A 135,560-nucleotide genomic window follows, 5' to 3' on the forward strand; every position below is an offset into this window, starting at 1 on the left:
CCCCTAATCCTTTTCCCTTTTCCCTTTTCTTTTCATTTCTTCCTTCTTCTTTCATTTCTCTTTTCTTAATTCCTTCTACGTCTTTTGTCAAATCTCGTCTCTCACTGCCACTCTCTATTGTCTATTCTCATTGTACTATTGCTACTTCTTTACTTTGCTACTTCTTTACTTTGCTGCTTCTTTACTTTGCTACTTCTTTACTACTATTACATATATTGCTTATAGCTTACTTATCTTACACTTTTGAATATAAAATATGATCCCACAATGAAAAAGAATATAAGTACGTTTTATGTTACAGTTCTATAGCAGACATATTGACAACTACATCTTTAATATAATGATCCTTTCCAACAAGAAGATTGACTACTTGAATACAAGTACCTCATAGATATCATATGTATACACGGGTCACAACGGGTCAACGGGTCGGGTCAAGGGTTAGACGGGTTGACCCGCGGGTCAGAAAAGCATCAACCTGACCCATTGACCCGTCCTCAACCCGCGGGTCGGTTTTGACCCGCGGGTCAGATTGCGACCCCTACTTCTATTTCATCTCTTTTGCTTAATACTTAGCATTTCATCCAGATTTATCAACTTTTCTTATACTATCCATCCTATTAAACGGGATTCGTAACTCTTACACAAACTAAGACGTTACACTATCATCTCATAGCTCTTCATATCTCAAATGCTACTCCCTCACTGGTCCTATTAGATATCATATAAGAGCCATCTGCCATAATTTGTTATATACAATATGCTTCGTTATTATGTACAGTAATGTTTCATCCTAAAGACAAGAACGTACGTTACATATACCATGCCATCAATGAAAAGAAGCGTTTGTGATGATTTTATAAGCATGAAATATTATGCAGCATCATAATAACCAAATAATTTTTATTGTATGATCGGTGCACATTTTACGTTTTAAAGTATTTTGTTTTTGTTGGCGAAATGTAGGAGAGATGTCGAAAATGTTGGAGATGTAAGTTTTGAACGAATGAATGAATTGTTGGTATATATCAGTGTTAGAAAAAGACATTGAACTTGAGGTAAAGTGAGTGTGGAATCATTGTGATATCTTTCTTTTTTTTGATGATGATGATGGTGTTGATGATGACGATGATGATGATGATAAAAGAAAGTTTGGGGGAAGGCACCAATGGTTGCCACCTGTTGACATTGTTAATGGCTGAGCGACATCATCTAACAATTCAACGGTTTCATCTACAATTCTTCTTCCATTGTATGCGAGAGTCATTAGCGGGAGTAATCGAGAAATCAAGTTTGAGTCGGTGTGGGGAAACTCCAATGGCTCGGTTTTTCTTATGCGTGTAATGAGTCCAGCAGGGACGTCGACATCCAAAAGTGCTGCACTACCACCTAATGAATATATCAAGAAGTACTTCTATGTTAATACATGCTTCGTGTATAAAGTAGCATCTTTTATCCAGGAGTTTGGTACAAAAAGTATATTGACCTGAAACACTATATCCAGTGACGTGACATGCATAAAGAAGACTTGGATGGTAAGTGACCGAAAGCAGCATGTCTATTAGCACTAAAGGCAACTTGATCGCACTGTCACGGAACGCTTTCGTTTGATCACGAGCGGCTCCAACTTCAGAGCATCCCAGCTCTTTCGATCCATATTTAAAAATTGTATCGCCCCTGCGACCCATCCTTCGATTCGAGATGGCAGTGATTGATGATAATTGCCGGGATGAATTGATGGCATTGGCGTTCGCTTCGCTCGAAATCTCGGTGCTGTAGAACGAAAAAAGATTATTAGATTGTATGTAATTTGCTCTACTATCTTCAGCCGTCTAATATCTTACCCTTTTGCTACAACGTCAGACCCAAGGAATATAGTATTAAGCAGCCCAAATGGAAGGTACTGCTGATCTGTTTCGGGCATATTGGTAATGCTGAATGACTTGGTTCTGAGAAAAAGACGTGCAATGTTTTGTAGTTCCGTCGCGAACCACACCTTTAGATGTTCGGTGGAAGGGTCATCGATTTCTATGCTCCTGGCATATTTAAAAACTTCGACACTTGTTTTCTTTATAGAGAAAGATAAGCATATAGTACTGTTGCTGATGTTATCGTTGTTCTTTTTCATTATCATATATACATACGACGCCTTTTAATTCTCTGTAGTATTCTTTAAGAAATTCTGGTTCTTGACATTGAAGTGGCCCACCTTCGTTTATGATCTCATTCAATTCAGCTTCGGTGAAAACTGAACGCCAATTCTTGTCAGTGAGGTCCAAGATTAGCGACTGAGGGGGTTAAACCTTAGTTGCTGTTTTTTATGTAAACAAAGACTTGAGAATTATTAAAGGGTTGAGATTAATTCTAGTAGTTGAGAATTTTCAAAATTGAATTCTATAATAAATAATAAAAAAGTAATTAAATATGGAATCAGAATATAATATTGAAGAACAAATAAATAATGAAGTAGATAAAATTGTTATTAATAATTGGGGATTTTTGGATAAAAACTGGCCTATCATACAATATAATTATAAACATAGAACTGAAATAAAACATATAAAATTAATAGATGAAATAAAAAAAGAATTAGTAGATAAATTAGGATATATTGTAGTTTTCTTCTTTTTGACAGTAATTTATACGAATAAGGAATATCCGGGACCATATTTTGAAATTGAAAAAGGATTATTTTTATTGTATCATTTAGTTTCAGGTATTTCTGGAATAGAAATAAATAAATATCTTCCACAAAGTAGCTTTCATAAATATTATAAGAAATTTTGGATAGATGAAGAAAATTATAAAAGAATAAATAAAATTATAAATAAATCATTATTAAATATGTTTTCAAATATAAAATTAAGAGTATTATTAGCTCATAAACATAATCCATCACTATTTAAACATATAACATTAATAATTGATGGTCATGATAGTAGAATTAATTATGTTAATACAGATATAAAACGTGAAAAATTATTTTCGTATAAATTTAAAAAAATGGTCTCAGAACATAAATTATTAGTGATGTAAATGATATGGTACTATATATTTCAAAATCTGATATGTGTGCAGAAAGTTCTGATGGATCTATGTTTTTAAATATGAAATTATATAATAAATTAAATAATTATGATGTTTTAGCAATGGATGGTGGTTATACACTTTTTATCAACTAGTTCATTGAATTATCCAGTGAAAAAGGTATTGATTTCAATAATAGTAGTTTTATATATCCTATTAGAAAGGAAGTTAATATTGATTTGAATGCTGATGAAAGACATTTTAATGATGTTTTTGGAAGTTTTCGTTCAAAAGTTGAAAATCAATTTTCAGAAATAGGTAATAAATTTAATAGATTTAGTAGTAGTAATTCAATTGCCAAAATAGATAATATTAAATTCTATAATCTACAGTTCCGTTTAGCATGTTTACTAAAAAATATACAGAAATTCAGTGATAAATTCAATATAAATATACAACCTCATCACAAATTATGGGAAACTAAAAATTTTGAATTTCCATTTGAAGCTAAATTAATAGATATTGTTATTAGTAATTCTATAGAACAAGCAAAAAGAAAAGATGAAATGTTAGAATTACAAAAAAATTTATTATCTTTAGATATAAATAATGAACGAATGGAAGTTGATGATTATAGTGATAAAAATAAAGAAGATAGTAGTAATGATGATATACCAAAATTCAATGAAAAGAAACGAAGAAGAAAAGGTAAAGGAAAAGAAAGAGAAAATAATATACAATCTATAAGAAATATAGGAAGTTCTAGTGAGTCATATGAAATCGAACAGATTATTAGGCATAAATATGAAAATAATACATATATGTTTTCAATTAAATGGAAAAATTACGGGCATAAACATAATAGTTGGTTATCAAGTGATAAATTTAATGAAAAAGATTTACTGATAGCATATATTGAAAAGCATAACATTGATATAGAATTATAAAATCTAAGGTAAAATGTTATTAAAACATAAGAAAAAAGGATTTCCAATAGTTATTTTTATTAGTTTTCTTTTTTGTTTTTTTTTTCTTTTTCATGATAGGATCATCTACCTTTTGTATAAAATTTTCAATTTTTTTTCTTTTTTCAAGAATATGATTTCGGTTATGTTTCCTACAAACAAATTTCTTTTTATCACCTTTTTTAGGTATTTTTTTTCCACAGAATTTACCTTCATCTTTTCCTCTTTTAAACTTATGAGTACAGAAGCTATTATCTTCTATTAAATAGGGAAGGGTGCTTACGATTTCAATCCCAGCGTAAAATCCAGATTTGGAAATTTCACTTTGTAACGGCCATGCTTTTTTAACGTTGCACGTTCCTGGGAGACTTGGGTAAACTTCAACTTTGTGCCGTCTTCCTAGACTATTACCACATTGCATTTCTCAATATGAGCTCTGAAGAGGTGTGCTACTTGATTTCATTTGCCATCAACGACATTTGATGTCTTTCTGTAAAAATCGTTGAGCATTTTGCACCGTTAGCCGGGATTCTGACAGACTGCTCTAGATGAGCTACAAATTTACTAACTATTTTTTTTCTGCACATTTCTCGACAAAGCAGTCGACCGATCATGTCTGTCACTGTGGCTCGGATCGCAATGAGCCATGTCCAGTGCATTCTCGCAGTGTTTCAGTAGAATAGGCAACGCATATTTTAACCATGTGTATTTGAATATTACTGCTGCAGCTGTTTGCTTATAAAGCTACAGATAGTTCGTTTTTGTAAAAACTTTTGCGCCTACGTTTTGTATCTGTGGCTCGAGCACCCATCGTAGGCAGTAGGCGTAATCATAGAGAATGCCCACTTAACCCTATCAACTGCGGTACTGTGTACTTACTAATTTTTTGGTGATAATGCAATATTCGCTGAAGATTACTGACAATCCTCCTGCTACACTTCCTATAGCTACTACCTCGCCACCATCACCTGCACCTATCATCAACAGTTCGCCTCCACCAACTTCTCCTGCTGTCGCTGCCCCACCTTTTACAGCTTCGGGTTTAGAGCGGGGCAGCGCCCTAACGGGAGGGTCAGCGGGAGGGAACGTCCTGCAAATATAATTATCAATGTCATATTAGCAAAAGCATCTAGATCGTAACAAATAATAGAATTTCGGGCCTTTGCTTTGGTAAGTAAGTAGGGCGAGCAAAGCGAGCTTTGTTTAGGGTGTACGGTCACATCTTTAGTAGGTAGAGCGAACAAAGCGTGCTTATTTTAGGGTGTAACAATCACATTTTTAGTAAGTATGATAGAGCGAACACAACGGCCTAGGTATAGGGTGCAACAATCACACCTTTCATGATGTCCCAGAATTTCCACCTCAACAATTGTCCAATACCCGTTTCAAGAGCAAGAGAATTCCACCTCTAAGATTTTGACCTGTAAATTTTACGAAGAAGCTGAACACGATCTGTTCAGTTGCGAGGATTGCCCGGGTATTGGACATGAATCGTCTGAGAGTTCGGAGTGCATTAACTCGAGTAGCTGACACAGTAATCAGCTACATAATCTTAATCTGAAAGAGCCTTTAGGCATTTTTAGTGCAGTGACGACAATGACTTCAAGACCAAAATTATAAAAAACACCATTCTCACTCCTGTCAAGCAGAACAAATTTTCAGCATTGTTTGAAGGTAAAAGGGGGGTGGTAGGGGGCATTGCCCCCACCCGGGGTCTGGGGCAGAGCCCCAGTAAACTGGTCCCTGGAGGACAGATGCTGACACGCAGCGAAGCGGAGGGGCTCACATCGTCCGGAAGCGAAGCGGAGGGACCAGTTTATCTATAGAAAGATATAGAAAATAGTCTGTTGAAAATAAATCCTTTATTTTTTTATTAATTTTTTTTTAATATTTTTAATTATATTTTGTTCTATAAAATGATCAAATTCAGATTGTATAAAGGTATCTAATTCATTACGTAAACATAAAGATAGCTGAATGTGATTGAGTGGTAGAAATTCATTTAGACAAACCATTACGATAATACTTTTTATATAATAAAACAAATTCAATTTTTTTTAAATAAATTTTTTTAATATGCATAATTTAAAACTCTGAAGTTAAAAAAATTCAATAATTTATATATAATTTATTATAAAATCTCAACTATAGGCATAGTGCTTAACCCTCTGAGACGGGCTAAAAAAAGACCAGTAAAAATCATTTATCAACTGACTATTAAATTCAAATCAAAGATAATGTTTTTTGCTTACTGATAAAAATCGCACTTCAGTGCAAAGTCCATAACTTTTTCCTCTACGGACACAAGATCAGTTCCTTCCTCTGCTGCTTATGCCTTTGTGGAGTCCAATAACCAGAAGTCTTTTTTATGCACGTCTATGAACTTTCGAAAACGTTCACGTAAGGCATCCTTATCTTGTTGGCAGATTCTTGCTTTTAGAGTAGGTAAGGAAAAGGATGACAATAGATGCGAAGGTGATGAGGAACTAGGAACAGGTGCAATAGGCGAGATAGCCGTGTTGTTATTGCTGGGTGTGGAAGCTGTACGCATTGCATTGTTGTTATTATTATATTGTTGATGGTTTCAAAAGAAGTAGCAATAGTTACAGCTTGTGGTGTTCAACAATAGAAAGGGACTAGAAGTCTTCGAGATTGCTGTTTAATTCAAAAAGAATGAATGAACTATCCTTCACTTGTTTTCTACAGCTATTTATACACGACCAGGGTCTGTGACGATGAAAAGAAAAACCAGATAAATGATAGATCCGCTCAGCAACCTGACCAATACTTCTTGACGCTGGTTTCTAATCGAAACCGCTGTAAGTCAGCCACGACATAACCCCCCTCCAGGTTGTTGCAACCGGAAAGAAGAAGTGGTGATCTGAAAGTAGGTCGATTACGGGCGTCTTCGTTTGCGTCCTGCAACTCGTTCGGCAATAGAATTTCTGGTGGGATCATTACGTCTCCGCCAGTACTGCTGGATAAGGAACGGGGAGTCGAAGCTCTCTGGTGGTTCCCAAGTATCCTCAGATGAATCATAGCCCTTCCATCGAACCTTGTACTCGTATTCTCCTGGTTTGCCACGGTGGTTTATAATACAATCGATCACATAATGCTTATCATCTCTCAGGAGTGGATCCTCAGATACGCTCTTTAACGCACTTGGAGGGAAGCTCGGCCTGATAATGTCACCGGTCTTATCCTTGAGGATGTATGCCCCTGTGTCTGTTTTGTAATGTACCACAAAAGGTCCTTCATATTTTGGATCCGTTTTACGTGTGCGTATTTTGTCTTCAATTGCAACCAGGGAACCGATGGGGAATTCGATGAGTCGATGGGTCTTGTTAAATTTATCTTGAGCAGCTTGTCGAACGTTGCGGATGCGTTGGCTGATGGCTGGCACAACAATTTTTGCCATGGCATCAATTCTTTTCCTCAGGTCTGTGTCATCATATGGGGCAAGTGGCTCCTCAGGACTGGGTGTATCACTCCGATAGTCCTTGAACGCGTTCATCCTTCTTCCAAACATAAGTGAGAATGGAGCTGAATTGTGTATGGGCGCGATTCGTGCATTATAGGCCAACTGAACAAAAGGTACATGTCGATCCCAGTCTTTGACTTGGCCGTCAATCATCTTGTGTATGGCTCGTTTAGCTGTTTGTACCATCCGCTCTGCCGCACCGTTAGCACGTGCATGATATGGTGATATCAAACGTCTATCAATACCAGCTTGTTTGCATACCAAGTTCATCAATTCATTAACGAACTCGCGGCCATTGTCACTTTGTAATATTTGCATTGGTCCGAAGTCAGCTATTATTTTGATAAGATGTGTAGCAACAGTCGGGGAAGTTTTGTCTGGTACAGCGCGTAATAAACAAAACTTGCTGAAAATGTCGATCATCACCATGAGGTATAAATTTCCATCATGTGAGAGGTCATAGGGTCCCGCAAAGTCAATTGCCCAATGATCACCAGGTAAATTGCTCTCGATGGATTGTAGTGGATGGTAACCTTTTTGGACTACATTGTGCTGCATGCATTGCTTACATTGCTTGACTGTTTCAATAGCATCTTGTTTCAGGTTCTTCCAGTGGAGACCGTCAGCATGAACAGCTCGCACGATAGCATCTGCGCCAAAGTGACCAAATAAGTGTTTCTTCAACAGCAAATCCTTTCGCTCATTACTAGGCAAGCTTTTGTATTCTGGATCAAATAGCTCGTGGATGTGGTTGTGTAGATCACTAATAACTTGGTTACGTGATTCAGTATCAGGTGGTGACATAGCATCTTCAGGTACCGTTGTCTTTGCAGCACGTGTAACAAGAGCGTCTTTTGTCCTCGAGTTCGATGTGTTCACGTCATTACCCCCCACCAGCTCTTCGTTAGGCGGGAATAAGCGAGACAAGGCATCGGGAATAACGTTTGTAACTCCTGGGATGTGTACAACGGTAAAAGAGTAATCAAGCAGTGTGTCCCACCAATTCATCATCATGCTGTTGGCATACTTTTGGGAGTTGAGATAGACAAGTGCGCGATGATCAGTTTGGATCTCGAATGGAATATCTGTGCCCCAGAGATACTTATGAAACTTCTGTAAGCCAAATACCACAGCGAGCAACTCGCGTCGAGTTACACTCCAGCGGGTCTCGGATGGAGAAAGAGATCGCGCCATAAAGCCAATGTACTTGATGACGTATTGTGTGTTACCATCTTTGTCTGTGCGCGGATGCTTTTGGAATAAGATTGCGGAAATTCCAACATTGCTCGCGTCGGTACCAAGGTAGCATTTCAAGTCTGGTCGAAATTGGCTCAAAGTAGGTGCTCGAGTAAGGGCTAGCTTGATGTTTTCAAAGCTCTGTTGGCACTCATGAGTCCATAGATCGCCGATCTTTTGTACATTGCGTAGCTTGTCCAAAGGTGCTGTCAGATCCGAAAATCGTGGCAGGTGGGTGCGCATATAATTTGCAATGCCCAAGAAACGCATCACCTCTTTGCCTGTTTGAGGTCTGTCAATCGATTGTATATTGGATGTCTTTTTTGGATCCAAGAATATCCCTGATTCGCCTACTACAAAACCCAAAACATTGGTGCGTGATAGTGCAAAGCCAGATTTCTCGTGATTCAGTAGCAAATTGCATTCGGTCAGTTTGGATACCACAGCTGCGACATTGGCGCTATGTGAAGCCAAATCTGTATCATAAACGTATACATCGTCCACAAAGGAAATACAACGCATTCCGTTTGTGATAGTAGCAAGGCACCGACAAAATTGGTTGCTCAAAAATTTTAGGCCAAAAGCCCCACCTTTATAGACCCATTGCTTCCCTCGATGAGTGAAGGCTAGTTTGGACTGGTCAACCGGGTCTGGAATAGGCAGTTTGTGAAATGCCGACTTGACATCGAGTCGTGTCACCACTTTAGCTCCGTTAAGAGTCTGAAGTACGTCTTTCACCAATGGTAATGGGAAGCGATCATCTTCAATGAGAATCCTGTTAAGGGCGCGCAAGTCTAGGCAGGGCCTTCTGTCAACGAGGTTACCAGCAGCGTCTTTCTTGGGCACAAAGATAATTGGGTTGTTAAACTCCGTGTTACTTGGTGCTTCTTGTATAAGACCATCGGCGAGCCATTTTGATATGGTCTCATCCAGAAGAGAATTAAGTTTCGGTGGAAGATCATATTGTCGCGTGTAGACTGTCTTTCCAGGAATTGTTTTGATGCGCACAACGGCTTCTGGGATATTGCAAAATGCTCCAGGTGGTATCCGTTTGTTGGCTTCGAGAATGGGAGAAACAGTAGAGAAAAAGGCGTCTCTTTCTTCTGGGGTTCCAGCAGGCGTTTCATCCGGAGTTTGATACTCATCGGTGTTTTCAACTACCTGTGTTGGGGTGTCCCATGACCGGGCCAAACCTCCGAGAAAATTCCAATTTTGTTCATGATGTCAAGACCGAGTGAAACCTCTGTGTCATCTGTCATATCAAGCACATAGAATCGATGTGTTGTCTGAATACCATTGTGAATGATTGTCACAGGGTCAGTGATGCCATTGCTCATAGCGATATGGCCTTTCGCTGCCTCATGGATAGGAACAGTTTGCTTTGTAAAATGTATTTTATTTTGTTGGCAAAATTTATTGCTCAGACTAGAAAAATTTGCGCCGCTGTCACAGAGTCCCAAGGTTCTATTATTCTGTACCGTGATAGGAACGAAAATAGAATCGTTAGTGTTGTTCTGTGAACGCTCATCCCTTTTGCGCCAGATCTCATATAAAGGATCGCTGCTGCATACCTTGATTTGCCTTGTCAATGACAGCGTGAAATCCAAATCCATGTCAGTGACCGGAAGGAGGTCCTGCTGGTTGGGTTGCTATGGTGGCGGCTGAGGTTGCGGACTGAGCCCTTTCCTATTCCAATTGGGCACGTCGTTGTTTTGTTCATATTGTTTTCTCTTGCTTGCTTGTGCTCGAGATACTCTTTGCACTTGTGACCATCGACACGAATGCGGCTGCAAAACCAGCAGTGTTCTTCATTGACTTTGGTTCCGGCTCGTTCCTTACCTTTGTCTCTCTTTTGAGAAGAGGACTCGGGCTTTCTCGAGAAACATTAGCCATTGGTGTGGTTGGATGTGGGGTGGCGACGACACTGGTCACTCGCGACTCTTGCTTTCTTGCTTTCTTAGCAGGTCTGCGGTCATGTTCTTCACCATCATCATCAGATAGTGACCAATTGTTGACGTCTTGGCCAGCATCTTTGTACCCGTCGTACACAATGCTCAGCAGTTCGGTCGCCTTTGCAACATTGAGAGGCTGATCCTTGGTAGAGGTAGCGTAAGCCACCTTCACGGCCATCTGCAGCTCTGGAGTGAGTGACCGGACAAAGATTTGACCCCAAGTCTTGCTGTCCTCCTCCTCGGCATCGTGCATGAGCTTGTTGTACTTGTCAGTGTACTTGATCAAGTTCTCTCTTGGTCTAAGTTTCATTGCATGCAACTGGTCTGAGATGGCAACTGCTTACGAAGCACCACCATATTTCAGGTTGAATGCTTTCTTGGCTTGCGACCAAGACAGACGTTTGTCCGCTAAGTGACGTTGGAACCAAGACAATTGCTCGGTCGACAATGTTGGCAGCATGGTGGTTTCCCAGCAATCTTCTGGCGAAGCATTGTGGTAGCGAACCACGACCTCAAACTTGGTCAAAAAGTCGTTGACAGATGAAAAAACCTCTTTGGTCTTGTCTCTGACACTGTTTTTGATTTGGAAAACGGGCAGATCCTTCAAAGGAATCTTGGGTCCATTCTCCTGCTTGACACACTTCACAATGGCACCGGCGTTTTATACACACGGGCTCGCTCAGTGGCAGCAGCAACAAGGCGTTGATGGTATGCCTTCTGCTCAGCGGGTGCTTGCACATCCTCGAGGCGAAGTGCTTCCAACAAAAGTTGCTCTAATTGGGCCTTATAGACCTCAAAAAGTCTCAAGCAATGACCTGCGGGTCAGCATGCTTGGACTCCAAGCTCGATAACATGGCGGTGGTGCTACCATCTGCTACAGGCTGGGCATAGATGTCCTTCTCGACACTGGAGATGCCTGGGGAACGGGACGACTCGCCAACAACTTCCTCTATGGTAAGGTCTTCAGTGGCTTGAGCCTTCTTGAAATCGAAAGTGGCTTGGCTGTTCATAGTGGTAGGATAGATTGGTAGTCAAAATTGAAGAAAAAATGTGGTGTTCAACAATAGAAAGGGACTAGAAGTCTTCGAGATTGCTGTTTAATTCAAAAAGAATGAATGAACTATCCTTCACTTGTTTTCTACAGCTATTTATACACGACCAGGGTCTGTGACGATGAAAAGAAAAACCAGATAAATGATAGATCCGCTCAGCAACCTGACCAATACTTCTTGACGCTGGTTTCTAATCGAAACCGCTGTAAGTCAGCCACGACACAGCTTTTATATCAATACTGGCATAATAACTAGAACGCGAGAACAAAAGAAGACCAACCATACACGAAAGCTTACCGAACAATTTTCTCCAGCTGACTCTGCTTTTGGTCTTATGTATTTTAATTGATTTAATATGTTGTTATAGTAATATATGGCAGATCTGTCACAGAAAAGTACTTACCAGAGCCTTGTTCAATTGGTGTGCTTGTTTCTGTATTATTCCTGACCAAAATCTGTCAGCCGATTTCCCAAAAGGAGTGTTTTGAGTGATGAAGTCGAGATTTTTGTCAACGAAATCAGCGATGCTAGGATCCTGTTCGTTTTGCAGGTAATCGCGAATAACTTGTAAAAAATATAATTTAGTTTATTACGCGTTAAAGGCGCTCTTCTACATGAGTTCCTTTGTTTCCCCCACCTTTATCAACTTCTTCGGTTGCCATGGAAATGATTGATGCAATTTTAACGGAGCAACAATATGCAAGCACACAATCCGATTTCCCCAACTTGAGAGAAAATTGCACCGCCACCAAAATTGGGTTTTTTCTTTCTCTTTTCACCCACACAACAACACATTCAAACTGGTAAGAGAGTTCTTATCATAGAGTAATATTGTTTAAATCTTTTTCTGATATTTTTTTTGATAGTATATTAACATTCTCTCGCATTGGTGCCGGTTCATCGTATTGATAAGGGAAGGTGTAAGTTATGGTCTCCTTGAATTTTACATTAAAAAAAAAAGAGGATGGAGGGATCGTCGTTATGTCATCTGGAATCAAAGCTAAAACTAACGCTTGCATTTATTTTTAGTATAAAACAGATTTTTTCTTCCTAATTACCGCTTACGATTATTGTCAAAGGGTTCTTGATGGACCCATAGCACATTGTTCTGCTTTGGTTCCCACTCGTTGTAACCCGAGTCGTTATGCGATGTCCACGTAGTTCGTTCTGCCGTGCTTTCTGCTCCATAACTACACTTTTTTGTCGTTATGCGATGTCCACGTAGTTCGTTCTGCCGTGCTTTCCACTCCATAACTACACTTTTTTGTTCTTATGCGATTTCCACGTAGTTCTTTCTGCCTGCTTTCCGCTCACACATATTTCATTTTCTACTTATCTTAACTAACCAGTATATAAATCTTTCAAGAAGTACGAGCGTTTCGGTTTTGTAAACAGTCGAAACGAACATGGTGATCGCCAAGCGAAGTTTTGGCAGCGTATAAAGAAGTGAACGTCCCGGATGTCAAAACACTGACGATCAGTAGCAAAAAACACGCGAGCGACACAAATGCTCGCATTTGAAAAACGTGCGGAAAGCAGCGCACGATGCACCCGGCAAAGGCGTCGACCGTTGCATTTGGCAGTGCAGACGCTTAATATGCACGAACTGTAGATTTGTTGCTCGTCAGGATATACATGGCGAGCATGCGTATATCCACATCTGGATGCTTCTTGGGTACAAAGAAACTATTTTGTTTTACACCGTGACCATACGTCTTAACAACGTGTTCATAGTTTCTAAGAGCAGGACTATTATTGCTCTTATCATACAGTGTTTTGAAGATTTTGTCTCACGATGCTCGCCAGTACCGCGATACAGAAGATCGTGTCGTTCAAATATTGTTACGTTGGCATTTTGTGGGTCTAGGGCAAAATTCAGAGCTCGGATGCGACTGTAAGTATGATCTTCAATGTGTTTCCTTCTACATAGCTTAATGTTGTATGTAATGAGAAATCTCAGTCTAAGAGAGTACCACAGCTGCCCGGGATCTTTGTGGCTCGGTCTGCTGACTCACCTGAACACGGTGCAGGCTGAGGAACCTTCTCAACAGTTTGCCGAAATCGAAATTACGTTCAACACAACGCATCAACCAGCTTAAAGGACCACCAGCACCAACATTACCAGCACCAGCTGGAGACGTAGTGCGGGTAAGCATAATGATATAGCTTAGGATGGATAGGGGCATAGGGCGGATGATAAAAAGGAATCAAGCACTTAACATGAACTTATTAGGCTCCCTCCCTCCCCAATCCATACGAAGGACAAGGACAAATAGCACGAGCATTGTTAATTTTTTTTTGTCTACTCGACACAATGAAGAACGTTTCATAGTCATAATGTGATTACATAATTCTGATTTTAAACGAAAGTGGTAGTGTGATAAGTTCTAGGTCGAAAGAAATTTCTCGTAAGAATCTCTTGAGACCGTCAGAACAAAATAGGAAATGTTATTATGCTAAATTCTTCTCGAACCTTTATTTCATAGCGAATTCAAAGATATATAAAGGCAATAAATCCAATTGATATACATTAATCTTCTTTTTCGCTCGGTCATTACCAGCTTCCTCACATCTCTATTCTATCCCTTCCATTTTTCTCAATTTCAACTTCCCAATGTCGCCCCTGGAAGAACAATTACACATGATGCAACAACAAATTGTTGCTCTACAGGAACAACTCCACGGTGCTACTACTACTCCTATGCAGTCAGCGTATGACACTGCTACCCTTCCCTTACACTCCATGGGTACTCGACCCCATTACGATTGGTCTCCTTCTGAAGGTCTTACTGAATTGATGAATTTGGATGTTCCATTGCACACTTCGTCGCTACTCTCTGACTCAGAACGTAAAACCATCATCGAGTCCTACCCTCCCATGGCGCACGTGGACTACAAGGCTCCGGCTACTATCCCCACAGCGGAACGTGCAATGAACAAAGGTCAGCGCTATGAGGACAACTCCTTAAAGCAACTGCAATATCAATTGTCAGCTGTTTACCGCCCTCTTGACATTCTCAGTCATGAATTGGTCACCTCTGAAGCGGACAACCCTAATTTGGAACGCTATTGTACAATGCTTCGTGATATCCGCAAGCTCTTATTGCATGTCGGTGCCTCTATGACTCACGCTCGTAACAATATCGCTCTTCGTGCCATCAATCCTTCCTTTTCGTTGAAAGCTGGTAACGAGGTCAATTACACGCTCCCTTTTGACGAGTTCCAACACACATTGATTCAACAAACTACAGCACGCAAGGCTACTCGAGAAGCGACTAACAATAAACGTCAACGTCGTCGGGCTCCCAATGACTACTCTCAATCTTCTGGTTCTTTCTCGAGTTTTCCCGACCAGCAGTTTTTTCGATCAGGTCCACCCTCTCAGCAGGGTGGTTTCAACAACAACAGCAACAACACCAACAACAACACCAACAACAGCAACCACAGCGGCCGCAACAACAACAACAACAACAACACCTTTCGTGCCAACAACAACAGCAGCTACAACAACAAGAAGCACACCAACCCTTTTCGTCAGTAATCTCAACAACGGCTCGTACAACAGCAACATCCGACCCAGTCGGAGGTCGGCTCAGCAAGTTTTATACACATTGGACTCAAATTTCAATCAACTCATTCGTCGACACCACAATCGCACACGGCTACAAAATTCAATTCCACACACAACCACCAACGACAACAACACCAACGCCCATCCAGCCTTTTGGCCCGGAACAGACTCCATTGATAGATCAGGCAATCCAAGACTTATTGTCCAAGCAAGCAATCGAACCCGTTTCCAACACGGAAGTCCGTCAAACACCAGGCTTTTACAGCTCAATGTTTGTCATCCCGAAGAAGGATGGCGGCGTTCGACCAGTCTTCAACCTCAAACGGCTGAATCAATATCTGGATGCCCCTCATTTCAAGATGGAAACTATTCGGGAAGTGGCTCTAATGATCAAACCCAACGATTATCTAGTTTCTATCGACTTGTCCGACGCATTTCTGCACATAGGTCTTCACCCAGCTTCGAGAAGGTTCTTACGTCTAACTTGGAAAGGCCAAGTTTACCAATATTGTACGACCGCCTTCGGCTTGTCCACAAGTCCCTTTGTCTTCACCAAAGTTTGCAGGCCCATATTAGAACACTTGCGCTCTCTAGGAATCAGGATCTCAGCATACTTGGACGATTGGCTTCTCATCGCGGAGTCCAAGCATTTGGCGATGGAACAGGCTTATCAGGTTGTCTCTCTTTTACAACATCTAGGTTGCCTCCAGGGTTCCAGGGTTTCAATCAAAAACCGATCTTTTTCTTTTGGCTGTACTTGTCTTTCTATCTAGCACAATGGAAAGCCCTCATGTCAAATAAGTCGACCACAGTTCGTTCGCCTTCCCTAGTGGTTGTGCAGTTCGACGGAAAGTTTGAGATCTGGCATGTTGGTGGTCATTGATGATATTGAGACGGGCAGTCGAGAGAGAAATCGGCGGCCACAGTAGTTCTCAAAGCAAGTGACTTCATTCCGATTGGCATGGTAGGTCTTTTAGCTAAATAAAGGGGCAGCAAACATAGGAACATGGAGAACCCAGTTCATACAGCAGACAACTAACCTTATTTTGTGTAGGATGCCGCCAGGGTCCGCGGTCTGACTGAATCGAAAGGCGCTCTGTCCTTGCATGTGACTTGTTTGGATCCATTGCAGACCCTCCTCTCGTGTTCACTTGCAGACGGTCTTTGCACGTTCCCTCTGCATGGGAAAGCTAACGCGGTCATTCTCTTGCTAATCCCTGGTGCTTCGTGGAGACCGGTGCTTGCCTCTTTTCACAAAGAGCCAATGTCACACTCTCAAATCGTTGCATTTATATTCAGCAGTGAATGGCGAGGTTAACTCGAAATCCGGGGCTTGGAAGGCGGCTGCTCAGATCGTGGCTTCACATCTCCTTTGGCTAACCGGAAGATTGGCCAGCACTCTGCTCGTCATGAGATAGGTCCGTGGTTCTCTTAAGGCGTGTGCTACGCAACCTCTACTGCCAGTACAGAAATTCAGTAGCAGGTTGTGAGTGGGTTCATCTTGTCATGCAATGTACAAAAGCTAAAATCGCTTATCCATGGACTATGGCTGACTGTGCTGGACATAGTACATGGATGGCGGCTCTTCTGGATCCAGTGGAAGGCCACGGCGGGCTATAGCATGGCTACTGGGGAGAGAGTGGAGAGCAAGCAGCATTACGTCCTCGTCGTGCTCTCTGGGAACGTCGATTTGCGACGGCTGAATATGCTGCATAATTCTTTTTATTAGTAATAGTAGCTGTCAAAAAAATAAAGTTTTCTACTTTAATCACATAACCTAGACCGACATGTTCCCATTTTCCTGACAATCTTTGTTGCCGTGATCTCTATTGAGAGCGTGTTTCGCGCCTTAGACACTTGTGGACGAACTTTTACTCTGTTTCAGCATGTTACGGGATATCACGTCCTACAACCCTACCGAAGAAGATGTCGAGGTAGTATAGAAAAACCATTGCATCTCCGAGCTCTTTGAATGAAACTACAAAGAGGGTAATGAGCCTCACAATGCATAGTAGTGCTGATAACAACGCTTGCGCGTGCTCTCATTGTTTCTGTTTCGTAGGCTCTCATAGTCAAGTAATGTGGCACACCTGCAACGGGATATACATTGACAAGTCTGACATGCAGATACTTACACTTACCACTGCTTGTAAAGGATACATTAGCTAATCATGTTAGGGCTGGAATTTCACTTGTTGGCCTAGTATGATACGACTGCAATTTAGACCTACAAGATAAAATACATGGGTGCCAGCTTATTCTTCCTTGACCTTTTCGTATGCTCTTGTGTGTACCTTTTTTCCGGTACCGCGTCGTTTATTAGATTCAAGAGAGTATGATATTATTTTTATCGCTTGCTTATAAAGAGCCAAAATCATTTTCTTTCGGTAACATACATCATCAATCATCTGCTCTTTTATTTAGTCAACGTGTGAGCCATACTACATATCACTATCAGTAACACTAGCAGATAAGTGTACTTGCTCTTAAGGAAATTACTTATGAAAAAGAATTATGTACTGTACGTTGGAAAGTGATATGGCTACTAGAATGATTTGCTATCCAAAGCAATTCATTGCAGTGGAAGTGTAACAATAAACGCGGAACATAATAGTTAGGTGCTTTTATTATGGCGCAGCTGTTTGCATTTAAGGGGAAAATTGCTGTATCCACTAGTATGCCGGACTACAGTAGCATTTTAAATTTGGTAGTATGTAGATTATGCGAACACAAGCCATGCTGGGTAGCATGCAACAGCTTTAGAATGTATTATCTTTCCTTCGTGTTGAAAAATATCAATCAAAACAATACAAAAGCAAAAGGCAAAAATCATAACAATAAAATTTTAACATGTTTAATACCATCAAACTCATTGGATGACCTTGTATACATTCATGCCAATATGATATTTTACTGCTATGTACATGCATGTTGTCTTCATGCGGTGTGTTTCAGGCACCGCACTTGGATGCGTTTGACTTCGTAACTGGTCCGCAACATGTCTGTTCACTCTGGCTGTGAGTACCCATTGTGCGTTGAACCGTTGATAAGATGCTGCTCTTTGGTACCCGATAGCTTGACCATACCCAACTGTTTCTACTAGGAAAATCATTCTTTAAAGGACAACAAATTATTTCTTTCAACTGTGAGCAAGAACACCTACATCATTGTTCTTGAGCATCTTTTTGAAGGCGTGCGCGAAGCGAAGAGACATTCCCATATCCGAACAATATAAATCACTGTTAATTCGTCTTCCTATGCAATCGATCTAGTATCAAAAATACCACAAGAAAGATGGACAGATCTACGCTTCCATTTTTTTGTACTGTACCGCAAGCTTCGCGTTGACATTTTTAATGTCGGCAATTTTCCATCTGTTCACGAATGTTGTTCGAGAAATTAATATTTAATCAAGAAGACTGTGAAGGTTTGCGTGCTCGCACGTTATGACGCAGCATAGGTATGTATGTAAACGAGCATATTTTCCTCGGCCAAATAGCAGGCACAATTTAATAAGTGTCGGGAAGATATCACTGCTTTCAAGGTGAATGTTTTTACTGACTGGAGGTTACTTGCTTGTCTGTAAGCGGGAAAAAATAAGAATTAAATGTAAAATATGGAGGGCATGCTAATAATGCTATATAGTGGTCATACTAAATACTTATCTTGGATCCTACACCCATGCAACAGGAACCATTCAAATATGAAGCCCGAACAGAAAGTGATCAAAGGCTCAGAAGACATTGCTGTCCAGCGGTATCATAGTTGGTATAAGATGCTGAGTGTAAGAGCGCTATTTAAGACCTAGTCATTGCAGCAATATTAAGTCTAAAGTAATATCTTTGTTGGTAATGATATCGTAATTAAGATACAAATGTAACAAGAAGCTTGCTAAGTACATCTATTTAGCAAGTGAACGCGTGAAAGGTATAATTTATATGCTATGATAGCACTAGCAGCACCGAACATCTCAAGCGCTCGCAATCAATGACATTATAGCAGTTCAAATACCAATTTTAACCCGCCTACGACTCTATTTAATTGTACAACCTCCATGCTCAAGTCTTGGTTATCGATATGAACCATTACTTCACCAAGACTCTCGCACTATATAGTCTGGCACATAACAGCCACTGATATACGATAAAGGCGTGGAATGTTACACGGTGCTTTTGTGTTTTATATTTATTTAATCTATTTTAAATCAAAGGCTCTTCGATATGATAAATGAGCAAAAAAAAGGTGGTAGTATCGCGATCCCGCCAGTGCCGGAGGCGGTTGAATGTAGTGGCACTGCAGTGGTTGAGTGAGGGCGGGGGAGGGGTTTTCTAAATAGGTTTTGGGGGAGGTTTTTTTGCTAATGTCGTAAGGGACAATTGATGCTTATTACAAGTAAGTTTATGGGCTTCGACTTTACGCTTCGTTCCATTCCCCGTCTGACGTTTTTTGGTAAAATTGTCGCGCGGATAAGTATATAGAAAGCGAGGGAGAGAGAGGCAAGAGATAAACCAAAGTGCAGTAAGGATAACCGTAGGACCGACGGAGACGAGCCAGTGCAGAAATGTTACTGCAGAGTGTGGCGCTGCTAAGTCAAGTTGAAATTAGTCTATGGCTCAATACAACATAGAGATGACTTTTATGTGGGTATTTACGAATGACTCACATATTTGGGGTGGACCGACTGCTGTTTCTTTAACCTTTCAATTCAGGCTCAAAACAAATGTTACTGGCATTAGCAAACATATAATAACCATGACGATTGTACAAAAGGAAGAACGTTGCTGACTATAGATACCTTTTCAGAATACAGCATGTCATCTTGATAGCCCAGAGGGTGGCCTTGGCTAGCAGCAGCGTTGTTCGGACCGTGAGCTTGGTAATGAGGAACACGGTCCTTATCAACGATGCTGCCGCCTGCACAACCGAGACCGCCGTCTCCACAACCGAGACCGCCGCGCTAATGACCAATGCTATATCATCAGCAGTGAGCTCAAAAGCGTCTCGGTTGTGGTTGTCGTCCTTGGTGGTGGCGATGGAGGAAGAGGAGGCAGAGGAGGCAGAGGAAGAGGAGGCGGAGGGGGAGGGAAGAAAACTGGCGAACCAGCGGAACGCAGATTGCAGTGCCGAGGCAGCTGCAGGCAAAATTGAATTTAAAAGATGCATTTCTGTTGTGTGTGTGTGTGCGTGTGTGTGTAAAACGAGAAATAGTAGTGTTTGAAGAGTAACGAGATATCCAGGATCGAACGAAGCTTGGTATTTATAATGCTAGAACAAACCCTTATTCAATCCATCCATCCGCAACAGCTGATCAATCACCTTTTGCACACTCAACTTATCATTTTTGATTCATCATTACTACTTCTACTTCATCCGAGGGTTTTTCTGACACTTAACCTTGTTCTTGTCCGGTCTTCCTTGTCATTACTCCTGTGAATTTCTTGTGGCAGAGCATCGGGAAGATAGATCAACAATGGAGGATCTGCTTTCAGAAATAGTAGGAACCCCATAGAGAAAAGTAGAGAGATTAATTGGCAGGTCGGAAGCCATGTGTCGCTTCACTGAGGGTTTCTTTTCCTCTTTATAAACATAAATTACGATTAAAACATCTGCATCGGCACTACTTTTCGAACCCGCTCCCTTACAACCACAAGATATCATATATCAGCATTTAGCAACATCATAATCACATGTTGTTTTCGAAAAAAAAGAGCAGCAATGAGAGGAGCTCCTTCTCAAGATATGCCGTTTGATCCTTGACGCATCATAGTTCCTTGTCCTCTAATATGCTGATTAATGGCCGTCCAACTTTTGCACTGGTTGTCTCCTAGTTTCTTTCACGATACTTTCGTCCATGTATACCCTTTCTCTATGTCCTGACATCCTTCCCAGCTCTTTCCAAGCAGCAAGAACACTGCCACGGCAAAAGAGAAAGCACAATAAAAACAAACAGCTACAGATCCATGGATCTAATAACATATGATAGACACTGATAATAAAATCAATGGTTCATGCTTTCCTAGACGTGGGCTTTTTCACACGACCACAAGCCATTTCTCTTGTCCAGGGATACTAGTACTACACATACAGTAATACTTTGATACCAACTCCATGCGCGTATTATTCTGATATAATTAAAAACCGTTGCGACATTATGATCGAATAACTTGTATTTCACGATACCCTTACATTGTTCATATGCCCGGGCGTGCTGCATTATTGTCGTTTTCATTAACATAGACATTTATGACAAACACAGTCAACAGTGGCAACGAGTTATCGTGATCAGGAACAAAATTCTTACGGGACATACTGCAGCCATGCCCAGTAACACGTTCTGTGTGTACAGTGTAGATGAGCACGCTTATTCATGAAGTTGTCTAAATGCCAATTTATCTGGATAACGCCGTCTGGCTTGGACCCTGTTTCTTCAATTCCCCAGATCGTCTGCTAGTTTTATACATAGTAATCAAATAAACAAGTGCTTCATCTTACGCAGCACCCAGTATTCGCTCCGAGTTTCGTAATCGGTTTTGTTTACCTTGCTTACACGAGGCCCGGTTCCCGGTATTGCTGCTGCTATTCTGCGATGCCAGTCACTCAATTTTTACAGCAGGTTTGTACGTTTGCTAAAGCTTCTGTACCGGATGATATCATGTGAATTTAGTGCATCTATACTCGGAACATTGTGACAAACACGCTTGATTTGATGCTTTATTACGTTCTCAAAGTAATGCTGCTTACAAAATATAGGACGGACCATCATCGCTCATCATGAAATAAACTGGCTTTCCTGACAGTGACAACATGTTGGCGATATTAGTTTTGTAAAAGCAGTGATTAATGTTGTGCAAAAGGTGATACATAGTGCATACAAAGATATATGAGAAAAAAATCATTAGCCGGTGTGAAAACGCTGCCATACATATGATAACGGGGAAATAAATTCTTGTTCTTACCTTCCGTGTACTTCGGTATCATGGTAGTTTGCATTCAATTTGTTGGAACGACGGAATAGTATTGGAAGAAAGAGGATAAAAGGCAAAATGCTTCTTTGACAAACTCTTAAAAAAAGTACATCGTAGAAAGGAAGTAGGTATTAGGAAGGGCTTGTCAGGAAAGTGTAAGGTAAATGCGTGTGGATACACGAACAAACGCGTAAGAAGAGTAAAAACGCGTCTCCGGCGATACATTTTAAAATCCTAGCGACGCATTGCGCTTTTTTCTTCCTCCTTGTAGTTTGAAACCACACACGTATAAGGAGGGCTCCTCAAATCCTGTCAAACTATCTATTATATTCCTAAGAACCATTTTCAATCTGTTGTGATGGCGTCTTATGGAGGGGCTGGATCGGCCCTTGCCAATGAACTGCCTGATACCGTTGATGGTTTACTGTGGCGAATGCGAGGTGAACTGACTTGTCCGATCTGGTATGTTATAGTGTTTCTTTTTCATTACTGCTACAAACTTTAGCAATTCAGCCAAGGAAAGAAAAGAGGACTTATGACTATCATTATTACAATTATAGTCTTCAAATGTTAAGCGAAGCAACAAGCACGCCATGTGGTCATACGTTTTGTCAGGAATGCATACACCAAGCACTGCGATCGGGCATGACAGGCTGTCCTGTGTGTAAGCAGCCGGTGCATCGCCGACGGTTGTACGATGCCAGCTCAGTGGATCTGATTGTCCATGAATTTTTGCAGCTGCGCGCCGCGTATGAGCAAGAAAGCGGGCACGGTAAGACTGTTATTATAAGGAGTAAAGCAAGTGTGTCTATGCTTAAGGTTGTATGCCTTTAGATTTATCGCAACAGGTCCCTGCTCATGATTGGCGCGCGGATCCGATATCTGACCTCTCGCAGCAATTCCCATATCCAACCAAGGAACAAACCAAGGTAAGAAAGCACACTAGCAGTGAGGGAAGAGAATAAACTCTATGGGCTGCCAAATGGATCAACGGACTCAACCTTTCATCAGGATACCAAAGAAGAAGCAGCAGCAGAAGCTGTGGAAGCAAATGAAGAAGATGGACCAATCCCACAAACAGTGGATACAGATGCAACTGATGTCACTTCACTTGAAATACGTCAAGGTAAAGGTTGCACAAAAATGATCATTCGGTTCGCTCATCAATGCAATTACTAACATTTCAATGAAAAAATGTGTAGGTGGTGAACGGGACCAGCAACAACAAGAGCACTTGTCATGTGAACACATCATTGCATGCACAGGCATCCAAGACAACAATGTGGTACATATAAGGAAGGAAGAGACGGAGGAGATGATACACAGACTGTGGGCGATTTGTTTACCAAACATTTGCGTTCTTTTTTGTATGTAGCACCATTACCTAAATATCTTAACGACGAGACTTCCGAACGTGCGCAGGGTTCAGGAAATCTCAGAAGAAGTGACCTGCATGGTGGTTGGCGCAGGTATGTGTGGTGCAGTAGGAGGGGTTGTTGTTGAAGTGTCAAGCGAGCAAAAGGATCACTCACTTGTTTTTTTGGGCGGTGCTGCGACGGGTGTAATATTGAAACAGATGTAAACAGAAGGGCGCACAGGACTATAAAGTATATGCAAGCGATGCTCATGGGAAAAATCATCGTGAGCCAGGACTGTAAGGAGCACATCATGATGAATAGGGCATGCAATTGAATGCAGGAAGTGAACGCTCACATGGGTTCCACCACGACCATTATTGATATAGGGATCACTGCATGCTATGAGCAAGGCCAGATGGTTCCGACCAATCCATACCAGGTGCTTGGCGATACAATCAACTACGACAACGTTCTAGAGCGAGCACGAGAAGATATTGCGCACGGGGTAATAGGAAGGAAGGAAGGAAGGAAGGAAGCGGGCGCATTGCAACATAAGGAATATTGGATGGAAACTGATTGTACTGTTGTCCAATAGAATAAGCTGTTCCAAGACACAGTGTTCTATCTCCACGGAAGCTATACACAGCCAACGCAGGAACAGCTCGGATCACTCATCACGCTGGCGGGGGGCCGACTCGTGTCGTCGCCTGACGCGTTGCCGCCATCGGGCACTATCATCTGCACCGCGAGGATGACGACAAAAGAGTCTGGACGCATGTTTGCCAAGTACCACAAACACCCACTGGCCAGTGCGTGGATCCTGGATTCGATCAGTGCATACAGGGTGCTGGGAACGTCTATATACCGGGCTGGTGACAAGAGCAACCCTCGCTATGTGGTTGGGTGACGGAGCACACACGCTTACCTTGGGGCGTACGTAGTAGTAGCAGAGAGGCAGAACAACAAACTGGTGCTGGCAAAAAAAGGTCCGAAGTGCTTCATGCTTTGGAAATTAATTACTTTGCCTCTCTCATTTTTGTCTTTCTTCCTTTTCTCTTTCTCTATCTCACCAGCAACCACTCTTCTCTTCCTTTCAAGAAATAAGCAGCAGTCATGAACCTTAGCGACTTTTTACGCCGTCTCTTGCTCAACCCGCAGCCTACCGCTCAAGACAACAACCGTCAAGACCAGGAACAAGACGACCACAATGCTGCAGCTGCCGTCTCCAGCGCTGCCATCGATCCAAGACAACAGCTCGTCAATATCCGTCATTTGAAACGCGACCGAACCATGACTCGACGAACCACGTATCTATTGCCTGATGTCCCGGCGGCCTCTTGACTCGCTCCATCGTTCTTTTCTTTCTCTCTTCCTTCTTTTCTACCAGCTTGTTTCTTTTACGTAAAAAAATATATGTATTATGAATTGATGTACAGCAGTTTGCCACGCATGGAAAAAAATAATATGTGTATCCGCTTCTTCTATTATCACCGCGTCGCTGCTGTTGCTGTTGCTGCTGTAGCCAAAGACGAAGAAGACACCACGCCATTCCCACTCCCACTTACGCTGTTGCTGCTGCTACTGCTGCTGCTATTACTAATGTTGGTATCGTTGTTGTTGTTGTTGTTGTTGACATTGTCTTCTGTTACGAGTTGTTCGTAGCGGGGTGTGTATTCGGGCAGGTCCAGATCCACGCAGACGGCTTCGTCGCCACCTACAACAGGCGAAATGGAGGGTTGATCGGCGGGATAATCTGTGACAATAATCGGGTACTCAAGTACCACTGGTTCGGGGCGTAATGAAGGGGATGTTGTGAAGTGAATGACGAGGCGTAGTCGATGTGAAATGTCTAGGAATGGATTAAAGATATGGGTTCGGACTGGACGGGCGACCTTGTGTACGGGAGTGTTGATAGGGAGTGGCGTGCGGATAAAGTGTGTTTCTGAATTGCCAGAGTGCGATGGTGGATGGTATGTCGTGGCAGGGAATCGACTGATCATAGGCGGTAAGTTATGTACACCAGACTTTGTAGAAAATCTAATATGAAAAGTAAAATAGGTTGATAAAGATAACGATAAGCTTTTCTGCCTTTTTTTTTCTTGTTACATCTGTTGTGTACGTTCACACACGATGACGAGCCGATGATGTCGATCAAACACACAGCATGTACACACATATGTAACCCCCTTAAATCATTACCTGTACGTTTCTATCTCTTCCAAGGCAAGTTCTATCTGATCCACTTCGACGAGTTCCTTCTCCACACTCCACCGTAACGCAATGACGACCTCACCAGCCTCTATTGCGACGGCCTTGGGCACTTCTGCAGACCACTCAAACCATTCGCGTGCGTTATTGTATTCAATACAGGGTATCATTGCACTTGGACTCGGCAGGTAGTGGCGACACAAAGCGACCGATTTCTGGATCCGGTACTTTTTAAAGAAGGTGCCTGCCGAAAAGTTGGCGACGAGGGTGTATTCGACAAAGGCGTGTTTGGCGCGGATGGATGGTGGCAATGTAGTAGGCAAATGCAAACCGAACTCAATGACCTTTTCGCCGGTGAAGATAAGCTCCTTTTCGATTTTGCACAGCGACATGGTCGAGTCTAATCGCATCGTATTTTTGCTACTGCTGTTGCCAGCATCATCGCCCGCAAGCTCTCGCGGTAATGCTGAGACAGGCGCTTGGATATCCAAGCCTGCTTTGCCGCTGAACTGCAAGGTGATCCGGTTCCATTTGAGTTTGGGATCGTTGAACGAGACGCTGCCCATCAGCCGGGTGCGCACATGGGACATGGGGTTGTCTGCCGTTGCTGGGCCGATAAAATAGACGGGTGCTTCGTCGATATGGAGGTCTACGGGAGGAAGATGTTTTGCTGCGTCGTTGTTGCTGTATTTTTTGCCCAGACCCATGTTGCTCTATGTGCTGTGCTGTGTTGTGCTGCTTTGATGCTGGTATATAAACAAAATGGACGGTGATGATGGTGATGGTGTTATTATTTACGTTGGACAAAAAAAATTGTCGGACGGGGCAATTTGGGAAAGAGTAGGGGAAAAAGAGGAGAAAGCTCGTCTGTTTCCCACGTCGCCCGTCAATGCTTTTATTCAAACTTTTTTTTTCCGCGGAGGCTGGATTTGCTGCTATATACTATTCGGGGTGCACGCAGCAACCCCATTGGGTGTCTGGAGTTTTTTCTGCCACGCGACATTATTTTTTACGGATAATATCTTTTCCAAAATCCCAAAGCATGGTTTAGCACTGTGCATACTATACGTACTTAACATCACCTTACTTCCTATACGAATGTGTGCTAGCCTGAATTTGTCAACTATTCCGTGCTTTCCGACTCTCTCGCTTCAGCTACTCAGCTTCTATCTCTTTGTCACTTTATACCTTCTTCGGCACTTTGTCGTCATATAGCAGCATTGAAGGCAGCAGTCCAATACAGCACCACTACCAAACACCACTATGTCCGATCATGTTGTATCATATTCATGATACTATCCAAATACTATACTACACTAAAGGCTATCGCAGTATTAAGATTATAATGTTGCGTTATCACTGCAGCTCATCTTTACCTTGCTTTCTTGCAATAGTGTATTAATTACTTAAAGACTGTAACACGTTGACAATTAGCATACAGGATAGATCTCAAAAATTAGCTGTAAAGCTTATTGAAAACCTGAGAGAAACACGAGAGAAAATCATGCATGCCAGTGCAAAGTCTGACCACGATCGGGGGTAGAAAAGCAGATCAAGACGCTGATGGCAGAGACTCAAGTTGTTGGTACATAGCACCATTATTGAGCTCACCATGCTCGCCTGATCGACGATACAGACAGGCGACAATGTTCATATACCTCCATCAAGCTTTCCCAATTTGAAAAGGTACAAGGGAAAACGAATGTTTTCACATCGGATTTCAGGTTTTATTATAACCGCCAATGATTCATCGCATTGTGTGTATAGGCGCAATCTGTTCCAGTGATGATATGTATTATAAGCGCAGGCTTCCAACTTATGCATATAATACGATACTATGCATGTCACCGTCTTCATGGTGGAGATAAGGATATATTACGAAAGGGCCATATGTATACACATAACCGCATACAAGGCTCTTGACATGATCATCATAATATACCCCTTTATATTTGTAGGTACAAGCATAATCGTTTTAACCCTTTGTATCTATTTTTTAATTATAGCGATTGTGTGTTATAAACCACTATCATTTGTCAGCAAGCATAAAGCATCTCTCAATATAATTTGAGAGTGCTACATTATAGCAACGATGGCGAATAAAACACCCTCGGCCTTCTTTCATATACCTATCTCCTTGATATTTTCTATATGATTCCTACCGTAAACAAGTCATTATGCTCTAGTATCTTCGTATGCTATCGAAGAAGAAAATTTAAACGCGGGGACGGACGTTCATTCTAAGGAGTAAAGAAACGGGCCTCCTTATGCACGTAGTTACAGAGAAAATACAATGACGTTTCGCCTTTTGTACATAACAGATGAAGTATGTAACCGATCGCCGTGAAGTTTAAGAAAGCATTTGTGGTATTGCTTTTGCAACGAAACCGTTCTGAGCCGAAGATACAGCGCTGAAAGCTTTACCAGACGCTTTGTTTTCTATTGTATCATAGATCTACATCTACCGGAAATGATAACGTTTGATCGCCTTTGCTAATAATGATCTTCTCCACTATTTAGATATGTATCAAATGGAACAGAGCAAGTACACAAGAAAAAATGGTCTGACTGAATATACTTTAATATTGCATACTTAATATTGATAAAGAATAAAGGGACATATCATAGAAATGGTGATTAGGAAATGTAAGTTATGACAGAATGTTCTTGAGGCAGGATATCTTAGGCCCAAGCCGTTGTGAATACAACGGTTATTTCTGATTTATTCTCATTTGTGATCGATGTTTGAGGGATTGTTGATATGGTAGTGAGTATGTATTGTTTATATCAACTCATCAGTGTGCGTTGTTCTCTCTAATCGCATTATAGTAGTCAATAAGACGGTGAAGTGGGATGGGTTGTCCGTATCAATTCAAAAAGTCGTGTGGTTTATCACACACAGCTATCGTTTCTGTGTTATGTATATCTAATAAAAAAAGCCTTGGTACATGCTGCATCATGATAGTGGTATAATGCATACTGTATCTATATCTTTTCTCAAGGCATTCTACGGACGATAGTATGCATGCATAGTTGATGTCTTGCTGTTTGTTGATGAGTTGCGCTTTTAGCGAGGGACTACCACTGTACCGTGCTACGAGTAATCACTATCATACCGGAAATAAGGTACACACAAGAGCATGCGAAAAGGTCAAGGAAGAATAAGCTGGCACCCATGTATTTTATCTTGTATGATAGGTCTAAATTGCAGTCGTATCATACTAGGCCAACAGGTGAAATGCCAGCCCTAACATGTCTCCTTTACAAGCAGTAGTAAGTGTAAGTATCTGCATGTCAGACTTGTCAGTGTACATCCCGTTGCAGGTGTGCCACATTATTTGAAACACTGAGAGCACGCGCAAGCGTTGTTATCAGCACTACTATGCATTGTGAGGCTCATTACCCTCTTTGTAGTTTCAATCAAAGAGCTCGGAGATGCAATGGTTTTTCTATACTACCTCGACATCTTCTTCGGTAGTGGTTCCCCGTCATCAATAAAGTATACAAAAAAAATCTTCTTCGGTAGGGTTGTAAGACGTGGTATCTCGTAACATGCTGAACCAGAGTAAAAGTTCGTCCACAAGTGTCTAAGGCGCGAATCGCGCTCCTAATAGAAATCACGGCAACAAAGATGTCAGGAAAATGGGAACATGTCGGTCTTGATTATGTGGTTAAGTAGAAAACTTTATTTTTTGACAGCTACTATTACTAATAAAAGAATAATGCAGCATATTCAGCCGTCGCAAATCGACGTTCCCAGAGAGCACGACGAGGACGTAATGCTGCTTGCTCTCCACTCTCTCCCCAGTAGCCATGCTATAGCCCGCCGTGGCCTTCCACTGGATCCAGAAGAGCCGCCATCCATGTACTATGTCCAGCACAGTCAGCCATAGTCCATGGATAAGCGATTTTAGCTTTTGTACATTGCATGACAAGATGAACCCACTCACAACCCGCTACTGAATTTCTGTACTGGCAGTAGAGGTTGCGTAGCATACGCCAAAAGAGAACCACGAACCTCTCTCATGACGAGCAGAGTGCTGGCCAATCTTCCGGTTAGCCAAAGGAGATGTGAAGCCACGATCTGAGCAGCCGCCTTCCAAGCCCCGGATTTCGAGTTAACCTCGCCATTCACTGCTGAATATAAATGCAACGATCTGAGAGTGTGGCATTGGCTCTTTGTGAAAAGAGGCAAGCACCGGTCTCCACGAAGCACCAGGGATTAGCAAGAGAATGACCGCGTTAGCTTTCCCATGCAGAGGGAACGTGCAAAGACCGTCTGCAAGTGAACACGAGAGGAGGGTCTGCAATGGATCCAAACAAGTCACATGCAAGGACAGAGCGCCTTTCGATTCAGTCAGACCGCGGACCCTGGCGGCATCCTACACAAGATAAAAACATGTCAAGTTTAGTTGTCTACTGTATGAACCGGGTTCTCCATGTTCCTATGTTTGCTGCCCCTTTATTTAGCTAAAAGGCCTACCATGCCAATCGGAATGAAGTCACTTGCTTTGAGAACTACTGTGGCCGCCGATTTCTCTCTCGACTGCCCGTCTCAATATCATCAATGACCACCAACATGCCAGATCTCAAACTTTCCGTCGAACTGCACAACCACTAGGGAAGGCGAACGAACTGTGGTCGACTTATTTGACATGAGGGCTTTCCATTGTGCTAGATAGAAAGACAAGTACAGCCAAAAGAAAAAGATCGGTTTTTGATTGAAACCCTGGAACCCTGGAGGCATCCTACAGCAAAATAGAAAAAGTACAAGTTAGCTTGTTTCCTTGTATAACGTGAGTGATTCTCATGTTACTTAATGATGCTACTCCTTCTACTGCAGCTACGCGACCTACCATGCCAATCAGATTGAAACAACCTTATGAATTACTGTGGCCGCCGATCCCCCGCTCGACTGCTCGCCTCAATACCATCAATGACCACCAACATGCCAGATCTCAAACTTTCCGTCGAACTGCACAACCACTAGGGAAGGCGAACGAACTGTGGTCGACTTATTTGACATGAGGGCTTTCCATTGTGTGCTAGATAGAAAGACAAAGACAGTCAAGAGAAAAGACCGGCCCTCGATTGGAAACCCTGGACCCTGGAAAACCAATCATTTAGTAAAGCTTTTGAATACAAACTTTTTTTCTTCTTGCACAATTGAAAGCTCATCCTTACTTACCATTCAAGTACAAAAAAGCGGAAAACCTGAGCGATAAAACTTTTTCTTTGTGAGTGGAAAGTGCTTGTTTTATATTGTTTACGCGATTCTTATCACAGGACGTGACCGCGATATCATGTGCCCAGATTATGCAGCCTAAATTACAACTGCCTAAAACGGAAAAAAGAACCGAGCTACCACAGGATAAAAGCCTTATCTTTTGGAACTTACCCCCAAGCTAGAAATAATAAAAAGAAGCGACCAGGGAATGCATCCACCACGCTTGCCAGCTTAGGATTATCGTTCGTTAAGCTGACCACCGAGCGAGCTCGATGCGAGACTAAAAACGACAAGTAGTCTAAAACCACACCACCATAAGCGTATTCAGCGTAGTGTTTTTGCTTGGGCGAGTGACGTCCCCCAGCTTTGGTTCTATCCCCCCCATTTTATTTACGGTCAGCACGGAAGGTCTTCGCATGAGAAGCCGAGCATGACAGCAAAGTACAATGGAGACCCTGCGCAAAAAACATCGTAACTTGGCCACAGAGCATCGATAAAACAAGGGCTCAGTACTGTATGTGCGTGTTGCTACGAGTCTGCACATTGCGCTGGTTGCAACTGTGTGAAAAAAGCGCTGCGAATCTCTTCGCGAGAACAGGCGCCATTTCACTCGGAATTGGTCAAAATGGGTGACGCGAATAAAATAAAATGTGTTTTGACACATGCTTGTCCTGGCAACCAGCGGGTTTCAGGAACATGGGTTGTCATGACTACTGAATGCCATGGCAATAAGCAGCTTTCTTATGCAGCGTGGTTAAGCAAGCCTCATAAAGGAGGATGTTCACTGTGAGTGGTAAAGGGATCATGGGTGGAGTGAACCGAAAAGGGAATATTTCGTTGACATGCTTTGTGCAGATCAGAGCAACTACGAAAAGGAAGCAGGATACAGAAAGCACGCTGTTCTTCTTCTCTTCTTCTCTTACGGTGAGTCATCATACGAAAGAGTATACATAGAAGGCTATTATAACTTCGACGATAACGATATAGTCACTACTCCTTATGACCCTGACGCGGCATCACAACTCTCGCACCATTCACACTCGACCATCTCCTCCTCGCCGCCGCAATTCTCGCCCGTCCTTTCCCCCACCTTTAGCTTCGACAACGCCAGCACGGCCTCACACCACTCCTTCGTCACCGTCTTCTCTTCCAACGACTCCTCCCTCATCATTGACCTCGGCAACAATGCTGATACGTCCAGTACTCTGTCGCGTGCGAGTTCGACCCGACCGGTATCACCGCGATTCAATCCTTTCCTCTCACTAAAAAAATCCAAAAAGTAGGCTATCCTACAATGACGCGTATGCTCGGAGCGCGTTCACTGACCTGAACACGTCCACCCTGTCTGTTAGATCCCCCAAAGTATTCCTGATGTCTTGTGCTTCTGCTTCTGCTTCATTCCTGAACGCGATCATTGATTGCGGCTTCTTCTTGCTCCTACAAGTCTATTAGCACCCACAAAAAAATGTCAAAAACTCAAAACTCACAAAAGAATCATTCAGTACTCAGCATAATTATTGCCAGGTCGATCCTCGTTTTTTTTTCAGGTCGTATTACCTCCTACGCAGTTACAAAGATACTGAGCAAATTTTTGCGGCCCCAGCTCATAACGAAGTTACAAGGGTCGTTAAAGCATCTTCTTTGCAACCCTGAGTTGATCACATGCCCAGAATATAACAAAGGCGGTAGACGTGCCTGCCGTCCGCCTTTACTCCCTTCTGTTTTGAAACACTTGATAAATATTGCTGTAGTCATAATTGTTATAAGAAGCAATATGTCCACGCCTTGATTTCAGAAATAAATCGTACGGAATTATACATATATACTGTAACTGAGAGGTGAAGTAAGCAGCATAATAAGGGGGTTGCCATGTTAAGGGTATAAAGTATTGTGATACTACTGCTCCAGTTATATACATTAGATCAGTATTTTTACAGTCGTACTAGTTCCTTGGAAAGCAGATAGGCAAAATCCAACACCATGATTCGCTTGTCATGACCAGCACTAAAATAGAAGTTATCCTGGGTAAGAATCACGATTTAAAATGTCCTTATAACAACTAAAGCTATAGTTTTATTTACCTGACAATGCTGGTCTTTCCGAGCAAAACACTAAAGATTTTGCTTGCATGGCCACTTTGAAAATTCAACAAACATTTTCCGGTCCTTGAATCCCAAACTTTTATGACCTTGTCGTATCCAGCAGTAACAACCTTATCCTATAATTTATAAAGAAATGCCTGTGTCAAATTCATATTTCTGTGAGCAGAGCAAGTGATATAAGTCATATTATCATTTACCTTGAAGCTATCGATTGTTCTCAAAAGATTGGTATGTCCAGAGTTCATGATGGTGACCGTTTTCCATAGATTACCACAAGTAGAGAGCTCCCATATTTGAATATGGCTACTTAAACCGCCCGCCCAGATCGTTTGACTATTGACCACTTGCATGCATGACAATCCACCGATATCACTCGTCAGCGTTTCAAGACACGCACCTGTTTCAATTGACCAAATTTTCAATGTGCCATCCCCTGACGCTGATACGATCCGTTGGTCATCCAACCGCTTGACTGCATTCACGGCCTCACTATGCCCGTGCATTACGTGACACACTTTGCCATCTGTCACCCGCCAGATTTGAACAGTGGTATCCCTTGAAGCTGTGGCCACCATGTCATCGTTGATGGCCAAAACCGACAACACGCTATGCGTATGGCCCGAAAATTGCCGAATTCGGTCCCAATTGGGCAATGACCAAACTGTGCATGTCGTGTCCGATGATCCAGTGACAGCAAATTCTGCTCCTGTTTTTAATGTTGTTGTTTTCTCTTGCAGTAACAATGTCAGACACAGAATACTGCCTTCGTGAGCATCATTACGGGTGAGCAAACATTTTCGTGTGGCAAGGTCCCAGACTTTAATGCTACGATCTCGACTGACGCTGACAATCGTCTGTGGATCGATCCAGGCTGTGGCATAGATACTGTCCTGGTGACTCTCGTCGTCGTTCATGTAGAAAACGTGAGCACTGCCTTGTGTCCATCGTCGATCGAGCTCCACATGATCCTTGTACAGTTGTAAACAGCGTTCTGATGGTGCAGTGGCGAGAGTAAAGTAATGCTGTGAAAAGAGCCGATGCCACAAGTGGTGGTCGTGGCAAGTGGTAAAAAGGCGACGAGACGTTTGTGCTACCTGCAGCACATTGGCGGCGGTATTGAGATATTGCAGTATTCGTACTAAAATCTCAGTGGGTAGTTTATACAGCATACATGTTTGGTTCTTGTCTATTGAAAGGGTATGATAGTGTTAGTTGAGTAAAGACCTCTCCTCCTTTGTTTTACTTAAGTTGTTGCCCATTTATAATGTGCTACTTTATTTCTATGACACATGTATTACCATCACTTGTCGAGTTCAGGCTTGCTCGTTGCTCGTCACCCACTCGTTTATTTGACCCTGGGGACCAAAACAGCAAAAGCTTGGTCTTTTTCTGCAAAGATGCCGGCTGCTTCATCAGAGGGTTAAAGAATCCAGAGTTCCCACCGCTGAATGCCCGTTTTCGACCGCGCGAAAAATGTGGTGAGCTTTTCGATGATGGATTTAGGATCTTTGTAAAGGTCTTGCCGTGTCGGGATACAATCGCAACATAGGTTGTTGTTGCAGCAGCAGCAGATGATGTCGATAATTGGTGGTGGTTGTGGTCAGTGGCAGGAAACACAGATCGATCCTCTTGGTAAAGTGGCGTGGGTATGTTAAGAAATGTCAAGAATGGTGCAGACATAATAGATACACTTTATATACATAAATGAAAGAAGAAAAGAGAAATACGCAAAGTGAATGAAAAAAGAGGCGAAGATGTAAAAATAAGTAAACACAGAATATGCCTGGTTCCATCCAGCAGCTGGACCTGCCTTTCTCCCAGACTGGAGCCGGTGTGGGGAAACAAACTGGGGAAGGACTGATTGGGCTGAATCAGATTCAATGACGCATTTAGGTTACACGAGAATGGCTGTAAAATTTGCGATTGGCTGTGTTTAATGTTTTGTTCCGTGGAATCACTCTCTTACATATGCTACGCAATTCACCTCCAACAGTTGTAGTGCTTCGTTTCGCCAGTAGCCAATCAAAAGAGGCATCTGCATGCAGTGAGAAGCACAAAAGTAGCACGGTTATTTCTTAAAAGGGAGAAGCGAAGGGGGTCGTGAGAAGAAGAGCAAAGTTTTATGTATGGTGTGTGTGTGTGCCTGAAAGAAATTCTCAGTTAAGCTCCTGCCTTACCACGGCACCCCATAGAAATATTAAAACTCTTTTAACATCCTTATAATACAGTGTCGGTTGTGGGGAGAAGGAGAAGGAGGAGGAGGAGGCTTAGGTCCATTTACTCCTTTCATATTGACAGGTGCACGGTAAACGAAAGGGAGAGGGAGAGAATCAGAGTCCATATTTTACACTAGTATTGTTACCCGTGAGCCCACCGCTCAATAGATCCCTCACCACAAACTGATCAGTTGTAAATGCAACTTTAAAAGATTGAAATTTTTATTAGCAACGTGGGCAAGTGTTTGACAAAAAAGTGATTCACTGCTGCAGGTTAAGAAAAAAAAGACCATATTTTATTTGCAAAAAGGCGAAATGAAAGCACATGGAATGAGGGAGAAGGGCCTCCTTCATGTGAGTCAATGGTTTATTACTGCATAAGAATAATGAATGATAGAAGCAAAGTGAATGATTGATGGAAATGAAGACAAAAAAAACCTTAGGCACACAGTAGTAGATCGATAAGCACTAGATCTGAAAATATCCTGTTAAGGGTGGGAGCTGATATGCAGGTAGAAAAGAGTAAGGGTCGGATATCTGCAGGTCCATTTGCACACACGTTAGCTAGTGTATGCACGCACATACACACACACTCTCTCCATCTATCTATGAGAAAATTAAAAAGGCGGCCTGGTGGGTTGCTAGGGAATGAAATTAGCATGCAATTTAGTGGCATGAGAACTTATTGTTTGGTTGTTTGTTGTCTTAGCAACCAGATTGTCAGAACAAAAAAAGAAAGAAGGTTAGAGATTCCAGTCAACAACACTGGGGGTGGGGGTGGGCAACCCTTGAAATGAGAGTGTTCGAGAAGGCCTGAAGCTTACATAATTTGACAAAAAAGCTTTGGTTAGATTAAGGTTTAATCGGGCTTTTCTTGCCGGTTCACCACGAAGAACTACATAACTAGGATAGCGTGATTTTGTTTCTTTCAAAGTTGCCTGGAGGGAGCATGTCCATTTAACCCCTTAATTTTGTTCTTTTCAATGTGTAATAACAAATGCAGGAATATTAGGATTGATGCAGCAGCAAGGTTGGTTTAGTAGAGCAGCAGCAGCAGCAGCAAACAACAACAAAATGCAGCGGCGGCGGTGGGCGGAGACGATGCCGATAACGGGCGCGGGAGCAAAAAAAAAAAAAAAGAAAAAAGATAAACAAGATCACGCCGCCCGTATGCGCAATACATGTTCCCGTTATGGCTACACAAGAAAATCAAGCTACGTTGCTGGTCAACAAAAACAGGAAAGTCAATGTCGATCGTTTTTGCTATTGTTGATCCTATGCTAAGGAGGAGGAGACAGATTGGAGTCCTAAAAAATGACAATGTCTCTCTCACGTTTGTTTATGAATGCACAATGTGCACGATCACACACAAAGCGAGGGCTGCTGCCTTCTTGTGGGCGCCGAGATGCATGTAATATCCGCTACTACATGCTCCTAAGCAATGAAGTTATCTTGTGCATGATGTATATAGGGCCAGTAAGAGAAAGAAAACAGCTATTAATAACCGGTTCGACGGGTTACTTGACCCGAGTTAATCCAATCACCAAGAATGCTAGTATGTGGCAATACTGGTAGCGCTGCTATTAATAATAATAGTAGTAATATCCCACCTATCTCTTTAATATATGCTGTCAAGAGCCTGCTGGTAATACACTCGTTCTCGTTCACCGCACTTATAACCACAACCCCCTTCTTCCCTTTCCTCTCCCTTGGGAAAATCAAATACCTGCTCAAGCATGCACACACGCAAGATACTAAGTAATAACTTCAGTTACCCGGACAAATTTTTTTCTGCACAAGCGATTCTCGCTCGCTCGCTCTCTCTTCGCTTGTGTCGTCGGTGGGATTGTCCATGCACTCGGAACTGACGGCCCAATGCGTCATCAGTTCCTTTTTTCCTTCCTTCTCTCTTTCGTTTCTCTCTCTTTCTCTTTCTCTCTCTTTTGCTCGCTCTTTTTCCTCTTTCAAGCTTTTTTGTCGTCACCACTAGCACTTCTTACTCTTATTTTCCAGCTCTGTTCAGTTACCCTCTTTCCGTTTTTATCTTCCCTAATCGTGTCTCTGATCATGGCGCAGCGGGAATCACTCGAGGACGATCCTTGGCTCCTCATTGAACCTGATCCTGGTACATAGTTGTTGTTTCGAGTAATCATTCCCCGAGATTATTAGTGTATCTTCTATTGCTCATTGCTCAAGATCGTTAGGATCATTGTCACAGCTATGCACACGTATGGGAGTAAAAGGCGTCCAAGTCGAACCGATACCCAGTTTGAACCGGGACTTTATCCGCGACCTCAGGTAACTCTCGTTTCCTCCCAGAACGTGAAGAACACAAATGGATGGGCACTCGTCAAAAGAAAGAGAAAATAAAGGAGTGAGCGGGCGAAAGATCGCATAGCAGAACAAAAGAAACGACACGGGTACCCGTAACCAACCTTAACCAAAGACGACGACCCGATTTGTTTGCTTTTTTTCTGACCCTGCTTTTTTCCCTGAAAGGCCTATCTATGGTATCACGCTGCTCCTGCGTCACAAGCCCGAGAAATCTCACAGGGACGAAATGTATACGACAAATAACAACGTCTACTTTGTAAATCAGGTAAGAAAAAAAAAATTATGCAATTTCCCCAACCGGATCATGAATTTCGTTCTTTTATTGTTCTTGTAAAATTAAATAACTATTAACGGAACTTATTTGTGCTTTTATTATTATTGCTATTAAGGTTGTCCACGACGCTTATGCAATGTACGCGATGTTGAGCGTCTTGCTGAACCGTGAGGAATCCATCGACCTTGGCTCTGAACTACTCAATTTCAAGGAATTTACTGGCGATTTCCCACCAATGGTACGTTAGCGTGTGCCTTTGGTGCATGAGGTTTTCTTCTCTCGTGAATAACGTCCTTAATATGACATTGTTATTATTGCTGCCACTAACACTGCTGCTGCTTGCTGTTGATTTTTCTTCGCAACGTCCCAGTTAAAGGGGCTAAGCGTGACCAACAGCAAAGCACTAAAGGATGCTCACAATGGCGTAGGAAGGTACGTACAGACGAGTAGGGGTTGGAGATATATATACATCATAATAGGTGATAAGGGATCAAACGCGCATGGCATATTAAAACGAGAACGGGCGAGACGGGCGGTTGTCCTTAACACCTTCTATTTCCCTTTAAGCTACATCAACTTATCGAATCTTCAATCTACCATTCCCCCCCTCCCCTTCTCTCTCCTCCAATTTGCATGTGTAGGCGCAGTCCGAGGCGGCCAGCACGCGGCGATAATACATACCACTACATCAGCTACCTACCAATTGGAGGTCATTTATGGGAGTTGGACGGATTCAAAAGAGGGCCTCTCCGACTAGGTAAGAAGTCAGGGGAGTGGATATCTCGAGGGTGTGGGAGACTAGTTGGGGTTTTGCGCGCGTTTTTGTATCTGCGTGTGTGTGAATATAACGTCGTTATATGAACAAATGTGCTTCTATATACGACGGGCTGAAAATGCAGAAGCACGATGATTGACACTCGCCGCAAATCGTTTAACCATAGTGCCTTGTACGGAAAACAGCTGGCTAGATGCAGCGCGCGCCGAGCTACAGCGAAAACTTGACATGTAAGTTATCAGTTATCACGGTCATTCTTACTGTTGAAAAGAGGCAGGATCCTCTTCTTGGATCTCCACAAGTAAAAAGGATCTTCCGTTATACGCTTATTTTTGGCGTGTTTGTTATGATCCATCCTCATCTCTCTTGTCCTCCCTCAACCCCCAAATTTCCTTTCTCGATGGCGAGCACAAGATGGAGGAATCTTTGTTTGTGTTTTTCTTATTTCTGATTTGCAAGATCTGTGGTACAAACCGCATATGTTTGTTTTTTTTTTCTTTTGCAGGTATCAAAGACAGCAGATCCCGTTTTCGGTATGGTCTATCATCGAGGATCGCCGACAAGTCTACCAACGAAGACTAGTGAGGAAAGCTTATTTGCGAAGCGCCATTGAACGTCAACTCGACTATTGCGATCCAAGCTGGCGGACGACTTTCCGAGCACAACAATGGGAGGACGAATACAAACACGCGTTGGAGACTGTAAGTGAACTCTTTTCTGGTGTTTTCTGTACTCGTCCCTCCCCCAAAAAAAAAGCTTCTGCAGTGTTTAGCGAAAATTCATAGTTTTTGCTAACCTCAGTTCACAAAGGAAAGATGTAAACGCGGAGCAGCGATGCACATTTTATATCCAACTTGTCGCTCGGTAGAAGATCTTCCTGCACAGGATCGTGCCGAGCTGGACGCTGAAATTGAAACTAGTGTTGTTGGACGACCTGTGCAAGAACTCGTGGATTTATGGCTGCAGAATCAGGACGACTCCATCAGACTTTATGCACGTCTTAGCGAAGAGCTAGAAAAGCATGAAAGCCATGAGGTACCTAGCTTAATAGTAGTAGTAGTAGTAGTAGTAGTAGTAGTAGCACTTAATGCTCATCAAGCTCCAACTCGTCAGCCCTTCTTTCGCGTTCGATGTACTTATTATTCACACATCACATTGTTGACTATAGCACAATACTTCCCGTCGCCAACACGACTACACGCCGTTTATTCGAACGTTCATCAGTCGTCTCGTGGCGCGCGGACATCTTCAGCGGATGGTGGCCGACATATCATAAAAACTCTTACGCCCCCTTCTGGAGAAAAGCATAAACCCCTTCGATCAGCGCTCTCTTCTTCATATTCAGACCTCCCCTTTTTCTATTCCTTCTTCAACACACACACGCACACACACACACACACACACACACACACGCTCTCTCTCTCTCTCTTCTATTGTGCATGCATTAGCATCGCTTTTCATCATGCTACTTTCTATGAAATCTTCTTTTCCCTTTGTGGCTACATTCTTTTCTTTTCTTTCTTTCTATACATATGCATCGGACACTCATTGGTACGCTTTTCTCTTTGGATTCGCAGTAGTAGTATACTTCTTTTTTCTTACTAGCCCTCTATACCTCAATTACTTCACCTTTTCTTAATTTGTTTTTTTAAAGCCTTTTTCAAACATTATGATTCTCTTTTCGAGCTTTGCATTTTATTATTAGTTCTTCGTTTTTCTTGGGCCCGTATCTATATGATTTCTTCCACATTTCTTCCACACCCTCAAAAAAAGTACATCATCTTTGCTAGGAATATTTCAACTAGTGCAACGCAAAAAAAACAGAGCCCGGGCCGAATCCCCGGGTGGTGCCTTTATTTCTTCCACCTTTGTCATGTTCCTCGTGGTTAAGATGCCTTTTTGTCTCCTTGAGAAACAAAAAGTTTAATATCCTTTGTGTCCTGCATAACAAGGCTTAGATGTATAGGTCATTGTCTATTTTACAGAAAAGAAAAGACTGCAAGAAACGGGGCAGACACGCGGAAAAACCAGAGAGGCTGTGGATGAAGGGAGCACCAAGAAGCAAAGAATCGTTTTTTAAAGTTTATGGCGAAGAACGATGATTGAAAGGTTCGATCAACAGAGCAACAAAGGGAGAGAGTACACGCAGTAATGGTTCGAGAAAAGAGTATATATATGATGTGCACGTTGCACTCATTGTGGAGGAGCAAAAGAAGAAACCTAATTCCAGTCCGGAATCTGTGAGAAGTCGTACCCCGGATACTTGTAGTATGCATAGTAAGCCAGGTATAGATGGTACGCTCCTAAAAGAAGTATTAAAAAAAGAACATCCTCATGTTAGCCCTATTATTATCACTCTTCGTCCTCCTACTTGCCTGGGATAAACATCACAGAGCCAATCACGATAAAAGGGATACCCCGGCTAAGCCAAACCTTGTATAATATAAGAAAGAAGCGTGGTTAGTTGCAGTATTGTCAGCAACGGGTCCATACACATAACCCCTCTCGATCCCTTCTCTGACTTCAGAGAAGAGAACTGAAAGGAGAGAAACGAATGACGGGGGGAACTTACATCCGAAGTAATGTGTCCATATCTGATCAATACACCCACCACGATTAGTGCTGAGCCGGCGAGAAACAATGCACTTGCCAAGAAAATGGCCTTCCAGGGAACTGTCGTTCAGATATACAGACAAGCGATTAGAACGTTTTATTATTAGTTGACTACTACATGCGAGTGTGTATTACTTTCTGGTTCAGTCCTTTCAAATTGTCCGGCACTGAAGCCGGGATCATCTTGTAGTTCGACAAATTGTCTTCGCTTTGATTTATTTTTTAAAGGATTACGCATTCTCATTTGGAAAAGAAGTCGCACTGCGCTATTGCAGGAAATATATACACTATCGAACTGAGGGCACTCGTGATTACATCTTTTTGGTGTCACTCACTCTCAACGAATGCTATTTCGATAACCGCTCTGCATTATCAGAAACGACATCTTCTAGGCTTTACACAATAAATAGCTAAAAAGACTTGTTGATGGAATTTTGAGATGTGAAGCCATGCTACTAGGACAGACTGGCTACTATCGTAGCATCAAAAGCTGTCTACATTTACCCGTATCACTATTACGGATATCAACAACCATTATCATATTCAGACGCATAAACCTTTTCGAGCCCCAGGAAAACAACCAAGCGGCACTTCAACCCAGCTCGCTAAATTCTCTCCTGTTCCTTCTCGTACCCCCTCGCCTTCCCACTTAGATCCATTCATTTCACCAAAAAGTTGTCCACAACAACATGACCAATTCTTACAGTCTTGCCGACTGCTCTAAAAAGCGTGTATGCTACTTTTACGATGGTGAGTTCAGGAACAGACTTATCTGGAATCAACCAAATATCTTTTCTTAACTTGAGAACTCAAAATTTCTGAATCACACAATACACCAAATGCCATTCTGAAAAGATGACGTGGGCAACTTTAGCTATGGTCCAGGTTAGTTAAAAGCTTTTTCCCCATTGCTTTTTGTTTCGTGGCATGTTTATTGTTCTCGTCTTGTTAAAACAGTTGGTTTTACGCATTTGATTTAGGCCATTACATGAAGCCAAAGCGCATGCATATGGTTCACAATTTAGTTGTTAATTATGGCTTGTACCATAAAATGGACATTGTGGTAAGTGAGGGTTTATCTACAGCTCCTCATAACCTCTTTGTATATTTTGGGAACAAACACTTAAACTTGGAGGCGGGGTCCTGTTTTTAGAAACCAAAACGTATTTCAGCCTTTCAAATGACGAGATTCCATTCGGACGAGTATATAAACTTTTTACAACATGTGACACCAGATAACGTAGAACAATTGGCGATGCAACATGGTGGATTGGAGCAAGGGATTGCTCGCTGTAAGTATATCCGATTACGCACAGAAAGCCAGAAAAGAAGGAGCAAATATTTGGGGCTGGATGAACTAATTTGTTCCTTCATTTATATCTAGTCAATGTGGGAGAAGATTGTCCAGTGTTTGAAGGATTGTTTGAATTTTGCTCAATATCTGCGGGTGGTACAATTGGCGCCGCCAACAAATTATTAAGTGGCGAAGCAGATATTGCAATCAATTGGTCTGGTGGTCTTCATCACGCGAAAAAAACAGAGGCATCTGGATTCTGTTATGTAAATGATATTGTGCTGGGTATCTTGGAATTATTAAGGTGAGAATTTCAAGGGCGACATTTTATTATCCTTCGGTTATTGCTCCAACTGGCATAAAAAAGCTACCCTTGCTAATTCATCTGTCCCTCACTTTAGATACCATCAGCGCGTATTATATGTGGATATTGATGTGCACCATGGTGATGGTGTGGAGGAAGCCTTTTACACAACAGATCGCGTAATGACGTGTTCATTTCACAAATTTGGCGAGTTTTTCCCTGGTACCGGTGATATCAAGGTGAGCTTTTTTTATAAAGTTTTCTCGTAATTAAAGAAAAAGATTATCTGACACAAGAGGCGGATTTGGGTATATATATATATATATCAGGATACTGGTTTGGGTAAAGGCAAAGATTACGCCGTGAACGTTCCATTAAGAGACGGTATCGATGACGAGTCCTATAAAAATGTGTTCCGACCTGTAAGTAAATTTACAAAGGTGTAGTTACATTCATTCAATCATTCTAAATTCGTATCATATTTAAGATCATACAACGAATCATGGAATGGTTTCGGCCTGGTGCTATGGTCTTACAGCTTGGTGGTGACTCATTAGCTGGCGATCGATTAGGCTGTTTCAACTTATCTATGCGTGGCCATGCATCGTGCGTCGAATATCTGAAATCATTCAATGTACCCTTAATTATGGTGGGCGGTGGCGGATACACGATTAGAAACGTTGCACGGACATGGACCTTTGAAACCGGACTGGCAGTCGGAGAGGATTTATCAGCAAGTAAGGTTGCACAAACAATGCGTTATCGAAACACAAGCGAGCTAATGAAAGACACAAAATCACACACGCACATACATTTCTAGTTGAATTACCGTTCAATGACTACTTTGAATATTATGGACCCGAGTATAAACTGGATGTACCATCAAACAATATGGCAAATCATAATACCCCTGAATACCTAGACAAGATCATGTAAGCCACCTTAGCTTTGGATGGGTCACAATGGGAGTGAGTAAAGCTGATCATGAAGTGTAACGTGAATTGCATCTTTTTTTTTGTAGAGCAAAAATCACGGATAATCTGCGGAATTTACCATTTGCACCATCTGTTCAAATGCAAGGTAACAAACAGCAATACAGTTTTCTAATTAGGGGAAGGATGGATTGATAGCCATTCACTTAAGCTACTTCTTTATTTCTGTTGACATGAATATAGAGGTACCACGAGATATTGACATGGATATAGAAGGTCAAGACAGTGAACATGATGAAGCAGACGACCGTCAAACCCAACGGCGTCGTTTGGAACGAATGGGAGTTTTCTCTTAAATCGTTAAACAAAACCGTAAATCAAGCACCCCAAAGTTGTAATTTTTCTTATACATATCTAACCTAGTAAATTGTCAGAAACAAAAAATCGGAACAAAGGTATAACCCTAATAACGAACAAGTGTTGTATTACTCAATTACATTGTTTTCATATCGCAATTATTAAAAAAACAGAGAGGATTCTTTGGTGGGTAATAGGGGGAATATGCTCTAGACGACGTTTTTATGATAGTTTAAAAAAGTTATTCTATGCGGATGCAGGCGAGGATGGTTTTTGTGATGATGAGGACGATGACGGTTGTGGAGCTGGTGGTGGCGGTGGCGAGGTTGCTGATGAAAATGTTGATGGTGTAATGTCTTCGATAGATGGACAATGAGCAAATAACTCGATTAGGTCGGTGACGACATCTATGAAGAAAAGACGAATTTTAAACCAATGATCTCCTTGTCACATCTACCGTAAGCGTACACCACTTACCACAAACATTTTGTACAGAGATGTTTTCAGAAGCACCCCACATGTCGACCCACTAAATACATCATCTGGTTGAGCTATTTTGTATCGAAGGAAGCTTTTCTATAAATAATTTACCTGGTTCATGTTGACAGGTAATTCGGTGTGGGAAAGCTCTAATGCTAGATATAAGCAGCCCAAAGCAACCTCGGCTGTAGTTCTCGTCAAAACGATTTTTGGCGAACATATACTATATACACGTAACATACGATGAGTTAGTATTTTCTTTACTCACTTGTTGCTCATAGTTACAAACGCCTATAAATTACCTATCCCAACAAAACATCCATGCCACGCGAGCAATTGTACTTAATTCGGGATCCATTTCTAGAGGTGGGAATATAATTAAATTATTACTCTTGCACATGGTTTGATTGTGTATTGTTTCTAAAGAAAAAAAAAATCAAACCTTGTTCCATGCTACGCCAATAATCCTTTTGGTGCCCTGACGATACTCGACGATCTTGTTTTGTTGATGGTACTGTTGTTGCTGCTACTGATGATGCAGCAAACCATGAGACTGAAGCCATCCCTCGTAGTACGTTTAAGCAATAGGTAAACGGCAATGATACTTCAAGATCATAGCCAAGCGCGCGAACAAGTAAGAGCTCACCGACGACAAGTGAAGATCGCATTTTAAAATACGTTTCGTCGATCTGTAATATGCCTTCTTTAGGATGATAATATCTGCAAATATGCACATTTTGTTATTATATTTCGCAATACTGCTCCCAATAAAATTAACCGCAAGCGAAGGACAAAAAGACGAACCTGTAACCAACATTGACCAGATCCCGTACTTTGCGAGGTACGTCGGTCATTTTGCACGCCAGATGAAGGCACGTGGTTGTCAATAGCTTGAAACATGAAAAAAGGTTAAGCAAAAAGGTAGCGAAATATAAGCATTTCCCGTATATTGGCGGTGCGTAATATATACAGAGGGATATGTAGTAGAGGTACAACCGGTCTTACTTCTTCGTTAGTATTAAGAGGCATGCTTTCGTCTACGAGACGATCGTTGCGCGTCGGTTTACCACCTTTATTCAAAAGCATGAACCGATTGAATTGATGATAATACATTATGGCCGTCGCGGTCGTGCGTACCGGTCTAATTCCTCGTACAGAAAAAATAGGACGCATTATAATGAGCCCAAAAAGTAAAGCAATTTTATCATAATGAAGGAGAAAAAGAGAAACATACAGATCGAGCATGGCACCTGCTTGCCGCAAAAAATGAATGGAGGCTAAATTAGGGATAAGCGGCAGCAGCTTCGATGCTTCTTCATGGTGATCGTCATTCATGGGGAAACAGATCCTCAGTTCAAAGACACACCCGGCTAGCTGGGACACTCGCAACTTGGAAGTTGCTGGGAATAAAATGGATAGCCTGCCTATTAATGAGAAAAGCATGTAATCCTGCAACATTAGTAGCCCGAATCATCATCATACTCAGTGTTAGCATAGTATGCCTATAAGCTATAACTCTACCAAGACACAATAGTAAAATAAACAGACCAGACAATATGAGTATACTAAGTTAACACATACAAACCAAATAAAAAAAATCAAACGAGAACTTTTTATTATAGCATGCTTTTTGCGGAAAATGACTTTGTAATTTTGGGGGATGATGATGACTGCAAGAGAAAAATGAATGGAATATGATATATGTATATGTATAGTTGACCTAGCCAAGAGCAACAATACTGGCATATTTAGCGTCTTGCCTTTCTCTTGTAAAACACAAGGGCGCCAAAGACAATAACATTGAACACCACGAAAATACAGAGAATTCCAATGTTTCTCCATTTGTGGATTGCGTCCCAGCCATAAGTACCACTGTAATATTCCTCAGCAGTACGGTAGGTACAGTATTCACATTGAGTACTTGTGCTTGGATTAACAATGTAACCAGAGCCTCCATCGGCGAAGAAATCTTGCATATATTCGCCGCAGGTTTGGTTGGCAGGAGGCGAGAATTTGAAAAGATCACGGTCGTTACACTCGACTGGCAAGTTTTCTAACTCGTTTACGGCATAACCTTCCATGACATAGTGGAAAGGATCTAATGATTACAGTAAAAAAGAGAATATGCATGATCTGATAAGTTACATAGACGAAGTTTTACTAAAATCCTTCACATTGATCATTCTCTATGACCATAACAACTTACCAAGCCAATACATCCAGGCACTCCAAAATCGAGGCAATGAGTATTCTGTTTGAGCCATGCCGGCAAAAATAATGACGGTAGTGATAACCAACGGATCGAGAATGGCAGCAATGTATGGATTCTCTGTAAGGCCCCCGAGAACAAAGCCAAGCGTGACAGCCCAAAAAATGAAAAGCACAAGCATGAGGTAAAAGTAGCCGCAAGCTTCTGGGGTATTGACCAATCCAGCAGTCCAGTAGGTGCCGCACATAAACAATACACACAAGACGAGTATATAGGGAATCTCGACTAGAAGTGTGGAGATTGTGAAAGGCAGCCAGCCATAGAAACGCGCTGCATACTCGCGTCTAAAGAACAATCTTTCAGTCATAAACTTCGGTTGTGCAAGAATGATCTAAATTATAAGACACTTGTCAGTTATCACGTGGAAAGGCTCTTTCGAATTAGAAATTTTCTGCATGCCACAAAAACTTACCATCATGTATCCCAAAATCATAGTGGCAAAGAACAAGAAGAGACGGTTCTGCATGTCCAACGATGTCAACGACAATTTCCAAAAGGTAAAACCAAGGAACAGGGCGAGAAAAACAACAGTAATGAAACGACCCAAATTGTATCCAGAGGAGCGCCAGTACACAAGGCTGAGGCGCTTATGCACCAAGTAAAGTTGAGTCCAAAACGGAGAAGCATATGTAAGTGCCTTGCGAGAGGGATTCTCGTCCGCCGAATTGTGGATTGCTTCCAATTCGTCTTCAAGTTCCTTGGCCTGCTTTGAATTCATCCAAACGTCTGCCCAGTCTTGAGTCGGAGCATTGGCGGCAGCGGCAGTACCGGCACCTACAACTTCGAGAATGTATTCGGCTGGGTTGGCCTCAGGCGCGCATTTTGGACCTCCGTTGGTTTCAAAGTAGTCGATCATGGTCTTTGCACCCTGACCAATCTCGCCATAATATGCAGTGCGCCCGCCACGTACAAGCAACAGAAGGTGATCAAAGTGCTCAAATAAAATAGCAGAGGGTTGATGGATCGTACACAAGACAGGCCAGCCGGCATCAGCAAGCTTGCGCAAGAATCGGACAATATTGTATGAGCTTTGGGCATCCAATCCGGAAGTAGGTTCGTCCAAGAAAATTAACTGTGGTTTAGCGACGAGTTCCATAGCGATAGTCAACCGCTTGCGTTCTTCGATAGAGATACCAAAGCCTTGTTCGATTTCTCCGATTTGCGCGTCGGCAATGTCCTCCATTTCCAGGAGTTGGATAATTTGCTCGACATAGTCGTCCTTTTCGCTTTTGGGTACACCAGGATCTTGACGCAGATACGCAGAGAAACGCATGGCTTCTCGGACAGTGACTGCAGGTTGGTGTATGTCCATCTGTTCACAGTAGCCGGTGATACGCTCAAAGTCTTTCATAAGCACCTCACTGTTCAGGTAGATACGGCCATCGACTTTGCCAATTGTCTTGCGGCGGGCGAGCACATCCAAGAGGGTGGTTTTACCGGCACCAGAGGAACCCATCAAAGCAGTCAGATGGCCTGGCTTAACGATACCGGAGACATCGTTGAGAAGCTGAAGCGGGCCACCTTTGAAGGGCACAGTGTAGTCGACATGGTGCCAAGAAAATGTCGTACCCGTCGAGATGCTGTCCATTTGTTCGGTGATCTTTTGCTGACGCTCAAGCCGTTCTCGCTCTTCTTCATCAGTACGAGCCTTTGGTGCTTTTCCAGGAAGGTAGAGCTTGGTCAAAGAGCCGTTGCCGTTGACCTGAAGATATTCGACAAGACACATATTGACGGCGGTAAAGAGCAAAAAGAAGGCAATGATCATAACAAAGTTTGGTGCCCAAAGCCAAGAGGGTTCGAAATTAAGTTCATCGATCAGATAATCATCGCCTAGCACATAGTTTTCGCCTGGGTTACCGCCTTTCATGGTGCAGATCTTGTGGGACCAATCATCATAGCTAGGACCAAATGGAATTGAGTTGCCTTCACCTTCGCAAGAGTAGATCTGCCCGTGCATTTCGTTGATGAGAAGCGCTTTGAATCCATAGGCCAAGGGATCGATCCAGTGAATCCTGTTATAGATTGACAACGTTAAGTTTTGCATATAAAAGAACCAGTGACTCTTATATATAGTTACGGGCATAGCACATACCAGAAGAACCATGGATGCATCGAGTTGTAGTTAATAAGGTAGCCAACATACAAAAAGTAGACGATGAAAATTAAACAGCTTGATTGATTGGCCACCACGAAACTGTTTGTAAGCACACCAAAGAATCGGAAAAAGTTATTTGTGGCGAGGGTGATGAAAACCATGATGATAAAGTAGGCAAAAAACCGACCGCCATCTGAGTACAGACCCATCAAAAAGTATGAAGGTATTTGGTATACGAGCACTACAATATACGTCATTAGATTTGTATTAGTATAGGATTGCAATGCAGTGCGAGCTGCACATATTGGTAAAAGTGCTACTTTTGATAATTAGTAAGCAAGCCTACCTTGAGCTATAGTAATTGGTATATCAACGACAACTTGGGAGAGATAGTATGCTGACGGACGATACATTGCAAAGTGCTTGTGCTTTTCTAGGATCGGGCGACCAGCCATGAAATTCACCAGCTCGGTATGCGATACGAAAGCATTACAGATGACAGTAAAGCAAACAGCGCCAGCACGAGAAAAAGCACCAGCGCCAGTCAATGGGCTCTTGTAGAAACAGGAGCCAATAACAAAGGACAGAATAAGAACAGTTCCGTAACGTGAAATAAGCGCTTCGTAACTCTTGGACAATAGCTGAATTTGACGAATCGTCAATGCCTTGACTTGCTGGTAAAATGAAACTGTGTATGGGTGGGTCTTCGGTGCAAATCTTGAATGTTCGTCGTATACGGCTTCCTTGAACAAGTCGGCGGGCTTTTCGTTGATGATCTTTTCTTCATAGTCATCGAGTTCGGTCATCATTTGCTTGTAGATATCTGATTCGAGGTACCGTTGGTGCATTTCGGCGGCAGTTTCAGGAACAGTGAACCCAGATTTAACCTCGCGCTCCAAAGGATTGCACAAACCAGTGAGAAAATCAGGAGTCGATTTGCGTGGTGGACAATAGAATCCAATTTTTTCAAAGTACGGTCGGGCTTGCTCGACGGGGCCGAAATAAATACAGTAGCCGTTATCCAATAAAATGACCTTGTTGTACAATGCAAAGATGCTATTAGAAGCCTGGTAAAGAGTCGAAACAGTCGTCTTGTGAAGAACATCGGTCATGATGCGTAGGGACCGAACATAATCAAGGGCTGACGCTGCGTCGAGACCGCGGGTCGCGCAATCCCAGAAGGTGATCGAGCTCTGTGTAGTCATGGCTTCGGCGATAGAGAGACGCTTGCGTTCACCTCCAGAAAGACCTCGAACAAAGGCATCGCCAACCTTGGTGTCCATACGTTTGGTGAGGCCGAGCATGTTACCCAACATGTAAATCAGCTTGTTGGCAAACATTTTCTTGCTTTCGTCAGGCAATCTGTTACCGGGTGTCTTGGTACGTAAAGCAAATTCGAGCGTCTCCTTGGTCGTTAGATGTGGATAATGCTGATCTTCTTCGTTCATGTAAACGACCTGACCGCGGTATTGGTTTGCAAACGTGACGGGGTCGATGCCGCCGTAGGTTACGTGACCATCCACCTTCGTATACGATTCGCGCATATTGGCCAAAACCTTGATCAAGCTAGTACAGCCTGCACCTGGGCGACCGAGTACCAGAAGCATTTCGCCTTCTTTGACGTATCCAGAGATAGGATGTAGAATTGTTTTCGTACTACCGCTGGAGCCAACGCCAAAATATTTCCAAGGTCGCAACAGACTCAGGAGGCCAGTAATCACAGTTGGGATAGTATTTGCATCGGCGCCTACACCCTGATTGTTTAAGGGAAGCAGAGAGTCAATCAACAAGGGCTTCAATGTCATGAAAGATTGAACGAGCATATACTACTTTACCTCTACTAGCAAATCTTTCCAGATTAGGCCTAGATGCTTTGGTTTTTTGCCAACTTTCTTATCTTCGTAGGACATTCCTTGCAAAAATTGGTCCAGATCGAACGTCTTCTCTGACACACGGCCCTCTTCTTCAACTTTGGCTGAATCGTCAGCACCAGAATACCGGCTAGCACGCGTCAGCTCTCGTTTCATATCATGGTATTCTTCAATGGCAGCTAAAAAAAGTGGTAGGGGAGTTTTGCATTAACATCATTTGTTAATGCAGACTTGTGCTAACAATCTATCGTGTAATTATTCACCTTCAACATTGACAGTATTTGCGCTTAGTTCACCATAAGTTTCTCTCCGGCCCGCTTGATCTGGGGCGATAGTGTCCACGGATCTTCGTTGAGATCGAATACTTGGACAGTAGGGTTGCTGGTGTTCACTTTCCATTGCGATGAAGCATAGAAGAGTGTAGTGTTAAACAGTTTGATTGCTCCAGCGGATCGCCCCCTCTTTTTATATATTTGATCTGCTTACAAATTCAATGGAAGGAAACCTGGCGGTGTTTGTTGCGGAACGTGGTCCGCATGTTTCAAAGCATACTAAGGATTTTTATTCTGCCACTACTTGATAATGCTACGATTTTTTAGCTGAGAAAGAGACGTCCATAACTTGAGTTGAAATACATTTTAGCACAGAGTACAATCAAATTTATACATGTATATGTCTTTTTATGTCTAGCTGCTTAAATGTTACGCTGGTAAGTGCTGAGTATCAGCATAGCTTACGGAAGCAAAATTTTTTTTTGCTACATATCGAGGGAGATTGCAGATCCCAAATCCCAAATCCCGCAATGCACGACACCAAGGGAAATGCTTGCGTGTGCTTCGGACTAATATTCTTAAACTGGAGTACTTGTGTAAATTTCATAATGACAAGCAGCTCTAGAAACTTGGCAATTTATTTTATTGGAATAATATATCGTCATGCTTGCTGTTAGCTGGTGAAGCTACCGACGACGGTGAAAAAATGGGGCCAGCAGGTGAAACTAGTTTATCACAAAATGATCCAAGTTTACAGTACATAGATTAGTAATCAAAAAGAAGCGGGGCATAATGAACATGGTTTACAGCGATATCTCTTCTATCGTTGAAATCGTTTTCAAAGAAGTATCGTTTTTCGAATAATAATGGTGGAATAAACCGACATTTTTCTTGATGGTAACAGATTCTGCATCCTACGCACATATAAAAATCGAAAGATTCAAAAAGATAATTCTTAGTTTCAAAATGCTATACCATTGGTCAAACTAGCCAGAAACCAGCAAACCGCAGTAATGCAACGATAACGAATAAGAAGAGCCGTTGGAGTAAATGATAGTTATAGCACGGCTCGGCCGTGATATGGCATTTATCACGCGCGGAGTAAGTGGGATAACTGTTTTATCGTACGCGTTTTCACTATGAACACCCAAGAATCCTTACAGTCAGTCTACTTTTGCAGTAAACAAACAACCTGATTTCGTAGATGCATGGCAATTCAATTTAAGTGATTCATAAACAGACGAAGAAGAAATGTAGGGCAACATTTCGCATGCCCAGGCCTTTGCAATGGCTGATACAGCCCGGGTCAAATTCAAACTCAAACTCAAATGTGACACAGCAAAGTCCAGTATCGAGCGTGACAAATGGAACAGTAATAAGATTCGATGCCACCAATGCAAATGGTGAGCGCATTGGTGAAGTTGTCTATGGTGTTGTTGCTGCATTGTCAAATTAAAGTGTGAATGCCAGCATCAACTTGGATATTTGATTGAATAAAAGTTGCAGCAAATCTTGCTTGTTCCCAAAAAGGAGATAAATCCTCCCAAAAAGGAAAACCTCGCAGTGATAATTGATTTATAGCCACTCATTTTACTTAAGAAAACTCCTCTTACCGTACTTGAGTTAATTGCTTTACCATACGACGGAGAATATATATTATGATCGATGGTACCAAAACAAATGTATACAGCACATTCATTGTGTGAAACATGGCTTTCTAGCAAGTTATTCTGTACTGTATATGACGTATATAATATGCGCTGATTAAGGGCATGTAGATCAGTTTGGAGCTAATAATAATCATATCGTAATTGTTAGTTTTTGGAGTACAGTATTGAGTCTGTATTGGTCGCACTAACACCATTTGTGATATTTGGCTTGACAACTGTCTTGGAACCACATATGCGATATCATTCCCGTTGTTGTTGTTGCTCTTCTCAACAGCATTCTATTGTGTAATTGTCCAAACATCAAAATTATGAGTTTGAACGCTTCGATCTTAAGGGCGTCATTCGAAAAGCAATCGCTATCATACACTTAATGTAAGCTTACGATGAGCTTCGACAAAAACTCAACCTACCATATCATGTAACGATGTTAAAGAGAAAAGCGACATATGTCTAGCCACAGTAAAACTCCAGTTTCTGAAACTCGTGGAAAAAGCAAACTCTGCAGCTTTTGTAAATGCTCCACAGTATAGCCTACATATCACATCATAGCTTACTGCTTTAAGGTCTCTCTTTGGAGCAAATTTTCATTTTTTTGAAACTGATTTTTGGAGTTCTCACTAGGGTGTCTCAAACATTAAAATTTTCCAAAATCTGCAGAGTTCCGATATCTCCAGGGAAGGAATCTGATTGGCTAGAGTGCAAAAATCTGTAGATTTTGAAAATCCACCTCCTGAGCACGGATTTTCTACAAATTTTCAAATATCCTGATGTAGATCACGATCTTTTGACGAACAGATCAATTTTTTTCGCTTACAAAAGAAAAAGAAAGATGCGCTTGTTTAGACCGTTTTATAACTTGAATGGGATATATATTTTTACAAGTACTACAATACAGTGGTTGAGAAGTTTAGTAAAGGGTCTCAAAGTTCTCTCCAGCGATTTCGTTTCCTATTGGCTACTTTCAAAATCCGCTCGAAAATCCGTTCATCAGATATCTGAAACAAAAAAAGATGTTTGAGACACACTACTGTATTGGTTTTTTCCCTATTACTTCGCGTACCCCGTATATCACTTTGCAATATTGCCGACAAATTGACAACTCTGTTTTCGGCAACAAGGATCCTTACTCATGCAGCAATAGTCTTTTCTTCCTTTCTAATGAAGGTTGCAGGTTGCAGCAGCAAGATCAACCTTTGGAGATTGAGCATATATTGGTTGCTACTTGCTAAAGTGCTGTAGCTTCATAACTGTACTTAGAATATGCTTGCACGTCACGTGAAGGACTTCCGTGACAAGGTAATCAAGCGCCCATAGTACATAGCTGCATTGAAAAGGGTGCCCCTCGCTCAACTTCAAGATAGTCCGCTATTTATTTACCTCACAACATGTGTGTGATTCTAAAGGGTGATCACTATTCCAAGGATAATAATAATGATCGCTAACCAATGTCGGATACAAAGAAGACGCAGATCAAAAATCACGAGAAGTTCTAGCGCGTCGGTTCAAAGGCTGCTGCTGAGAAAATTATACATATCTGTTCACATCTATTCTACTATGTTTAAACAGCATGCAGACCAATCGATCGTAAGGGTCGACTATTACAAGTGTATGCTGTTTTCCTTCTTATAGCGACCATTGAGACAACATTTGCGCAGGACTGACAGTAGAAAGGGTAAATAAGCGTTACTCTCATGATTTCCAAACTCCTATTTTGAAGATAAATTTCACCCCAGACCCAAATTATTTGCCCATATTCGGACGCCGTACGGGCCTCTACAAGCTCTACGGAACATACCCTGTGGCCTCTGCGGTGTCACGCCGTGCACACCGTAGAAATTATAGTATGCTCAGCCTACCATAGCACCAGCTTTCTCCCTTCTTTTTCTCAGAATAATTCTCACTACATTGCGTCCTCCATTTCGACAATAAGCAACCAGGAACCCCAACCAGAGCATCTTTTTCCGGTAGCATACAGTATTATATATATGTATCTGATTTAAATTATGAGGATTAACGCTCAACGCAGTATTGAGAAAATAAGTAACAGAATAGGTGCTTATTACACATAATAAAAAATCATATCCGCAAAACAGGTCTAATAACATACAATGTATAAGTAAGCATAATAAGGATTATAAAAGAGCTCTTGATTTACAACGGCGTATATACATTGCTGGCTCTATAGTGTTTCTTCTGAAAGTACTGCATCTGGCAGAGAAATATCTTCGTCAGGCATAGTATAATCTACTGGCGGCATATACTCATACATCAGCTCGTCATGTTCCTTCTCAATATCCTCATATGTCTCAGCATGGACAAAGTAAACGTCTTCGTCATATTCATCGTCCGCATCGTCACCGTATTGTTCGTCGTTGTCGATCTGTGAAATTTCACCAACAGTACGCGGTTTGCTGCTTCTGATATTACATTGGAGACGTTCAGCTTGTTCCAAAAGATCACCAAGAATAGCTTGCCACCCATCGTCATGCGTCGCCTCTATGGCATCTTGAATGGCGCTATAACGTGCTGCAGCGTATGCTTCCAGATTCTTTTCTTCGTCCTAAGTGGAAAGTTGAGATCACAGTATGGAGTTTCAATGAAGTACCATAGCACTAACCTCGATCATTATCAGCTCTTCCTCGGCGCGCTTAATGTTTATAATACCTCTGAGAACGTCGACGTCGTTGCTTTCTGCTATATGGTGCTGTTCCCAAAATCGTGTCTCCAGATGACAGACATCCTCCCACTGGACTTCAGGCTCCAACAACAGATGGCAAGCAGCATTGTATAGCTTCAATTGCTTTTCAGCTGCAGTGCTTTGTTTCTTGATTGCGCTTCTAACTTTCGTGCTTACTCTTTCGCCTGTTTCATAATTAATTAATTATATCCATCAGCAGCGCTTTCTCATTTTTACACTTCAAAAAACAGATATACAATACCTATTTTGCCCTCTCGATTACGCAGCTGATCATACATCATCTTACGCGAGATTATATGTGATTTTAGTTTATACAGGCTATCTTCCTTTTCTCGCTTTGCTTTTGCTTCTTTTGCGCTTGCGTATTCTGTGCTATTTATCTGCCATCTTCGTTCAGGCTTTAGCACCCTTTCAAATTCTGGTAACATTGTCTTCAGCGATCTCGAGCTTTCTTGAGAGCTTTCGAAGCAATCTAAATTTCTCGTCTATTGATGATAGCAATAGCTTAATACGCATAAACGAAAGGGAGTAGAAATCGTTATACATACCTGCTTCCGCCATAGTCATATTGGCACATTTATCTGGATCTTGAAGCTCCCTCGATAAAGTAATGCGCTCCGCTCTAATGATGTTTTCCGAATGGTTTAGTTGTCTAAGTATTTTACAGTACTCTACAGAAACACTTTGTAAACTCACTCAACCGCGTAAAAATGTTCTAGTTCTTCATAATACTGTATTTTTACTGATAGAGGTTTGATACCAGTGAATATAGTACGATCTTTCGATTTTTTATGGACGGTATCTTTGTACGTCTTCCATTCTTCTTCGAATCTGAGCTCATCTATCTTCCCGTCCTCGTTTCACCACCAGCATGGCGTACCGCCGGAAGCTACAAGGGTAGCTCTGTGTCGCAAGTATGCAGACGCTTGTTCGATGATTGCCTTTGCCCTTTTCGTCCGTTTTTTAAGCGCGTAGCCTATCGGTACTATTATGAGTATCACGCAATCATTTATAACTTCATTTAAAATCATGCATACACATATTGATTATAGTCTTGGCTTTCGAATGACCAATCGCATGCTGTAAAACGAACAGACGTCTCTTGGTGCTCATTTGTCTAGTCATTGAGACAAATCCTCCAAGGTAGGACCAAAGACGCTCAAGTCCTTCTCCATCTGTCAGTCCAAAGCCGCTTATGAATCGTGGATGATAATCGACCTGGCAAGACATTGAATGGGCGTATGCATGGAAAACGGAGACGGCCATCTGTGATCCAGCTTGAGCAAAATTGGGAAATGCTTGCTAATGGTGCATAAGTAAATAAAGATCAGTTTGTTTACCGGATGCGATGATATTCTTAGACACGGCAAAATACCTTAAATGATGGTTCAAAGCGACAACCAAGATCATACAAAATATTGACATCTTTGTATCCCTTAGTGGCAACAGCAAGCACAGATAGAGTATATTTGTACCTATACAAAGCTCAACATGTAAGTGCATATTATACGCTAGGGATTATAGACTGCATGCATGTAAAAAGTATTAAAATTACTTTTCACCAGAAGCAAAGATATTCGTAAACTTAAGTGGAACATTGTGTCTGCCGCATACACAGCCTACTATTCCACTTTCATAGAACTTCTCGACAGCATCAGAAACGGACGTAACAGCTTTGAGCTCACTCTCGCAAGGCTTATTGACGGCATTGGTGACTTCATGCTTTTCGTAAACGTCATGCATGTTATCAGCCGAGAAAAACGTCGCTGCTTCAGCTTTTTTTGTATCATTTGCATGTGCTTTGCGTCGTCGCAATTGCATGTTGCCATCGACTGCGACGAACAGTTTTCCTTCCTGTGTAAATTGTATATTGAGTCATTAGCTCATCAAAATATCATGACAGCACTAAATTATAAAACGAGAAGGAGACCTTGGGACAAGCCAGACACGCATCTCGCTCCATTGGAGTATTATTGCTGAGCTCGTTAACCATTTCATCCGTCACTTTTTCTTTCAGCTCCATGTATGCTGTATGTGCATTTCCTAAAGTCTTTCGAATTCTATCAGGATTCTTTATTCCATAAAATTCAAATGTATATACAATACATTAGAATAACTGTTATGATAAGTGATTTCGCTCCATTGTGTTATCATCTGATTATTATATTAGCAGTAACAGTACCTCAAACTTGTGCACATAAGAGCAAGCATTTCCAAAGGCTTGTGCTGCTAAATGACCTTCAGCCAAAAGCGCAGAATAGAAATCAAGCAATGGGAGATGAAATGCTGTCCTCGGCGAGGCGGGAGATGACGGAAACAAGTGATGGTAAAGCAAGGTTGAGGCGTCTGATTTACATTCACAGAATGGTATTTTATAACTTTTAATGCCTGTTTCGTATTGTTTTGGACGGCATTTATAGGAATGTTTTAGCAGTTGTCCATATCACAGTATGTTTGGTAATTATTAATGCAACGTAATGCGTTACCGGTAATGAAAACGCAAAGGATCTCCCGTTTCTTTGTTTTATCGCATGTAGTGCAGCGCGCGTCGAAAAACGGAGTCGTATCGGCCAGACTATAGTCGCTACTTCCCTTGCACTTTACATAGTCTTTCGGTAGCACCTTAAAAACCTCGGACCAGTTTTCATCAAGAGCTTCCAATTTCCTTTTATGTTCTTCGATGTCATGGTCATTCAGACGAAACACTGTCAAGCCTTCATTAAAAGCGCTACCAGGACCGTCATAGTCGAGATCATCGGTTTCTCCGTGATCTTCGCGTTACAAAGTATATGTTATCATAAGCAAAGATTTAGTGTGCTTATAAGCGAATCAGTTACCTAATTGATCATGCTGTGAATTTTGACGCGTATCTCTTATAGTGGGAGCAGAAGCTACAACTGCATCGTCACCAGCATACACTTTGCGGCTTTTCGTTCTCGTTTTCCCATCGCTCAACATCGTGGATTCCACTAGGTCCATGGCGTCGTCTTCGTTGAACCGATCGTTAAAACTCATGATCTAGTGCTAATAAGATGGTGCGGTCTGTTGTTTGTTACTTTGTAGCTAAGAACCTTCAAAAGATTATTTTTCATTTCAGTTCTCTATATTTATATTGCAACACATATTAAGTTGATCACTTCTGTTTATTGCTCAGTAAACGTGCAACTTGACAAAAAAGTACCACGCGCTTGAGGAAAGCTTCTTTTCTTGTAATTTTTTATGACGATCCCCTAATCCACAATTTATTTTGTACACAGAAGTACGTTATGTAATAGGGTAAAAATGCTCGGATGCTAGAAACTGTTTCAAATTTCCTTGCTTTCTAAGAGTATTACTGTGGTCATTTCCAAATTGCATGAAGAAATCCTCCTAATAATTTCATCATTCTCGCTCCACCTCTACCCATCTACCACCACACCGTCTAACTCTTTTTGTTCTATGCGGTTTTTTTTCAGTTATGGCCTCATATTCTTTGTATATGTATAGTATCCTTGTCCATGTCAAGGAACGACCACATGTCCCCTAGCGCAGATCACTCTGTCTTCTACAGTAAAATCATGATCTGTAATTTAATAAATGAACTAACATACCTATTGGATGCTAATATATCGCTTTTATCAATAGCAACTTTTTAAAATGTGCTAAACCATTTAATTTAAAGCTTTTCAAAACTAATTTGGCCATTGATAAGGGCATCATACAGCTCTGACCATCTCTTATACGGCATGTCACTCGGGCACAAAGCAGTATCTGCCTTTTCGCCAAAATCAAAACCCGTGAATTCGCACCCCAATGTTTCATTTCTGTAGCGAATTATGCCACCGTCTGACACCCTCTTGAAACCTTTCCACGGAAACTTTGTCGACTTCGTTGTCTACATACATTCCTTAACAAGTATTGATACATTGATAACTGCAATGCAGGCACTGCTTGTAACATACTACAGAGTTCAACCATGAGGTCCTTAACCGTGCTTTTCTTTTTGGTAGGCTTTCTGGTCAAACGAGGGCCTGGCGAAAACGAATAATATACATTAGTAGCTCCTTTTAACAATGCTATGGTGTGTTAGCGATAGTTGCCGCCTGTTGTTCCTATAGTGACAGATTGTTGTTAAGAAAAGCTAATAAATAGATAATCCTTTTTCTCAATAACGTGTTACTATCACAGTGTATGATAGTATTAACCTTGACAATGTCGATGGAAGTTTGGACGCCCTCCCATCTTATTCAATGCGTTCTGAGCTTTCTCTTAATAGTTGGTATTAGAACCTTGAATATGAGCATTTCTAAGAAACAGATTTACTACTTTACATACTAGATGAGACTATAGGTGTAGTAAGCATCCAATCGGTCTCAAACTGGGGAGACATGAGCGTGCCGACATTCCATCCTATGGCCACGCTAGCACGGTGGTTAACCGACATGATCTCGCGTCTGAAAGCTCTCCCAAGCTGCTGACGAACATCTAGATCCATAGGAGCCGGTTGCTCCATCATATGGTTTATGCGCTTGACCTTCTCTTCAAGCTTTTTCTGGTGCTCCTCGTTCATGCGAGCACAGATCGCAGCCAGTTGAGCAGTTGTCGTTGTCAACTCTCCATCGTTATACTGTCTGATAATATCTTCCCATTCTATATACTAGATAAGTAAGAATTCTCATTTTACCTATATACAAAATAGCAAACCTTCTCGCTCTTCGTCAGTGCTATCTTGAGAAAGGAAGTGAGTTAACGCGTCCAAGTGGACCACTTTTTGGTTCCCTTAGGGCGGTAATATTTGTCGCTGGAAGCATTTGACTGCTCTGGTTGGGGTTCCTGGTTGCTCATTGTCGAAATGGAGGACGCAATGTAGTGAGAATTATTCTGAGAAAAAGAAGGTGCTATGGTAGGCTGAGCATACTATAATTTCTACGGTGTGCACGGCGTGACACCGCAGAGGCCACAGGGTATGTTCCGTAGAGCTTGTAGAGGCCCGTACGGCGTCCGAATATAGGCAAATAATTTGGGTCTGGGGTGATAAATTTCCAGCGATATTATAGTACTTGTTGCTCCTTGTAACAATAATATATGTGAGAAATCACTGCCATTATGCCATAAAGTTATGATTGATTGTTTGTCTTGTAGTATGAAGAAGAGGTTGGGATCGAAGCATTGCAAATGCAGCTATTTCGATCACGATCCTTCCCCCCCCAAAAAAAAAAAATCCATGTTGACATCCTTTTCTGCCCCCACTTCCTCCGCCCCCCAATTTCCACATAGAGGGAAAGAGTGTAGCGTGCTTTACTCTTTTTTCCCTTTTATCCACACACTTCCCACTTACAGTCAACCTCCATTAAAACAATAGTTGAAAAATTGCTCTTCTTTCAAAAATGACAGTGGACCATTCATACCAACGACCATTCCATGTTAGTAAATCCCTGCGTGAGCTTATTCGAAAACCGCGGCAACAGAAAAAACAGCACGATTTGACACTACCATTACCGTCACTTCCTGATGACGCCGGTACACCCAACGACTATGTTTATGATATTTTATACGAGTGTCAAAGAGGGTAAAGCCTTGCAGTTCATTTCTACAATCTGAACCATGTGTTTATTTAGCCAAAAGAAAGTGACATTCACTCATTTCGCCGTTTTCTCTTCCTTCCTTTCTTTTAGGTCGTGGATGGTCGGCTATAGCTCCAAAACGTAATATAACCCTTCTCCTCTTTTTTTGCTCTTGTTAATATAGCCAGCAGTTTTATGAATGTGTCTTCTAAACAAGAGTATATACGACGTGCTAGGCTTTTACAGTTCGATGCGAGTCCATGGTGTGACGCCAACATGGAGTAAAGTTTTCTTTTGATTTATGCAAAAGGACAACTTCAACTAATGCAACGACATACACGTTTAACTCACGCTAAAATGCTATGTACAGATATACCCCGATGGATACTAAAACTTATCAATTACCGGATCCAACATGGCAATGGGTAAATGGCCTGCATTGATTTAGCATCATTCGTCTGTATCAAGATGTGTTAATAGGGAAGCAATGATGATTTAGGTCAGCAAAGAATGGATGGTCGATATGTCAGGTGATGTCGATGAAGGTAATATGGAAACAACATATCAAGAGTAAAGGCTACATTGAAAAGGGCATCTTTTAACGATAATAGTTTTATACTCTAAAAGCTGGATGGCAGTACTCATTAAAGTTCCACGGAGCGGTCTGGCACGGAAACTATAAGCACTTTCGATCGTTTGTTCGACGTCGACGATGGATCCGTTTACGACGTCGATTGCCACAACACACCGCTGATTCGCAAGCGATGCAACAACTGAAGAGGGATAGTGTTAAGCTTGTGGATGTCGATAATATTGCTGACTACGACGATGAAAACAACGACATGATTGATAAACCTAGACGTACTTCATCCATGGCATCGTCATCATCGTCCGTGGCCAGTCATGAAGAATTGGTCAATGCATTGGGCGCTTGTCGACTGGATCGGGAGCGGCTCGTAGTTTTTGAAAGGGCATTATCCATATCAAACGCATCGAAACGTTTGTTCAATGCGCAGGTATTGAACATGTTTGATTTCCAATCCTCAAAATGCTTGGTATTACGGGTAACGAAATACACTTTCATCATTTGACTATATCTATTCGTAAGGCGTTCACGCGAATTAACAAATCATTTCTATACAAATGCTTTTAGCGAATACTCGAATTACGATACAGTTCACACAATCCAGCACCATCATCTTCGCTTATACAATTGACAGCAGAAGAAAAAGAATTATTACAAACACTTGGGTTTTATTCAGATATGCAGAATATCATTGACGAATTCGAAGATTCCCACTAATACTTTCTACACTTGCTCTAAAATCTTCTCCACCTCTTACCTCATTGTAACGTCATTTTGCTTCTATATCATCCATCCTCTCCAACAAAAAAGCTTGCACACACATATACATGCACAAAATAAGGCATCAGCGCCATACATGCAGCCACGCACGTTATACGTTATAATAAACCAATTCCATCGCGACTTTCAATTGCTGTTGCTGTATTGTCGTCAAAAACCAACTTCTTTCTTATTGCCACAACGATACGAATTCTATACGAAAAAAAAAGAGTATAAGTATAAACACACTCTTCTTTAAAACATATAATATCTCCATTGTTTAAACAGTACGCAGCACTTATAAAAAGCTGGTAAAGTGTAAGACATGGAGTGGAAGTTTGTTCTTCCGCACAGTTTTAAGTATAGGAGCTGTAGAATATAAAAAGCAGCAACTAACTAGGTAAAGTGCGGTGGATGGGTGAAGGGAACTGCATAAGTAGAGAAATAAGAATAGCTTACCATATTCAAACATTGTCGTATCGATGTATTGGCCAATGGATGGATTCATGATGGATGACTAGGTCAAACGGATGGATGGATGTGTTGGTACATGGGTAGATGTTTGATAAAAAGGAGAGAGAGGAAGTGATCGAGGATGAACCGAATGGATTTGAGGCCCATTACCAAAAATTGTTTGGGCTTCTTGGAAGTTTTGAAAGCCCGGTTCTCGAACATTGGATCAAGCGCGAAGCGATTCATTACTGAATTAACAAAGACGACACAACAAAAACGTTGCTCCTATATTTAGCTACTATGTTTATCGTGTTTTTCTCAATGGAAACAACATTGCTTGTGCGTTGTACCAAGATTGTGGTTTGCATAGGCGTTTGTTTGCTGGTTGCACATACATACTGTCCCTCGACATCGGTCCTATCTTATACTTGATTGGTGACAACTGACCATAAATAAAAACGAATTGGCTGTTAATCAGACATTGCATTATGGCTTACTACTGTATCTCATGAAGTAAGAATTGTGTGTGTTTTTTTCTTTTCTTAATGTAAGTAGTAGACACATTGAGCACCAATTGATATTAATAAAAGTGGACGGCTAACATCGCCGAACCCAACGGAACAACAAGAGAGGAACAGGGAGCCACAACAAATAATGCAGTGTGCTCTCATTGTTTACTGCTTTTTGCCACGGAGAACATCTAGGGCTGGTTCCGAAAGGCACACGGTCACAAGGACGGGTATCATCAAATTAACAACAAAGGCAGATGATCAATTTGCACATATTACTCTACATGGCCCACATAGTAATTCTAATTGAGTAATACATGTCGTTTCTCGGATTAACAAGAGAGAAATCTGTGCTACCCTGATCTGCCTTATCGTAGCTGCATTAAAAACCATGACGGGAAAATGAAATCCCTTTGATGAAGCTCACATATACTCCATCGTTTTTATACTGCCCATTGGACAAACAGGTATTTTCTTGATATGATGGAGAACAGGAATATGTACAAGTGTTTATTTTGTATACAATAGACTATAGCTGCTTGTGTTAGTTGCTGCTACTACTGGGTCCTTCCTTGTTGAAAAATAATCACCATTCTGCGCCTGTTCATCAACTGCATCATCGGCCAGACAAGAGTAATGTTGACGCACCTTGGCGCATTCGGCAGACCAATCGACGACCATGCACAAAAACAGCAATTGTGCTAAAGCATATATAAGATAGCCAATCCCAAAGGCGACCCAGACGCCATTCACGCCGAACCACGGTGACGAATAATAATTGTCATCGTGGGCAGTAGTGGAATTTTTATCATAACGGAAAATCAAAGTGTAACCCAAGGGCACTGTAACACCATAAAACGCAATCACAGAGATGAAAGCCGACACCTGTTGCCGACCTAGTCCGCGCAGAACACCTGACAACTGACCAGCGATCATCCCGAACAATTGGAAGGACGCTAAAAGTGGTAGGCCAGTCGAGATAAGCTGTGCGACCACTGTATTGTCCCGAGTAACAAACAAGTACGGCAAAGTGTCCCGGAATGTCCAAAAAAAGACCGATAGTGGCATCGACAAAGTAAGTGAGACCCAGCAGCCCATATGGAAACTTAAGCGTGCACACTGTACATATCCATGTCCGATATGATGCCCCACGCGTGTCGCTGATGCGGCAGCAAGACCAATGGCGACCGTATGTGAAGAAAGGTGAAAACGTAAGAGCACCGATCCGGCGGCAATGAGTATAGAGCTGTCATTATCACTGTGATTGCTATTACTACTCCTAGTGGCAAGATAAGAGATCGCTAAAATCGACAGTTCCGCAACGTAGTATTCGGAGCATATCACAATCAGGTTGCTCATGACCAGCTTAATAAACCTCAGCCATTCTTTCTGGTTGACCTTGCTACTGCCACCATCGCCAGCTACAGCGTCGTTGACGTTTTCAATAACAAGACATCGTTGTAAGCACCAGCCGCCCCAGCAATTAATGTTGGTTTTCCGAATAAAACTTGCGTAAAACAATTGTGCGCCGAGCATGAAGAATATCGCGATGGAGATACCAATCGGCACACCTGACAAGCCCATGCCAACGTTAAATGAAAAGTACTGAAGTGCGCCATTTAATACGGCACCAATTAACAGGATATACACGGACGCCATTGTTTCGCCTTGTGCTTGGAGATACTTGCGATGTGCGTCGAATGTCACGTATGCGACTGCACTCGGAAAAATACATCGCAGATAATAGCCTGTGTATGTAGTAATGCAGCGTTGTATTTAGCAAAGCTAAGAGTACATACAGTAGATTGCATACAATGGTGGCGTCATTGATGGGTGCACATAGACATTATATTAGAATATTGTATGTACCTGCTTTGGCAGCGAGCTCGGGTTCTTGGCCCAATGCTTCTAAAATCGAGGTACCGTTCCAAAGGACAACGCCAGTAACCATACTCCACATAACCAGAACAAGGTATACGCGCTGAAAATATACGCCGACCATGGTCTTGTCCTTGGCTCCTGTATATGCCTGTGAGCACAGCGTCTCCAAAGAGTTGGAGATACCTCCTGTTACGCAGTAATACATTACTGCTAGCAACATGTTCGCTAGCGTCACAGCTGCTAATTCTTGTGCGCCCTGTAGCATTGGTCATCATCATTAAAACTATCGCCAACTATTAATCGAGCATCAGAAAGTAGCTGTATTGAACATTCATACCATATGGCCGATCATTGATAAGTTTGTCAGTTCCATGGTTTGATGTAGTAAAATTGTGCCGGCAATTGACAATCCTTTCTTCAGCAACCACCGGAAGTCTTGAGTCGCTGTGACGTTAAAAATTCCGGTATCATGCGATGCTCGTTTGATTAATGCTGTTCGCTCATCGTCAATATTGTTATCCACATGCGTGTCTTCTGTCCAAAGCTTGCGTGCCAAAGCCATTACTATATGTTTGTTTGTATATAGATTGCTGTTGCTATGTCGTAGAGAAACGAAAGAAAAAGGTAAGGAAAATGACGAGGTGACAAGAAAACAAAAACATACATTGCGTTATTTATATAGCCAACAAATATCTGATACTACACCACACCGACCAATACGGCAAAGAACTGTTTTGTCTTATGTGGTCCAATTCTCGGTACTGCTTTTTCCCTTACTGCTCATGTGCTGTTGATATATCCTCAACAGAAAAGTTTGTGCCACTTGAATTATGTACTATGATGGCAGTCTTTTTCTTTATCTAAAACTAGAGGCCAGCGACGCATATACGTTAAGATTTCAACCACGCTCCACTTTCTCTTGCTACTGATAAATAGCAACTTGAAAAGTAAGTCAAGGGGTATGTATGGCCCCTCGCCATCATCCATTTATTAGCATCATTGTTCTGGTGCACCGATGACGGGGTTTCTTGTTGCAGTCTTGTTGTAGGCACTTCTTTCTTTAAATCTGAGTATTATACAGCTTCTGTTGTGGTTGCACGACCATTTTTACGCGTACGATTTCTGATAGCTCGGCAGCAAGACTTTTGCATGTTTGATTACTTTTTGTTGTTGCTACAGTCATAGTGCGTGTGAACCGGGAAATACTTACGCCCAATTGATCCGTATGTTATTAATCTACTGGATCTCGGCCAACAACCGTCCATTTTTCTACAACGTTATACCTTGTTTTCAACATGATCAAATTTCAGACCAATTTAAAGCATTCAATTGTATTCATGTTCATTAAAACTATTACGACAATAAGCAAGGACTGTAACATGTTAACAGCTAACACCCGCATAAGAAGCCATCTTCGACAAAATTGATCAGGATTGAAAAACACGTAAGTCAGGCAGAGAAAAAGAGCTTATGCAAGTACTGTAAAATGATAGAGTGCTTTGGGCTTCCAGCATCTTGTTTATTCCTTGTTTCCCTCCTTTCTGAGAAGCATTGAAAGCACACAACAAAAAAAGTCGATCAAAAAGGGCACAGTTTAATAACAGAAGAAGGGATTTGGTGATTCGCTGACTACAGTATTCCCATACTGATGATGATTGATCCTGAACAAGAAGTACTATATAAAGGACATCAAGTGCTTCACGTTGTATACATACAAAGTTCCAATTGCTAACTTCCTCTCATGTCTCTTTTGAGTATGCTACTATGTACTTTTGATGCAACGTGAGTTTCTTCATCATAAAAAATCACGGCACAAGTACTAACAAAGGTATATAATAAGCATTCATTTTAAGGATAGATAAAAAGAGTACGGAAGCTGCATAACAGACTACTTCGAGCCAACAAAATCTGAATTTAAACCTTAATGACCTTTCTGATGCTTCTACGTCGCTTTCAAAGCCGCCAACGGGCTGATACATGGCCAATTCTTGTTCTTCGTCGCTGATCGGCAGACGTTGCTTCTTGTTATTTTTCGACACCGGATGCAACTTGCTTGATCGTGCATCGAATGTATAACAAAGCGACCGAGATTCGCCGCTTCCTTGAAGTCTTCGCTCAACCAAGTATAGATACATGAAGTAGTGAAAGTGTTCTCAAGTAGACTGGTGCCGCAGAGCTTGAAGAAATATATTTCTGTTTGATGTGTTGGGGAAATTGCGGCTCCAGGCATTGAACGTTCTGATACGCGTTACGACGCTGTTCCTAAGGTCATTAAATTCAAAGATCAGTATATGATAATATTTGGAGATTATGTGTAAAATGGAAGCGGTCAAAGATTCAGTGAGCTGACTTGGAGTCAGCATGAATCACGGGGCTACTCGGTGCTTGACTGACAAGGCAACCATGGAAACAACTTTGGCAACCAACATATAATCGCCGCGGAAACAGTTCTCCCGAAAGCCAGTCGGCACAGTAACTCGTTACTAGACTTGTAACGGATACTTTTTTCTGACAGTAATTCAAAAGTATGATAGAGGAGGCAGCAGTGTTTTTTTCGGTTTTTAAGATATATTATTGTTATTTTTCTCTTTTTTTTTGGTTTATTTGTTATTTTCTTCCAGAAGTCAAATCCTTGAAGGCGGACAGGATACAGTTCTTGACTTCCTTGTAACTGACGATCAGACAAGATTCTTCGTCTCTAGACATCAAAACGATTTTTTCATCGACGCCCGCATCCAGCTATTTTGACATCAAGAAGTGTAAGTGGGTGCTGTGTCTTTAACAAAAAGTTTAAATCATAATAGAAGACGGCTCTCACCTTGTTAAGGCACGATAGTACATGCACCATGTTTACAACTGGGAGCCCGTTTTCGTCCACTTGATGGAATACATAATCACGGAATAATTTAATAATATATCGGTCACCGGTCTCGGACCAGCTTGGATCCATGTCAAATCTAATAAGCAAAATATAAAGTTCAACAAACACTGATTCATTACTTGGCTCCTACTTCCTTCCCTTGCCGGATTAATAATAAACTTACTCGGGCCGTTCATTGATGAAACCCATCTTTGACAAAAGTCGTACAAGCCGACCATTCTCTAATTCGCGACGCAACTCGCTCTCCAAACCATCAGCATACGACTGACTGCTATTGATCTCGTGAAGGATCCTAGGACCAATCATTCGTATTACTTCATCTACGGTCTTGGTCGCCATTGGTTCGCTCAACAAATAAAGCACAACATCCTTCAAATCAGGTGAATAGTATCGAGAGATAAGTTCGACCGATTGAGGAAGGCTATGGATCGATTGTGGAGAGTTGCACGCAAGTGACACGATCAATTTGCCAAAGGCCAACAAGTCGGCTTGTTGTTGTAAAGCAATGTTGTGCTCTTTCTCGAACTGCAAAACGTCTAGCATGGCAACGCAACCGATACGGACTCTGATGAAAATCGGTTAAGTATTCTTACATACGATTCAAACTATTGATTTCTTACCTATGCTTGCCAGTCATCAAAATTTTCGACGGTTCAATGGAACGCACTGCCAGTCCGGATCCATGGGCCGTCTTAATAGCAGATGCAATTTGGGTAATATAGCTCCACAAAGTAGTTTCCGGAATCAAGACAGAATTGATTCCTGCAGCCTGCAATTCTGCTTGCATCATGGCTTGACCCTGAGGAGTGAAGTACAGCGACTGTAAAGTTGATGCACACGGATGGTAGTCGTACACAAAAACGAGCGCTACAATACAAAAAAGAGGTTGTTGTTGTTCGTTTGTTTGTTTTCTGTCTTCAGATACATTCTTTCCTTTTATCTCTTTCTTTTCTTTTCTACGTTACATGAGTCACCAAAAGCTTGCGTTGTAAACGCCTCGAGAATAGGCACAATGTTGCAATGTCGGATCCTACGCCAATATTCGACAGATGCCATTGCCAGCTCGTTTATGAGCCGGAACGCTTCAATCCTCACAAGCGTATACGTACATCCGTCCACACTTGACACTGCTTTGTATACTCTCGAGGAATGTCCAAAAAACTGACTGTTTTGTGAGTTCTGTTCTTCTAATGGATACAGTGAGTGATACACATGTACTTCTTGCGGTAGTCCCAATTCGCGTGCTATGAAAAAGATGAGAGACGTATAATAAGTATAGCAAAAGGATTGAAATATTATGTAAACTACATTATCGTGGAGCGTCTATTTCGCCATATAGCACCATTAAAGACACACTTACCCGGAGCAGACAAAAGAGTGGCCTCGTTTCGTTGAGTCAACGATTCTCGCAACTTGTCCGGCATGAAGAAGGACTGGATGGCGCGCTGGTGCGGTAATGGATCAGCGACGGGAACCAGACCAGAGGTATACAGGTGGTACTGAAGCTACATAGTATATAGACAAGTATCGATAAAGAACAATGAGCGTGGTTGCAGCAATACGCAATGTATTACCGGCTGGCGAGTGAACATCGGCGTTCCCATGTAGTAGTATGCATCGGGTTGCATCATCGTCATCATATGCGAAGCGGCAGGCGATTGCGGTTGCGCTTGTTGGGGTTGTGGCTGCTGAGGTTGCTCCTGCTGAGGTTGCTGCGGTGATCCGACAGACTCCTTTTAATACAGACATACATGTTAGAAATGATACATAAACATTATAGGAGCAATATCAGAGGAAAACTTTAATTCCTACCTCATGCTTATGCAATACAACCTGTCCAAACTTCTTGTCCAGCGATTCTACCCCTTCATCTAGATAATTATCTCTGTATTCCCCCATTAGTAACCCCTTCTTGCGCCAGCATCCATCAACTTGGCTTGCCCCTCTCCAGTCTTCTTTCTTCTTCTTCGAGCCTTACAATTGTGAATCATTGCTTAAGCCATTGTCATCTGTAGAATCGCTTCTTTAGTATCTCGACAGTATATCGATATAAGTCCATACAAACATTTTGATAAAAACTCTTACCATTAGATGATGTCGCTGTTTCTTTATTAATTCCAAGGGCCACATCATCGCACATTGGGAGGATCAGTTTATATAAATTTATCCATCTTTTTCAATCTTTTTTATTTCATCATACGCAACAAACTTGACACGTTACCTGGCGTCACAACAACAGATTTGGGCACAAATACAGGAGCGTTAACGCTCTCTGCAGAGACGGACGACACCATGCCAGAATTTGAACGCGGCGATTGGATCCGTATTGTCGAATTACTGCAGTAAACTTTAATATCGATTTGAAAACGCTTTATTTTTTTAATGGCTTACTTTTCAGGACTTCCTTGCGGTGTAGGCTTGCCGTTATTCGTTCCGTTGGCATTGGTGGTAGTAGTATTGTTATTGTTGCTGTTGTTGTTGTTGTTGTTGGCAGCAGCAGCAGCAGCAGTAGCACTATTGTTGCTCTATAGTTACGGTTTTGATTTAGTACTCCACAGAAAGAAGGTGCTGTATCGAAGTGTCCCACTGTCGTTTAAAAAAAAAGTCATAACCACAAGGATAATTACCGATTCGTGGTTGAACTCGCATCCTTTGCCTTCGTATTTACAAAATCCGTGAATGATAACGTTCCGACACAACCTTTTTGCACTGCCTAAACAAGGATTGGCACAGTCCAAAAAGACAGAACTGAAATTAAGTTAAAATGGCCTTTTTTTTTCTTCTTTGACGGGGGAGAAAGTGCTTCAAATGTCTGAAAAGAAAGATATGAACCTTTGGAAACGGGTTTGTTGGGCGAAGGTTTTGCTTCGGGTGTTGAAGCATTTGAACCTTCCGTAGGTGCAACGATGGGGATCGCCGAAGGTGATTGCGGAGGAATGACAATTTGGGAAGCGAGCGACTTTTGCATTTCCTTCCGTTTTTTTAGTTTTTTTTTAAGCTTTTTTTTTTGTTTTTTTCGGAAATTGGGTTTAATTAATATAGAAAAGTAATTAAGTAAATCCTGAGCTCTTCGTGTAATGTCCCTCTACTTTTTTAAAAAATAATGAATCTCTCTATGGTGTTAAAAAAAACAAGAACAAGGAAAAAATATAAGGCTTTTTAAATTCAGCATCACGCGGGAGAAATAGGATACGTAGAAAAGGGGTGGTATTGGGTTGTTGTAGTTTTAGAAAAATCAATGACGTCAATGTTTGAATCTGCTGCTCCTTCGCGATTGTACGTGTTGCATTCTGCGTTGGTGCATCGTATAATACCAGTGACAAGAACATCTCGTCGTCTGTACTGGTGTAGTTTTGTCGGGTGGTGACATGCCCGACAAAGTACGACTGCTCCTATACTCGTTCGTAATGATTTCGTCGTAACTAATAGGGACTGCCTACCAGCCCTCGAGTCTTTCGTTAGCTCCACGATGGTGCCCTTTGATTCTGGAGTTGAACGAAGAGCTCCAAAGAAGTGAACAATCTGCTCGCACCCTGCTACTTGCCAGCTGCTGGTTGGCTTTTGGTGGTAGATTCCCCTAACCTGGCGACGAACCGCCATAAGCTTTCCATGTGAATCGCAGTTCCAGGTTTTGGCCTATTTCCCTTTTCGACGCTGCCTTTCCAGACCGACCCTCTTTTTGACGCGTCAAATGTAGAAAGCACGTATCGCTGAAAGCGAGTAGAAGTACAGTACTCCTGCAACCGACTTTTCAAGACGGTTGCGTGGTTGTTATAAACTTCAATCTGTTGCCGTGGCAACCAACAAGCAAAGGGAAAGAAAAGAAGAGTGACACTATTGACAGTATACAAACAGATAAATAACATATGGAACGCCTAAAAAGGTAGACTATCATCGTTCGCCCGCATAGAAAGAAATCGCTAACCAAAATTCAAGTCTCTTGTCCAGCACACACACACGCACAACATATCACACGTCTTGACGGAGTCCACCACTATAACAAAGCTTCCGGACGAAGTAATGCAAACGGATCAGACCTAACAGAAAGTCAAATTTTCAGATCGTTGGTTTGCTAAAGGATAAAAACTGAATAGATTCCTGTAACGTAATTATCGATGGTGTCATTCGCTACCACTGATTCGATCTCTCTGTGCGTGTCTGTATATGTGCACAGACATGCATGCGGTATTTCAAAGTCTGCTCTGAAACTGGTGATATCAGCTAACAACCAGTGGTATTTATTTAGCTGTCAAATCTTTGAGAAACACTACCTTCTTGCTGTGGTGCAAAACAATCATCAATTTATTCGACCTGTAGTGTGCGTGTGAATGTCGAAATGTGGGTCCCTCCTAACTCCACATGACGAATAAGCTGATATTTTATCACTGATCACCCATTAAAATGATAGGCAGCAGCAAGGACAGATCCGTCTATCTCTTTAGAATATTAATTATGCAATTAACCTGCGTCGTATGGATACTGTATTAGGTCACAATCTTATCACTAGAGAATCTTTCTTCATTATATAAAAGATTTAAAGAGCTACCGCCTTTTCATCGGTTATCATAAACAATGTAATAAAGACAACAAGAAGTATCAAGTACCAAATCTATGGATTGCATTATTCCAACTGGACCCTATCAACAAAAGAGAGTCTATGTGCAGTTTCTATTAAATATCGCTGCGATGCTTCGTGAGCGTAGCACATTATGACATCCTTTTGTATATGACCTAAGAATAATGTATGTGTAGCATGATCATCTTCATCCTCCTGTCCGTCTTCTGTTTTGCTCACATCATCGGTCATCGCCTCTTTTCTTTTTTGCATACACGTGTACACATACATATCGTAATATTATTTGCTCTTCAGGCTTCATTTCCTTATACAATATTAGATATATATTCAGCAAGACAAAAGCGATCAGGGAACTGGAGAACACAATATATCACCCGGTCCGTGCTGACGATAGTGGCAGTAGCAATATTAGTACATAGTAGTATAAATAAAATATAGTAGTACAGTACTGTAAGGGTAACCCAAAACGATTTCCCTCTGCCCCTCTCAGCTGTCACATGCGGTTTCACAGAAACGTGAAATGTTTTGGGTCAGATTGCACTGTCTATTACACCACCCATCAATCTATTGCTGTGTTGCATCGTGTATGTTTGTATGTCTTTCATTGAAAGGATTCAGTCTACTATTCGTAGAACGACGAAAGGTAATTGTGACCAAAGAGTGTGATAGTTGAAGCAGTACATACTAGTATAAAATTTGGTACACTGCTAGTACTGCACCCTGATGGAAGAGTGGGATGCTATCTTTTTCTTCCATTGTAACCCATCAATATATGGTTATTGCGACAGCATCATAATAATCCTCAGGGGACACATATACTATCATGATGATTTTCTACGAAGATTATCAGCAAGAGAAAAGTACAAGAACATCACACGAGCAAACGCTATTAAGAGATCAGCAGGATCATACATACTCTAAGACAACAACAGGGTTTCCTTTTCCTAGATACAACCAAAGTAGCGCCATACTATGCCTGCTGGTGTTGTTGCTGTTGTTATTGCTTAAAAAAAGATGATCATGATATATGATCAAAAGTCATTATGGTCATTATATAAGCAGATATATTATAAGTAACAAGAAGAAAAGGACAAGGGAAGAGCGCGTGATGTTGTCGCATGTATGTATGCGCATGCGCTCTCTTTTTCTAGTGCTTTTGCTGTTGTGCCTGTGGTATAAAGTGCACAGGGTACCTATTATTTGGGAAGTAATGTTAAATATATATTTAAGGAAAGCACGAGCACTGAGAACAAGAAAGACAAGTTGTTATAACCCGTAGGTTGTTTTTATAGACGATGATAGCAGTAAGCAGTAAGCAGCAGCACGTAAAGTGGGTTTGTTTCATCATGGACGCATACCAAACGTGGAGGTTACTCGCGGTTATTCTCAAAATTATGGTGCATCAAGTGATGCTGCTTGTCAAACCCACTCTAAATAACACACACACGCTCACAACGTCTTGGCTAACCAATTGGATCGCTGCCCACAGAATTGATTACCCGAACTGTTGCTACGAGTGCTTCCTCCCTCCCTCCCCCCCACTGAGAGAACCCCACTTGATGTTCTCTCCCCCCCCACAAAAGCATAGCACACGGCACACGCAGATATTGTACGGGCAGCAGCAGCAGCAGCACGCACGCCCACCACATCACAAATCGAAGTTCCCTCTCCCTTTCTTATTTTTTTTCCTCTCTTCTTTTCCTCTCCGTCCGTCCGTCTCTCTCTCTCTCTCTCTCACACCTTCTCGCGGTTCTCTCTCTTTTTCCTTTCTCCTTACACTTTATAACATTATCGACGTATCGCTCTGTCATTTTGTTTGTCACTGTCCGAAAGCTCATCTTCGCTCATCAACCACCACCGCCACAAGAACCAAATCATGACACAATTATTTGAGCAGCCCATGCTTTCACTGTCGCCTCAGACCATTGACAATATCCATGATGTGGACGATCTAGGCGCAATGTGGACCGGTAATATATATGAGCCGGATCTATTCAAATGTGTTTAAAATACTAAAGCTCTCGCCACGAACAATTCATCTGTTTTTGTTTTTTTTAAAAAAAACCCCCAGTGTTCACAAAGTGCAAAGCACATTTGGAAAACGGACAACGATTGGAAAACATGTCGTGGCGACTATGGTTCCATGAGAAACAAATACACCAAACGCGAAAGAAAGAACAAGAATGCGACGACTACTTTTCATATATCCCAACAACCACGACTACAACAAGTAGCAGTAGTAGCAATAGTAGCAATAGTAAAGCAAACGACAACTATCATCATCGTCATCGTCATCATCGACCCTCGTTGGAAACCTGTTCTTCTTCTAATACAACTGCCGCAAGTAGTACAAGTAGTAATAGTACTAGTACGAGTAGCTCATCGTCATCATCTTCGGTCACCTCCGTGTCGAGCCATACATCACACTCTATTAAGCGGTTTATCTCCATGCTATCACCTGGACAGGACGTGTGGTCACACCAACCCCCAACCATCACCGCTCCGACTACCGCCAATGCCACTACTGCTACTAAAACTACCACTACTACTGCTACTACTACTGTAGAGTCGCATGATCGGCATACAGTCACCAATCAGCAGGCGCCGGCTGAGCTTGTTCATGAGGTCGTTGTCGCCGAACAACCTCATCAACAGCCGCCACAACATCCATCATCACCCTCAACGTCACCAGTAGCAAATTATTCATTACAACAGCAGCAGCAGCAGCAGCAGCAGCAGCAAAAACCAAAAGTGCTTATTCTTGACGATGATTATGATTATGACGATTACGATGAAGACGAAGATAACGACGACGACCTGGATTCACTTGATGACGATATATCGCTAGACGACGATCTAGATTTACTGGATGATGATGATGATGATGAAGAAGAAGGCGATGATTACTTTGTAAAACGTGAACCTCATCCATTACCACCGAGCCAGCCTTCACTGTTGTCAGCGATGCTCAATAAGCAGCAGACAACCTCATCATTAACCATCACCTCGTGTAATACCAGACCAGACCATCATCATCACCAACAACAACAGCAACAACAACATTATCTACGCAAAGAACTCTCCGACAGTCTGCGACGTAATGTCCTGTGGGAACATATTCAACAAAAAACGTTTTATCGTCATAATCTTACTACATCTACTACTACTACTACTACTAGCAACAATCTTAATAATAGAAAACAACAGCAACAACGTCAACTAGCATCATCATCATCATCATCATTACTATCATTACAAAAGCAACAGCAGCCTTACAATGAGAACAATCCATCCTTAAGTAAGGACAACAGCAACACTACTACGGGATGGCTGGAAAGTTTTCATGGCTGGTAACAACCCACCCACTTGTAAAGCACACACACACGTTTCTTCTTTTAAAAAGAGAATAATAAAAAATACGAAAACTTGGCTGTAGGGTGTTATTGTTTGTATGTGCATATGCAGTGGGAGGGGAACCTTAAAAATTGAAAAGTAAACACAACAGCGAGAAAATCCTCAACGCCAGCAAAGTTTAACGGTCTTTGTTACAATAATAGCAAGTGCCTCGTGTTGGTTGTTGTTGTTGCTGTGTAATGAATACAAGATGCAAGTAGAGGCACTTTTTCGCCGGAAATGGCAGTCCTGTCCCTTTGTTGTTGACAGTGCATGTTCTTCATGACCGTGTACTCTGTTGTTGTTTTTTTTGGTATCATATCATTTGACTTGTTTATTATTACACATGTATTTTATATAAAAGGGATAGCCGTTGTTTGTATCCGTTCCACTCTCATTCTTCCTTATTCATCATCATCATCATCATTGCTACTACAACTGCACGGTTCCTCATCCATTTTAAAACAAACTATACAAAACAATACTACAGAGAGAGAGAGAGAGAGAGAGAGACGAGGGCAGCAAAGGATGATTATATGCTACACATGTTATGACTTAATGTGCTACGGCATCTCGACTGGCAGTGGCGAGACACTGATTGACTACTTCGAGCAAATGCTTATTTTCCAGTGCCGCCGCTACTCGTTCCTTGTCGTTCAGTTGCTTGTTCACTGCATTTTCCGATTGGTGTGTGCCCTTGCGTACTTTAATGTCCACCTATTGAACATTCAAAAATGAGTGTGTTTTTTTGGTTGCATTGTTTTCACTAGATAGCAGCAGAAGTAGTAGTAGTAGTAGTAGTAGTGTGAGCAACAAGAGACATACCTTGAAACGTTCAGGGAGACTGCGCAAAAGTCGTACCCGAATGCACAGGCCGATCAGTGTAGCCATAGAACAATGAGGAATGGTGGGTGTGAATTCAACCAAGACATGATTCTCGTCATTGTTGACCGCAATATGTTGTAATTGCGTAACGTTCAGCTGTTCAAGTGTCAGCGGATGCTCAGGATCCGAAATGGACCGTAATAATTCATAAACTTCTTCGGAATCAATAGGATCAACTACATCGTCGTCAAAATCGGTCACGGTCTCCACTCGAATGTTGCTGATGGAGGGTTGGTAGACGACAGGGTTTGCATTCAACAAGGCCATTGTATTGATTAATAATAAAAAGGAAAGATAGAGGAATTATCAAGTGAAACGATCTTTCCGACGGGATAGTTTAAAAAAACAGTTTCGGAGAGAACGATGGCTACTGATTGATCGATTTTGATTTGATTGATGCTACCACTCCCAACACACAAGACACAACCAAACAAAAGAAGGCGTGATGATCTTCTCACGAGAATAAACAATCCATGGTCAGCAGCTGCAACCGACCAGAAGGTGTGTTCGGAATCACTGTGTTTGGACAAAACAGCAGCAATCTGGACCACGGCGGCTTTTTACATGGAGATCAGCTGACTCATTATAGGGCACAACACTAATAACAACGTGCCAAGAAGAGCAAAAGCGGACGAGTGGGTAGGGGGGGGATGCACGGAATACTACTAGGTAATAACATAATATATTGATGATAGAAATGGAAGGAGCACAACAGAAGAAACGCGGGGAGAGAAAGAACATATACTGATAGCAAAACAGAGAGGACAGAGAGTTTGATGATGAAAAGAAAAGAAAAATACAAATACGGCTGAACAAAGAAAAAAAAAATAACAAGACACGAACTACAAAAAAGAAGAATGAGATATGTGAGAGAGAGAGAGAGATACAGACTACGAGTAAAAGAAGAGGGAGAACGAGACAGACAGAAGGCGTGTGTATGTGTTTCTTGGAAGAGGAGAGAACGTAGAGACAATAGAGAGATGTTGTATATAATAGAAATAGATGCGTTTGGTGTTTTTTGATGTTTTCAAGTTGTTGTTGTTGTTGTTGTTGCATGTAGATGCTTATTGCGCGTACACTTGGTTGAAGCGCCAGGTTGTTGCGTTGCCCGACTTCTTGTCCAGCAAAGATCGCGTTGGCGAGAACAGATCGTCCTGCTCCGCCATCAACCCCAATGCATCAGCAGCGTTCGTGCTGCTGTGAGTGCCACTGGCTACAGGAGCACCTCGGATTACCGCTGGAGCGTGAGCCGCAAATCCTTCCAATCGTGAGAATTGTTGCTGTTGCATGGCTGCCAGTGCGTGCAAATGCTGTTGCTGTTGCTGTGGTGGTAATGGGAGTGGCTGCTGCTGCTGCTGTTGTTGTTGTTGTTGTTGTTGTTGCGACATGAGGCTCAGTTCTGCAAAAGGATATTTCTGCTGCTGAGGTGCTGGATAGAACCCACCATAGTTGCCGAGTGAAGGAGGAGGATGAGGAGGATAGCCTGCAGTAGTGGCTGCTGTTGCTGGTGATCTATAAATAGCACACACACACACACACACCCCAACAAGGCAGGTTGGTACACTAATTCTTCTTTATGCAAACATCAAAAGCAGTATTCTTACCGAGACAGTGCTGCCACCATAGCTGCTGCTGCTGCGTTATTGCTGGCTGTATGAGGAGGATGAGGCATGGCGGAAGGTTGTTGTTGTTGCTGGTGCTGATGCTGCTGTAAGGATAACGAAGGAGGAGGAGGAGGAGGAGCGAACGTCGTCGTCGTTGTGGTCGTCGGATGATTATGATTATGATTAGTATTAATAGTGTTGCTGCTGATCGTATTATCGTTTTGAGAGCGACCCCAGGACAAACGGATTCTCGAGTTGCCAATCTGATATCCGTTCATTTGTTGAATCGCCAGTTCTGCGGAATGACGCATCGCATACTGTACAAATCCACACCCTTTTCCAGGTGGAATCTTGACCTGCATGATTTCACCAAATGGGCTGAAATACTGTCGTAATTCATCCTCACGAATGGGTGCTGACAATCCGCCTACAAAGACTGTTGTATTCGATGGATCGGCGAATAATGATGCTGCCGCTGTCACTTGTGCTGCCGATACTGCTTGTGCTGCTGCTGCTGCTGCTGCCGACGAGGCTGTCATCATCGATGGCGATGTTAATGGACTAACAACCGTCGTTGAGGTGGCAGCAGTAGTCATGGGTTGTTGACGTGGAGAACGAGTAGGCGGCGATGATACGTTGGCAGCAGTGGTCGACGACGTCGTAGAAGTATGCATTCGGTTTTTAGGCGTCGCAACAGAAACTCGGATAGGTCGACTGCCGATAATGAATCCTTGCATCTCAATCAATGCGCGTTGTTGGTCGCTTTGGTCTGTGAATCGTACAAAGCCGTAACCGCGTGTTAATCCAGTGCGAGGATCCGTCATGATTTTGGCTGATTTGCATGATCGATAATTGGCTTGGAACGCGCCCTATTTAATTAAATCGAATTCATTGTTTGAGTTCATGTATATTGACTCGAATTTTTTTAAAAGAAAAAAAAAAGGGCTTACTAGGAGGCTCAGTTCGGTACATTCTGGGCTGAGATCACCGACGAAAATGGAATATTCAGGTTGTCTGTCCTCACTGTGATAGCAAGAAAAAAGAAAAGATCAATAAATGTAACAGATCCTCCTTTTTTTTTAAAAAAATAAAAAAGAAAAAGTTATATCGTCTATCACCAATCCCCCCCCCCACCGACGACGAGCGGAAACATACCGTCTGTCAATAAGACCGCCACCCGAGGCCCAGTTCAGTTTGAACTGTTTGTGTGTGTTTGGGATCAACGATCCGCTGAATGCGTTTAATGCGCGTTGAGCATGGGTGGCCGATCCAAAATCAACAAAGGCATAGCCTGCACTTGCACTATTTTGGTGCATGTGTACATGTGTGTTAATATGGGATCTCTATCAGGAAAACGTGTTTGAAAAAAAAAACAAAAAACAAAGAAAGACCACACATACCCTGTCACCTTGTCTCGAATCACCTTGACCATGACTTTCTCGTTCAAATTGAACCACAACTGTCGAATGTATTGTTCATCCATCCATGGTTCTAATTCACCCATCCTAATAACAAAAATGTGGGTTGTTTGGTTGGTTGGTGTGTTAATTTTTCCTGCTTTTGTTTGTTGTTGCTGCTTTGCGAGAGCGCGCGAGAAAATATAAGAATATAGAATCGTACCAAAGGGTTGTTTTATGAGGCTCCGGAAGAACGATTGAAGAGGAAGACGATGTTGACGGCAACGGCGGCTGTACAAGATCGAATGGAAATGCCATTGTTGATTTTGAAGAAAAGAAGGAGAAATAAAGAGAAAAGCCTGGAAAGACTGTTCAGGTACACACACACAAGGTTTTTTTTTTTCGTTGTTAAAACTGGAACTGAGTTCTAAATGTCTCGACTTCTGTTTTTTTCTTTGTTTACTCCCAAGAGTCTTATTTTACGGATATATCGTATCATGTACTCTGACCGTTGGGTTCTCGTTTTCTTCAACTACGTATATCGAGTGTTTATGTGTGAGTGCACGAGACGAATAGGATACACGAAACGCTCGGCAACGGGATGACGGGCGGACCGAGCAGCCTTTATGAAGTCGATGGCCAACACAAAAGAAAAGCGGTAGAGTGCGTTTTAATTTAAATGAGCGAACAGCAAATCAGAAAGCAGAGGAGGGTCACCTAATCCAGCCGGACCACCCCTTTTTAAAAAATCGCGTGCTTGTTACCGCGCATTTCGACGCGTTGACTGTTTGGCTCACTGTCGCGTAGGAGGATGCCAAAAACGGCTTCAACAATAGCCAATACTCATAGTCTGGTTGTTCAATCATGTTACGTAGTTTTAGTGCAGGCAGTCAAGCTGTAGTAAAACCGTCCCCTGTTTCTTGAGAGATGTGTATGTTTATTAGTACAATGAATGAGGTGCTCTGGGCGAGGGGAACTCAATGTATAACGACACAAACTTGAAAATATGCAAACGACGCCTCTGACCTTGAGCAAGTCAGAAGGGCACGATTCACAAATGACTTTTCGAGCCGAAGTTCGTAACACATCAGATTGCTGTACTACTATTTAATGAGATTATTAACCTTTTCTTAAGACGAGCTTCTAATAAAATGCCTATAACTATCATTTATCAGCATCAGGTCAATATCCAGATCACTCTCTCAATCAAAAAAGCGAGGAGTTTTGTAATAAGTACTCTTTAAAGACGTGTTGTCCCGCTTATTTATCTTGAACGTGTTAACAAACCACGAATAAATGTTTGTGCTGTGCTTTCGCACACAGTATAATTTTCGGCTGTTACATTGGCAGCCCCGGTCTCCCATCAATTTAAAATGTCTCATGTCTCCGATTTCGATGCACGTTATTCGAGATTGTAAAACGCGTTAGTGACAGCTTCCCAGTAACTCGGGCCAAATAACCCACGTTGTCGTAGTCCCACTGCCGTATAAGTCATATCCTATACCAATGAAAATTGAGAAATGACTTACATAACCTCCCACAATCAAGTTTAAGTTAGTATATTTCTCAAGTATCTAGTACATAAATCCGAGCTATCATAGAGATGGTACTCTTGGTCTGACGGTCGGCGTTGCGGCGACGCTTGTTAGTTTTCCCTTTGTAGCTGTTGGGGTTGTCCGGGCAGCCGGCCGAAATGTGCCCGACTTGTCCGCAGGTCCAGCAGGCACGATGTGCCTGAGGGCGTTCCGGGCAAATGCGAACATGGTGGTCGGGTTTGTGGCAACGCGAGCAATGTAGAGCCATGGAGGCCCAGGTGGCGTAGAAGCAGTGTTCAGTTGTTTCCCATTGAACACGGTGTGCGAGGTCATAGTAAGGTTGCTCATCTCGTATAGGTTGGCGGTCCAGCACCGCGAAGCCATTGCCTAAGTACATGCCGGACACGGCGTCTCAATAGATGCCGCAGTCTAATACCTTGCCGTATACGCTGAGGCTGTTGATAATGCCCGCGACTAATGCAGTGTGGTTCCTGTAGGGGAGATGGGATAGGCGCACTTTCTTGATCTGGGCATCTCCGGATAGAGTGTTGCAGGCGAGAATGATAACGCCGTCTTTAAAGTGAAGTCCTTGGGTTAAGGCAGCTTGAATCACTTCCGGGTCCTCAGAGTAGAGCTCGATGATAACGCGAGGGCCTTCTTGGATTGATTGCGCACCACAATTCTCGGGGAACTGCTGGTTGATGGTGGCAAGAATACGCGGGATTGGTTCGGTACGGCTACTAACGTCGAAGTAGACACTGTCTGCTGAGGCGGGTGATCCACCAACACGCCAGATGTTGGAATGGATAACCCGAGTAGTGCGGGTGTTGTTTTTATCGTCGAGCAATTCTCTAGTCTCTGATTCTTGTCGCATGAGCGACTGTCGATGTTTCTGAACGACTTTGGCGTATGAAAGTCGAGGAACGTCGAGTTTTTGCGGTTTTGGGGGCGATTGGGGTGAGGCAGGGCTTGTACCCTGCCGGGTGTGATTTTTGTGCGGAAGAGCCATGATGCAAATAGATGGAATAACATGGATGAGACGAAATACATAGTATGGGTTTGAAAATTGAAAATGCCAACTTGCTGTACTTAGGAAAAACGTCCACATCAACTAGCTTTTATAACTTTAAAACTAATCACACAGAACGAACGCGTCAGAGAATTGATCTTTCAGCGATAACTTGGTGGACTTCATTATCGTCACTGTCGACGGTAGCGCAATTGCAATAGTCATACGCAAAATCCGAGATGTACCTTTTTACGCATGATATTCCACGTCTATATAATCAAGTGTCACATTGAGAGGCAGGAGCTTAGGGTTGGTCCCTCAACAACCATGACATACAACTAAGCTTATATAAAGTCTTTTTGTCCCAGGGAAATATTAGCGTAGTATACCTCAAATTGCTACATACTCTTTCTTTTGAGCAGTGTTACTATTAAATTGAGCGCAGTGACTTCATATTGATTTAGCCTCTCAACTTTTGATGCGACACCATAACCCTTCGTCGGGTACCTTTATCCTCCTTACTGGGAGGATAACACTCTCATTAATTTTGGCTTGAATGCTACAGCGCACAAAATAGCACGATCATTTTCTATACAACAAACGCGTCAATGTTTTCCCGTACTTGTGTGCAGCGGAAGCAATTGCAGAAAATTCATGCATCGGGAACTTGCCTTCCCACGAGTCCTGTACAAACTCTTTACTCCTTCCCCTTCATTCTTTATTAATTCATGACACATTAGCAATAGGTTATCAAAAGAAATGGCAGGTCTTTAAGGTCTTTAGCTTTAACATGATACTAATATCATGTACAGTTACGACGATAATCGCGGCGGAATATTGCTTTGGAAATTGCCTAGTCTTAAAAAGACGATGCCAGGTTCCCCTTCACCGTGTCTAAAATTTGTTTCTCCAACAATCGAATCTGAAACATGCAGTTGCGACAGTGCCCTCTTCTTCCTTCTTTTTCAAATAAACTGACTATGTTCGTCATTCAGCAAAGAGAGATTCATGTAGAGCAGAGCCGTGGCTATAGAATGATGCCAATATTGATACAATCCTCGAATAATAAACGACGACACTATAGCTAATAATGTAGAATGGTCAATGAAAAACGATCGTTTCTCTGCCGCACTGTTGACTGAAACATGCATTGTGCTCTTTCTTAATGTTGACCTCATCGCCTATGCGCTCGTTCGGCTATTGGACAACAGACGAATCACGCAATTGCCGAAGAATCTAATCGATTGTTCCAATTATTCACAACGAATCTTATATAAAAAGGTACGCGTACCCACCCATCCATAGTTCTTTGGCCTCTTCTCTTCCGCTTCTTTCTCCTTCTCTTTCTCCTTCTCCTCCTCGTCACCAACTGTACGTATAACTCTTGGGAAACGGGATCCATCGCATGGCCGTGCGTGTGGTAGTGTGCATGTCTGTCAAGAAGTATCACGACGACTCACGATCAAATCTCTTGCTTTCTTTCATTTCTATAGCCGTCTCCTCCTCGGCCTCGCCCGGTTACTGCTTTAAAGGAGGAGAGAACCAAGAGTGTACATGGTGTGTGTCAAAGATGATGATGACTGTGCTATTGATTACTCACGATCGAGCCTTAACCAAAAATTCCCTTTTACAAAATAATTAGGAGGTCACCCGCGAATTGCTAATAAGAATCGATAACAAGATTTACAACGGCCGCTCCGTCAACAATGAAGTCAAGAGACTCATCGCCTCAGCCTCCTCCAACGCGAACCTGAGCCAGATGTTTGTCGGTAAAGTATAGATACACGTCTCCCATCTGTTTCTGATCTATTGACCTTATGATGACTAACATTGTTTACCGTCTGTATATGTTATATACATAAATAGGTTGGGCGCCTTGGATTTAAGAATATAACACTTCTTTTATCTAATAAACAGTTTATAGCACATCATACACTTCTTTAGCTGATATTATTTCTGGTAACAATATAACGATTTACACTGAGACGGCAAATTAAAAATTGTTCAGCTATTTATAAAAGACAGCAACGTCTGCAGTATTTTCTACATCCAAGAGATGTGACTATAAGCAAGAAATCTTTTTAAGAAGAGCACGCACACAAAATACAGATTCAGGACATGATATAGACAATAAGAGAATGGCATTGAATACGCATCAATCACTCTAGCAGGAATACTGCTCAATTAGATAGCATCGAACGTGTAGCATCCCAAAACAGTACAGCAGGTCAAAGCGACAGTACGATCTCGTCGAAAGAATCAATCATACACTCGGTTGCCTCTTTTTCAGGCACACGCAAGGAAACTCAGCTTTGCTCTTTTTTTTTCTTTCTTCGACATAATATAAAAAGTATAGAATGGATAATTCGGCATCACCGATTCCACTCGACGTGGCAAAAGCTATAAATATGAAACTATAATTATACGCTGTAACAAAGCACCTTTGCTTGAATAAGTGAAAGGCGTAGGCACCAAAAAGCAAAGACTAATGGTTAAAAATGCTGCTAGCCAAGCGACAGTAACATGGGCGAAACAATAATGCTGTAAGCCAAATGAGGGGCCGTTGCCCAAGTGACGATGCCGTTGACGAAATAAATTGCTGCAAGCAAATTAGTAACGCCGTTAGTGAAAAAGAGAGCCATTGACCAAGTGAAAATGCCGTTAGGCGGAAAAAGGGGCCATTAGCGAAATAAAATGCTGTTGGCCAAATCAAAACGCCGTTGGCCAAATGGAAAATCTCATTGGCGAAAAAGAAGCCCGCGAACGAAATGGCAAATCCCGTAAACCAAAAAAAAAAATCCCATGAGCGAAAAAATAAATCCCGTTCGCGAAAATTTTAGAGCCCGTGTCCGGGATTGGATTCAAAATCCTGTACAATAAGTCTACTATTTTAATTGCTCGTATGTTCGACGTCAGATTTATCTTAATCCGTGAATGGGTTATCTTGCAATACATCTATCGACTGATTTTGCAGCGCTTTTCTTTTGTATGATTTTTTTCTTCTCTTCAGGCACTCAATCAGTTCCTGGACGAAGACGAGACTACTGAAATCATATTGGTCGCCGAATTACACAAAAAGGCAGTAGCAATGTTGGTCCGTGCATTTCCTTTTGCTCACACAGATACTCAAATACCAAAAATATGATACCAAGATCACACATCATCCAAAGGCTCTAAAATATAAGTAGACGAAAATAGATATTCACCCAGCTTGAATTGCAAAGGTGAGCATCTCACTCTGCTTCATATATTCCTTGCTGGCTCTATACGTGTTTCGCAAACGCTAGCTGTTGCAGTTGTAATCGAGGAAAGAGTGATAATGGTAGAAGTGAGGACACATTTAATGAAAAGAAATGATGCATATTACAGAAAAAAGGTCTCTCATATCGTACACGCCTTAGACCAATCCAGCTTCAGTCATTGCCTAATACAATAAAAAATGTTAGCAAAGGTTGTTCCTTTCTCCCTCGCAACAACTACTGCTGCCGCACTAGTCCAATAAATTACCCGTTTCAGCTCAACGCCCAGTCTAGCCGGAGATGGCGTCACGAAAACGCCAGCATCTTTCAATGCACCTATCTTGTCCTGTGCGCCACCCTTGCCTCCGGAAATGATAGCGCCAGCATGGCCTAATAGTTCACAAGAACAGTAATGTCATCCATTAAATTATTTGACTAATAAAAGGTTTAAGCGTGTGTTTGAATTTTTACCCATTCTACGACCAGGAGGTGCGGTCACACCAGCAATGAAGGAAACCACGGGCTTGGGATCCAATCTCTTTAGATTGTATTCCTTTAAGAAAGCAGCAGCCTCTTCTTCGGCAGAACCACCGATTTCACCGATCATGATGATACCTATTCCCAATACACATCAGTATCTATCCATTAACTCCCATGTATCTGATTACCTTTCGTTTTCTCATCTTCCAAAAAGATTTTCAAACAGTCGATAAAATTGGAACCATTCAATGGATCACCACCAATACCGACAACCAAACTCTGCCCCAATCCAGCTTGCGTGGTTTGATTCACAGCTTCATACGTCAAGGTGCCGGAACGCGAGACAATGCCAACGCATCCTTCCATATGAACTTGACCGGGCATAATGCCGATTTTGCATTGACCTGGTGCAATGATACCAGGGCAGTTGGGACCCACCAATCGCGTCTTGTTTTGCGTCAAGAGCGCCTGCTTAACTCGGGTCATGTCATGGATGGGTATACCTTCCGTGATGGCCACGACAAGTCCGATTTCGTTCTCAATGGATTCCATAATGGCAGCTGCTGCACCGGGAGGAGGCACATAGATCACACTGGCATCAGGTTGGACCTCTTTAACGGCCTATATACATTGTTGATATAAGAAGATGCGACAATCCAAGCGCAAAATCAATGTGTGCCTATTCTAGGGTGAATTACCTCTTTGACACTGCCAAACACGGGAAGACCCAAGTGTGTCTGTCCAGCTTTCTTGGGTGAGGTGCCGCCCACCATTCGTGTTCCGTATTCAATAGCTTGTCCTGAGTGAAACGTACCCTGTATTTATAGAAAACTTTGGATATGAATACGAGAGTACACGGCCATGGGTGATATCGGTCTAACAATGGAAAAGAGTACGGAACCTGCTTGCCAGTAAAACCTTGGCAAATGACTTTGGTATCCTTGTTGATTCTGAGATTATTGACTGTGGAATCGTAACCGCTGCTGACAGTACGTCGTGTTACTACATGGGAATGATTCAGTTAGACGTGTTTTCCTGTTTCGAATTGACTTATAGTGGCAGTTGTTAAACGTCCAAACCCCCCAGTGGCTAAAATGTGACAAAGGATTCCTTGAATGACACGTCATTCTTCACAACTAACCTGCTGCCGTTGAACGCAATAAAGCGCTGGCTGCTTTGGTTGTAGTAAAAAACATGGTTCTTCTTTTGTATTCTTGATATGTGCCTTGTTGACGACTCGCAAAGGTCGGAGAGGACTGCTTCCCCATGCATGGATGCGTGTGTTGCTGGCTGAGTTTGTTGTGCGGTCACCCGCGGTAAATGTGTGTGGAGGCCTTCAATGCCTGTTACCCCGCATTTTCATGGTTACACGGACCGCCTTAGTAGAGGCCCATATCGTTTGCTTATTGAAGTCCGCCGGTTGCTAGCCTACACATACATACTGTACATCCACGTTACCATACATGCTTTTTGTTACCAATCACCAAAGTCTTTGTAGTCTTAGAGCTGGTGTTACAGACAGCGAGGCATCACAAATTCCGCCAGTATGTCACCGGTCCACGCAAAGGGGATTTTCCAACACTGATACATTTTGCCAGTTGAGGGAAATTGCATTATAGATGTTTGTAGAATTAATTATGTAATCCAACAGATACTTTCAAAAGCATCAATATATAGTAGCCCGCTAAGCTGTATATATACAAGCTATAATAAAGATCTCCAGCATAATTTCCGTTATTTGTGTGATAATAGATCCATATGTACAGCTAAAAATCTATACAGTAATCAATATGCTTACGTGACCACTAAAAGTTGAGATAACTATTAAAACTACATCATCCACTGAGCGATTGTACTCTAGAACTGAGTTCATTATTTGCTATACATATCAAACACCCCAACAGCCAACAGATAAAAAAGGTATTTATCAACAGCCGTATAGGAAACTTGAAAAATTTGCCTAGTTTATCACACAAAGTAATGTAATGAGCAGCATTAGAACGCATAAAGTAGGGGCAATTTTGTAAAGTAGTTGTCACTGAAGAGTTAAGGGATGAAGAAAAAAGCTGAAACAATCTCGAATAAGAACTTAATATACATAAGATAGGTGATGATGTATACTAATAGAGTCACACCACAATGTTGCAACAGTGGATTTCGCCCAACGACATTATAATAGCTGCTGTCAATGTTTTCGGGAATCCATCGAAAAGCATGGTAATAAATTAACTGGCAATTTTGTTTCACCAACCAAGCTAAGCAGAGGTCTTGACATATTTAGTATCATTTAGGCCGACCCATCACACACCAACAAATCATCGAAGAGGAAAGATACAACATGCTCGTCGAAAAAGCCGGCACGCCACATTCGTTCGTATTTGATCTGTTGAAGCAACCGGACGAACATGTTGAAAACAAAGTTTTCTCTGACAGGTATGTCGATCCTTTTGCGACGTGCATGAAAAACTTTGGAGCAATTGCTGGAACAAACGAGGCCAGCTTGCTTTAAAGAATCCTCTGCAGTGCAAAGTTATTATATAGTAAAGTAGCTAGTATAACCACAGAATAAGATAGTCAACACTATGTTTAAAAGATTAGTGTGTGTTTTTCATTGATATATACCAACAATGCAGAATATCCCTTATTTTCATATGTTTTTGAAACCTCTTAATGTCATTCGCATAAGGTAATGTATTTTTTGTGCAGACCAGCCATCAGGTACACCGAAACATTTTTATGAGTAGATGAATCACAGTATTTTTATTAAGGGTAAAGTATTTAAATAGTAGCGTAGTAATTATAGATATATAAACAAGAAAGTAACTATTATTGAAAGCAGTTTTTGAGTTTATCGATTACCGAGCGTCCAAGTGCGTCAACTTTGGATTCTTGCAACGAGCCTTTTTGCCATCCAAGGGTGAGATAGATGGAATCTTGGGTTCGGATAGAGTTTACATCCAGAGCTGTAGTTACTGGATGGGCACTCTGGCAAAACCAAATTGACTCGATTTGCCATGAGCCAGTCTCCTCCTTTGTTGTTGTTGGGAATTTGCCCAGATCCGAGAGCTCGATACCTCCAGCACGATGCATGGTTGGGTTCGAATCACACTGTCCAAGCCAAAAATCACAATAATCTTCTGGATACTTGGGAAGATATTTGAGCAGGCCAGCTTCTTTAGCTCCTTCATGCTTGTTTGCTCTCAACTGAGTTTGATAAGCCTTGGCCATGTCCCAAAAGTCTTCTGATGACGGTGACGGCAATGTCCATACATGCGAATAGGCGCCGAAAAAGTTACCCATTTCATCTTCAGGTACAGGAGGATTACAGAACGAACGGCAATCAAGAGGTGTACAGGTCGAGACTGTCTTGACTTCTGGGTAGAGTTCAGCAAATGCCATGACAAGTGCTGCCATCGTCGCCGCGTGCGGAGTGACACCATGTTCACGGCATGCTACACAGACATTGTTCCAAATCGTGCCGCCCAAATCGATCGCGCGTACAAGTGTATGATGTTGGATCTGTGCCTTGTTCGCTGCACCTGGATAGTCACCAGCCCAGCTTTGAGGGAACCACCGTTGGGCTAGGAAACCAGGCAAAACCTTCTTGGCAATCATGCGGGAAATAACGCCAGCCATGTTCCATGCAGTAGGCATAGGTGCATTTCGATCCTCATAAGGAGGCATCAATCGAGTTCCACCTTGAGTGTTGATCCAATAGTGATGGCCATCATCTTGTTTCTCTTCTTGGCTATCGCTTTTATTACTGGTAATTTCTTCATACAAATTCTGCCAGAACAATGCTAAGCTCTTGCCGTCAATGATAACGTGGTGCGCCGTAAAAGTGATACTACATTCGTCAAGTCGATTTTCATGTATACAGATACGTAAACGCCAGAGGGGTATCGTGTGGTCATTAAGGTCAAAATTGTGATCGCATTCTTTGCTGATAACTTTGGCAAGCTCGGATCGATCCCAGAAAGGAACTTGTTGTTCATTGACATGGACAATGGACGACAGATCGAACCCTTCAAGTCGAACGAAATGTGCTGTTGGCTCGTCATTTTCAGCCACAGCGAGCGAGAGCTGTACGTGTTCTTCGACAAGTCGCTTTAGGGGTGCATGAAGTTGAGACATGTAAAATTGTTTAATGTCGCGCAGTTGATTCAGGTTGTCGTTGCCACTATTGGGGCGATAAGAACCATGGCGCAAGATCGCGGTTGTTGTTACTGTACCGTAGGTACGCGTCAATTGCTTGGAGACTTGATACTTTTCAAGCAGACCTAAAGGTCGTTCAGGTGTTGTTTGCATCGGTAAATATAATATACCTATGCCAAAGCTCAAGTTTATATCTCTATAGCAACTGTCGATCGCCAAGGTTACACGACCGATGGCGGACGTCTTGACAGACTCCAAATCTATTTACCCGTTTTAAGCGATCATGGCGGCGAATATAGCGACTCTGGAATATTAGCCATTCAAGTTGTAGAAACTGCTGTAGCGGCGATTCGCTATCTGGCTCGCCAAATCTAGCTTTTAGCGAATTTGCTGTGGATGTTCCGTTTTCACCACCGAGTATGTAGATAGAGATATCAGGATTGATATGTATAGCGATTGTGCTTGTTTTGAAAGATTGATAGACTTTATAGAAGCGCGTACACACGTACATACTATATCACTTTTTTTTATACATACTATGGCTATAATATTTATTTAACGTACTCCGTTTGCGATGATGTGTGAGTAAAACGTTTTACTGGAATAATAGCCACACGAGATTTTTAGAAGCGAAAAATAAAGATATTAAAGTCAATTTATGTACATTTTTGGTAAAATAGTTACGAGAAAACCGCAAATACTGGAAAGGGATGTGATAACTACAAAAGCAGATACGGAAAGAAGAACAAATGATTCGAATATTAATAATAAGAGTAGTAAGAAAGAGTAATTGAATTGTGTAGAAGAGAAACGGATCTCTTAAAGTTCAGTATTGACTTCTTTCTCAATTTCAACGAACAGGTCCAAGCTTTTCTCTTGTTCTATGGATATTGAAGGTAGCTGAATATGTTGTTGTTGTTGATGACGATGACGATGAGGATGTTGATGGTCTTGTTGCTGGGCCACTTTTTGCTGTTGCTGCTGCTGCTTTTGTTGTTGTTGTTGTTGTTGTTGTTGTTGTTGTTGTTGTTGTTGTTGTTGCTGTTGACGGCGTTTCACACTTCTTTCCAACGCATCGCAGTAGTTCTGATACTTGATGATATCGTGTAGCAGATAATTCGACTTAGCTTCCCAATTGGTCATAACCTTGGAATGGTTCTGGCTTTTACTTGGAAACTAACGATGATAAAGATTGCCAATAAGTATATAATATTCAATTCTTTCTCTCCACTCTGCTCTCACTCACCTTGACAAGGATTTTCCGCTTTAATTCTCGATGCTCATTAATTTCATTACTAAGTGCATCCAAATGTTTTTGCAGCGCATCCCACTGCACTTTATCATCCAGAGTACTGGACACCGTAGGTGGTGCCGGCGGTCGCCAGTCATATATACTGAGTGCATCTGGATCACCTAAATATTTTCCAGAAATCTCCAAAGCATCCAGATCCAATATCACGTCGTTCAAACAAGCACCCCATCCATATTCCATATTGCTCACACCACCGGGTAATGGCTCCTTGCTCTGTCGTGCAGCCCAATAATTACAGGTTTCGACCCATTCATTGACTTGTTCTTGCGATGGTGCCTGGAACAAAAACACACCACCATGTGATTGTTGAATGGCAAATACATGAGACCGTTGTCGATTATAGCCCGGCGGTGGCAGGATGTTGGATAAAGAGTGATTCAGCGTGATTGTACCCAAAGGCTGCATGGATGACTATATGTTGTATTTTCAGCACAGCAGTTAATTATATGAGCTTTTGTCATCAGCTGTAAGAGATAATCATGCTTTATAAAGAAGACGTACAGTCCATGGCGTAGATGCAGCCGGTTTGCTTCCCTGCAACGAATCAGCCAGAGTAGTGAAACTATTAACGCGCAGCATACTTCGTCGGTCTTCATTCGTGCTGCCTTGCATGGCATACATTTTGAGCTCGCCATGGCCAACCACAAGAAAACACTCGCGCCATTCTCGATGTTTTGCCTTGTGATTGCCATTTTCCAACAAGTGCTTACGCATAACAACACCTTCTTTAAGGTACGGTGGTCGGCTGGTAAACATATCTGATGCATGGGATTGCATAAAGCTCATCATGGGCTGGTGTGGAGAGAGCATACCGCTGCCGTTGTTACCGTTATTATTGCGAGCAGCAGACGAAGCCAGTGATCCACCAGACATGGATGACGAGAAGGAATCCCGACGAGGTGAACCTAACGGAGACGATGGGTTGCTGGCCTTGTGTAATGAATCGTCTGTTACTACTGGATAAATGACAGCGCTTTCTCGACCAGATTTGTTGCGAATTATGGTGTTGACGCTTCGCGTAAACTCGACCACTTTGCCACCCAAGATACTTCCTCGTTTTTCTATGTTGTTCGTTATCGATAGTTGGTTTTGCTGTTGCTGTTGCTGCTCATGATGCTCTAATGGCTGCAAAATCTGGCTTTGCTTGACAGAGACGTAGAGCTCTTTGAGGTATATTTCCATATCGGACTCCCATGATTTCGTAAACAGCTGACCCGTGCGATCGCGCTTTTCGGGTGGCAGTGTTCGCACTTGATCTCGAATGGTTGACATGGTGTTTCGAACAAATGCTTGCCGGGCCATCCGTACGTGGTTGCCTTGTGCTACGTGCAGGTCTGTATTTAAAAGCAGCACAGAGTAGACGACGGCATATACGATATCTGGTAATAAAAAAGTAATCTGTATGTCAGTTTCCCTTGTTTGAATGTAACAACGACAAAATAAAATCAAATATATACCGGCGTTGCCAAATATGCTCTGCGGGTTACATCTCCAGTAGCGTCGAGCAAACGCTTCCAGAATACGATCAATCTGCTGTGCTTCAGCTTTGAAATAAAGCTTACTGCATAGTTTGCGGAATGCCTTATCTAATAGCATATCGGAAAAATCGAAATGACTCATGTAATAGACGAGAGCCTTTGCATGTAGCGGTTTCCTATACGGCATTAGAAACATAGATAAGTTGGTGATGCTTTGTTTGAAAAAAGGAAGAGGTCATATATTAATCAGGTGACGTATGAGCACTTACGCTTGACCTAGCCATTCTGCAGCCTTTTCTGTCGATACAAATGATTCATCGTTCTTCCATAACTTTTGTGCTGCTGCACGGGCATCTTCAACATCTTGTGAAAATTGCTGCTGTTTCTGTTCTTCCTCTTTTTGACGTTGCTGCTTCTGCTGCTCCTTTACTGGCTGTTGTTGATGAGGTTCTGAGCGAGGTTCTGGTGGCTGTTGTTCAGTCGGTCGCTTTCTAATAGGTCGCGGGGGAGGTGGTAATGATCCAGGAGGCGGTATCGACGGTATCTCTATTTTCGCACTCCCACTGTGTCGTTTCCACTCAAGCATGGCTTGTACTATGTCTTCTGAAGGTCGCCGTTGCTGCCGTTGTTGTTGTTGTGGTGGTGGTGGCGGCAATGAAGGAACAGGCGGAGGTGGTTGCATTGATGCCCTGGATCTGATACTAACCATGAGACCGCCGGCGCTGCCGAAATGGCCTCCACTTAATCGCTTCGATAATCGACGTCGTTCGTGTTTTTCACGCTCAATGTCTTCTTGTGACATGCCAGTAGCATCCACAAATAAAGCATCGTCGTCGCTGCTGCTATCAATGTCATCGTCGTCCTCGCCGTCACTTAGTACATTTGTATTGCTGTATGTAGTTGTAGCGTCGTTTATCTCATCTACTAGTTTGTTGTCGGTGCTCCGGTTATTCTTCACAGTGGTAGTAGCCGCTGTTCCGTTTTCCTCTTCCTTCTTTGCTTGGTTGTTTATATTATCATCGCTATTATCATCGTCATCGTTGTTTCCATTTTCGTTATTCAGTTCGAAAGCGCTTTCACTCGATGGTCGTGACTCGGGTCCAAATGTACTGTACAATGAGTACGTTCCGGACGATTTGCCAGTAGATGCATATGACCAGGTTGAAAATCGCTGTGGTTTATAAGCGGATGATTCATATGCCTCGTCTTCATCCTCATTATCATCGTTGGTGCTGTTGGTAGTATTATCGCCATTGACCGCTTGTTCGTTTCGCTTTTGTTGAGCTTGCTGCTGGTATATGGGTGTAGCGGCAGCAATATTGTCATTGTAATTATTATTATACCCGCTACTGCCAGCAGCAGCAGGTGTTTCTGTTGTTATTATTTCAGGAGGAGGAGGAGGAGGCTTTTGGAGAATTCCTCGCAGAGGTTGCTGTTGTAGCTGTCGTTGTTGTTGTTGTGGGTATGGATACTGACGCTGCTGCAATGATGATATTGATGATGGCGGTGTCGGTAACGATGAGTTATTTTGACTTGCTTTGTGCTGGGAATTACTGTTATAGCTATTGCTATTATGATTATTATTGATAGGTGGTGATGGACTTTTGTAGCTACTATTGCTACTCTGATGATGAGGTATAGATGATGTTGGAGATGATAACGACGAGGATGATGAAGATGACGACAAAAGCGGTGTTGTCTGCTGCAGCTGCTGCTGGAAGCGCTGCAATTGTTGCAGTTGCTCTTCCTGGTACTGCTTCTGTTGAGACGACGACGATGGCGGAGGAGGAGGAGGAGGTATGTCATACAAGGAAAGCGGCGGGCCTTCGACAATGCGAGCCGGTTGTGGAGGTCGAGAACGAAGTTCAGCTGGGATCGCGGATAGCAAGTTATCTGATTCCTGCCAGCCTTTTTTTAATTCAGGTTGCAGGTAAGTGCGCTGTCCTACTTCAATTGATTGCAGCTTTGGCGGTGCAGGTGCTGGCGGTGCCAATGGTATATTGTGTGGATTATCCAATGATTTGGGTGATGTTGGCGGGTTCATCATGGAAGAGGATGAGGAGGAGGTTGTCGCTGAAGGAGGTGGCGATGAGGCAATTGGATCATGCTGGCGCTGGTATGGCTGCTGCTGGTGCTGGTATGGCTGGTGGTGCTGGTGGTGCTGTTGCTGTTGCTATTATTAAAGTTCGTTGTAGCACGAGAGTGTGGATTGTTAGTTAATACACTTTTTCTTTGGCATAGTGTGTGCTAACTATTGTGTGCGTGTGCAGATAACGAGCATACCTTGTTTCCCCATTTTTTCAGTAGTTTCCCAAAACCGCCTGTCTTGTTGCCCTTTGCAGACTGCTTAATGTGGGATTTTAGCTTGAGCACTTCAAATAATATATTTGCCATGGTAACACGCCCGTATATTGTACGAAAACTACCATGGCGATTTCATATGCGGCACCAATAGACCTACCTTTTTTGCTGCTGTAGATTCAACAGCATGTTGAGCAGCAGCAGCAGCAGCAGTATCATGAGGCGTCATCAATGTGCCTGGCGACGATACAGTCTCACCTCGCATAGGCGGCAAATGATCGTTGAACTGACCGTAGGACCGATATTGTGGTGCTGCAGCCGTCGACGAGGGTGCTATTCGACGAGACGAAGGAGGCTCGGGAGCTTGTCGAGTTGGGATGAGTCCGTGATTCTGCTGTTGCTGGTGCTGATGATGCTGCTGGTGTTGTTGAATGACGACGGGCGGGTCGGCAGCGGACAATGATCGATTGCGACGATGAGTATGATGAGTATGGGCCATTATAGCGATCGTGTATTCTATTGCCAAGTATTAAACGCACGGCTCAGACATGCACACAGAACAAGAAAGGAAGACAGTGTCGAAACACACAAGGGAGTGAAAAGGGCAATAGTAGATCGTGTGTGTTTTTTTTTTTTTTTGGGGGGGGGGGTGATTCTTAGGCAGTATTACAGAGACTTTATTTTTCGGATTGTTGTTATTATTACTTCAGCGCGGTTGTGCAACATGCAGGCATTTATGGCTTCGAGACACATGCATGCAGCGTGTGTGCTTGTGTGTTATTAATCTCTCTCTTGCTGTGCGCACACATTACTCCGAGGATTCTTTTTATTTTCCCTCTTTCCCCTTTTCGAATGATGTGCAATGAGGTCTAGCTTTATTGCTATTACTTGAAAGAATGCACTTGTATTACTACTTCTTTGATTTGGAACGGATCTACACGGTAGAAAACAAACAATTACGAGTTATTAAAATTCCTTTTCTTAGCGTTTTCCCGATGGCCCTAAACGCCTGCTTGCTTGTCTCGCTTACCCGCTCCAATAATGCCTGGCGTCGATCTTTTACCGTTCCCGTGCCTGTCAATGGTGGTTGCGTGGCTTTGGCTTTCTCGGCCTCTTCTTTCCTCCTTTCTTCCAATTGAAGCAGATCTCGCACCTTTCGCGTTGGGTTAGCCTTGTTGTTGTCTATATGCTCCTTTCCTCTCTCTCTCCCTCTCTACACTGGGATAAATAAACTTACTCCACTTGGCAAATTGGCAGTTTCAATCCATTTTTTTCTATCAACAACCTTGTCGATCTTTGGTAACTCTTTTTCAGGTATAACGAGCTTTCCCTTGTTGGCAATGAAAAAGCCCTCCATCTTGTCTTCCAGGATATTCTCGCGTTCTTCCAATTGCTTGCCAGATAACGGTGCCTTCCAATCAGCTCCAAGCTCCACAGCATATGACTCCACCTGTCTTCCCTGGTGTCCCAATATCTTTGGCTCTACTCGGTACAGCATCGGCGCTAGGTATAAAATCTTCGCCAGGTGGCCAATCGTGATATTTCTATCATTAAAGTTTTTTTTTGTTAGCCCCAACTCCTTGTTCCTGCTAACCTTATCCATTATTATTATTTAAAGCGCATACTTTTTGGTGGTGTTTCGTAGCATGGGCTGGATCTTGTGGAACATGGCAATGCGTTGATTTGCTGCATGGAACATGAGACTCACGTCTAGTGCGTTTCGCAGCTTGTGTAGCGTGCCCTTCTCATCTTGTACTCGCGCTTTATCACTCTATTATTCAGAAGCTCCATTGAATATCACTCATTCACATTTATAATCTGTCTTTTCTTTTAGGTATATGAATCTAACCTGAATGTAAAATGATTGTTTCCATGCAGGCACTTCTTGTGTTTCTGCTATTGGTTGTGATAATACTGGAACAGCGCTACTGCTGGCATTGTTGTCACGTGATGCTATGTTCACTTTTGGGCTGGCTTCATGCTCCTCTGTCTTTTCGACATTTGCAGGCCGCTCGATGCTTTCTTCGACACGAGCAGTTTCGTTCAACGTTGACTTCAACTCAAATAGCTCGGTGTGATTAGATGGCTGTTGTCGTTGTTGCTCTTTATCTACAACTGATGATCGATCATCAGGGTTCGTCAATTCTTCGTGAGTAGCAGATTTTGGCGATGATAACGGTGATGCTGTTGGTAATAATGCAGATGATGATGGTGATGAAGTTAATGATGATGCTTGCTCCGTACTTGTAGTCGTATTTTCTGTAACATTAAAAAGAGCAGGAACTTCTTGTGGTGATTCGACTAGTTTGGCGCGCGACTGTTCTACTGTAACTCGTTGTACAACAGTTTCTAGCACAGCTGCTTGTTGTTCTTGCTCCATCTGTTGTTGCACGTTCAACATAATCTCTTGCCCAGTTCCCTCCTCATGATGCTGTTGCTGCTTGCGATCGTTATAAATGCGTTGCTTTTTCGGTTGATGTTCAATGACTGACTCCTTTGTAGTTTTAGACGTTGTGCGTTTTTTGTTGATCGTGGTTAAATTCCTGGTTGAAGATCGTGACTTTTCGATTGGACCAGCAGAAGGGGTAATAGTATTAAATAGCGTCCGTTGGCTGTCTTTATTATTGTTGTCCTTATTATCATTGTCGAGACGAGTGCTTCGACGTTTGGCCGGCTGTTTGAGAAATAGAATAGTTGGGTCGCATTTTATATTAGTATTAGACAGTAAAAGGTTCATCGCTCCCAAGAAAATTGTAAGTTTACCCTTTCTTCGGATACAACTTGTTTCAGTTGTTTTTCGTCAAACTTGACAGGAGGATGAAATGGGCTCACTGACTGTGGAGCGTCATGAGAAACGTCGCTACCCGATTTCTAAAAAGTTTGTATATAAAAAACAAAGTATTAGATACTAACCAAACACAAGTATAATTTAAGAGTAGAAAGCTACGTTACCCTCACAGTACGAAGTCCCAGCCTAGTCTGCATGCTGTTTTGGAATTAGAAAAAAAACAAAAGCAAACTTCGAAAACAATTAAAAAACGCGTCAAAAAGGGTTAAAGACGAGAGGATAGAAACAAGATTTCACTTAATGAAATTAAACGTCACTGTGTGATTTTAACACAGCCAGAGTGCGAGAGAGATTATTTTCAACCTACACACTCCGGCCCGTTCAAAACGAACCCTTCTCGGTCTCATCTTAAAAGTCATGAATTCGGAATTTGATGATGTACAGTCTTCCTTAAACCAGTTTTGCCTTTGGATCACATCATGGTTAACACTGCTTGTTTTTACGCCGTATAGGTATTGACCAACCAACCCGTCGTTATCGACAACGTATGTATTGCAGTATATGCTCACTTTATACACACTTGCCCTGAAAACGGTAAAATGCGGTTCGCGCGACAGTTAATGTTCGGTCTATTCTTCTTTTATCGCTGTAAACATAGGGATCTGGTGTCATCAAGGCTGGTTTCGCTGGTGAAGAACAGCCCAAATGCTTCTTCCCGTCGCTGTAAGTTTCCCTTGAACTAATCTTGGTTTGAAAAAGGATGGAGTAGACAAAACAATGAAGTGATTGAGTAAAGAAAGAAACTGGAGCTAAAGAATATATTCAATGCTTTGCAAATTATAAAAAAAAACAGTGTCGGACGACCTAAGCATGTGCGTATCATGGCTGGTGCAGTTGAGGGCGATACATTCATCGGTCGTAAAGCACAGGAGCTGCGCGGTCTGCTCAAAATCCGATACCCGCTCGAACACGGCATTGTGACAGACTGGGAAGACATGGAGCGAATCTGGCAATACATTTACACGGACGAACTCAAGACATTATCCGAAGAACATCCTGTTCTATTGACAGAAGCACCACTCAACCCACGCATGAACCGCGACACGGCTGCCCAAATCTTTTTTGAAACATTTAACGTGCCAGCATTGTTCACGTCAATCCAAGCCGTACTGAGCTTGTATTCGTCCGGCCGTACCACAGGTATCGTCCTGGACTCGGGCGATGGCGTGACGCACTCGGTCCCTGTCTACGAAGGTTTTGCTATCCCACATGCAATTCGACGTATCGACATTGCCGGTCGCGACGTGACCGAATACTTGCAACTGTTGCTCCGAAAATCGGGCTACAATTTCCACACGACGGCTGAAAAGGAGGTGGTGCGGATCATCAAAGAAAAGACGTGCTACATTGCTCAGAACCCGGTCAAGGAAGAAAAGGAAATGAGTGGCAAAATGGACGATTTTGTATTGCCAGATGGAAACATTATCAAGTTGGGAGCCGAGCGGTTCCGTGCACCCGAGATTTTGTTCCAGCCTGAGCTGATTGGAGAAGAATACCCGGGCATCCATCAAGTCATTGTAGATTGTATTAACAGAGCCGACCTGGATCTGCGCAAGTCGTTATATTCCAATGTTGTTCTTTCCGGTGGTTCGACATTGTGCAAAGGTTTTGGTGAGCGGTTATTGACCGAGATTAAGCGGTTGGCATTGAAGGATATCAAGATCAAGATCTATGCACCGCCAGAGCGCAAGTACAGCACTTGGATCGGTGGCTCCATTCTGGCATCGCTTAGCACTTTCAAAAAGGTAAATCGAGGATGATATGGGTGTTTAAGCATGTGAGTTAGCATTCCTAACGTTTCCTTAACTTGATGGTAGATGTGGGTCTCGGCGGAAGAGTATCAGGAAGATCCTGATATCATTCACAAAAAGACATTCTAGAAATTTTCACTCTCTTCCAATCCATACCCTTTTAACCCTCATCACACATCCAATGCCCTTTCTTACCCCTTTCCCGTAGGCTTATTATATGCCGCGTGCATCTATTTTGAATGTGCACTTAGTGTTTTCTCCTTCTTTCTATACCACCTTTGAAAGAAAGAAAGAGTAAAAAAGAGAGAGGGTAACTGTGCTAACTCTAAATAACTGTATTCTTCTTATTCTTGCCACCGTTCTCTCCTGTTACTTTTCTTTCCTTTCGAGCCATCTCTATGTTTTCTTTTCCACATGCTATTGCCTATATTATAAAGTTTTGTCTCTTTCTCTTAAAAACGGCGATTATTTATATTAACTTTTACTACTCGGAAAGGAGGGAGCAAAACTTATTTTCACTATTTTCGACTACGATCCTTGTTCTGCTTGAAGCACAAGAACTGCACCACAGTGCTCTTGCGACTAAAAACCAACAGATCCTTGACATGGTTTAGCTCAGATTGCAGCTCGCCTGCGTTCTGCTGTTGTGCATCATAGGACTGCTCAATAGACTGATAAATAAGCTGAAGGGTATCGGATGCCGCTGTTGTCACATATTGTTGTAAGGTCTGATGCATGAATTCGATTTCCAGCGTAGCCTGAAGCATACCGCCCATGCCAAACCGCTCCACTTGGCGGAAGCTTTCCAAACAATCGTTGGCCATGTTCTCCAGCAAGGCAGAAATCGCACGATGGACCAGTTGTTTCGTAACACTGCTCACTTGTGAGTGCACCATCACAAGAGTCATCAAGGCTTCATACACATACGAGTGCACTTCGGTCGGCTTGGGTATGCTGTACCAGTCGATGCCACTGAGCAGGATGCCTTGGCGGATAATATCTCGTATAAGACCAGACTTGCGTTTTACATAATCGTTGAACAAAATCTTGTCAAGTTGGTCAACAACTTCAATCAATGTCTAAGTAGAAGGAAAGAGAGAGAGAGAGAATCTCAGTTTGTCAATATTAAGTTATTTCGCGTAATTATGCCAGAATGTCTGGGATATGAGTTACCTTGAGATCTTCATCCATATTGCACTTGTAGGCCAACTTGAACAATCCGACCAGCTTGGGAATCACTGTCGACCTCATGTGTGCCAAATTGCCAACAGTGAGAAGAATACGCATATCCTGTTTGCAAAAAGGCAGATGAAAACATGAACATGGCATGGTCATTGTCGAGGCCAACTATAAAAAATAGAACTGCCAGCTACTTACCATCGAATGAACATCAATCTTATCACGCTTCTTGGCGAGCTGCACTTCCTCTTTTTCATTCAACGGGGTATAATCAGAGAAAGCAAGCCGGACCAACCCATCCAAAAACGTGTACGTTGACTCCAAAAACGAGCCACGGATCCGCTCGACATACTCGGGTTTGACTATAGGGCGTTCGTGTTTTTGATTCGCCATATCATCGACTGTCACCACATGGGTAGAGATTCTAAACGTCGACCGTGCGCAGAATTTGTGGTAGTCATAGTACCGCTTCAACAAGCCAGTACACTGTGGAATTTCCGGATCCAGGATCCATTCTTCCAACAGATAAAATGTTTTTGCGTCCCGTTCCCAGCACTTGCAAATCACATCCACATATTTCCAGCGTGCCTTTTCAATCAGATCTGTCAGTCCAGAGAATGCCTCGCCAGCGAGATGGATCGCGCTGATATCGTTTACACAGTGGCCCAGATCACCAATGATGCGGGTCAGGTATTCCGAAACATGGATCGAGCTTGCATTGACGGGTATAAACGCTGGCATAACCACAGACTCGGTGCCGTCAGGATTCTCTTGCACGGGCATGTCGCGCACGTTCAGTTCAAAATGGTCTGATATCAGTTGTGCATACACGTTGACAATATTGCGTGTCATAGATTGACATTGCTCAACTTTGCCCAAATCAACGCCTTGCCGGCGTCGCCTTCCACCTTCAGATGCCTTTGCCGTAACCGACTTTAAGAAAACATTTTAGCGTCCTAATTTCACATCGACATGGAGATCAAGTTAAATTAAAATGACTCTGACAGCGTAAAACAAACCTTGTGTGCAAATTTTCCTTCAATGAATGCTTTGGATAAGCGCCAAAAATCAGGCAAGCATCGAAGCAACAGTGCTGATAATGATTTGACAAGTTCAGATGTTATGCGCCAGTAGCGATTATCGGGGTCCCGATCTGATTTTGGAAATGAGGGGGGGATAGATTAAAAGTTTGCTCGAACCCTTCAAATTGTAAAAATGTATGCAAATAAGGGGGAAGAAAAAAACCCACCGGTATTTACATCAAAGCTCTTGGTACGGACTTGCTCAATACCCTTCTTGAGAGCCAAGCTTCGTTGTATATCTGATTCTTCAGTCTCATTTGCAGCACGATGAGCAGCGAGCTTCTTTGCATTTGTCTCATACGTCTTTTTGAGCAAGCCAACGATCCATTGATACTGGCTATCCAAATAGAACCATGCTGGATCCTCTGTTGTATCCAAGTCGAACAAAAAGCTAGTAAAAGACACATATTCTATAATGAGATCGATCCATTCTCTGTAAAAGTGGTCCGTACTATGCTTATACAAAATCGCAATTTTGGTTCCTTACTTGATGGTCTTTTCCTGCTCTTCCATGCTACGCCAAGGATCGGCCAACATTTTGAGTAGTACTCCACGGAGCTCGACCACAATTTTGTTGACTTCGGTCCAAACTTTCTCAAACACTTTACGATGCAGTTCCGAAATATTGGCACCATCCAGCTTTAGCTCTTGTCCGTCCAGATCGTCGTCGTCTTGGATATTGTTGGATTTTTGCAGATCATTATATAGGAACTTGCCCTTTTTATAATCACGGATAGCTGTTTCGTATTTATGCTATGTGTATCAAAAAGCATTAATGTCAGCAGCAGTAGCTCGTAATAAACACAGAAAAATTATCCAGTAAGGAGTAGTAACAATAGGTACCTGTTTGATCGATTCAAGCAAACTGCTAGGTAAATTGAAAAAGAATTTGTATCGTTGTAGCACAGTCAACGTGCTTCGTACTTTCTCGACCTTTTGACGTCGTTCAACAATGGGTCCGTAAATCTGATCCGCGCGTGCATTGGCTTCATTTAATGCCTTTTCAAGAGAGCGAGTGCCGTATTCCTCTTCCGGGTTCAACTGTTTTGATTTCATCTCCTCATATACGTGGTCGACGGTAACTTTGGCACTGACAAAGCGATCGAAATTGCTGTGTACGAGATGTTTTAATGCTTCGGCGCGCTGGTCGACACTCAATCGAAGACGTTCTTCGCCAGAAATCAATTCGTTGTACGTCGTATCTTTGTGAACATGTTGAAGAAAGTAACGTGGTTGGAATGACTTGTTTGTTATCACCAACGCAGAACCTAATTAGAGATGAAACTCCATACAGTTGAGTCTCGACTGCTTATGCTCGATATCTGCTCAAATAAATCAGCTCTGCATCATATGTGTCATTAATACGTTACGTTCTTTAAGTTGAGAGATGCTGGTTGCGCTTTGTGGAGTATCTCTAAAATTAATTATGTGTATAAGCATACATATAGAGCTTCCAAGCTATAAAGACAGTAGCTAAACGTACTCATCGAAAATTGTTCCACGGATGCCAAGAGGATCGGTATCGTCAGCAAATTGTAAATCGTTAGAGCCACTACCAGAGTCCTTGATTGGCTCATCGTAACGTTGTGAAAAGTGACGAAGGGTTGCATCGGAAACCGTGGCATCGTCGAGTGGAATTTGGTCAACCCAGACTTCAGGTTCAACGGTATCAAGTTCATAGAACCTCATAATGGCTGCATCTTCGGCATACTCGGGCACCTCAGCACGATTAATCATTAGTGTGTATAGAGCTTAATTTTGAGGTTGATGAAGTGGTTAGCTGGTGTTAAGTTGTGAGGTCTTCCTCTCGCTGCCGTTTGCATTATCGGTCTTTGAATCACCTAATGAAGCGCGTGCATAGAGTTGCCGTCGCAGCAAGATTCTTTTCTCGGGTTTCTCCATGTACAGTTTTTTGAAAAAACGAGAGCATGGCACCTTACGTCCTTGGAAATTCGTTCGTGCTGAGTCAACCAAGCGAGCATATTCGTTACAATTGAGCCCTACAAAAGAAGTCGCTCGAGCACATCGGGGTAAAAAAGCAAATTCTCGACGATCGCTAATTGTCGATTTCTCCGAGAACAGCAATAGTTATAGTGCTGATCGCTTATGATCTCTCGCAATACTGCAAATTCTTTAGGCTCTGTCCAGTCAATAAAAGTTGAAAATATTGAGCAGCGCTAGTAAGTGCTCAATTTACTGCGTTGAAAAGAATAGCATACACATATGCAACACAGAGAGAAAGAAAATTGAAAATGCAACTACCTCTACTCAATAGCATGCTGTCAGGCGGTGGCGATGGACGTATTCATGTGTATGATCTTAACACACCTCCTAACAAAGATGGACACGTGCAAATTGAACCTATAGCCAGTGTTTCAAGGTAACATAAAGAATATTTTCACTAGGAAATTGATATGTACACCAATGGAAAATGATGCAGAATCCACTCATGCATGCAGAAACGACGAAACATTTAAAGAAAAAATCGACATAATTATGCAGTAACGACTGTTGCGTGGTTTCCATTCGACACGGGCATGTTCGTCAGCTCTAGCAGCGATAATACGATCCGGGTCTGGGATACAAACTCCATGACGGTACAAAGTTGGACAAGGACGGGATAGCGGATGGGACGTTTGATAAATGAAACGAGAGGAGAGAAGATGCTGCGGATGCATGTATACGGGTGCGCTGGGAAGGAGCGTATGTACGTAGGATGCATTATATACATCACAAGTGCTAAAACATGCGATATGTATATTGTTATATATAGCCAGCATGCGTGTTTGATCTGGAATCGCACGTTCATTGCCAAGCTATCTCTCCTGTTGCATCGCATTGCCTCGTAGCCAGTAAGTCTTTCCCTTGCTTTCTCCACTTCTGTGTGTCTATATTTAAAGTATCGAAGAAAACAGTATCAAAGCACGTAATGTATCTGCATACATTTCTATTTTATTTATGGGAGCTACTGCTTCAAATATAATTATTGCTGTAGGCGCTGCAGACGAGCCCCGGATACGACTTTGTGATCTTAAAAGCGGTGCAAGTACGCATTCATTAACGGGTCACAATGGATCGGTATTATCGGTCGCATGGTCCCCGCGTCAAGACCACGTGCTGTACTCTGGCGGGTAATTCATCGTTGCTTACAATTATAACCTTCCAAATTCTGCCGTGTAGCACAAAGGAACCCCCTTCAAAAAGGAAATCCAACCATTGATTAAAAAACAATTCATCCATTTAGAAATGACGGAACGGTTCGGGTTTGGGATATCCGACGTGCTAGATCATGCTTAATGTCGCTGGATCAACACAATGCAGTCAATAACGATCCATTGGCTGATACGAATAAGGCACATGGCGCGGGCGTCAATGGTCTTGTCTTTTCGAGTGATAGCGAACGCTTGATAACCCTTGGCTTGGATGAAAAGATACGGATGTGGGATGCGTATACGGGTCGGAATACTCTCGTTAATTACGGCTCATTATGGCGTAACCGGTTCCAGTGGTACATGGAAGCGACGGTGTCAGGCCCAGATGTATGGCCGCCGCTATTGTATGTGCCCAGCGACGATCAGCAGGTGTTGGTGTATGAGCTCAACACGGGTCGATTATCAAGACGACTGAAAGGCGCATACGGACGTGTGACATGTGTGGAGAAACGGGCCGGCCTTCAAGAACTTTATAGTGGCTCAATTGATTGTGAAGTCTTAGTCTGGGAACCTGCAGAAGACCATGCTTCGACGATGGACGATGAGCATCCAAGTGAGGTAGGTTGTTAGATAGCAGCAGTGGTACAAGCTGGTAGCTATATCTGACTCCATGTTGTTGGGGGTCTATGTTTCTTTCCAGGAGGATGCTTGGAGCGAGAGCGAAGAAGAATAGCAGTTGCTTCCACTAATATGTGCTAAGCGGCGGGTCACCCAGGTCCGCAAGATTTTGTGTGGGCGTAATGCACCAAAAAAGGAAGCCGCAGCTAATTATGGTCACTCACTCACACACACACACTCTCTCTCTCTCTTTCTCTGTCTTCTCGTGTTTTGATCCTGTGTAACAATGCGTCGAAAAAACAAAAACAACGGATGTGGACAGGTGCTGTTTGTGTTTTGCTATATAACCAAGCAACGATGTGGCCGGCAGATGGAAGGGTCCCTGTCTTTTTCTTTTCTCTTCTTTTTTGCTTTCTGTATTTTTCTGCTTTACATTTGCACATCATCATGGGCTGCTGTTTTTCACAAACCGATAAGGTAAATAACGCATACCATTCCCTACCAGTATGTACTTGCATTCCAAGATCAAATGGCTAACGGTTGAACGCGTATTCTTAACAACAGACAACAGTGTATGAAGTAACTCTCGACGCAAACGGTGTTGCTCGACGAGTCCCTGTGGGCACGGGCACACATTTCATTCATATTACAAGCGACTATGAAACACATCTTGAGGAAAAGGTTTGGCTTGAACTATCATGTTTTCCAGCGCGTAAGAAAACTAACGTGTCAAAAAAAAATCTCTTCTTAGCAATACACTGTACAACCACCCACACCAAACGATACTGATATCAATCGCCCTCCACAAGCCCATCAATCAACACGATTCCCCTTCCTACCAGCTAGAATGATGCCGTCGACACCAAAGCCAAACTCAAAAATTTCGCCTATAGCACCAGACGATGAGAAGACATCAAACAATCCAACAACAACAACGTCCCTGTAAACAAAGAAAATCTTCTTGATTCCACCATTTCTATTTTGTATATTTTTTTCCTTTCTTTGTGTGTTATTGCCCTTGTCGGAGAACCATCGTAGTTTACTTAGCAGCCAGTTCAGGGGCTGGGGGGTCTCTTCCTCGAGACCACGGCGGCTGCGACGACAAAAAGAGCGGTCAACTGAAACACTTGATCGTTTTTGTTATTATTTTTTTCTTCTTGTATACTTACTACCAATCGACTATCTATCCTTATATAATAAAGTTTGCTTTTTTCTTCGTTCTGTTCTCAATACACTAGTACAGTACATCGTGGATGACCACATGATAAACAATGCTGCTCTTTCCGCAACTTTTCATCATACATCATCATGCTTCGTCTTATTGTTCTGAGTTTCTTTGTTCCATCGCTTGTGGCGAAAACAAAAACTTTAATTTTTTAAAGCTATTGCCTATTTATTGTCGAGCTCCGGGTCACCATCAGAGCATGCTGTTTATCTTGAGATGGCGACAATTGCAATTACGTGTGCTACTGCACCTATAGTATAATAAAAGGTGTGGGCTTGGTTTCTCTTCATTAACCGGTATTACTGGTGATAGTATGCGACTAAGCGGCAACAATGATCGGCGGCTGCCAAGGTAACCATGCCAAACCAAATGAAGTTTCCATAATAGATGAGTCGAAAAGCACTAGATACCCGGGTTACCGCGGTCCCACAAATATTGTTGTTGCCAACAATATCCTTGTTGTTTAATACAACACAGCATGGGTGTAATATGTTAGTGCTGGCACAGTAGTATCATATGACGAAAGTTTGTTTTGGACTGAAGCATATAGAGCTAGTCAAAGTGCTCGCACATCAAATCCACAGTACACAATCACAGCTTAGGACATACCAATTAAACCTTTTGAGGCATCGTTAATGTGCTTATAGGATGTCGCTCGTCATTGTTTTCAAAGGAACTAAAGCATGCACAGCCAATCTACTCAGCATATTTTGATAGAGGATTTTCGAGCTTTAACAATGTAATTGATACTAAGCAAAAACAAAGCCTAATCTTAGACATTTCTTTGCAAGACGTAAAGGCCATGTACATGTACAGTATACTAAGCCATATGTTGTTGCACCTTACGCACAACTTTAGCTAGTGGCTGTGTCAGCTCTGTTATCCTACAGAAGTTGTACTTGTTGTGACAGTATAAATAGATCACAGCACAACTTCACTATAAAAGTATATGCAGTTACTGCCCCATATGCTTTCCTAATACGTATTTGTAAAGACCTTTTTGTTTCGTCATCGTATTTAATACATATTACGCCTCATCAAACTTTCTTATGCTGCAGCCTGAAGCATTGAACGAATGTCTATTGTTGTCTTGCTCGCATGGATTCAAAGGAAAGATTTTCATCATGCATAATCATAAAACCCTAATCCTTTGCAAACTTTACAGTTTCGTTTGTTTTGCATCTGTTTCCAACGATATTGTTGGCAACAGTGTGATAACAAATTTGTTGATACTGTTGGACACTTGTCTAAGCAACCCAACTACATGATAAGCTCCTGCTCTAATTCTACATCAAACTAGTAATACAGTAGACGGTGGAAAGCTTTGGCTTGGAACTGTTCTCGCTGAAATCCGATTAACTCCTCTTGCAGAAATGACTTTTTCAGTACATTCCTCCAGAACCTGCTGGCCGAGTATATACGACTTGTTATACAACTTGTTGAAGGAGTGTCTTACGAAAGAAGCTGGACAAATGTAATCCGAATAGAATCAATGCATAGACGATGAATCCGGGGCTAGCAGCAGCTACTCGCAAGCTTTAACCACCCTTGAACAATATACTTCGAGTCGCTTTGACACTCGTGTATGACATGCAATTCAGCGAAAGTCAAACAAGCAAAAATCTTTCTGGATGGAAGAACGAAAAGAAAAAAAGAAAACTAATCATTATTGCACCACTGTATACGTTGCACATATCGCTCCGCCAATCATTGAAATAACACACACGATGATATACTTGAAGCAAGACAACAACAACAGCAATTGATGGATTATACTTTTACTGACTGCACAAAAGAGTGCCACCTCCCTCTTTTATTTTTCCAAATTCCATATCTCTTACGAGATAGAAAGTGGATATGCGCTCCTCAAATGTACGAAGAAAGAGTCCACATCATGCCCAAGAGTTTTCTGCTGTGCAGTTGTTCCAAAGATGTAGCGCACCATTATTGATAAGTCCACATCATTGAAAAAATATTCCATTTAGCAAGTAATGGCACGACAGTCTTGCAAGCAGTCATTCTAATTACCACGATAATGGTTGGGCCGGCAATGGAGTAGTCTACTAGTAGTAAAGTGAGATAATATGGAATAGAAGTTGCCATCAATCACCGTATGATATGCAATAGATTTAGGGGGGGTGGGGACGTTGTCGGTTCTTTCCACACTGAGGTTGAAATTATGCATATCTCCAAAAAAAAAGTAACTTTTCTTTTTTCTCCACACCTACTACTTGCACACTCTGTTTTCTTGTCTTTCTTATTTTTAGTGTTTGAATGAGCGACTCTGGCCTACGAGTTAATGTGCCCAGCTGGGTATCCTACGTACTCTCATTTACTGGTCTAGCTGGACTCGCTGGAGCTGCACTGCTATACCTTTACCAATGCCAAATCATCTACCCAAGTGCCTTTCCCGAAGGATCACGAACTGAAGTAAGTAATTTTAACTCAACAACGACACAACCGACAATTCCTTGAGAAACTGATTTTGTTGTACTTGGTATACGCTTTAGGTTGCAAAACCTTCGGAATTTGGCATGGAATTCACAGAAACGACTCTGACTACCAAGGATAATATCAAACTACATACATATACAATGGTTCTAGAGAACGAGGACGAGGCACGAGCAGCACCAACAATCTTGTATTTCCATGCATGTATTATAATATCTGCTGATTAAGTGGGGTGTATATGCTATATTTAAACCATACTAAACCAACCCAATCCATATCTATTTATTATTTATTAGGCTAATGCTGGCAACATGGTAAGCGGTTGAAGAGGGATTTCATCATTTTTGTTTTTGCACATTCAAAAGCAAACATGTAAAGTAACTATTGATTTTCTATAGGGACACCGACTTCCTATTGCTAGAGTATACCACCAAAAATTAAAGTGCAACGTAGTGATGCTGTCCTATAGAGGGTAATGTCGCACGAGGATCCCCACTCTTTTATGCGCCGATTTTTTGTATTGATTTGTCTTTCTAACGTGTTGTTTCCAAAATGATGCTGTTGATGATAGTTACGGTTTAAGCGAAGGCAAAGCAAACGAAAAAGGCATACGAGTAGATGCTCAAGTTAGTCAGCAAATGAGAATTATGTGTTTGGATCCCAATGTTAGAGGGTAATTTTACTGACAAGGCCACAAAATAGACCTTGTTGGAATATGTACAGTCGCATCCTATTCTTAAGGACACTCGGCTTATCGCATACGGACAATCGATTGGTGGCGCTGTTGCTATTGACATTGTATCGCATAATGAAGCGGCTTTCTCTGGACTTATTATTGAAAACACATTTTTAAGTTTGGTATGCAAGACTCTGAAAATTGCTTAAAAGAAAGGGCGGAAGAGAGAAGAAAAAGGAACCGGGCCTATTGTTTTGTGTATGTGCATGCATCACGTATTATGTTTGGTGTGAGCTAATGATTTATCATTGTTTATATTGGTCCATACAGCCAAAGTTAATTCCTAACGTCATGCCTGTGCTAAAGTACGTAACATTCCTTTGTCACCAACAATGGCCGTCCGAGGTCAGCATTCAGCGTATTGCCAACGTACCTGTCTTGTTCCTTTCTGGCGCACGCGACGAATTGATTCCTCCAGAACATATGTCCAAACTGCATGACTTGTGTGAGACCCAGGGTGCAAAGGATTGGCACGCGTTACCGAACGGTATGCACAATGATACCTGCGTACAGCCAGGGTATTTTACCGCTATCCGCGAGTTCTTGGAGCGCCGTGTGTTGAAGGAAGAGCGACGAACTGATGAGGATCGAGAAAAGGCTGAACATACGACGGAACGCGTGCGCATTGATGAGAAACCCGTAGACGATAGAAAGGAACAACCACAGCAACTTCACACATCACCAGAAACTTATCAACTTGTGAGTGGAGTCGCTGATTCTGAAGGAATGACCCACTCGTTCCAAGTAGAAGAAATCGAGTTGGATGAAGAGTAAATTATAAAGAAAAAGGAATATACTACCACCCTGTCTTTTGCTCTGATGAAACGTGCTGAACTTCATTCTGAAGTAAAGAATGGAAAGGGACCCTGAATTGAGTGAGGTACATCCATTCAGTTCATGTCCGTCCCTTATTCGGGCAGTGGGAATGCAACACCTACCAATAAGAGTCCATGCTATAAATTCGCTCCCCGGTAGCAACGTTGGTGGGCAGTTAAGACAGAGTAACTTCGTTGCTTCTCTTTCTTCTTTTTTTTTTCAAAGTCGATCACTCACTTCTCTTTTATGATTTTGGAACAGCTTCGACTGTAAGCTTCAACGACGCGCTCCTTTTCAAAAGAGTAAGGGCATTAACACGTCTTATATAATGTCCTGTGTAGCAATGTTACCCGAGAAGCGTACATCTTCACGCCCCTGTACGAACCGGCAAAAGCCAATGGCGCTCGAAACACCGTTGTTGAATCTTTGACCATCCATCGCGATTCCGGTCGAATAGAATTAAACGGTAATGCACCTGGAGCTATATTTTACTGTTTGAAGATACTGTTCGTTTTTCTGGACCTGCTTTAAAGTTATATTGAACCCATATTATCTTTGCATTATATGTGTATTTAGCTCCGCCCACACAACAAGGCGCTCAAGTACTACAAGAAGTTGTCGTATATGGTATCATGGGGTTTATACGCCTTCATGCAGGTAATAAAGCTAGAGAAAAAGTTGATCTTGGCACCGTGTGCTATGACAATAATTAACAAATTTATAGGCGAATATATGATTGTAATTACTGGCTATGAGCGTGTTGGCAGTTTACGGGGTTGCGATATCTTACGAGCTACGACGTTTCAGATACTGCCATTGCCACACAACCTCTCTCGGTTATCGCAAACACAGATTGATGATGAACAGAAATATGTACATTTGCTACAAGATCACTTACGACAAAACACGTTTTACTATTCATACACATACGACATGACACGGTCGATCCAATGCCAGAGCGAAACGGAGAACAGTGCTGAGCCGATGTGGAAGCTGGTAAGAATTCGAGAGCGGAGTGGTTTAGCAGTTCTTCTCTGTTGCTAATAAACTTTTAGGCGGACACACGATTCTTCTGGAATCGGTACCTTGCTGATAAAATGATTACGGCAACAGAAAGCGGCGAACAAGATGTACGTGTGATGGGGATGAACTATTGCTGTCTCATCGAGCAAAATTAACTAACCTGTGAGGCTTTTCTCTCGGTTTGATGATACACTTCTAGTTGACTGCGTTTATCCTACCTGTGATACAAGGATGTGAGTTATAACTTGGCGATATTGCTTTTCGTAGTAGACGATTAAAAGTATTAACATGTGTCTATTCTAGTTGTCGATATTACTTCCACAGTCATTAATAAACATCCGGTATCATTTGGTCTGATCAGTCGCAGGAGTCGAGAGCGTGCTGGTACACGCTATTTCTCCCGTGGTCTCGATGACAATGGTCATGCCAGCAATTTTGTTGAAACCGAACAGTTGTTATTATGCGAACGAGAGCCCGCAGGGAATGCAGGCGGTCAACCCATCCAATTATCATTTGTGCAAACAAGAGGTTCTGTTCCGGGCATATGGGGTCAAATCACCAACACACGTTACACGCCGCAGCTTTGGGTCGAGGGAGACCTGAATGATCATAGCGTAAGAATAATATTAGACATTATGGACAAGAAGTGCTTAAAATGAATACAGAAAATAGGGAAAACGCAGAGATAATAACCTATTCACCTTTGGAAACATCATCATGTCAAAAAATAACTAGGTGCTGGCCACATCACGAACGCATTTCAGTGAACAGATCCGGATTTATGGACCTCAAGTATTAGTTAATTTGGTCAACAAAAAGGGATACGAGTACCCTGTCGGTCAATTATATGCTCGGCTAGTTGATGCTTTGGCCGATCCACGTCTATCGTACGTCCATTTTGACTTCCATCACGAGTGCCGTAAGATGCGGTGGAACCGAGTGCAGTTATTGATCGACGAACTTGAACCGGCGCTAACCAAACAAGGATACTGTTGCATCGACCCAAATAACGCAACTGCAGGTCAACCTACAATGCGCAGTAAACAATCATCAGTGGTCAGAACCAACTGTATGGATTGTTTGGATCGGACAAATGTTGTTCAAAGTGCTTTGGCTCGTTGGATCCTAAACAGACAGTTGCGCGATATTGGTGTCTTACAGTCGACTGAAGTCATTGAAAACGATGCCCAGTTCATGAGTGTTTTTAACAACAGTAAGTTCCATCCGATTTCGCTAAAGTAAGATAAGTAGAAATGAATAAGTAGAAGTCTAAATAACTTTATCTTCATATTGTAGCATGGGCAGATAATGCAGATGTGTTGAGCTTAGCATACTCCGGTACAGGGGCTCTCAAAACAGACTACACGCGGTAAGGTTCTTTGCTTTGATTGAAAAGGCACAAGAAGACTGTTTTTGATGTGCTTACATTCCCATATACGAACAATAGCACTGGGCAACGCACATATGTGGGCGCGCTTAACGACTTGTCCAACTCACTTATACGCTATGCCAAAAATAATTATCTGGACGGCTCAAGACAAGACGGTATAGATTTGTTCCTTGGCCTCTATACTGTCGAATCCAGCCTATACAATAGCCCGTTTGCAAAAAATAAGCCATGGACTACCAAAGCGATACCCACAGGGTTTTTTTGCTCCTTGATTCTCTTTCTGATAATTCTGTTCCATCCTGAACGAATTGGTATCGAATCTTCGACGGTCTATGTACTTTTACTTTCGTTTTTCTTTGCTCTGTCCTTTTCCTGCTGGCGCTACATACAGCAGCACGGAACAGTGTTTGTAGATTGGCCCAGACTCAAACCAATATTATTCCCCAAAGGAGTAGTAGTCGGCGATCGCTCCTCTCCTGCTTTCGCTGCTGTCAAAGAAAACGGCGGTGCTGTGCCATGGATGATGCATGCACCACCAGAACGCAGTAATACTGCCATGCTAGATGAAGTTGAACAAGGATATGAATTGCCTACTCTAAAAAAGACCACTTAGACAATCTACCAGCTCATATTCAAGTCCAATATTTTGTAAATATATATATATATATACATCACTACACACATGACAACAACTACCGTATCAACATCATACATTTATATGAAAATATAAGCTATTGTTTAAGCTTACTCCTTGTCGGCGATAGCACAGCGCTTGAATTTCAGATATGCCACGGGTGCAAACGCATCATCCGAATGAACAACAGTCTCAGTCTCCTCACTATTGACCAAATCCATCGACAAAAATCAGTTATATCTTTGACGGTGAGATATTAGAGAAACGGAAAAGAGTTGAAAAAAGTATTCCTTACACAACTATTCGTTTTCTGAAAAGCGGACAGTCTAGTGTAAATGTTTCGTATTCGCCACCTTCGCCACAAATATGCGATTCATATTTCTCGTTCTATCATGGCAGCATATGAGTTCTAATATTCTTTGAAACAGAGATGTAATTGCTAACTACTTACCAGCTCACAAAGGTAAGGGTACATTTCACCGATGGTCTTGCCGAGATGAATCGGCTTTAAGCCCATTGCTGCCACCTTGACTAAAATGGCTTGTACACCCGCATCGGCCATTTCAGCCAATAGTTCCTTCTGGTCTCGTTCCCAGAGATAAGCAAGTGATTTGAGCCCTAAGCGATCACACCTATTGGTTTTCACAAGGCCAATTAAAAAAAAATTCTCAGCTATCAAAATTGAATAATCTCTTTCATTACAACAGGAAACAGTGTGTGTTATACTTACACATGCTCGACTCGGATACGTTGATAGTTTGACAAGATGGCCCCCACCGAGACGCCTTGGACATCAGGATGATCTTTCTATTTTTTCCACAATCCATCCAGTAAAACTCTTTAGTATCTATACGTCTCCATCGTACAGAAAGCATCATCCGTACCAATATATCTTGCAAAAGCAGGTGGAGATCTTCTGTTTCATCTTTGGGAGTAGCAACGTATTCGTATTCCTGGTGAATCGGCGTGCCTTGAATTTCTCGTCGGTATAGAGGCAAGCTCATACACTCGGCATAGAAGTGAATCGCGTCATGACCAACGGTCTGGTACATGTAACTGTCCAGCTCGTCTATGTCCAAAGTAAAATAGACAGAATATGGAATCTCAATATCCTCGATCTTTGTTTCTTTTGTTCGGTTTCCGTTCTGTTATACCTTTGCCGGTCGAGGTAGGCGGCTTGAGATTCGCCAGGGCAACGATTTCGTGCCCATGAGCTACACACTGCATCATATTGTAGCAGCTGTCCTTTCCACCACTGCGTTCATTCTCGATCAGTATTTTTGCTATAACAGTCGAGAACTAACGGCTACAAGTTTTGAACAAACTGTTTTCCTTTTTACCTTACGAGACCGATAAGTTTCATGTTAAACCTGGCGTTTTTCGCCGTTCGGCCGTTGAAACTTTTTGTCTCTTTTCTTATCTTGTTTTCGAGTACACACAACAATGGCGTGGGTAATCGATCGGCAATCGCTCGTCGTGGGACTCATTTCCGGAGCTGCAGTGACATTACTGCTGAAACTTTGGTTGGATCGCAAGGAAAAAGAGCCCAACTTTGTCGACGGTGTCGATGGACTTATTGGCAATACGCCGCTTATGCGGATCCGAAGTCTTTCCGAAGCAACCGGTTGTACCGTATTGGTAAATTAGCTTTTTCTGTACTTCTCACTATAAATGTCAATAACGAAGTATATAAACGTTGTACTAGGGAAAAGCAGAGGTGAATGATACTACAACTAGCGCATTGGACTTAAGTATTGATCGTGACGCGGACATTTCAATTTTAACAACTTTACACAGTTTCTCAACCCGGGCGGCAGTGCGAAAGACCGAGTTGCATTAAACATCATCCGCTCGGCTGAAGAGGCTGGTATTTTGACGCCACACAAGGGCAGCACGGTTTTCGAAGGCACAGTAGGCTCTACGGGCATCTCTATCGCCATGATCGCACGCGCGAAAGGCTACAAGGCATGGATTGTCATGCCCGACGACCAAGCACAAGAAAAATACCAATTTTTGGAAAAACTAGGCGCAACTGTCGAGAAAGTTCGACCCGTCAGCATTATTGACAAGAAACAGTTTGTCAACTTGGCCAAAACGCGTGCTGAAGAGTTCGGTGAAGGTGAAGCGCGCGGTTATTTTGCCAATCAATTTGAAAATGACGCAAATTATCAGGTGCATTACCAGACGACCGCACCAGAAATTTATCGCCAGATCGGTACTAAATTGGACGCATTGGTATTGGGTGCTGGCACCGGTGGCACGCTTTCTGGGTTGGCACTGTATCTCAAGCCTCGAATTAAAGAACTCAAGGTTTTCTTGGCCGACCCTTTGGGCTCGGGCTTGTTCAACAAGGTTAAATATAATGTCATGTATGCGCCAACAGAACGAGAAGGGACGCGTAAGCGACATCAGGTGGATACCGTGGTTGAAGGCATCGGTATCAACCGGCTTACCAATAACTTTAATATGGGCCGACATTTAGTGGATGACGCTTTCCGAGTGACCGATGAGGAGGCAGTCAAAATGGCTCGTTTCTTGGTGCGTGAGGATGGATTGTTTCTGGGAAGCAGTTCAGCGGTAAATTGTGTTGCTGCTTTTCGTGCAGCGAAACAGCTGGGCCCCGGTCATGTCATTGTGACCCTGTTGAATGATTCAGGTCAACGCCATTTGACAAAATTCTGGTAAGGTGTTATTAAGCAGTGAAACGATAATGAGCTATTTATTGTTTTGTAATTAACCGATATCATGTCCCTGTATAATCTTCAGGAGTGACGAGTATCTAGAAGCTGCTGGCATCCCATACAATTTGCAAGGTTCAGAGGGACTTGATGACTTTATTGCATAAATACAGCTCTTCTGTGAACAGTGAGTGACTTACTATATCATGAACTTTAAAATGCTACAATTTTTTTTCTTTGCTTGTACCATGGTCATAATCTTGTGGTCATGGTCTTTGTTTATACTAATTTAATTGTGACTAAGGGTTAAAATAATATTCTTGACATCTTTTTTCGTCTTCAGGGCTGATAGGCAGGCTTTTGGATTTTGGGGCGAGGGAAGATGTATATGCCATAATATACTGATGTGATATTGATGTGCTCTTTATTAAAGCTGTGCAGCAGAGCGCTCTTCGTCGTGACTCTTTTGCTGGCATTAATGATTCTTGGGGCCTGCAAGACATGTTTGGGCTTAATAACGGCCCTAGTAATATTCGTGGGGAAGAACTATAAGCTTTTGGGAGCAGCATGAAATCAAATACGTTTATTGTCAAGTGATATTGATGACGGTACAAGTATATAGTGGTGTAGATAACAAGATATAAATATAATATGATATGTATATAGCTCCAACGGTGTGTAGCTTAGTCTTTATATCCCTGTAATACTTAATTTTTACGGCACGCTCGTTTCTTTGGGATTTGTACATTAACTGTAAACGTGGTTGTGATGGTGTAGACAATGGTGATGGCGCCAGAGCAATTCTTCTAGGACTATTGCGACTATAACCTAATGGTGATGCACCGAGAGAGTTTGGTGTTGATGATGAGATAGTTGTTGTTACTGATGAAGGGTCAGCTACTGCTGTTGATGATGGTAACAAGTTCTGCAGATCTCCTTGTACTATGGGTTGGAGGGCAAATGCAGGGGGTGACGGTGTGCTAGCAGCTAATGCCGAATATCCTCTGCTTGGTGACATCAATTCTGAGTTCATCGTTTCACAAATGCCATCGCTAATTGCTTTGCTAGCGCGTGTCGATCGTCTCTCATTCCATCGCTCGTAATGCATTTTTAGATGATCCGGTGTCTTGTAAAATACTGTTACTCCATCTACCGGCTTGGATGTGGATGCGTTCCAAAGCTTTGCCAACCTGGTCCAGACTGATGCGCCAATAGTTCTTTGAGCTGGTCCATGGATGATTTCTTGAAACTTTTCGAATTCCTGTTTCGTGTGGACAAGGGTAACAGCATACTTTGTTCCTTGTTTTTGGGCAAGAAAGATGTAGCGCTTATTCAAAGGATTGGCCGTAGAACCAGGCGGTAAGAAGATGTTGATACTAATGTTGAGAGAGTATGGCCGAGGTTTGAGCGTATTCAGTTGGTCGCGATGCTCTTCGTTATTTCGTTCTTTGTTGAATATGACATGTCTATCCCAAGTGTGCGAGCAACGTCAGGTGCAAATTCTGCAATACCAAATGTCTCGCAGCACTCTTTCAGCTCCAAGCTTTGAACATGGGCACCCGCTTGCTCCTCAATAGCACCACCAGTGCCAAAAATCCCAAGCTTCATCCGTAGATATACCAACAGTTCAATCAACCTTGGATCATAATGTCCCTTGTACTGACGTAAATATCGATTCAAAGTGCCGACCTGCTGTATAAGGTATCTCAATATCAAAACCAATTGATTTCACCTTTTACCTTTAAGATATGATGAAGTTGATACTCAGCAAGAAAGTAATCAAGCCAAATGTGGTCCAGCACCGCTAGAACCAATAGCACGGATAATGTTTTGATGGACTTCACCCTCTAGAGAGTTAGTTCCATGGGCACACCGATAAAGGGGAAGGTTTGCTTTTTTGTCGTATCCAAATTTATAGTACAGCGGCATATCGGGATGATCAGAGACTTGGCCTTCATATATTGCCTTGAGCATGTTTTGGGCTTGACGGTGGGCGTCATTATCAAACTAGTTTGCTTCCAGTTCCGGTGCAAATTAGGTTACTGTATTCAGCAAAAAGATTTTAGACTTTGGAACCGAGCTCGTGTGGTGGTGGGACCATACGTTTCACTCTTCGCATAACCGAAGATGGATTCGTGCTCAGCATGTATTCCCATGTAATGTTTTGATCGCTAAATATTGCTCCACTTATTGCCATCTTCTTGGTCCACAACAAAGAAAGCGTTGCGTAGTTGCCGGGAGAATTCTTTTGCGAGAACGTGCCATTTGGGTATCTTAATTAGCGTCATGAAATGATAGATGTCTTTTAGTATTCTCGAATATACTGGTTGCTGCTGGGTATCCTGCGCATAAATATTTGTGAAATTGAAGTTTGAAGAGTCCGAACACGGTAAATTCGATGTGCTTTGTTCATGGGAGTTGTCATTGGTTCGTGTGATGTTGACGTCGAACAAGAAGATGTTGACTCTTGATCACTTTCGTCCGGTATACTGTCGGTTATATGATGTGTATCGTGCATATCGTTTGGTATGTTGGATTGTGATGGGAGGTTATTACCTTGATGCGGTGATTGTTCTCTCCATAGATATAGTGACTTTTTTTTCGAATCGTAGCATGGATATAGGTACTGTCACAGCAAAAGGGTGGTCTCCAAAATCCATAAGATTTTTTGAGTGTGCGAGTCAAGAATTGCACCAGGAACACAAACGTGATTGATCGATATATATGTCATGTTGTCGTCGAATGTTATCTACGTACAGTTTTAGTTTATGCATGTGTACAAATATAAGCGACAAAACACACATTCTGTATCAGAAGGGCATTGATCCCCCTTCAGTCTAGCCCTTCCCCAAGCTCAAATAGCTGACATAGCACTACAAGAGTAATACAGAGTCAGAAGCATGTCACATAGTAATGATTACAATAGAGCAAGTTGCATCTTTCTGATCGACAAACAAACACGCGCGTGCAGAGAGAAAGGGGAATAAGGACAGGACTGCAATAGTTGAGCTCGACCCTTTTCAGTGGATTCTTATTTTGCGCGTGACCGACATTTTGCTTGTTTGGACATACTTCTTGTGCCGATCTTGTGTATCCACCCAATATAAACTCGGTATGCGTGAACATTGAGAGGTTGGATCGAGACATCATCATTGCTAATATCTTGTACCACACCTCTTCCGCATGTTGTCTCTCTCTCTCTCTCCTTGGTGTTTTCTATCATATCCTCCGACCCCATCACAAACACTGCCAACGTGTTGGAAAAGGTCTCTCACTTGTAGACAGTCTCTTTTTCTTCTTCGTCCCTGTTTCACCTAGAGCAAAAGGATCCGACGATCTCGGTTTCTCTAAGACTAAGATGTGAAGAGTAACAATCAACACAAGAGGGACAGAAGACAAACGCATAAAGTCAAAAGAAAGGTCAAGAGAGAGCAAAAGCGCAAAAAAAAAGGGACGAAATCCAAAAAGTTAAAAAGGGTTTGAGCGGTCTCCTCTTTGTTTACATCTTCTTTTTTTTTTATCCAACTTGCTCCTCTTCTTCCCTGCCTTTTCGCGCCCTCTCTTCCCACAACTTCCCTTTTTACGTACTTTGAGGTAAGATATCAACGCCTTCTTTAATACACACTACAGTCAGTACAGCACAGCCCTCGTCCTCAAGCAGCCCTCCTGCTGCTCCCTCTCTGACTATCTTACGTTGCCTGACTCTGCTGCGCACTGAGCACACATATACTCACTCACTCTCTCACTTCTTTTTGTTTTTCTACCGTACTTGAACGTCTTTTTCTTTCCTGTTATTACTCTGGGGAACTCAGGCTAGAAAAGAGCACCAGGATCAGCAACACCATCGTCACACCCAAGTACACAAACGCAGCCGTCACAACAAGTAGGAGCTTCTACAGTCAGCGCCATGTCATCCTCATCGCAGAGCTATACCACTGCGCCTCCTCCAAACATAGGTAACAACAAACCAAAGTGATTTTCTTTAGCCCATCTTCTTTCATCTTTATTTTTTTTTCCAAAGAATAATTATGCGCAAAAGGGCTGTGGCAGCAGTATTAAGCTCACGCATATTATGCAGATCATCGAGCAACACATCACCTATGCATTGGCAATCTAAGCACCGACAACGTGCAAGCCGTGTTGCGTCTTCTTCGAGTAGGGAGTACTTTTTTTTTCTGCTATCTAATTATCGTCACCACTGTTCCCATTTCGCCTCCACCCTACAGAAGAGAAGAAAACATGTGGTTTACCCTGCGAAAGAGAGAGAGAAAAAGAGTATGAGAGAGACTAACTACTCTTGTTTCTATAAAGTGTTCAGGTCGCATCAAAATAACGTATCCAGACTTGCTGCTAGGCCCAGGCATATTGATGGTGACATTCTATGATTTAAGAGAAGCAGCAGTTGCACTTGAATCGATCAATTCATCCGAGTATCAAGAAAGAGTTAGAGCGACATATATATCCGATGTTCAATTGGCTACGCTGTCCAACACCCCACCTCAAGACAGCCGATCCGCTAGAACGGTGATTGTAACTCTCTGCGGTGCTCATGATCGCTTGGTGGAATTCAATTACAAGGTGAAAAAGATAAACAAACGGTTTCCTCTTCTTTCTATTCATATGCTACGTTACATTAGTCTAGTAGAAGCTAATGCAACTACACCTTGTAATTGTCTTACACAGGAAGTTTTCGATACTTAGGGAGCTACAAGACATATAATTGACGTGGAATTCTCCGGTAGTCGGTGCACGATCGAAGTTGAATACTTTGACCTACGTGCTCCCTCCCGCATCACAGCTGCGCTACATAATCACGCCTGTCAGGTGAAAGTCTTAATAAAAAACGTACTCTAATTGGATTGACTATGTATGGACCCTAAAAAATTTTATTCTCACAATACCAACCTTTTTTTTTTGTCTTTAAAAAACTTCAGGGTGTAACTTTCCAGGTCGGCAACGCTAGGCTTGGTGCTACTAGTGCTAATGCTTTCACTCTACCTGATCCTTCCAGTACTGTCCACGCTCAACAACAATCTACAAACGAATAGCTACAAATGACCACTGAGCACCCCCCCCCCCACATCATCTTCTGCCGGGTCCCTCAGCGTTTCCACCGTTATATCCAGAACGTCAACACCATCATCTACAACCGACTAGTGCTTTTTTACCCACTGCTCTTATGACCGTTCCTTCCAGTGTTAGTCCTAGACCCATTCCAGCAGCAATATCGCCATCCAGGCTAATTTCCAGTGGGCAGTCATTCGGGTTTGAAGAACAATCTCATCACATCCAACTGTGTAACTGTAACAATTCATTGACGCATGGATCTGGCAATACCCCTTCTCCGAGCATTAGAACAATGCCAACAGCAAGCGAAGATGTAGAAGAACATCACCGTCGCCCTCTCGCTACTTCACGTAGTTCGTCAACAAGCACCTCTTCATCGACATTGCAAAGCCGGGATAACTTGCTCCTTATCGAAGGTGTTCGCAGTAGTAAGTGCTATTTACTCTTTTCTTTCCACTGCCACCACTCACTGCCCAAACAGTATGTAATCGAGTCTTGATTAGGGGACAAGTTGTAATTACAAAGATTTTATCATTATCTACATATAATTAATTTACAATAGATACATAAATGTAACCTTAAATTGAGTTACTATAGTAATAAATAAAATCATATTTCTTAGAGCTTAAGATAAAAGTAATGTATAGTGATATATTTTTTTTTTGGAAATTGTTTCTTTCCCGTAATATAATAGTTTTAAAAAATGCATTTATTGCTATGTTACTAATTTAATATAATAATATAAACATTGAATTTTTTTATTAAATAAAACATCAACTAATATGGTTATCTTTGATAATGAGAATAACAATTATCGCTTTTAGTATGAAAATACTAGTAAAAATATATGTACTTTTTTACATAGAAGAGGAAAAAAGAAAGAATGTTCTTTTTTTTCAATATATATATTAACTATATTATTATAATAGAGTAAATGAGATACTCTACCTATGAAAAATAATAACATTATTTTTTGTTTTTTGTTTTTTTTCATAATTTTTGTTATAATTATAAAATATCAAAAAATAATAAAAATGATGGATTTCCTAAAATTATTTTAATCTTTTCTTTTCTCCTTTTTTTACTTTTTTTATTTTTTTTTGTTCTATTTAAAGGTTCATTAGGCAAAATATTAATATTTTGTTGAACCTTATGATGTTCAAATGAACCTTTTATTTTATTTTTTATTTTTTTTTGTTTTCTTTTTTTAGGCTTATAGTTTGGTGAATGTGAGGTACAAAGATAGTCTTGTTTGTCATTGGCGTCTGGTTAATAAGTATAATACTCAGTTAGGTAGATTAAATTATAATCATTTTATCATCCCGAAATAATTAAAAAAATTTCTTAAAAATGAAAATAAAAATAAAAATCCTGGGATTTAATTTTTTGAATTATTATAGCTCAATTCCATTTTGCTTACATATATAATTTTACCTCTTCCAAAGGTTAAATACAATACATCATCAATACCCCCCCAATTATAATTGAATTTAATATTAAATATAATAAACATCACACCTAAAGGTGTTAAAAGCTGGCGGTAGCGAGCTGATGTTTATTTATTTTAATATAATATTATAATATATATCTAAGAACTATAAATCCTTGATATATATGTATACCAGACAGAAAAAAAGAAAGAAGATTTGTTTCTTTCTAAATATATTAATTATTATAATATAAGGAAGGCATAACACAAAGGATGTGTATCACCTTCCTAATAAGAAGAAAAAATGGCATACTCTCGGCATATAAAAAATAATAATATTATTTTTTGTTTTTTGTTGTTTTTTGTTTTTTGTTTTATTTAATAATTCAATGTAGTGAGGTTAGTAATTATCTTTCCTAAGTTAATATTTCCTCCGTTACATATATAAATTTTTTCTATTCTACTATTCTTTTTTTTCTTAAATTGTTTCTATTTCTTTTTTATACAATGCAAAATGTTACATCTATTTGAGGGTCTATTATTATTATTTATATGTTCTTTATCATTTTTAATATTTAAAAAATTTATTATTTTATTTTTATTTCTTGTTTTTTTATATTCTTTCTTATTTTTCTTCTCTGGAATATGATTTTTATTATGGTTCGTACAAATATATTTTTCATTATCTCCATTTTTAGTAATATTTTTACAACAAAACTTTCCATTATTCTTACCTCTTTTATGTTTATATATACATAAATTTTTATCTAAAATTTCAGTTATAAAACTATCTGATTCAAATAAATCATATATTTTTTTTTCTATTTTTTATTTATAAAGTTTATTATATTAACATCTAAATGAAGTTCTAATTCTATACTTAAAAATTCTACTATATTATTTTTTAAATTAATTTTTAAATCATTTTTATTTAATAGTAAAGATGAGTTAAGGATAACCATTTTATTGGAAATAATAAATAATCTATTTTTTATAATATGATAATTCAATTTTTATTTTATTTTTAAGTTGATATAATTTTCTTCAATTGTTACTTTTTTCACAATTTTTAATATAACAACCAGTCTCCTGACCTATCTAGTCAGGCGTCTGGTTGATAAATATAATATTCAGTATAGATGATAAAATTATAATAATTCTATCATCCCAAAATAATCAAAAAAAATTCTTTTTTCTTCTTTTCCTTCTGGTTAATATATATTTAGAAAGATTTTAATCCTTCAAATATATATAAATAAAAGTAAAATGTATCATTTTACTGTTTATTGACGAAATGGGGCTCTATTACCATTTCTTCCAGTATCATAGACCCGTTTAGTCATATATAATAAAAGAAATATAATTTCTTTTACATATATATTATTTCTATATTAAACTTAATTGATATTAAATATAACATTAGATATAATAAACATCACACCTGAAGGTATTAAAAGCTTGCGGTAGCGAGCTGATGTTTATTTAATTTAATATAATATTATAATATATATACCAGATGGGTGTTATACACCTGTATATAGCAAGGGGTAATGGAACCCCCCTTGCCTAAATATATTTCAAAATTAAAATTTTAAAAATATTTCCAGAAGGAAAAAAAGAAAAAGAATTGTTTTTCTAAGTATATTAATTATTATAATATATATAATAACAATTTAAATTTTTTTATTTATTAAAAATAAAATAACATAGCCCATCTATTTATATTGATAAATTAATTAAGTAATATTTCTTAAATTTAATAACCCTCCATTTCTAATATATATCTTTTTTTGTTTTATTTTTCTTTTTTTTCTTTTTTTAACATCTTTTTTATTTTATTTTCATTTGAAGGTTCATCTAGCAAAACATTTATGTTTTATTGAAATTCATAAGGTTCAAATGAACCTTTTATATCAGTTTTTTTAACAGATAAATCAATTAATTGTGATGAAGTTTTATGTTTTTTTTATTTTGGTATATGTTTTTAGAATGAGAGCAACATATATAATCTTTTTTCCCATTAGGTAAATTTGTTTTTATTTTTTTAAAGCAAAAACTATCTTCATTTCTACCTTTTCTATATTTATAAATACAATGATTTGCATCAGTGTTTAAATAAATGAAAAAGTCAGAATCAAATAAATTATTAATTTTATTATTGATTTTTTTATTTATTATTTCTACAATTTTGAAATCCAAAAAATAATCACATTCTAATTTCATCATTTCATTTAAGTCTTTTTTCAAATTATTTTTTTAATTATTTTTATTGAAGGGAATGATATTATTGAGGCAACTTATAATGTTTTTGTTACTTCTATAATAGTTCACGAATTATAATTATATTTGATTGATTTATTTTTTATAATATAAAAATTCCATTTTTTATAATTTTTTAAGTTGACAAAATATTTTCAATTGACAGTTTTCTCATAGTATCTAAAATACCAACCAATCTCCATTATTAAGGTTTGTTCTTATTTTCCAGCAACACATATAACCTTTTCGTTTTCCTCTTTTATGGATAAATGTACATATTGTTGATGAGGTACTCAAATACCAAAAAATATTTGTTTTTATCTCTTCAGTTTTTTCTTTTATAATTTTTTTCATAATTATTTTTTCATTTTCTATTTGCTCACATAAACCTTCATCTTCAAAATATTTTTGAAATACTTGCTCCATAATATTTTTTATAGAACATTGCATAGAAGATTGGCATATAAGAATATCTTCATTTAAAAGGACCATATTGAAATTAAATAATAATGTATTTTTAATCAAACTTTAATGGAATTATCTTTTATATTAAAAAAAATTCAATTGTTATTTTTGCGATAATTTAAATTCATCGGATAATCAAAAAAGTTCGGATAGTAACTTCTATAGTGCTAAGCCGATTTGTCCTCTTACCCACATTCATTGACTGTCTTTGCATACTTTGCTCCCAAATTCCAATATTAGGAAGGGATATGCGAACAATGTTAATGATATGTAACATACCACACAATTATACCTAGGTAGGTTTCGTCCCCACCAATAAACCCTCTCATTGTCACTGCAATCCATCTCCATCTTCTGTGCTTACATACTATGCTTAATCTTCAACAAATTCCTAACAGACCTTTCTTTCTTATTCTATCTCATGCTTGGATTAGTAAATGCTAAAGGAGGACCTTGACGCCACACACAGCGGAATATACGATTTTTCATATCTGCATTTCGACTTAAAGCGCAATCGCAACGTTGGATACGCGTTTGTGAACTTCATCAACGTTGGGTAAATGCTTCATTATATTTTTTCACTGCTGCTGCTGACATTAACGTTGCTCCCATTGTCAAGTGGAGTGTCCCACTAATCACATATGAGTACAGGATTTTTCATCTCCTAGCAGACGTTTGAACTTTTATTTAGGCAGAAGGGATTTAATTTTAGGCAGAGTGGACATAAATGTTAATCTGAGTGGACATGAATAATAATTGATCTGGACATGAATGAAAATCAAGCTGGACATGAATGAAAATTGAGCTGGACATGAATAAAGATCGATCTGGACATGAATATAAAACAATCTGGACATGAATATAAATCGACCTGGACATGAATATAAATCGATCTGGACATGAGTAAAATCAATCTGTACATGAATGAAAATCGTTCTGGACAAGAGTAATAGTCAATCTAAACATGAATAATAGACAACCTGAACATAATAACAGTCAACCTGGACATTGTTTAGTCAACTAAGACATATATAAAAGTTGAAGTAGATAATATATTAAGTGTAGCAGAGCAGAATATTTGAGTACTTAAGATTTTCAATTCAAGTCAAGACATTATAGATGTTAAGCAGTACAAAGCCAATGTCACGATATAGTAGTATGGCTGTTTCACTCGTGACAAGAAGCTTGTAGGCTAATGTACAGGAAATGGCAAGGGTGCGTCAGAGACTCACTACTGTGCGCATAAGCCTATTTTGCTGCTTTGGGAACTGGGCCTGAGCGTTTCCCCTCCATTCATTTTACCTAGGTTGAGTTTAACACAAACTGGAGGCTGGTGGCTGAGGTAGGTGGAAAGTGTGGGGTTTGTTAGCAGCAGCAGGGAGGAAAAAAACAACAACCAAAGTTCCTTTTTTTTTCTCATTACCATTTGCCACGGCAAATCAACAGCTGCGACGCACACTTGTAAATGGCTCCTACTCTTTTCACGATGAACAAAAAACAAGGAAAACAAAACGGCACAATCCACAGATTTATTGGAAAACGAAATGAAGGTAACTGCTTTCTTGAAAAAAGCATGTGCTCAAGATTTGTAAGGAGTAGACCACCGTTACTGCTGCTTAAAAAAAATGCTGGGTAAGTGAACAAGGGAAGGAAAAGGTTATCGGTTGTGCTTGGGGTATAGCTTTAGTGGACATATGCCTATTCAGAATTACTGCTTCTTTCTCTTTTTCTCTGTATATACGTGATGCACCATCTTACACCAATATAACGTCAAACTTACGTGTGTAATACAACATCGTCCTCTACCTGCACAAACGATTCGTACTCACAACAAGAACGACGCAACAATCTTCTTCTCCATTACTCGTACACAATTATATACAACATGACGCTGATCCGTCATTGGCTTGCAGAATATACAGCCTGACGTATTCACCTTTCAATATCATGTACGCCTATATTACATGATGACGACTATGACGCCGGTCTTTTGTTTTAATGCTTGTACGCTCAAGCACATCGTCATCGTAATGACGCTCATCTCTTTCTTAGCTGTCTGTATACACATCAACGCGATGATAATTATATTCCTATAATGCATACACACCACCACAACTATAACCCTCCTCTGCAATTCGCTGTAGTCGCACACATACGATGGCAACGACGATTACCTTTTTCTTTTTGCATATGCCAACACGAACATTGCCGGTCTTGATGGATAAGGTAGTTATATATGCTGACGGGTGGAATGTAGGGTTTTATTATTGTTACTGTAGATGTTACGGCTGGGATAAAAAAATAAAAGCAAAAGATTATACATTATGTAGTCATTATGTTTCAGTTGTCTGCATAAACGGGTGTGAGATGGTATTGCATGTTATTACAAGTGCTTCTATAAAAACTATAAATATAGCTCTGAGCGGTGATGATAATATGGCAGGGACAAAGAAGAAAACGCGTTTGTTGTTATGAAGGAGGAAGTTTTTTGCTATTACAACAGCAACTTTATTTGTTGTTAATAAAAACAACTATGAACAACCGACAAGTTAGTACCCTTGACGTCATTCGCAAAAGATTATACATTATGTAGTCATTATGTTTCAGTTGTCTGCATAAACGGGTGTGAGATGGTATTGCATGTTATTACAAGTGCTTCTATAAAAACTATAAATATAGCTCTGAGCGGTGATGATAATATGGCAGGGACAAAGAAGAAAACGCGTTTGTTGTTATGAAGGAGGAAGTTTTTTGCTATTACAACAGCAACTTTATTTGTTGTTAATAAAAACAACTATGAACAACCGACAAGTTAGTACCCTTGACGTCATTCGCTACGCTCTCTCTCACTCGACTGTACGTGGAGTTCTTGCACTCATTCCTAATGAAATTGTGTGCGTTCCTGCTGCTCGATGGCAGATCTTCAAGGATCGCATCTCAAAATTGTGTGGTTACAAATGGGTTCACAAACGCGAGGCCGTGTATGGCACCAGACGCTCTGCCACGCAATATCAATAATTACAATAACCATCCTTCACCACGAAACAACATCCTTCGCACTTGTATAACTCTTATAGAACCTTCTTCGTTGTCTTTCTTATATAATGGTCAACATACTTTATTTTCATCCAATCCACAGCAACACAAAAGGAAAGAAACCCGTCAGTATCCTTCCTACTATCTACAGCTCATTTATCCATAAAGACCGGCGATGTTAACGTTGGTATATGCAAAAGGAAAAGAGTAATCGCGTCAGGCTGTATATTTTGCAAGTCAATGGCGGATCAGCGTCATGTTGTATATGATTGTGTTTGAGTAATGGAGAAGAAGATTGTTGCGTCGTTCTTGTTGTGAGTACAAATCGTTTGTGAGGTAGAAGACGATGTTGTATTACGCACGCAAGTCTGACGTTGGAATGGTGCAAGATGGTGCATCAAGTATATACAGAGAAGAAAAAAAACAGTAATTCTGAATGAGCATATGTCCACTAAAGCTATACCCCAAGCACAACCGATAACCTTTCCTTCCCTTGTTCACTTACCCAGCGTTTTTTTAAGCAGCAGTAACAGCGGTCTACTCCTTACAAATCTTGAGCACATGCTTTTTTTAAGAAAATAGTTACCTTCATTTCGTTTTTCAACAAATTAGTAGATTGTGCCGTTTTGTTTTCTTTGTTTTTTGTTCATCGTGAAGAGAGTAGGAGCCATTTACAAGTGTGCGTCGCAGCTGTTAAATTGCTATGGCGACTGGTAATGAGAAAGAAAAAGGATCCCTTCTGCTGCTAACAAACCCCACACTTTCCACCTACCTCAGCCACCAGCCTCCAATTTGTTTCAAACTCAACCCAGGTAAAATGAAATGAGGGGAAACGCTCAGGCCCTGTTCCCAAAGCAGCAAAATAGCCTTATGCACAGTGAGTCTCTGATGCACCCTTGCCATTTCCTGTACATTAGCCTACAAGCTTCTTGTCACAAGTGAACCAGCCATACTACTATATCTTGACATTGGCTTTGTACTGCTTAACTTCTATTATGTCTTGACTTGAATTGAAAATCTTAAGTACTCAAATATTCTGCTCTGCTACACTTAATATATTATCTACTTCAACTCTTATTATGTCTTAGTTGACTAAAACAATGTCCAGTTTGACTGTTATTATGTTCAGGTTGTCTATTATTCATGTTTAGATTGATTATTATTCTTGTCCAGAACTTTTTTTATTCATGTATAGATTAATTTTTATTTTGTCCAGATCGATTTATATTCATGTCCAGGTCAATTTATATTCATGTCCAGATCGATCTTTATTCAATTTATATTCATGTCCAGCTCGATTTTCATTCATGTCTAGATCGATTTTCATTCATGTCCAGGTCAATTTATATTCATGTCCAGCTCGATTTTTTTCATTCATGTCTAGATCGATTTTCATTCATGTCCAACTCGATTTTCATTCATGTCCAGCTTGATTTTCATTCATGTCCAGCTCAATTATTATTCATGTCCAGATTAACTTTTATTCATGTCTACTTAGATTAATATTCATGTCTACTCTGCCTAAAATTAAATCCCTTCTGCCTAAATAAAAGTTCAAACGTCCGCTAGGAGATGAAAAATCCTGTATATATACTATATATAGCTCGGTAATTACATTCGCCAAAAAAAGGATTGGCAAACACTAGTATGTATAATCGCATCGCTTGTTCTCTCTCCCTCTCTCCCTCTCTCTTTACTTTTCTACCTTTTTAAAAACAATATATGCAATTCTCAATGACATATTGGCAACAACATCAATGACAAACAGGAACGGCTCCGATTCGGACAAGCGATGTGATTTGTATTACACCAACACACAAGGCAAAGCTGCTCTTAGCGTAAAGTACCGAAACGCCAATTATGTTTCGATGTAGCCATTCCAGCAACCTACTATCTCCTACGAAGTATGACGCTACCGCCACTGAGAGGAATAAACATTAACACGATGTTAATAAATTTTCTTTAAATTTTTTCTTAACTAACAATTTTTTTTATTCTCGGAGTTTGAAATCGTGCATACTGTTAAATTATATTTAAAAAAAAAACTGAATTTTTCTTAATATAAAAATAAATACCTCCAATATTACTTAGCATAAAAAATTCAAATAGTTATATTAAATACTGAACTTCTTATTAATAAGAATAGTATGATTTGTTCTATTAAAGATTTAATGGAGCAAGTTATGCATAATTATTTTGAAGATGAAATGTTAGTTAAAAATATTGAAAGTAAGAAGATGATTATGAAAAAAAAAATTAATGAAGAAATTAATAAAGTTAAAGATAATTATTTTTAGTATATTAATACAAGCGATAATGTGTGCACTTAAATATATAAAAGAGGTAAGAAAAATGGCCATATGTATCACAGAAAAATTAATACTAATCTTAATGGAGATAAACCTAAACCTGATTACCTTTGTACTATACATAGTAAACTTCATGTTCCAAAGAAAAAAAAATAAAAAATCTACAAAAAAAATAGAAAATCCTAATTTACTATACATAATTGTTAATGATGGTGATTTTATATATAAAACTAATAACAAAAGAATAAAAAAAAGAAAATCTAGAAAAATATATATATGCAACAGTGGAAGTTTTAACCTAGCAAATGTACTTAAAGGATTATTACAATAATAGGAACCGACGTTATCCACTATGCACACTCAAATAATATATCTTACATAAAATAAAATAACTATACATAGTTATGATATTTTACTAGGAAGGGTAGAGTATCGAGTTATCTAAGTTAATTTATTAACTTTCATATAGTTATTTAACATATCGGTTTCATTAAAATCTTTCATTGATATCCAGCTATTTTGGGATTCATTATAACCTTTCCATTTAATTAGGAATATATAGGAATCATTTTCAAATTTATGATTTATTATGGATTCTATTTCATAAGAAATATTAGAAGTTGAATTATTTCTAATTTTATTTATATCTATTAATGTTCCTTTGCCTTTACCTTTTCTTTTTCTTTTTTTCTCATTGAATTTAGGTACATCTTCTTCGCTGGAAACATCTTCATCATTATCATTTTCATCGCTGTATTCATTATCAATAATCATATCAGTATTATCTATACTTAAATTATTTAAAAACTGTTCCTGTAATTTAACCATTTCATCTAATTTATTTTTTGCCTCAGACGAATTGCTAATACAGGATTTTTCATCTCCTAGCGGACGTTTGAACTTTTATTTAGGCAGAGTGGACATGAATGTTAGTCTGAGTGGACATGAATGAAAGTTAATCTGGACATGAATAATAACTGATCTGGACATGAATGAAAATCGATCTAGACATGAATGAAAATCGAGCTGGACATGAATGAAAATCGAGCTGGACATGAATAAAGATCGATCTGGACATGAATATAAAACGATCTGGACATGAATATACATCGATCTGGACATGAATATAAATTGACCTGGACATGAATATAAATCGATCTGGACAAAATAAAAATCAATCTGTACATGAATAAAAAAAGTTCTGGACAAGAATAATAATCAATCTAAACATGAATAATAGACAACCTGAACATAATAACAGTCAAACTGGACATTGTTTTAGTCAACTAAGACATAATAAAAGTTGAAGTAGATAATATATTAAGTGTAGCAGAGCAGAATATTTGAGTACTTAAGATTTTCAATTCAAGTCAAGACATAATAGAAGTTAAGCAGTACAAAGCCAATGTTAAGATAGAGTAGTATGGCTGGTTCACTCGTGACAAGAAGCTTGTAGGCTAATGTACAGGAAATGGCAAGGGTGCGTCAGAGACTCACTACTGTGCGCATAAGCCTATTTTGCTGCTTTGGGAACTGGGCCTGAGCGTTTCCCCTCCATTCATTTTACCTGGGTTGAGTTTAACACAAACTGGAGGCTGGTGGCTGAGGTAGGTGGAAAGTGTGGGGTTTGTTAGCAGCAGCAGGGAGGAAAAAAACAACAACCAAAGTTCCTTTTTTTTTCTCATTACCATTTGCCACGGCAAATCAACAGCTGCGACGCACACTTGTAAATGGCTCCTACTCTTTTCACGATGAACAAAAAACAAGGAAAACAAAACGGCACAATCCACAGATTTATTGGAAAACGAAATGAAGGTAACTGCTTTCTTGAAAAAAGCATGTGCTCAAGATTTGTAAGGAGTAGACCACCGTTACTGCTGCTTAAAAAAAATGCTGGGTAAGTGAACAAGGGAAGGAAAAGGTTATTGGTTGTGCTTGGGGTATAGCTTTAGTGGACATATGCCCATTCAGAATTACTGCTTCTTTCTCTTTTTCTCTGTATATACGTGATGCACCATCTTACACCAATATAACGTCAAACTTACGTGTGTAATACAACATCGTCCTCTACCTGCACAAACGATTCGTACTCACAACAAGAACGACGCAACAATCTTCTTCTCCATTACTCGTACACAATTATATACAACATGACGCTGATCCGTCATTGGCTTGTAGAATATACAGCCTGACGTATTCACCTTTCAATATTATGTACGCCTATATTACATGATGACGACTATGACGCCGGTCTTTTGTTTTAATGCTTGTACGCTCAAGCACATCGTCATCGTAATGACGCTCATCTCTTTCTTAGCTGTCTGTATACACATCAACGCGATGATAATTATATTCCTATAATGCATACACACCACCACAACTATAACCCTCCTCTGCAATTCGCTGTAGTCGCACACATACGATGGCAACGACGATTACCTTTTTCTTTTTGCATATGCCAACACGAACATTGCCGGTCTTGATGGATAAGGTAGTTATATATGCTGACGGGTGGAATGTAGGGTTTTATTATTGTTACTGTAGATGTTACGGCTGGGATAAAAAAATAAAAGCAAAAGATTATACATTATGTAGTCATTATGTTTCAGTTGTCTGCATAAACGGGTGTGAGATGGTATTGCATGTTATTACAAGTGCTTCTATAAAAACTATAAATATAGCTCTGAACGGTGATGATAATATGGCAGGGACAAAGAAGAAAACGCGTTTGTTGTTATGAAGGAGGAAGTTTTTGCTATTACAACAGCAACTTTATTTGTTGTTAATAAAAACAACTATGAACAACCGACAAGTTAGTACCCTTGACGTCATTCGCTACGCTCTCTCTCACTCGACTGTACGTGGAGTTCTTGCACTCATTCCTAATGAAATTGTGTGCGTTCCTGCTGCTCGATGGCAGATCTTCAAGGATCGCATCTCAAAATTGTGTGGTTACAAATGGGTTCACAAACGCGAGGCCGTGCATGGCACCAGACGCTCTGCCACGCAATATCAATAATTACAAGAACCATCCTTCACCACGAAACAACATCCTTCGCACTTGTATAACTCTTGTAGAACCTTCTTCGTTGTCTTTCTTATATAACGGTCAACATACTTTATTTTCATCCAATCCACAGCAACACAAAAGGAAAGAAACCCGTCAGTATCCTTCCTGCTATCTACAGCTCATTTATCCATAAAGACCAGCGATATTAACGTTGGTATATGCAAAAGGAAAAGAGTAATCGCGTCAGGCTGTATATTTTGCAAGTCAATGGCAGATCAGCGTCATGTTGTATATGATTGTGTTTGAGTAATGGAGAAGAAGATTGTTGCGTCGTTCTTGTTGTGAGTACAAATCGTTTGTGAGGTAGAAGACGATGTTGTATTACGCACGCAAGTCTGACGTTGGAATGGTGCAAGATGGTGCATCAAGTATATACAGAGAAGAAGAAAAAACAGTAATTCTGAATGAGCATATGTCCACTAAAGCTATACCCCAAGCACAACCGATAACCTTTCCTTCCCTTGTTCACTTACCCAGCGTTTTTTTTAAGCAGCAGTAACAGCGGTCTACTCCTTACAAATCTTGAGCACATGCTTTTTTTAAGAAAATAGTTACCTTCATTTCGTTTTTCAACAAATTAGTAGATTGTGCCGTTTTGTTTTCTTTGTTTTTTGTTCATCGTGAAGAGAGTAGGAGCCATTTACAAGTGTGCGTCGCAGCTGTTAAATTGCCATGGCGACTGGTAATGAGAAAGAAAAAGGATCCCTGCTGCTGCTAACAAACCCCACACTTTCCACCTACCTCAGCCACCAGCCTCCAATTTGTTTC

At 41.3% G+C, this 135,560-nt stretch overlaps 35 protein-coding genes across 35 annotated transcripts; 12 read left to right on the top strand and 23 right to left on the bottom strand.

The window, feature by feature from the left end:
- Positions 1-1,568: 1,568 nt before the first annotated feature.
- On the bottom strand, positions 1,569-2,297 carry BDB00DRAFT_734493 (uncharacterized protein; the record flags this gene model as incomplete). Its single annotated transcript, XM_053118364.1, has 3 exons — positions 1,569-1,773; positions 1,845-2,068; positions 2,145-2,297. Coding segments are annotated over 3 exons (582 nt in total), but the record flags the coding sequence as incomplete, so codon positions are not given.
- A 9,709-nt stretch (positions 2,298-12,006) lies between these two features.
- Positions 12,007-14,033, bottom strand: BDB00DRAFT_910071 (uncharacterized protein; the record flags this gene model as incomplete). The annotated part of the gene is made up of 5 exons (XM_053128645.1): positions 13,729-14,033; positions 13,349-13,473; positions 12,779-12,903; positions 12,117-12,277; positions 12,007-12,033 (listed from the first exon to the last, which is right to left on the bottom strand). Exons 1-5 carry the CDS (start codon positions 13,897-13,899, stop codon positions 12,007-12,009), a joined length of 609 nt encoding a protein of 202 aa, XP_052978692.1. The 5' UTR covers positions 13,900-14,033.
- A 5,943-nt stretch (positions 14,034-19,976) lies between these two features.
- BDB00DRAFT_873343 (uncharacterized protein) lies at positions 19,977-20,447 on the bottom strand (the record flags this gene model as incomplete). Its single annotated transcript, XM_053127078.1, has 2 exons — positions 19,977-20,010; positions 20,080-20,447. 2 exons carry the CDS (start codon positions 20,445-20,447, stop codon positions 19,977-19,979), a joined length of 402 nt encoding a protein of 133 aa, XP_052978693.1.
- Positions 20,448-21,822: 1,375 nt separating this feature from the next.
- Positions 21,823-22,496, bottom strand: BDB00DRAFT_828043 (uncharacterized protein). Its single transcript, XM_053123835.1, has 4 exons — positions 22,241-22,496; positions 22,142-22,178; positions 22,110-22,113; positions 21,823-22,060 (listed from the first exon to the last, which is right to left on the bottom strand). The coding sequence occupies exon 1, from the start codon at positions 22,472-22,474 to the stop codon at positions 22,259-22,261; it is 216 nt and encodes a 71-aa protein (XP_052978694.1). The 5' UTR covers positions 22,475-22,496; the 3' UTR covers positions 21,823-22,060; positions 22,110-22,113; positions 22,142-22,178; positions 22,241-22,258.
- BDB00DRAFT_431240 (uncharacterized protein) lies at positions 22,242-24,617 on the top strand. Its single transcript, XM_053117369.1, has 9 exons — positions 22,242-22,711; positions 22,810-23,021; positions 23,084-23,178; positions 23,261-23,375; positions 23,452-23,534; positions 23,625-23,718; positions 23,826-23,903; positions 23,994-24,112; positions 24,203-24,617. Exons 1-9 carry the CDS (start codon positions 22,608-22,610, stop codon positions 24,512-24,514), a joined length of 1,212 nt encoding a protein of 403 aa, XP_052978695.1. The 5' UTR covers positions 22,242-22,607; the 3' UTR covers positions 24,515-24,617.
- A 258-nt stretch (positions 24,618-24,875) lies between these two features.
- Positions 24,876-26,522, bottom strand: BDB00DRAFT_946353 (uncharacterized protein; the record flags this gene model as incomplete). Its single annotated transcript, XM_053129522.1, has 3 exons — positions 24,876-25,001; positions 25,257-25,644; positions 25,807-26,522. 3 exons carry the CDS (start codon positions 26,520-26,522, stop codon positions 24,876-24,878), a joined length of 1,230 nt encoding a protein of 409 aa, XP_052978696.1.
- A 6,255-nt stretch (positions 26,523-32,777) lies between these two features.
- On the bottom strand, positions 32,778-34,882 carry BDB00DRAFT_958201 (WD40-repeat-containing domain protein). Its single transcript, XM_053129676.1, has 4 exons — positions 34,443-34,882; positions 33,342-34,330; positions 33,124-33,260; positions 32,778-33,046 (listed from the first exon to the last, which is right to left on the bottom strand). The coding sequence occupies exons 1-4, from the start codon at positions 34,822-34,824 to the stop codon at positions 32,974-32,976; spliced, it is 1,581 nt and encodes a 526-aa protein (XP_052978697.1). The 5' UTR covers positions 34,825-34,882; the 3' UTR covers positions 32,778-32,973.
- Positions 34,883-37,427: 2,545 nt separating this feature from the next.
- Positions 37,428-40,019, top strand: BDB00DRAFT_873347 (ubiquitin carboxyl-terminal hydrolase; the record flags this gene model as incomplete). Its single annotated transcript, XM_053127079.1, has 10 exons — positions 37,428-37,485; positions 37,565-37,658; positions 37,860-37,959; positions 38,084-38,206; positions 38,339-38,400; positions 38,610-38,725; positions 38,910-38,973; positions 39,249-39,444; positions 39,545-39,778; positions 39,912-40,019. 10 exons carry the CDS (start codon positions 37,428-37,430, stop codon positions 40,017-40,019), a joined length of 1,155 nt encoding a protein of 384 aa, XP_052978698.1.
- A 1,864-nt stretch (positions 40,020-41,883) lies between these two features.
- Positions 41,884-44,449, top strand: BDB00DRAFT_828079 (uncharacterized protein). Its single transcript, XM_053123836.1, has 10 exons — positions 41,884-42,241; positions 42,337-42,419; positions 42,510-42,648; positions 42,741-42,954; positions 43,052-43,193; positions 43,284-43,376; positions 43,442-43,691; positions 43,775-43,886; positions 43,976-44,034; positions 44,130-44,449. The coding sequence occupies exons 2-10, from the start codon at positions 42,345-42,347 to the stop codon at positions 44,240-44,242; spliced, it is 1,197 nt and encodes a 398-aa protein (XP_052978699.1). The 5' UTR covers positions 41,884-42,241; positions 42,337-42,344; the 3' UTR covers positions 44,243-44,449.
- On the bottom strand, positions 44,450-46,102 carry BDB00DRAFT_828087 (cyclin-like protein). Its single transcript, XM_053123837.1, has 8 exons — positions 45,958-46,102; positions 45,729-45,864; positions 45,528-45,613; positions 45,166-45,443; positions 45,026-45,083; positions 44,835-44,946; positions 44,721-44,772; positions 44,450-44,650 (listed from the first exon to the last, which is right to left on the bottom strand). The coding sequence occupies exons 1-8, from the start codon at positions 46,056-46,058 to the stop codon at positions 44,490-44,492; spliced, it is 984 nt and encodes a 327-aa protein (XP_052978700.1). The 5' UTR covers positions 46,059-46,102; the 3' UTR covers positions 44,450-44,489.
- Positions 46,103-46,471: 369 nt separating this feature from the next.
- Positions 46,472-51,357, bottom strand: BDB00DRAFT_929670 (ABC-2 type transporter-domain-containing protein; the record flags this gene model as incomplete). The annotated part of the gene is made up of 7 exons (XM_053128971.1): positions 46,472-46,821; positions 46,930-47,323; positions 47,405-49,004; positions 49,085-49,328; positions 49,434-50,841; positions 50,923-51,137; positions 51,222-51,357. The coding sequence occupies 7 exons, from the start codon at positions 51,355-51,357 to the stop codon at positions 46,472-46,474; spliced, it is 4,347 nt and encodes a 1,448-aa protein (XP_052978701.1).
- Positions 51,358-55,079: 3,722 nt separating this feature from the next.
- On the bottom strand, positions 55,080-56,165 carry BDB00DRAFT_788721 (uncharacterized protein; the record flags this gene model as incomplete). The annotated part of the gene is made up of 3 exons (XM_053120834.1): positions 55,080-55,460; positions 55,518-55,762; positions 56,147-56,165. 3 exons carry the CDS (start codon positions 56,163-56,165, stop codon positions 55,080-55,082), a joined length of 645 nt encoding a protein of 214 aa, XP_052978702.1.
- Positions 56,166-56,615: 450 nt separating this feature from the next.
- On the bottom strand, positions 56,616-57,188 carry BDB00DRAFT_910091 (uncharacterized protein; the record flags this gene model as incomplete). The annotated part of the gene is made up of 3 exons (XM_053128646.1): positions 56,616-56,900; positions 56,974-57,073; positions 57,154-57,188. Coding segments are annotated over 3 exons (420 nt in total), but the record flags the coding sequence as incomplete, so codon positions are not given.
- Positions 57,189-58,025: 837 nt separating this feature from the next.
- Positions 58,026-58,613, bottom strand: BDB00DRAFT_939620 (uncharacterized protein; the record flags this gene model as incomplete). The annotated part of the gene is made up of 2 exons (XM_053129321.1): positions 58,026-58,369; positions 58,436-58,613. 2 exons carry the CDS (start codon positions 58,611-58,613, stop codon positions 58,026-58,028), a joined length of 522 nt encoding a protein of 173 aa, XP_052978704.1.
- Positions 58,614-59,206: 593 nt separating this feature from the next.
- Positions 59,207-60,422, bottom strand: BDB00DRAFT_910094 (uncharacterized protein; the record flags this gene model as incomplete). Its single annotated transcript, XM_053128647.1, has 4 exons — positions 59,207-59,472; positions 59,540-59,608; positions 59,913-60,227; positions 60,329-60,422. The coding sequence occupies 4 exons, from the start codon at positions 60,420-60,422 to the stop codon at positions 59,396-59,398; spliced, it is 555 nt and encodes a 184-aa protein (XP_052978705.1). The 3' UTR covers positions 59,207-59,395.
- Positions 60,423-60,964: 542 nt separating this feature from the next.
- Positions 60,965-62,444, top strand: BDB00DRAFT_873353 (uncharacterized protein; the record flags this gene model as incomplete). The annotated part of the gene is made up of 7 exons (XM_053127080.1): positions 60,965-61,146; positions 61,253-61,282; positions 61,378-61,422; positions 61,512-61,566; positions 61,641-61,686; positions 61,769-62,205; positions 62,295-62,444. 7 exons carry the CDS (start codon positions 60,965-60,967, stop codon positions 62,442-62,444), a joined length of 945 nt encoding a protein of 314 aa, XP_052978706.1.
- A 198-nt stretch (positions 62,445-62,642) lies between these two features.
- BDB00DRAFT_828106 (uncharacterized protein) lies at positions 62,643-62,978 on the bottom strand. Its single transcript, XM_053123838.1, has one exon. It carries the CDS (start codon positions 62,956-62,958, stop codon positions 62,785-62,787), a length of 174 nt encoding a protein of 57 aa, XP_052978707.1. The 5' UTR covers positions 62,959-62,978; the 3' UTR covers positions 62,643-62,784.
- A 980-nt stretch (positions 62,979-63,958) lies between these two features.
- Positions 63,959-65,891, bottom strand: BDB00DRAFT_910100 (mate-domain-containing protein; the record flags this gene model as incomplete). Its single annotated transcript, XM_053128648.1, has 4 exons — positions 63,959-64,853; positions 64,917-65,196; positions 65,318-65,585; positions 65,667-65,891. 4 exons carry the CDS (start codon positions 65,889-65,891, stop codon positions 63,959-63,961), a joined length of 1,668 nt encoding a protein of 555 aa, XP_052978708.1.
- Positions 65,892-67,751: 1,860 nt separating this feature from the next.
- BDB00DRAFT_828120 (uncharacterized protein) lies at positions 67,752-71,413 on the bottom strand. Its single transcript, XM_053123839.1, has 14 exons — positions 71,043-71,413; positions 70,838-70,923; positions 70,602-70,735; positions 70,432-70,547; positions 70,296-70,316; positions 70,189-70,219; positions 70,023-70,095; positions 69,785-69,943; positions 69,571-69,715; positions 69,176-69,454; positions 68,831-69,077; positions 68,374-68,775; positions 68,148-68,286; positions 67,752-68,068 (listed from the first exon to the last, which is right to left on the bottom strand). The coding sequence occupies exons 1-14, from the start codon at positions 71,176-71,178 to the stop codon at positions 67,937-67,939; spliced, it is 2,100 nt and encodes a 699-aa protein (XP_052978709.1). The 5' UTR covers positions 71,179-71,413; the 3' UTR covers positions 67,752-67,936.
- A 3,029-nt stretch (positions 71,414-74,442) lies between these two features.
- On the top strand, positions 74,443-76,323 carry BDB00DRAFT_929675 (uncharacterized protein). Its single transcript, XM_053128972.1, has 2 exons — positions 74,443-74,756; positions 74,858-76,323. Exons 1-2 carry the CDS (start codon positions 74,663-74,665, stop codon positions 76,138-76,140), a joined length of 1,377 nt encoding a protein of 458 aa, XP_052978710.1. The 5' UTR covers positions 74,443-74,662; the 3' UTR covers positions 76,141-76,323.
- A 365-nt stretch (positions 76,324-76,688) lies between these two features.
- On the bottom strand, positions 76,689-77,683 carry BDB00DRAFT_432163 (uncharacterized protein). The gene is made up of 2 exons (XM_053117372.1): positions 77,005-77,683; positions 76,689-76,896 (listed from the first exon to the last, which is right to left on the bottom strand). The coding sequence occupies exons 1-2, from the start codon at positions 77,329-77,331 to the stop codon at positions 76,735-76,737; spliced, it is 489 nt and encodes a 162-aa protein (XP_052978711.1). The 5' UTR covers positions 77,332-77,683; the 3' UTR covers positions 76,689-76,734.
- A 981-nt stretch (positions 77,684-78,664) lies between these two features.
- BDB00DRAFT_765354 (uncharacterized protein) lies at positions 78,665-80,172 on the bottom strand (the record flags this gene model as incomplete). Its single annotated transcript, XM_053119506.1, has 5 exons — positions 78,665-79,182; positions 79,276-79,537; positions 79,619-79,691; positions 79,824-79,964; positions 80,063-80,172. 5 exons carry the CDS (start codon positions 80,170-80,172, stop codon positions 78,665-78,667), a joined length of 1,104 nt encoding a protein of 367 aa, XP_052978712.1.
- Positions 80,173-86,006: 5,834 nt separating this feature from the next.
- BDB00DRAFT_873359 (succinyl-CoA ligase subunit alpha) lies at positions 86,007-87,524 on the bottom strand (the record flags this gene model as incomplete). The annotated part of the gene is made up of 7 exons (XM_053127081.1): positions 86,007-86,033; positions 86,117-86,238; positions 86,320-86,463; positions 86,517-86,949; positions 87,027-87,143; positions 87,230-87,330; positions 87,470-87,524. 7 exons carry the CDS (start codon positions 87,522-87,524, stop codon positions 86,007-86,009), a joined length of 999 nt encoding a protein of 332 aa, XP_052978713.1.
- A 1,535-nt stretch (positions 87,525-89,059) lies between these two features.
- On the bottom strand, positions 89,060-90,703 carry BDB00DRAFT_828159 (alcohol acetyltransferase). Its single transcript, XM_053123840.1, has one exon. The coding sequence runs from the start codon at positions 90,634-90,636 to the stop codon at positions 89,155-89,157; it is 1,482 nt and encodes a 493-aa protein (XP_052978714.1). The 5' UTR covers positions 90,637-90,703; the 3' UTR covers positions 89,060-89,154.
- Positions 90,704-91,302: 599 nt separating this feature from the next.
- On the bottom strand, positions 91,303-96,073 carry BDB00DRAFT_873362 (uncharacterized protein; the record flags this gene model as incomplete). Its single annotated transcript, XM_053127082.1, has 7 exons — positions 91,303-91,659; positions 91,730-92,206; positions 92,297-93,174; positions 93,253-93,449; positions 93,543-95,446; positions 95,557-95,616; positions 95,735-96,073. 7 exons carry the CDS (start codon positions 96,071-96,073, stop codon positions 91,303-91,305), a joined length of 4,212 nt encoding a protein of 1,403 aa, XP_052978715.1.
- A 153-nt stretch (positions 96,074-96,226) lies between these two features.
- Positions 96,227-98,703, bottom strand: BDB00DRAFT_976901 (uncharacterized protein). Its single transcript, XM_053129931.1, has 7 exons — positions 98,527-98,703; positions 98,338-98,445; positions 97,424-98,248; positions 97,200-97,345; positions 96,812-97,118; positions 96,605-96,727; positions 96,227-96,508 (listed from the first exon to the last, which is right to left on the bottom strand). Exons 1-7 carry the CDS (start codon positions 98,557-98,559, stop codon positions 96,485-96,487), a joined length of 1,566 nt encoding a protein of 521 aa, XP_052978716.1. The 5' UTR covers positions 98,560-98,703; the 3' UTR covers positions 96,227-96,484.
- Position 98,704: 1 nt separating this feature from the next.
- On the top strand, positions 98,705-100,616 carry BDB00DRAFT_828174 (actin-related protein). The gene is made up of 5 exons (XM_053123841.1): positions 98,705-98,800; positions 98,875-98,907; positions 99,021-99,085; positions 99,216-100,167; positions 100,240-100,616. Exons 1-5 carry the CDS (start codon positions 98,780-98,782, stop codon positions 100,300-100,302), a joined length of 1,134 nt encoding a protein of 377 aa, XP_052978717.1. The 5' UTR covers positions 98,705-98,779; the 3' UTR covers positions 100,303-100,616.
- On the bottom strand, positions 100,477-104,171 carry BDB00DRAFT_910124 (exocyst complex component Sec5-domain-containing protein; the record flags this gene model as incomplete). Its single annotated transcript, XM_053128649.1, has 9 exons — positions 100,477-101,252; positions 101,347-101,463; positions 101,551-102,270; positions 102,372-102,505; positions 102,602-102,825; positions 102,922-103,187; positions 103,278-103,702; positions 103,805-103,848; positions 103,918-104,171. 9 exons carry the CDS (start codon positions 104,169-104,171, stop codon positions 100,692-100,694), a joined length of 2,745 nt encoding a protein of 914 aa, XP_052978718.1. The 3' UTR covers positions 100,477-100,691.
- A 76-nt stretch (positions 104,172-104,247) lies between these two features.
- Positions 104,248-106,418, top strand: BDB00DRAFT_432469 (DNA excision repair protein ERCC-8). The gene is made up of 8 exons (XM_053117373.1): positions 104,248-104,464; positions 104,572-104,614; positions 104,710-104,814; positions 104,914-105,031; positions 105,208-105,286; positions 105,430-105,565; positions 105,679-106,204; positions 106,287-106,418. The coding sequence occupies exons 1-8, from the start codon at positions 104,335-104,337 to the stop codon at positions 106,317-106,319; spliced, it is 1,170 nt and encodes a 389-aa protein (XP_052978719.1). The 5' UTR covers positions 104,248-104,334; the 3' UTR covers positions 106,320-106,418.
- Positions 106,419-106,651: 233 nt separating this feature from the next.
- On the top strand, positions 106,652-107,150 carry BDB00DRAFT_873367 (uncharacterized protein; the record flags this gene model as incomplete). Its single annotated transcript, XM_053127083.1, has 3 exons — positions 106,652-106,681; positions 106,769-106,885; positions 106,956-107,150. The coding sequence occupies 3 exons, from the start codon at positions 106,652-106,654 to the stop codon at positions 107,148-107,150; spliced, it is 342 nt and encodes a 113-aa protein (XP_052978720.1).
- A 2,496-nt stretch (positions 107,151-109,646) lies between these two features.
- Positions 109,647-111,653, top strand: BDB00DRAFT_828188 (Alpha/Beta hydrolase protein). The gene is made up of 7 exons (XM_053123842.1): positions 109,647-109,859; positions 109,940-110,080; positions 110,177-110,194; positions 110,279-110,352; positions 110,452-110,506; positions 110,583-110,738; positions 110,887-111,653. Exons 1-7 carry the CDS (start codon positions 109,704-109,706, stop codon positions 111,388-111,390), a joined length of 1,104 nt encoding a protein of 367 aa, XP_052978721.1. The 5' UTR covers positions 109,647-109,703; the 3' UTR covers positions 111,391-111,653.
- On the top strand, positions 111,622-114,482 carry BDB00DRAFT_828192 (Sac phosphatase domain-containing protein). The gene is made up of 10 exons (XM_053123843.1): positions 111,622-111,701; positions 111,774-111,898; positions 112,009-112,089; positions 112,157-112,428; positions 112,488-112,562; positions 112,655-112,688; positions 112,759-113,069; positions 113,191-113,668; positions 113,752-113,824; positions 113,903-114,482. The coding sequence occupies exons 1-10, from the start codon at positions 111,679-111,681 to the stop codon at positions 114,456-114,458; spliced, it is 2,028 nt and encodes a 675-aa protein (XP_052978722.1). The 5' UTR covers positions 111,622-111,678; the 3' UTR covers positions 114,459-114,482.
- On the bottom strand, positions 114,483-115,827 carry BDB00DRAFT_828195 (uncharacterized protein). The gene is made up of 6 exons (XM_053123844.1): positions 115,634-115,827; positions 115,364-115,548; positions 115,210-115,286; positions 114,931-115,111; positions 114,775-114,866; positions 114,483-114,683 (listed from the first exon to the last, which is right to left on the bottom strand). The coding sequence occupies exons 1-6, from the start codon at positions 115,707-115,709 to the stop codon at positions 114,590-114,592; spliced, it is 705 nt and encodes a 234-aa protein (XP_052978723.1). The 5' UTR covers positions 115,710-115,827; the 3' UTR covers positions 114,483-114,589.
- Positions 115,828-115,922: 95 nt separating this feature from the next.
- BDB00DRAFT_873370 (tryptophan synthase beta subunit-like PLP-dependent enzyme) lies at positions 115,923-117,324 on the top strand (the record flags this gene model as incomplete). The annotated part of the gene is made up of 3 exons (XM_053127084.1): positions 115,923-116,117; positions 116,277-117,160; positions 117,246-117,324. 3 exons carry the CDS (start codon positions 115,923-115,925, stop codon positions 117,322-117,324), a joined length of 1,158 nt encoding a protein of 385 aa, XP_052978724.1.
- Positions 117,325-120,666: 3,342 nt separating this feature from the next.
- BDB00DRAFT_828214 (uncharacterized protein) lies at positions 120,667-121,981 on the top strand (the record flags this gene model as incomplete). The annotated part of the gene is given in 5 exon segments (XM_053123845.1): positions 120,667-121,113; positions 121,236-121,285; positions 121,469-121,755; positions 121,795-121,843; positions 121,859-121,981. Coding segments are annotated over 5 exon segments (558 nt in total), but the record flags the coding sequence as incomplete, so codon positions are not given.
- Between the last annotated feature and the right edge of the window lie 13,579 nt (positions 121,982-135,560).

The sequence above is a fragment of the Zychaea mexicana genome (assembly GCF_025766255.1).
Source record: "Zychaea mexicana strain RSA 1403 chromosome Unknown BDB00scaffold_47, whole genome shotgun sequence".
Classification (NCBI taxonomy): Eukaryota; Fungi; Mucoromycota; class Mucoromycetes; order Mucorales; family Lichtheimiaceae; genus Zychaea; species Zychaea mexicana.

Bases quoted from the DNA above. Each gene is read 5' to 3' on its own strand.
- BDB00DRAFT_828043 (XM_053123835.1), bottom strand. From the start codon at position 22,474: ATGTATCGCCGGAGACGCGTTTTTACTCTTCTTACGCGTTTGTTCGTG.
- BDB00DRAFT_431240 (XM_053117369.1), top strand. From the start codon at position 22,608: ATGGCGTCTTATGGAGGGGCTGGATCGGCCCTTGCCAATGAACTGCCT. The intron at 23,022-23,083 runs GTAAGACTGTTA...GTATGCCTTTAG, and splicing joins TGAGCAAGAAAGCGGGCACG to ATTTATCGCAACAGGTCCCT. The intron at 23,376-23,451 runs GTAAAGGTTGCA...AAAAATGTGTAG, and splicing joins TTCACTTGAAATACGTCAAG to GTGGTGAACGGGACCAGCAA.
- BDB00DRAFT_958201 (XM_053129676.1), bottom strand. From the start codon at position 34,824: ATGTCTGCACCATTCTTGACATTTCTTAACATACCCACGCCACTTTAC. The intron at 34,331-34,442 runs GTAATACATGTG...CCCTTTCAATAG, and splicing joins CCTGAACTCGACAAGTGATG to ACAAGAACCAAACATGTATG. The intron at 33,047-33,123 runs GTAAATAAAACT...CTTCTATTTTAG, and splicing joins GGAAAGACCAGCATTGTCAG to TGCTGGTCATGACAAGCGAA.
- BDB00DRAFT_828079 (XM_053123836.1), top strand. From the start codon at position 42,345: ATGAAGCCAAAGCGCATGCATATGGTTCACAATTTAGTTGTTAATTAT. The intron at 42,955-43,051 runs GTGAGAATTTCA...CCCTCACTTTAG, and splicing joins GGTATCTTGGAATTATTAAG to ATACCATCAGCGCGTATTAT. The intron at 43,887-43,975 runs GTAAGCCACCTT...TTTTTTTTGTAG, and splicing joins GAATACCTAGACAAGATCAT to AGCAAAAATCACGGATAATC.
- BDB00DRAFT_828087 (XM_053123837.1), bottom strand. From the start codon at position 46,058: ATGAATGACGATCACCATGAAGAAGCATCGAAGCTGCTGCCGCTTATC. The intron at 45,865-45,957 runs GTATGTTTCTCT...ACGAGGAATTAG, and splicing joins GCAGGTGCCATGCTCGATCT to ACCGGTACGCACGACCGCGA. The intron at 45,084-45,165 runs GTTTGATTTTTT...TCCCACCTCTAG, and splicing joins TTGGCGTAGCATGGAACAAG to AAATGGATCCCGAATTAAGT.
- BDB00DRAFT_828106 (XM_053123838.1), bottom strand. From the start codon at position 62,958: ATGTTTGAATATGGTAAGCTATTCTTATTTCTCTACTTATGCAGTTCC.
- BDB00DRAFT_828120 (XM_053123839.1), bottom strand. From the start codon at position 71,178: ATGCAAAAGTCGCTCGCTTCCCAAATTGTCATTCCTCCGCAATCACCT. The intron at 70,924-71,042 runs GTTCATATCTTT...ATCCTTGTTTAG, and splicing joins CAACAAACCCGTTTCCAAAG to GCAGTGCAAAAAGGTTGTGT. The intron at 69,716-69,784 runs GTAATACATTGC...TATACTATGTAG, and splicing joins CGATGTTCACTCGCCAGCCG to CTTCAGTACCACCTGTATAC.
- BDB00DRAFT_929675 (XM_053128972.1), top strand. From the start codon at position 74,663: ATGACACAATTATTTGAGCAGCCCATGCTTTCACTGTCGCCTCAGACC. The intron at 74,757-74,857 runs GTAATATATATG...AAAAACCCCCAG, and splicing joins TCTAGGCGCAATGTGGACCG to TGTTCACAAAGTGCAAAGCA.
- BDB00DRAFT_432163 (XM_053117372.1), bottom strand. From the start codon at position 77,331: ATGGCCTTGTTGAATGCAAACCCTGTCGTCTACCAACCCTCCATCAGC. The intron at 76,897-77,004 runs GTATGTCTCTTG...AATGTTCAATAG, and splicing joins GTCTCCCTGAACGTTTCAAG to GTGGACATTAAAGTACGCAA.
- BDB00DRAFT_828159 (XM_053123840.1), bottom strand. From the start codon at position 90,636: ATGCAAACAACACCTGAACGACCTTTAGGTCTGCTTGAAAAGTATCAA.
- BDB00DRAFT_976901 (XM_053129931.1), bottom strand. From the start codon at position 98,559: ATGCAGACTAGGCTGGGACTTCGTACTGTGAGG. The intron at 98,249-98,337 runs GTAAACTTACAA...TTTCTCAAACAG, and splicing joins AAGTTGTATCCGAAGAAAGG to CCGGCCAAACGTCGAAGCAC. The intron at 96,728-96,811 runs GTAAGTTTATTT...CCAACGCGAAAG, and splicing joins CTGCCAATTTGCCAAGTGGA to GTGCGAGATCTGCTTCAATT.
- BDB00DRAFT_828174 (XM_053123841.1), top strand. From the start codon at position 98,780: ATGAATTCGGAATTTGATGAT. The intron at 99,086-99,215 runs GTAAGTTTCCCT...AAAAAAAAACAG, and splicing joins AAATGCTTCTTCCCGTCGCT to TGTCGGACGACCTAAGCATG. The intron at 100,168-100,239 runs GTAAATCGAGGA...ACTTGATGGTAG, and splicing joins CGCTTAGCACTTTCAAAAAG to ATGTGGGTCTCGGCGGAAGA.
- BDB00DRAFT_432469 (XM_053117373.1), top strand. From the start codon at position 104,335: ATGTACAGTTTTTTGAAAAAACGAGAGCATGGCACCTTACGTCCTTGG. The intron at 104,815-104,913 runs GTAACATAAAGA...AAACATTTAAAG, and splicing joins CCTATAGCCAGTGTTTCAAG to AAAAAATCGACATAATTATG. The intron at 106,205-106,286 runs GTAGGTTGTTAG...GTTTCTTTCCAG, and splicing joins ACGATGAGCATCCAAGTGAG to GAGGATGCTTGGAGCGAGAG.
- BDB00DRAFT_828188 (XM_053123842.1), top strand. From the start codon at position 109,704: ATGAGCGACTCTGGCCTACGAGTTAATGTGCCCAGCTGGGTATCCTAC. The intron at 109,860-109,939 runs GTAAGTAATTTT...TATACGCTTTAG, and splicing joins CCGAAGGATCACGAACTGAA to GTTGCAAAACCTTCGGAATT. The intron at 110,507-110,582 runs GTTAGTCAGCAA...GCCACAAAATAG, and splicing joins GCATACGAGTAGATGCTCAA to ACCTTGTTGGAATATGTACA.
- BDB00DRAFT_828192 (XM_053123843.1), top strand. From the start codon at position 111,679: ATGATTTTGGAACAGCTTCGACT. The intron at 112,090-112,156 runs GTAATAAAGCTA...ACAAATTTATAG, and splicing joins GTTTATACGCCTTCATGCAG to GCGAATATATGATTGTAATT. The intron at 113,669-113,751 runs GTAAGTTCCATC...TTCATATTGTAG, and splicing joins CATGAGTGTTTTTAACAACA to CATGGGCAGATAATGCAGAT.
- BDB00DRAFT_828195 (XM_053123844.1), bottom strand. From the start codon at position 115,709: ATGATGCAGTGTGTAGCTCATGGGCACGAAATCGTTGCCCTGGCGAAT. The intron at 115,549-115,633 runs GTATAACAGAAC...CTTTGGACATAG, and splicing joins GCCTACCTCGACCGGCAAAG to ACGAGCTGGACAGTTACATG. The intron at 115,287-115,363 runs GTACGGATGATG...TGGAAAAAATAG, and splicing joins TGCTTTTGCAAGATATATTG to AAAGATCATCCTGATGTCCA.